The sequence below is a fragment of the Coloeus monedula genome (assembly GCF_965178545.1).
Source record: "Coloeus monedula genome assembly, chromosome: 2".
Lineage (NCBI taxonomy): Eukaryota > Metazoa > Chordata > Aves > Passeriformes > Corvidae > Coloeus > Coloeus monedula.
Genome location: NC_138782.1, coordinates 21,795,093 through 21,939,271, shown reverse-complemented (window position 1 = coordinate 21,939,271; position 144,179 = coordinate 21,795,093). Strand labels below are relative to the sequence as shown.

Genomic DNA, 144,179 nt, shown 5'->3' with positions numbered 1-144,179 from the left:
GTATTTTCCATGTCCTATCTTTCTCAGCTCAGGCTTTTGTGAGAATTTGAACAGTTTTACAACCATCCTCAGGATGGCAATTAATCTAAAATTTATTATTCTGCTAGTGCCAGCAATAGTCCTACCAAGCATGCCTTCAAATCACCTGATGTTTCTAACATTTGGAAGCGAGATTTGTAGAAAAATGTAGCACTGGATTCTAGACCTATTTTAATTTTTAGAAACATACTGAAATCACAGAATCACAGAATCCTCAGGGTTGGAAGGGACTTCTGGAGATCATCCAGTCCAACCCTCCATCAAGGCAGCATCATCTGGAGCAGGTGACACAGGAACGTGTCCAGGTGGTGTCTGAATGTCCCCAGAGATGGAGACTCCACAATCTCCTCAGGCAGCCTGTTCCTGTGCTCTGCCACCATCAGTGTGAAGAAGTTCTTCCTTATGCTGAGGTGAAACTTCTTGTGCTTTAGTTTATGGGCACTGCTCCTTGTCCTGTCACCGGGCATCACTGAATTCTGTGACAAAATTCTGATATAACTGCTTAAGCTTATTGAATATGTGCTTTTAAAGCTTGGAACTATTCCATTGATACTGTGCTTTTATTCTCTTTAGCAGGATACCTCCCTGACCTTCTCCTCCATCAGCTCTCATCATACATCTTTTACCTTGGGAGTGGGGGGAAAGCAAGGAAACAATAAAAAAACTGGCCTAGGTTTCTGGAAGTCTTTTAAAGTTCAACTCTTTCAATGGTGGCAATTTAACAGTAAATTAAAATATTAATCAAACCTGCATATCCTGACCTAGGATCCCATGGCCGCTAAGTCCTGCAGATTCAGTTCTACAGTATAGGAAATTTACTTTCAATTTCATTTTTGTCCATTTGACTACAGTGATTTCCAAAGGAAAATTGTCTGTATGCTTAACTCTGATAGCTATAAATATTACTCTTGAAAAATTGCATTTAATTGGTTCCTCTGGATTTTTAGTATATGCAGCAGAAAGTTCAGACCCAAGTCTTCAAAATATAAACTCTCTGGGAAAGTGTAAGCTCCCCCTCTAAAGGTAGCATGCAGAAAAAAAAGGGAACAGCTTAATTGCTTACTGACAGCAGTAAACAATTGTTTACTCAACAGCCCAAGAAATCTAATAAATGAATCCAGGAGTCATTGCTGTCATTCCACACCAGTGTCAAAGGACCAAATGTGTGAAAGTTCAGTTTGCTTTCAAAAATTATGCAGGCAACAGCATTAAGATCAATCTGGGTTTATTTGTTATTACTTTACATAAATAACCAAACACGAGATAGCTGGAGAAGCCACAGTTAAGATCATAGCCAAGACCTGCAAGCACATTTCTCCCCATATCTCATGACTCATCCTCTGCCAACCAAATTTTATGTGTGAGGTAAGAAAGATTATACAGAAACCAAGTCATCCCAACCACATTCCTGCCATATTCTCCATCTGTCCTGTACATCTGAGAGAAAAAGTATCTCCCACAGAAAGCAGAACATCGTTGTATAGGCCATATTGCAATGCACACATGTAAAGGAGAATGGAAGATGTGCACAGGGCTTTAACTTTGACATTTCTGAATCCAGGTGTTTAAAGTGCTTGAGTTACACATTTTTTTAAAAAGCACATCACTTCACCTTGATGACCCTGCATTGACCCAAGACCTTACAGGTCCTGATTCCTTTTCAATAGACTTCAGAAATTCCCGCTGATTTGAGGAGAAGCAGAACCAAGCCTGGATGAAGATAATGGAGTGCCTGGGCCACTTTGGAAGCTGCTTCTCAAAGCTGGTGGGGAAGTCACAGCCCCTGTGGATTCTTCTCTGGTTACAGCAGCACTTTGATGGCAAGGCCAGCAGCATCTCTCCTGTCTCTTAAAAAATGGAAGGTGTTATTGATATCATAGCCAAAATCATACATATGAAAACCACAGATATTTTATTCCTTTCTGGCTTCCTGTCCTTTAGAAAGTACTACTAAACAGCTTACAGTGAGACTTTCAATAACTCTGAGATGTATTAAATACTCAGGAGATTTGTTATTGCACAATAACTTCCTAGTGGTAAACACTCAACAGAAAATAGCAAAAAAGTCCAGCTGTAACTTGCTATTTTAATAAATTGATAATTTTCTTCTTCCAGACTATGAAGATAAAAGCCCTTTTAGCAGTGCAGAGATTTAAAAGTTTAGGTCTCATTAAAATTTTGAAAGGCATGTCCATAAATAAATCTAATTAAGTTGACTGATGAAATAAAATATCTTTCTTCAGTGTAGTTTCTTCAGAAATTCCAGTTTTCAGCTAAAAGAGAACATTTCCCATTGGAAGGACTTTACCTACCCCACCCTTACTTATTGCTGGATTTATTTAAATAAAAAATTAGTACCTCTTGTGGGATATGGGACATCTTGCTGATGAAAAAGTTACATGTAAGGCATACTGTTGAACTACTTTTCCTTGTTTTTTGTTGAGGAGAAAGAAAATTCAGCATTGAACTGAGAGAAAACTTTGCTTTATAAAGGCCACATTTTAATTTGAAGAAAACAGATGCAAATCCTTTGAAAATCTGTGCCCAGCAGCATTAGTTAAGCAAAGCAACTATGGCAAAGGAGTGATTCATTTAGTAAAGAGGGGGTATTTGATAATGTCATGTGGGCACTTGCATCTCAAGGCCATGGGGTGTAGTTCCAGCACCTCAGCTGATCTTCTGTGTCCTGCTGGTCCTTCCTGCTTAGGGGCTTTCATACAAAGGTATTGAGGAGAGAGCTTCTGCTGAGCTACACAGCCAGGCCAGTGTAAAAGAACTAAGGTAAGGTAAAGAATGTCTGCATTATTCCACATTAAGCCCTCTAAGCTAAATGAGTCTTACCTCATCAGATTTTGGGGGTATTTTTGTTTGTTTTATTAATGCAAACCTAGGATGAAAACACTGCCTAGAATTTCAACTTCATCATTCAATATTCGATAGAAATGCGTGTGTTCAAGAGTCATTTCTTCTGTCTTCTCTTTCCTGGTAAGTCTATTTTGAATACAGGTATTTTTTCTTCCTGTGATTTTGCACTTCATGGATTGCTATTGCTTTGGAGGAATTATTCAGAAGCTTTCTGCTATACAAATAACTAGTGACCTGCCCCAAAAAGAAACCTTCAACATTTACCTTGTTTTGGACTGCTTCTCTTAGAAATCCTGCCCAAACATATCAGCCTGGTTAAACATATTGACTATAAATACTTCCTTAAAAATAAAGAAAATTAAGAAAGTCAGAGGTTTGGAGGTACATCATCCACTCACAACTCCAATATTTAATAGTCCTGTCACAAGGGGTGTTACTGAAGTGCAGTCTGCAGAGAGGACTGTGTCTTGAGAAATTTTTCATCTGGACAGTAACTGGGGGCCTTTCTTACAGGCTCAGCCTAAGTAAAAGTTAGGTTTGGGGTTGAGAGAAAGGGAGAACCTAGAGACCTGTAGCTGCAATGGAGCTGGAAAAGAGCACCCAAAGGGAAGTGTGGGCTGTGGAGATACCTGGGCTGTAAAAGCCTTTTTCCTGGGTAATGGCTAGTTGCCATTACCATTGCCATGTGTGGAAGGATAATCCTCAGATTATGGTTATTTTTAGTGGTAGGATTCAGGTTTGGGTTGAGTGTAAGCCTAGAGCTGCAGTTGGAGTGGGTCTGCAAAGGGGAAAGCATGAGCTGTAAAGAGAATGGGCTGGGAGAAGTTTTCTAATGGGAAAGGTAATATGGGGTGAACATCAGCCAGGACAGTGAAATTGTCTGCTCTCCTGTTGAATGAAGATAATGTGAATGGTAATCTAGTGTTGTCCTTGTTCCTTTTCTGACATTTCTGCAGATGGTTAATAAGAACAGCCTATTTAAACAGAATATCATATGGTTAAATATGCCACATTCTGAAGACGCAGATCCCTGTATCAGTTTTATTCTAACCAGGTAAAGGAATTATTTATTACTTCACTAAGTATCTTACTTTTCTCTTAAGCATTTCTGCCTGACCTGGTAATTTAAGAACTCATTCCTTTTCCCCAGTCTCCTATTTTTCACTTTCCTAATCCACTTCTTTTTTTTTCCTGGTGCACAGGTATTACACCAAGGTCAGTGACAGCAACAATTGAGCTGTATTTTTGGTATGCATTTAGCATCATTGAAGAAATTAGTTCATAACTACAGAAACAGCTCTTTACTAATAGCAGGAGTAATCTGTTTCATCTGCAAGAAGAAGAGAAAATATCAATGTCCTAACTAGTTTGGTTTTTGGGGTTTTGGTTGGATGGTTGGTTGATTTGTTTTGGCTTTGTTTAAACTGAAAGAACCAGGTAGTTCTAGAAAAGAAAAGGTTTCTTTGTACCAGTTTCTCTGTAGAGTCTGAGGCTGTCCTGGAATAATTCTGTAGGAGGTTCACTGAGACCAGCCTGCAGGTGGGGAATTAACAGTGATGCTTTCTCAAATAAAAGCTTCAACCTGCAATACAGATACAAACACCCTTGGATCTTCATAGTACATAGAGCTGCACCCAGATGTGACTATCACTGCTGGTACTTACCTCCTGTGAAAATAAAGCTTAAATCTGAATAGAGTAGATAGCAACAATTTTCTTTAATGCTTTTTAGCCAGTGGACACGCAAACAGAAAGCTTTGGAGACGCGTGCAGGTGCCTGTGGCCATTTGTAGAATGCAGCAGACCTTCAGGAAGCAGAATCATATAATACAACAGCATGGGCTTTTCATTTTCAGACTGATAGGAATAAAAGAAGAATATTAAATAAAGAAAAACGAATATTAAATAAACAGAAAAGAAAGAAACATCCATTGCTTTGTGATGGATCCAGGAGCTTCCTCCAGAGGAGCCCTTACTCCATACAATCTAAGCTGCCACACACCTGTTGTTGCAAGCGTGGGGGAACTGCAGCAGACACAGAGATGATTCTTCCCCCAGCAAACCTTTCTGTGAGGCATTTTAGGCTTGGTTATGCATCACAGATAGTATAGAATGAAAGCCTGGAACATGCAGCTGCTCTTGGGGTATGCAGGTGATGCCATGAAGAATTTTGCCTTTTCTTTTATACCCCTGTTATACCTTTTTACAGCTTCTGTATTCTTAGTGCTTTTTCCCTACATTCTTGGACTTGTTTGTCAAGCTGAGAGATGAAACATTTTAGAAGCTTCATAGCTGGGGATCAGTGTGCCCCAGACCCCAAGGTCCTCTCCAGAACACATTCTGTAAACCAAGATAGATCCATCCAGGGGAAGGTTCCTTGGGGAGGGGGGGCTCACTTGAGCCTCTCACTGGGGAATCTTTGATAGATATGCTAATTAGTAACACCTATAATGTTATACCCAATGTTGGGGGGAGGGACAGAGAGACAGAGACACAGAGACAGACTCGGCAGGGTGCATCTCAATGCATATGACCTGGACATGTGCACATAAGGATCCTTAAAATAAATACCAAGGTAAAATCCCTTTTCCCCTTCTAACCGTGTATGCCTCTTGATTTTAAGACCAGGAAAAGGCATCACAGGAGCACTTTGGTTCATGAGAAGGAGTGGGTCCTGCCTGAGGCTGCTCCCTGGCCTGGCTGCTCTCTCCGGACATGTCCACCTACACCTCTCACCACAATATGTGCTCAAGTAATTTCTGAAAAATTGATGCAGTGAGGATAAAAGAGCAGTTAATCATGACTTTTAGAAGGTATTTTTATTGTTTGGATACCCTGACCTAGCTGAATGTAGAAATATAATTTGAGCAGACAGCCAAAATACCCACTAATTAACTTCCTCCAGTGTCACCCTAGGAGCAGGCTGTAGCTGGAAATAATTAGTTATAGGAGACCTCTAAAACTTTATTGTTTCGTTTTGTAACTACTTTGTCCTAGTTGACTACAGTTTGGAGCCAAGGGAATGAACCTGTTTGCACTTTGCTGCTAACGCTGGCCTGTCAGGAAGAGCCTTCTACAGCTGCGTTTGTGCAAACGGGAGGAATGTGACTCAAATGTCAAGTCATTACACCAGATTAAAATGAAAGACACTGAGTTTTACAGACCACCAGCAGAATAAAAGCCTACAGCACACAAATGTAAACCAGCAGATGAAGCACATTCCCTCAACCCAGGGAGCAGAACCCCTGCAAGCAAAGACTGGAAAGCACTTTTCATCTAGAGTTAGAAAAGGAACAGCGACAGCAATGCTCTTTTGCCTCTGTTCAAGGCTGTTCCGGGTATTACCCCATAACTCCTCCAGAAATCAAGGACAGTTTTACTTATGATCCTTATAGGTGGCAGGCTGAGCTTTTATTTTCACAAGGGGAAGATTAAAAGATTCAATACAGGTGTACTAAGATCACACAGCTGCATTTATTCCCCTTCCCAGGGAGAGAGGTGCTCCCGTAACACCACCCACTGCCAGCTCCTACAGAGGAGATTTCCTTTCTCTGTTTCTTTTGATGGATGAACAAAAGGGAGGAAAAGAAAATCAGTGCAAATAGACTAACTTAGGGAAACCAGAGGTATCCTTGCCAAGCAGGGAAGTAAACTTGCACCAGTACTCCAACTAAGAACTGTTGTCTTCCTTTGGAGCCTGGAATACCTGCTTTTGGATTGACTGCACTGTTCGTATGATTTGGGGTTTTTAATTGCTCTAAATGTCCAATTCTGCATGTTCTACACACACTCATGTAGCCAATGTCCCACCTACCTGCAAAGAGTGCAACAATCTGAGTTTTCTAGAGCTCCCAAAGCCTCCCATGCCTTTTAGCAATTGAGCTGTTGCCAGCAGGCACCACAAGGGAGCATGGAATGTAACTGCGCAACCCCCTGAACTTTGGAGATCTGTTTCACTGTTTCTCTTTCCGCCACATGGCAGAAAGTCCCTGCACAAACAACTCCTAAATGCATGAGATCTCTTTCATTTTACTAGCATGTATTTGCATTCCTCACCATGCAGCAAACTCCTCAGCATAGTTACACTCTTTTACAGGTTCTAGATCAGGTCACTGTGCAAAGGAAGCCTGGACAGCTGGCTCAGCAGGCCCTGGACCGAGAAACACATCCCTGCTTTTTTTGAAACGTTAATTTTCAGTCCACCTGCACCTGTTCTGAACCACAAACCCCACCTCTCCTGAAGAGAAGATGGGCCTTATCCTCCTTCCTTCTTAGCACCTCTATGACTGCACTGCCCTCCACTCCTGAATAAGAGGCAAGCCTTGAGTGTTGCTCTTTTCTTACCCAAACCACATCCCCATCCCTCCAGAAAGCACAGCTTACCTCTTCCAAAGAGAACTCCCTTCTTGACTGTAACATTCTCCACTCCCTGTTTCAAGCCCCCACCTTTCTCTCAGGTGGGTGTAATTTAGGTTTAACACCAGCTTTTATTTGATTTCTTTTGGTTTTTGGTGAGATTTTCTTTGAACTTTGAGTCTCTATTATTCAAAGTAAATCAGTAGGGAAGGCATCACTATAAAGAACCCTCCTCCATGAAAAGTAGATTTTATTTCATTTTCACTACAAAGCTGACAGTTGTGTTGCCTTTCCTCTTCTTTAATTAAGTCCAGAGTCTTTCTGAACTTTATTTAATTATATTATAACAGCACTATGGGAAGCGATCTTATTTGATAATTTAGAGTGACCTGTCTTGAAATGAACTTCAGTATGTTTTGAAATTCTCTCTTGAAATAAACAGTGCCACTTCTGTCCAAATCTACTCTGTACAGAGGGAAGTTCTTTGCCTGTTTAATAGATGTTATATCTTGGAAACAGATTTTTCCTCAAATTGGGGAAACACTTCAGCTCCACGTGGCCTTTCTCAGCCCTGGCAGAAGGGGCTGAAGCAGACAGCTATGCCTCAACTCTCTTCATTTTTGGAGAAGCACCTTCATTAGCTCTCCCCTCCACTGCACTGCACAGGCAACCTCAGGTCTGCCCTCTGCACTGCACCCACAGGATTCTTGTTTCCACAAACTCATGCCAAACCACTATTGTACTCTCTAACATTGCACATCAAAATAAATCCAGAAGTCCTTCTACAGTGATGCTCCACCATCAACAGATTCCTGCGTGAAAATTCCCACAGAAGCACTCCACCACAACCAACAAACTCCTACAAGAAAAGTGCCGCAACAGAATTACCCCATCAGCAAATTTCCACTTGAAGATTTCCACAGGAATATTCCACTGTCAGCGAGGTCCTACCTGAGAACATTTATGGTACTACAAAGACTTCCATGAGATGCTACCAAGAAATGATTCTGTAGCACCCCAAGTACAAGAGAGCCACACTGCTCAGACTGCCAGGAGGTGCTGAGGGGTCCTCTCCTTCTCCCAGGGGACAGGGGGTTTGGAGAGCTCAGGTCCCCTCACTGGTGAGGAGAAAGTAACTCTCACCTTCGTTACATCACCTCAAGGAGTCACCTGGTAGATCAGGGATGTGAAAACCAAAAGAAGCACTTTAAAACAGTATTTTCTTTCCAGGCTAAGGAAATGAAACTGGCTGCAGCCTGCCATAGCCAGCCCTCCCTACCGTGCTGATTCTGCAGCAGGTGAAGGCAGGAGCTGTCCCATCCTGCAGGGGAATGTCCTGCAGAAGTGTGAGCATGCCACATACCGTGGTTACTGATGCTGAAAATTATTTCAGGCACAGAGGGCAGCCACAGAATCATTTCTGGAGTGAGCTGCCAGTGCTCATATGGAGGCTTCGCTTGCCCAGTGGATTAATAGGAGGGGGTAGGATTCAATCTCGGCTGTTAATCCTTGCAATGTCACAGGAAGCAAACACATCTATTTTCTATTAAGGTTGGTTGTAAGGTTGTGTGGGCCTACCCTTTTTCAAATGATACATAATTCCCTCTTTCCAAGGTATCCTGGGACAAGCATTGATCCCAGGAAGAGCTGAGAGACATCGCTGCCCCACAGAAAAGGTGCATTTCTGTTCTCAGAGAAAACATCCTCTTCCCTTAGCGCACAATTGCAGGCTTGGGCAGATGATGGATATGAAGCTGCATTACAGAAATTTGTTGTCAAAGCCAATACCATGTCTTTATTTTCATTTATAAAGGCAAATGGCTGCTCTGTAATGCTACACCAAAAAAAATTGTTTTCAGTTATCCTACATTAAAAAGTCAATTCTCCATTCATCAGATTTCCAGATAGGCAACAATGAGAGAAATTTTCTCTTTAAAAACATATTCAAAGCATTCAGAGGCATTTCTGTCAATGATTGACTACTGAAAAATGTACCTTTCTCTAACATTTTTGGAAATAAAATATTTACTTTTTTCTTCACTTAAGTTAGCTATAACTATTATATTTTAATTTATAGTTTTTGCATTTTTTTCTGAGTATGAATTAATTTAGTTATCCTGTATAAATTGATAAAGCCACAGTCTGCTCTTTTAACCCAAAGCAGTTCATTTTTTTGTCCATGCTGAATTTTGATATTTCTTGCTTATTTTTCCATTCACATCAATGTACTCCATTGCTGTAGTTCATGGTGCTTTGTTACTGACAGACTGAAATTCCATTTGACAAATACCAAAACTAAACAACCCACCCATCAACTTACACATTAAGTCAATTTATTGATGTGCATCAAGTTTGACATATTACCTATCATTCACTAAGCTGCAGTTAGAAGGACAAATCTGCTATTTATTCTGTAATCCCTTCAGATAAAAATCAGACATCTGTTTGTTAAACGATTTTTTACAGAAGCATGGAGAAGCCTTCCTGGAACCCATGTGGTTAAAATATATTCCCAACTAAATTTCCATTTTTCTGGTAAAGTAATTTATCCACTTGCTCTGTGACTTAAAATATCTTGCAATGGTCACTGACTACAAATCACATGTCACACGTGTCTTTTTTCAGAGCTCTGTTTTGCCTGATTTATTGTGAAAGGCAATGAAGGAGTTACTGCAGCAATGGACTTGAAAAAATACAGCCTTGTTTCACTTAAATAGCAAGTAAACTGAGAGCTAAACTAAAAATCAACTCTATCTGAGATTCAATAGCTATTAACCTTGTTTTGTAAAAAAAAAAAAATCTGTGTACATTTACCTTTGGTTAGCAATTTGGTTTATCTCAATTTTTGATTTTTTTTGTTAAAGAATCAGCTGCAGGAGACAAGTGCCAACACTTCCAAGGCAAACCTTGAGAACCTGTGTTTGGTCCCTGCTTGAAAGGGCTGCTACAACACAGCACTACCCTAGACCTAAATTGCCAGTCCTTCAGGCAGCTTTTTAGGCATCTAAGCAGTATCTACCAGTGCCATGATGGGAATGGGAGCAAGTCACAGTGAGCTCATAAGGAGGCTCCCTGATTTCTATGCCCCCAGGATCTGGAGACAGCATCCTCTGTAACTCTGAATGTGGTCTGAGAGCAGAGAAGAACACTGTCAGAAGTAGCTGGGTATAAGCTGTTTAAATTCCCTTGGAAATTGCATTTCTGGTTTTTGAGGAAGAGCACACCAAGGAGTGCGACAACTGACTGCAGGGCTATGACCAGCTGTAGGGACAGTCGCTGTGGGCAGGGGTCAAGGTGAGCAGGGAGTTATAAGAAAAACTGGATCTCCATCCTTTTAATTCAAGGCATGATCATGACATTCTGATTAACTAATAATTACAGAACTGAACGTACTATATCCTTTTGCCTTGGTGGTTTATGGGTTTAAGGGATTTTTTTTCTGGATGTTTTATTGTTGTTGTTGGTTTGGTTGGTTTTTTTGTTTGTTTGTTTGGGGTTTTCTTGTTAGTTGTTTGGGTTTTTTTGTTTTGCCACTTAAGGTTTCATAAAAGTGAATTGCGTGATCTTCAAAATGTAAAGGTTAAGCTTTAAAAAATACATGGGTACTTATACACATGTGCCTGATTAGCATATTCGCAGCAGAGCTACGACCACTACTAAAAAATTCTGGCCAGATCCTCAAGAGGTATTATGTCTGTGGAACTACACCCATGTACATTGCTTTTGGAATCCAAAGAATCCAATGACTTCTGAAATTAATCTGGTAATGATACTGCAACCATATTAAAAAGAAACAAACAGCTCCCCTGCCAGGTGCTGTTTAATGTTGGAATGTCTTATCAGTCTCAGCAGACGCCAAAGACTGAGTGAACTAAAACCTTATTCCTAAGTACAGGCTTGTAAATTCCAGGCTAAAAAGTACTGGAAGAGACAGAGAAACTTCGGCTTGCAAGAAACAATAAGATGAGTTTCCAGAGTTTCCTCTCAATTGAATAAAATCTAATCTGTGAACCAAGCACCTCACAGGGGAATTTAATTCACAGACAGATGTGGAGAACACAAGGCAATTCATCTGGGTCATTTTGTTCTTTGACCAAATACAAAGAAGCATCATTCCAGAAAATGGAAAACTTCCTGGAAATTATTCTTTCCATTTTTTGGCACAATTTAACTCAGGGCTGAAGCTGTGAAGCTGTATGGGAGTATTTTATAAACCAATCTGAGAGCATGATGCAGGTTTCTGTACACATTTATGCAGAACATCTTGCACAGCACTCGACAAACAATGACTTAGATCCTGATCATGCACCAGCTATGTAAGCAAACGTGGCAGCAGCTCTGTTTCAGTAATAGCTGGCACCAAGATCATCCCAGCTTACAAAGAAAGGAATGTTGGCCAGGCCGTCAGAAGAATTATTCCCCAGCCTGTTTCTAGTCACAGAATCACAGAACAGTTTGGGTTGGATGGGACCTTTAAAAGTCATCCTGAAATGAGCAGGCACATGTTCAAATAGAACAGGTTGCCCAGAGTCCTCTCCAGCCTGGCCTCAAACGTGCCCAAGGCATCTACCACCTCTCTGGGCAACCTGTTCCAGTGCTTAGCACTCTCATTGTAAAAAAATGTATTCCTTATACGTATTTTAATCACCCTCCTTCAATTTAAAACTGTTACTTCTTGTGCTATCAGAACAGGCCCCACTAAAAGTTTGTCTCCAGCTTTCTTGCAGCCTCCCTTAGGTACTGGAAGGTGCTCTGAGGTCCCCTTAGAGCCTTGTCTTCTCCAGACTGAACAACCCCGAGTCTCTTGGCCTGTCTTCACAGGAGACACGCTCCAGCCCGCTGTGCATTTTTGTAGCTTTCCTCTGGAACCACTTCAACAGGTCCATTTCCAGAGCTCTGTTTGTCAGCGGATTTGTATCCCTACTCTTGCTTTATGATGATCAGTCTCTTCAGGCGAGAAAAGCACAGGAGTTACAAAGTTTCCACTGTAGAGAAGACCAACTGGTTGAATTAATGCTAATGCCACAAGATGGTGCTGGACATTTCATTGTCACAGGTCCTTGAAGCTTTTATTTGCTGCCTTTGTATGTTGCCTGACTAAATCCTTCCCCAGCTGGAAGTGTACTCTGAAAATCAGCACTGGCTGGCTGCATGGGATGCACAAATGGGCTGGCCTCTCAGCCATGCTGGATAACAGGATTTCCTGTTTTATACTTTTCTGGTGTTGCTTTGCAGTTGTGCATCTCAAGATGCTCTCCTGGCAGGTCAGCAAAGCTTTTATCCTTCTATGGAAAAGTCTCCCAGATTAATAGCGTTTTCCAAGATGCTCTGTTGGTCACAGCAACCCAGGATGGTGACCTGACAGCACAATGGAATTTTCATGGCAATTATGATGCTTTTTTGTTTTGAAAGAGGAAAAAAAAAATCAAAAATTATATAGCAGGAGCTATATCATTTCATTCAATTTTATAAAAACTCTAGAAAAAAAGGCATCTTGGAAAAGAGATTACCTGCCTGTTATGGGCTGTAATGCACTCATGAACTGAGCAATATTGTCATTATTTTTTTCCACTAATGCATTTCTAAAATGAAATCTTTGGCATTGGGAAGTTTAATGAACAATTTCTGACATTTCCAGTTCATGATTGATAATACTGCTAATATTTCCTAAACAAAGGTTTAGGGAAAAAATAGAGAGAACATCAAAACTTTTAGGTCAGATTCTCAGTGAGATCAATAAAAGACAAATCTACAAAGATTTAACACAACTGCAGATTATGCCCTGAAGTATAAAAATAATTTCATTCATACTCTTATGAATTTGAAGGAGTTTGGATTTGGATTCTGAAAAAAATGTTCTGTGTTTTATAATGGAAACCATCCAAATCTGGAATCTTGAAGTCCAGAGTGTTTGTGTTTTTATCTGATCTTGAGGAGCACATCCTATCTTTAATCTGTGGTGCTTCTGTGCTCCACAGGATTTGCAGTCTCCTTTCCTACAGACAATACCTCCTACAGGCTCTATTTCCAGCTGCTCTCCTGATTTTATAGCCAGTTGACCCAGGACAACATAGCAGACACAGACTTTTAATAACCAGCATCTCCACTTGTTTTTTTTCCTTAATGGTGGAAATGAGTGGTTTCAGTGGCAAAAAGAGTAAGTGGTCCAGCTCCACCTTCAGCTCCACTTCAGAATATGGTAGTCATCTCTTCTGCTACTTCAGTTTTACACCTCTTCACTGTCACAGGGCCTTTTCCCCAAGCTCCACACCATCTGCTAAGGTGTATGATGAAAGCAGAAAAGGTGTGACTTTTGTATATAGTCAGCAGTGCTCCCAGGACAGTGCTATTGGTGTTAAAGAGGGAAGATTAAAACCCAGTGGTTTGATGAAAATATTGACTGTATTTTCTATATGCAAAGTTACAATGGTTTGTATTTATGAATAAAATTGTACAGGGCAGCCTCATAATGTTTTATTAAGATAAGAACACATTATTTTCTCAGAATGAAAGACAGAGAAATTAGGACATAGAAAATTCAAGAGAATTATAAAAAAATGAACTGGGTCCATTTTCATATCTAAATTCCTGGATTTCTAATTTTCTGTCCATTCCTTTCACAGTTTGCACACACTGCATAGTGTCAAATGAGAACCACTCAGTGTTTAACATTCCATTTTAAACAACCCAGTCAACAGAAAAATCAGCAGCTCACAAACTAGTAATTCCAGATCTATTTTCAAATACAGCCATTGAAATATTTTGCCATAGCTTCTTATTACTGATTTATTACTACTTAGTAATTTTTCACTAATGAATGCAACATTTTTTAGTTAAAAAAAATCCATTATGTAAATGCAGTATCAGTTAGACTTATTGCAACCAGAAATACTGGTAAGAATACAAATGTTCTTAAAATGAGATTAGGGTAAATAAACAGTATCTTTTCCCAGGCATTCTGCTGTGCTTGTGTTGCAGGGTGTGAGATTGGTTTTCCTCCCTTTACTCCTCAGTGTGGATGGCAGAACACGCTACTTGGTTTCTGTTGTTATTCTAAAAGACGATGGAAACTTGGTAGATTGCTACATAAATAAAACTAAATTTCTAATCTTAAGAATTATGTGTTTTCCTAGGCACATGCAAGTTTGGAACATTACATGGATTGCAACAGATTCTTAATGGGAGTGAGAAGCTTGGTGTTTGCATAATGTCTTCTGTACCAACTGTCTGGCTTCTGGAAAATGTGGTGGAATATTCATTCTCCCCACCCTCTGTGAGAGATATAGTTATTGAGGCCTTCTGACTAGTGTAAATTACAGAATAAAATCTGCATTCAAAGTCATTCACAGCGCTCTCACACTGCCTGTCACTGCTGGAATATCTGCTTGGTTTAGGATTCCCTGGCTCTACAGGAGCCTGAGGTGGCCTTAATGAAAATTAAACTCTTGGCCTAATGCTTTGATCATCTCACCAGTCTTTCCACTGCATCATCCTTCCAACTGCCTAACCAAAGCCAATGGGAGGGGAAAAATCTAGGATATTTCATGCTGGTGAATTTATCATGACACTTGTTACAAAGATATTGTTATGATACTTCCTAAATAGACCTGGCTGTAAGTAATAATAGAATCAGGAGCTAATGCTGTGACACCTCCTGCCTCATCCTTGGGATGTTTAGAAATTTGGAGAAGCCATATTTCTTTGTGATTTCATAGAAATGACCAAGGCAGCCACCATCCTGCCCTCCCAGGTCCATGGCATGAGGTAAGGGACTGCTAAGAGATGCCGAAGAGACTCTGTGTTTTGGGCTGGATTTTCTGTTGTACTCAAACGTGCAAATTGTTTATACCTAAGCAAAACAGGTAAAAAACCTGTCCATATGGGTGGGATGGAGAGTCACTTTCTATCACCACATTTATTGGTGGCTGGCTTGATCCTGCCTTGGCTGGTTGTCCTCGTGCAATTGTTTGTGTCCCTGTGAGTTTGCTCATGTATGTTACGTACCATAATGTACCATTCCCAGAGAGCCAACTTTGTGAAAAATCATGCTGAGAACGAGGTTTGAGTCCACAAGGGAACATTCACAGAACTTTGGAGAGGGCTCATTAGAACCTGTTCCTAATTATGTGCAACCACCACCAAGGTTGTATAAATTCTGGTGTGTGTGTGTATGCTAAAGGAATAAGCACTTCATACTGCTGGGGGTATTGTTGTTACACCAGATAATGTGCACCATCACAATACTGACTTAAAACTTGTCTTAGCAGAGTGTAATATATGACTTGGACCAGTCATTGAAAACTCTTTGTGAATACTGTGGCAAAGGCTAATGTAAATACAGGAAGATCAAAGTAAACTTTGAAGTAGGAATGGAGCCTCACATAGCTTAGCAAGACGTAGTGTACTTATGCACAACCCAACAAACTGGAAATATTTCATTTTCAATTTCCTGTCCAAGATATAAGACTTAAGGTTTTTTTAATTATTATTTTTATTGTCCATTTTGGTTCTCACTGCCATTAAGTACAAGCTGTGCTGGCAACTTTCACAAGCTTTTCATAAACACATGGACTATATTTTCTTTTTGTAAATGCTGTTGATAGTGCTTTATCATACAGCAGAACAGTGCAGTTTACCAGCTCCTCTACACATGGAGAATGTTGCCAGCTCCCCCACCAAACCACAGTGCAGCAAACAGCTGAATAAAGAGAAGGTGATGTGATGTAAGTGCAGCAGCACACTCATCTGTTTTCATCCATCCCTATTTCCACCTTTGTGCAGCACCTCTCATACAAGCTACAGTGCAGCAAGCAGCTCTGCCAAGTCCCATTCTCCAGACCTGTCAGATATGCTCAGAAGGGGCTTATCTCATGTTTCCAGCCATATATGTCGACTCAGGCTCTTGAGGGAAGCATCACCTTTGAGTCTGATCCACACAGGTCTTCATAAGCCTCGGTCTCCGATGCTGGAGGCTCCATGGGACAATACTTCTGCCACTATGGCTATTTAATGTCTACGGATTGGGCTTTTTTCCTGCCTTTCAATCCACACGGGAAGGTGAATGAGCATCAGCTGCAAGTACCTACTGCCCTTACACACAGTGCCACACCTGAAGGCACATTCCAGCCAAAGTGACCTCTCACTAACCCGTGCAGTGCAGCCTGTCCACCACTGGGCTATAGCAATGAGCTGGAGCGCAGGCAGAGTCACTCGGGATGAGTTAGTTCTGCTGGAGACAAGTCTGAGCAATCCCCTCCAAATACTAAGCTGGGTTTCTCCAGGACCCTCCTGTATCACATCCAACACGGTAATGGGCATCTTTTATCACCGCCTGATAGACAAAATACAAGTGGCTTTGATTTATTACTTGTCAGGCCACTAAAAATTACTTCTAATCATTTACTTCTTTGCACAGAGAGTGCTAGCTCCATTCTCCTCCTTGTCTGGAGGTGTGAAAGTGGAAGAGATGTCCTGCTCTGTCCATTCCTGGAGTCCTGGAAGGACGTGGTGCTGGGGGAGTGGCATGGCTGCCCTGGATGGAGCAAGATGATAAAAAGCAGCCTGGCAGCCACTTTCCTCCAGCTCTCCTGGCTGCCCTCCCAGATGAAAGCAGAAGCCACAAGGTAAACAGAAAACTCCTTTACGTTCCCAACACTTCACTCAGCTGCAGCCGGCAAAACACCTGGAAACTGAGACCCCATTTTGAATAGTTCTTGGGCATGATATGAGCACAACCACCACAAAAAAAGCTCTGGGTCTGAGCAATTCCCAGTAGAACAGCATACACACTGACATTTCCAAATAGACCTAGTCCCTTGTGGAGATTAAAGTAAATCCCACAGTATTTCATTCTAGCTATAATCCTAAATAACAACAAATCTGGATCTGCTGTATAATATTAAATAACTCCCCCCTTCCTTTTTTCTTCGCTGTGTCAAAGAACATCATAAGCTTTGACAGCCAAGTGCTCAGAAATAAGGAAATACTAGAATGCCAGCTGTTCTGCTCATACAGAAGAGTGGCCAGCCCCTAACACACTGCACCACTAGCTGGATTAATTGCATTACATGCTCTCTTCTAGAGAGAGAAATTATACCCAGCTGAGCAATCTCAGGGCTTGCACTCAAAATGCTGATTGCTGGGTCAGTGCTTTCATTATTAGGGGCTCATGGTGGAAACACAAACCATGAGAGCAGAGAGCTTTCATGGTTTGTACAGCTCAGCAGAACACACAGACTGTTCAGTTAGAATGTATTTTATTAATATTGAGCATTCACTTCACACACAGATAGCTTTGACATTGTTGGCACTTAAGTAACAATTAAAGCCCCTGTTATCTAGTGGGGGTTTTTTTGTTTTTTAAAGTATTTTTCAAAGGCATCTCCCTTTGCAATGTGAGGCCTTTCTATATCACCTTTCTGCCTTAAGGGATGTGGTCTGATTGGTGTACCCCTGCTCGTAGGAAGGCAGGCTCTGGGGATGCAGCTGTGTTGCCAGAAAGTCTGCACACTACAGACAGATCTGTTGTGCACTGCCAGTAAGTTGTGGCTGTGACTATGTCCCCAAGGGGTCCTGAAAGGTTTTGAACCATAGGTGTATCTCTGCTTTGCCAGAAAGAATGTGGTTGTGGATGCCTTTGTCTGTAGGGATGAAAAGCTGTGGGCTGCTGATATATCAGTGTGTGCTGTAATAAAGCCTGTGCACAGAAGGTGTATCCCTCTCTTCTGCTAGAGGTCTTCAGGCAATTCCAGAGCTGTTTGTCTCCACAGCATTTGGGACATTCACTGCTCTATTTGCCCTGGCACATCCACATGGTAATAAAGCTGTAGGTGTGATAATACATTTGTGCCAAATTACTCACTGTATCAGCATATGCGCATCCCTCGGAGGAACTCAGGATGATTTGAAATTCCTAATTAAGCTTCCTACACTGGAGACAATTAAGGATTATTATGCCCATTTTATAGACGTTGTTGCCATGTTCCCTGGAAGGCCTGTGTGCTGCCTGCCAGGGGGGCACATAAAACCCTCTGTGCCCATTCCGGGTCCCCAGTTTGCTCTTCACCAATGACACTGATATTGACAGCAGTCAAAACTCTGCAGAAGGAACAAACCTTGAGGCTCAGGGCAAAGGGAGCTTAGCTGGCCTGTATACAGCAAACAGAGAAAATACCTCACACATTCGTTTTCTTGCCTTCAAGAACAGCAACTTTTGCCTCAAGGACAAACCCCAAGAGACTGCCTAGACTGTTGCAGAGCCTGGGCAGTCTCAACAGTCCTAAATATCAACTTGAGTGTGACTTTGTAGCACAGTATAGCAGTCTATACTTAGGCACACCCCCAAAGGAAAGAATTATCCAGCAGGATACAGTGTGCAAACGTACAGCAATGTTCCCATCCAAATCTTTGTATCCGTGCCTGCTGTGTATTTCCCCTTGAACACTTAATCATCTATAGGGATGAGTCTAGACAACACTTTCTCTTTCTTTCTCAAGCTAAAAATAAAGAAGTGTGGAAAGATTCTGAATCCAGATAGATATATAACAGACAAAAATTTTCAGAAGATTGTGAGGATTCCACTTATTGTTCAGTCACTACAGTTCCACCTTATTTTATCTTCACCATGAAAAGAAATTCTGATTGTCACATTCAGTAGTAACACAAAGCTGACTATATTTTTCTCCCAATACTCAAAAAATAGATATAGAAAAATGTGTTTAGTCAGGAAAGGCATCTGATCATATATCCAGATGAAAAAACAGGCTCCAAATACCCATCTGGATTCAGGAATAAACTCAGCACCTCAGGCTCATCACTAATGGAAAGAATGACACACACTAGCATGACTTCATGGTCTTAAGGCCTTGAAAATGTACGTCCAAAATGTATATTGTAGCAATATACATTGTATCACTTTTGGAAGCTGCTGAAAAAGAAAGAGCCAAATGATTGAAGCAGTGCAGACTATCTGCAGGGAAAAGGTGCTTTGTGCCAGTAAGTCAGGGATATAATTTTGGCTCATGAATCTGCATTTTTTTTTGGCCATACATTCAAACTTGACTCATTGCAGACCCTACAAAAATGTAAGACAAGCAGAAGATGTCACTTGCTTCCTTAGGTTCAAACCCCACATTTTAAAAACGATATTGAACATTATACACAACAGGGTTTGCTACCTGGTTTTGTTCCCTTGTAATAAATACAGAAAAAAAAGGCCCTGGAATTGTGTGAATATGGCAAGAAGTTTTTGCATAAATATTTCCCAGTCTGAATATTTAACTGAACGTGCTCCAGGCATGGCTGTTGAGCATGCACCTGCACTAAACTTGACAAGCTGGAGGAGCCCAGGAGGTGAGTTGTGAAGGAAAAGGGAGCAATGGCTTTTGTACAACAGGTGGCCAAGCATGGGCTCTCCTCCATTTCCACTGCCAAAGGTCCAGATGAATCCTGTTCTCACACTGGTTTGCTTTGCTTTGAGTGTGTTTCCACCCACTTTGTATTTCCACTTTGTAAGGACTCCAGTAAAATAATTTACTGGTGATGATACATGGTAACAACAGCATTGTAAGGATTTGTCACAGGTTTGGTTTTTGAACCTGCAGCCTTGAGGATTTACATTGCAAAGGTATTTCCTCCTGTCAGAGAGCAGAGCAGCACCTTGTGAGCTGTGTGTGAAGGCAGCTTGAGATGGGACATGCAAACATCCCAGTGACCTGTGAATATCCCTTATCTTGCACAGACACTTGTTCAGCCCAGTGGAGGGGACCCTCAGCTCCACCTTCAGCAACTTCAACAAACATGGCTATTTCCACCTCCCTGGCCCTATCTGAGAAAGCTGGCACCAGTCCCAAACCTATCCTAGCTCTCTCCCGAGGCTGCTGTGGGTGACCTGCCAGTTGGGCTGACAGCCAGGGTAAGTGGTAAGTGCCAGAATGCAATGCTTTTACCTCAGGCAACAACCAGACAGCCCAGAGTAAAATGGGTGAGAAGCTTGGGGCTGGACTGGAGGTGGTTGGGTTTTTTTTTTTACTCATAGGATAGGCTAGAATCTCTAAAAAGGAGTAAGGACATGTTATCAGGCAAGAGAGACTGCAACTTGTAGGGTATACCCAGGAAAACCCTATTACAGGTCACCCAAGGGATGTGGTCAGGAATAATGTGGGGAGAGGATGGGGAAGGAAATATCTTGGAGGATCCTGTGTGTCTTTCAGACAGGGAACACCACTAGGTGATAGCCAGAGAAGTTTGGACTTGCTCCTGCTTCCCAGACCTGCTGCTCCCTCTGCTCCAGCAGTTTCCAAGTGCTGCCAGTGCCACATCGGTTTTCACAGCTGCCTTGGTGGTACGTGAATCCCTCTCTTAAAAGTACTTGCAATCGGCTACAATGCGATATGCTGCCAATATTCTTTTCTTTCAGCAATTCCTCCAGGAGTGAGGAAATGGTAAATTTTCAACCATTTCTATTATGGCAATACCTGAAGAGAAATTCACAGAAGAAAAATGAGGTACTTTCTGTGCTGATTGCTTGCTTCCTGCCAGATTTCAAAGCCGCCAGATTTTTATTCTCAGCATGAAAACAATTACTGGGACAACAAGGCTGAAACAATTAATAAACATGAAACAATTAATAAAGGTGTTAGAACTTCTCAAAAGAGGTGGCAGGAACCTTTCACTACATGAAGTGCCAGTGACAGGGATCACAGTGCATTGTCTAGCTCTATCAACTGGCAGGTGATTTCAGCCCATGTGGATTAAGCAGACTTACAGAAGGTGATAAAGGAAATTCAACCCTAGATAAACAAAATAAAGATGCAAAGCTCTCAAAATCAAGCTCCCTTCTGTGAGAAAAATCACCTATCACAACAGTAATCTCAGTCTTCCCCTCCTCCCCCTGTCCCAGGGAGGTGTCTGTGGCAAGGCCTGGGGAGCTGCTCTGTTTCTGTGACACCCTCTCGCCTGCAGATAAAGCTCACGGGAGCTGACAGCACATCAGAATTTTATTTGCAGTTTTCCATTGCATCACACCAGGCAACTACAAACACAATACCCAATGTTAGCTGAGCTGGTGTGACATGGGGTTTGTTCTAACTCAAAAGTGTGTCTAAACTCATTCCATCAACACTTTTTGTCAGGTATGAGACATGCAATGATTAATGGGGAGACACTTCACCAAGAAGGGCCATTCCACGCCCTCATCCACATATTGCCAATTCCCACCTATAGAAAACATGTCTGGGCAAGACTCCACTGTATTCGCTCGGTGAGATGTTTTCTCAGGAAAATAATGAGATTATTCATCTAGAGATTAGGGAGCTTGATTTAACCTTTCCTTTGAAGGAACAGACTCCTTAATGACACAGTGCTCTCCCGGCAATACCACATGGCTGGATTTTCCATGTTGGACTTAGACCTGACTTGGGTGTATGGGTTGTGCTGACTGTGTAATAAATCCTAAGAACCGTGTAAATTGGAGTCCTGGGCTTTTTTTCTTCTTTTTTTTTTTCTTAAACTGAATAATTAGACATAATTACTGCTGCAGATGCTTCTTACTAGGGAATAAGCCATGTGCTGTGGAAATGCTTCAGTATTACAGTTGTTTTTTATTTGTCTGTTTGTTCTACTCTTTTCATTATACCAAAGTAGTTCAAGCATTTTCACATGGACAAAGGCTTTAGGATTTGACGGCTAGTTCACTGAAGCTGCTATTGTATGTTGATAAATTCTGGTTTAGACATTTGTAAACATTGATTTCCTGGATGCCATCGGTTAACTCAGCCCAAACTCTAGCAGGGAGATACTTTTATAGTGAGAATGTAGCTATTTTCACTATATGTGTTTATTCTGACAATTTTCCCTGTGCCCTTGCCAAGCTCCTCACTCGGGGGCACCTTCACAAGCATTTCTGTGCAAGTGGTCGAAGTCCAAGCACAAAAAGCAGGGCAGTATGCTTTCAGTTGGAATTTTATAGAAACAAGTACATATTTGTTAATTTTTTTCCCCCCTTAATTGTCTATAATTTGTAATTTTTTTAGTTTTTTGTGTTTTTGTTTTTTGGGGGTTTTTTTTGAGGATTGTTAATAGAGAACAGCGAACAAATAAAATGTGGTGTGGTTTGAAGCAGATTGACTGCCAACTAGATTTTTCAAAAAGGCTGCAATAAATCAGTGAGTCATCCGACATGCACAGGAAAAACGTGCAATGTGCAGTAGGAAGGGAAAGTATAGAATGGAAAGGGCTGCTGTGGCATGCCCTGTTCTCCTGCCGTGCCTGTGTTACTGACTGCTGGAGACCGGATCTTAACCAGCGCGGCCACCCCGTATCAGACAGAACCTGCTTCACAAGCACTTCACAGGAGCAAGGGCAAGAGTTGAGTTCATAATTTGCATCGAGGGAATTGCCAGAAAGAAAAGGTCGAGAAAGAAAAAAAAATAATACAAATTACCTCTGGATATTTTTAAGCGTGGGATAGGTTGATAGAGAGCAGGAAACCTTTCAGAAAGCCAAGTGAAAGTCATTAGTGCCTGGGACTGTGGGGAGATTGTAGGGCAGGAAGAAAAAATGTATTCTGCATTAATTACACTGTAGACTTTTTCCCTTGGGTTCTCTCCCAGTTGGACTATTAATGCTTCGTAGTTAATTAGCTCTTCCTTCCTTCAAAGCGATTCTATGATATTAATTAATATAGCATTGTTAACCAACTAATCCTACCAATTGGCTTGAGGTATTGCACAAATGGTTAAAAACAAACAGCAGCTAAATCAGAGACATTATTAATCAAAGTTTTTTTAACTTGAAATGAGCTGCTCAGCCCTATAACACAGAGACTCCAGGATCCCTGTCTGTAGGAAATTTTATGCAGACACACTAAAGGCCGTATAGAAATGCAGAACCCAATCCTGAGATACCATCCCAGATAAAACCATAAGTCCTGATCCAAGAAGACTTTTCAATTTGTACTTAGCTGTCAAGATGTGAACAGTCTAACAGAAATTAAAATTTTTTCAGAGACCTAAGTGGTGCATTAAAACCCCAGTGGAGCTGGTCCCTATTTTCAAGATTCATTTCAGGGAGAGTTTCGCAGGGGTGTGGAGCTACAGCATGAAGACCACTTAGAGCAGCAGATGCCAAAATATTTTGAAATTTTTGAAGCCAAGCTGCAGAGGTCATTCTAAATGTCTTTAGGGAAGATGTGAAGAGTAAAGAAGGAGGAAGGGTTGGTTTTGAGACAAGCAGTAATTTAATGTCTTGTAAAGGGTCATTGGTAAAATATGGTGAGTACCGAGGTTGAGTTTAGACAGCACTTGTACTGAACTATACTGGCACTTCTCATGAGCTGCTGTTGTATTCTCCAAAATCCCAGGTGTCTTCCAAAGAAATACCGAAAGGTAGGAAAAAAGTGGATATAAATAAAAATACATAGAGGCAGGGCGGAGAGCAGAGCAGAGCCTGCACAGAGTTGGAACTCAGCCACGGAGAGGTCAGAGGAGTTAAATCATCATGAATATCAACATTTTAACTGCTGGGTTTGCTTGTGTAGTGGCTGGGCACACCCTGCAATCACACCCCCGGCTGACAGGGAACAAAAGATCTCCGGTAGCTTTCCACCGAGCGCAGGCAGTGGCAAAGCTCTCCTTTTATAACAAAATCCAGGAGAGAGGGGTAGCTGTGGCCGTTGCATCAGCACATTTTCATCACACAAAGGAGGCGGCACAGGGTCACAGATCTACCCTCTCACTGCAATTTGCCATCTCGTAGAAATGGGCTTTGGGTTTTTTTTCTTCCTGTAAAGATGTGACCATTCCTTCAACATCTACCAAAGTTCCCAGATGTATTTGATATATGAAGCAAAACCATAATTCTCCCTTCTTAAGCCTTCCTTCCTCCCAGGTGAGTATAAACCAGGAAAAATTGTGGGAGTTACTTGGACGGGTCAGTTCCAGATGGAATTTTACTTGGAAGAAAAGCATGATTCTCACAGAATACCGGCAGCATTATTTCTTGTATTATTATACAATAAACTACAATGCATTGCATCCCAGCTTTAACAGAGAAGCTTCACAGTCACATTATAAACAGGAACATTAGGAGTTTTATCATCTTGTTCCAGGTAATCATCTTGTTCCATATAATTATTATTTAGCTTTTGCTTCTTGGATGAAGCAATCTTTGAAAATCTGTTCGTATTTAATTAGCCACATTCCCTACTGACTGCCACAGGCATCTCCTGTGCAGGTGTAGTCTTGAAGCTGTAAATTCGTTTTCAGGAACGATTCCAGGAAGGAGCTGCTGAGGGTGGAATCTGCAGCAAAAACCTTCTTCAGCATTGGTCTTACCATGTAAGAGGAGAAGATGATCTGCTCTGAGGCTCACTTCTGAGCAAGGAACAAACCAAGCAACAAGACCTGGTCAGCAGTAGGTCTTCTTGTTATTCGTTTGTGCTCAGTGCTTGGAAACCTTGCTCTTAGCTTCCTTGAAGTTACCCAGAATTTAGATGTACTCAGAATCATCCAAAAGTAAGTCCTAATTAACTGATCAAAAGGCAGGACATTGAATGAAAAATGGCTGGGGATGGGCTTTGTGTTCCCACTGACTGAGGGATAAGTCCTGTGATTGCACATGCACATTCATACCGTGCCCTCAGCCTGTGATGATCAGCTCCACATGATCCCAAGCTTTAATGCCAATGAAAAGGATGTGCATTAAAGCTGACAGCAGTGTACAGCCACTCCCAGCATTTCAGTCTGCTTCATGACTGGCTGGGGATTTCTCTTTAGGCAAAGAATAATGGCAGCTGTGATTGTTGTGGAAAGAAGAGACCAGGAAAATGAATAAAGGGGGAGAAAAAAAAATGGGGCTTCAGTATATTCCACAGTAAACCAGCAATCAGTGTCTGAGCACCTCTGTCACACTATAGGGCACAATCAAAGTAGGGTGACTGTGCTGTAGCCTTGTGACTAGTGACAGCAAAGAATGAAAGTTTCTATCCTTCTTTCATTTGCAAACCACAACTGTGTCAACCTGCCTGGGACACAAAGATTATACGTGCTTAGAACATCTCCATTAGAAAGCAAAAAAAAGGCATATAGTGGGTTCCACCAGTCTTGGTGATCCAGAAGCCTCCAGCACTCAATGAAATGAGGGGCTGGAGGGAAAAAAAGGAATAGAGATATTCCAATGAGGCTGGACCCCTTGAAGAGGTCCTGATGGTGATGGTAGTGTCCCAGCATCAAACACCATCTCGAGCAATGTCCCATTTGTTGCCTCAATACAACTGCATGTACTCTGGAGCTCCCATACTTTCATTTTAGGAAGAGGGAAGTTTGATATTTAACTCCCCTGCCTGATCTTGAGATAATGTCTGACTTAGAAAAAGTAATAACCATCTGCTTAGAAATATAAATAATTTTTATAAAGGAAGGCTGGGACTTTTGAAAGAGTGGATGGGGTGCTTGCCTCCGAACAGAGACTTCAGAAAGACAAAAAAAATCCCCTTTTAAACTGCTCAGTTTATCTGTTAAGTTTTTAAAAATAGATCTCTCTAGTCTTGTCTCAGAGTTTCACATGAAGCTCTGGAAATCAGTTCCTGACTTCTCTCTCCTGGTGCTGCTTTTATAGGAGCACGTATTTCCCCTGACGTCGGTCCAGCCTTTTCCCTTTACAGTGTTACACAATGTGCTTTGGGCAGTGGCAAACTCAGCTCTAATCTTTTCATCTCCAGAAGCAGCTGATTTTCTTTAGGTGCTCTAAGAAGAGACTTTGGGGATCCTCTGGAGGGGGCAGACTGGTAAGTCCAATTCTGCACAGTGTTCACAGTTAGAACAAATAGCCTGAGGTAAAGAGAATCCCCCTCTGCTTCAGAAGGTTTATTGCCCTGGCCCCAGGCCACAGCAATAAAGAAGTCCTTTGAAATTATTCCCCAGTCCATGATAACCTTTGTAAATCCCACATCAGGAAGGGATTTGGCAGAGTCATAGCTGCTGGTGTTGCCATTATTCTTTTCTTTGACCGCCGTCCAAAGCATGTTTGTGTTGCAGAAGACAGAGTGAGCTTTTCTTGAGTGCCTGTGCAGAGCACGGACAGGGAAATCTGTGAAGGGTCTCTGTCTCCTCTATCCTCTCTTTTCTCCATGCTGCTGTGCTGGGCTCTGGTAAGGGTAAAAGCCAGGCTTCATGTGATAGTATCATAATTATTATTAGTGTTGGATGATATCCCGAAGTGACATCAAACTCACTAGAACATATAATAAGTTATTAAGAGGATTAAACTGAACTTAAGCTCTTTCTTGCTGTCAATATTTATTGCCTACCTACTGGCACCTGAAACTGAGGAGTCTCTGTCAGTCAGAGCCCGTTTTTCATTTCCACTGAAGGAACTTCACAGAGGAAAATCCATCAATTTTAAAAGAGATGCTCTTGGTTTGAATGAGTATAAAAAAAGATGATAATCAGGCTCCTAATATTAATACATTAACCTTCTGCTTGGCTACCCACCATCATTCCTTATCCCTGATGTAAAGACATGGATGCTGGTATGATTTCTGGGTAGAGTTAAACAGGACCCTACTGAAGGGATTTTTCTAAATTGGTAACTCTGTGCTCTGTGCCTGCAGTCAGCACAACTGAAGGCTCATCAGTGCCCTGCTCTGTTTTTTCCATATATTGTCTTTGATGGACACCTGAGAGTCTCTGAGCACTTCCAAAGCCTCACAGTGGCCTTGTGTGATGGGACAGTATCCCAATTTACAAAGGATTACATATTCACTCTGCCAACCTTTAAGCTCCTGGCTTGGCACAAAGGAGCCTTAGGCTCCTTACAGAGTCAGTTAAGTCCCCTGCCACCTAAATTAGGTATTCTGAATTATCGCAAGAGATTAAAAACCTGACTTTCAAGCATGGCTTCTAATCTGGGGATGTGGCATTCCTGGTTGTTCTGGGAGCACCTTGACCTTGACTAACACATGGAAAAAACTGCAGGTCCCACAGACTTCTTGTTGACCTGGAGGCATTAAAGGCCAGGTCTCCTACTGGACAAGCAAAACCAAACACAATAAAAATCAGAAGCCAGTTTTGAAAACAAGACCTGTAGCTCTCTGCCAAAGGAGGCCTGGGATAACTTTTAGGGGATTGCTTCCCTACATTTTGAGTCCAAATGCAATACCTTAACCACAGTACTATCCTTTCCTCTTAATGACAGTAGTTACAGAAAAGTCTAGAAGCTACAGGTCAAGCCAAAGTGTTACTTTTGGGTTTTTTAAGCAGTAATGCAAACTTCAGGAAAAGAATATATAGGAAGGTACTGGCTCTTTAAAGAGGGGAAAAATAATTTATTGGGAGGAGAGGACTATATTTTACCCATGATCTGCCTTGTTTACTCAGAATGCAAGGAAAACAGGGCTCAGAGAATAAAATGCCATGTAACTGCAGTAGTCAATACTGCTGGACCCATAGGTAGAAATGAGCCCTAACTAGAAATGCATGTAAAGTACCATAAAAACTGAGAAACTGAAAGCTATGCAATGTGCTCAGATAAAGTTAAGAAAAATGAACTTCTTGTTGTTGTTGTTCTACTCTCTCTCAGTTACTTTATTCCCAGACAGTGCTACCTAAAACAAAATCAACACCAGTGGGGAAATCTGAAGTTGCAGCCAGAATTACTTGATAGTGCAGAAACAAAAGTCTTGTGAAAAGACTTCTACAAATCCTCAGTCAGTCCCTGTATCTTGGGCAAGCTACAGTTGACTGACTGAATGATAAAAATGTAAACTTTCTCTATTTGGGGTCAAAGATAAAAAAAGTCTCCAAATGAGCCTCAAGTTTTCTTGTGAATCAGGTCCAATTTGCCTAATCTCTGCTTCCTGACCAAGCAGGAAACTACAAAGGTTACATACAACTCTATGAACAGAAGATTTCACAAGCCCCAAAACAGTAGGTTTCTCCTCTGTATTTTTAAGACCATCTGCATTGAAAGAAACACTCCTAAAGTGAGTTGTTCTTTCTCTCTCTCTTGCCCTCTCTATGATGTTGAAAGTCATCCTGAGAATACTTAACCTCTAAAAAATAGTGCCTTGCTTTCCTTTCACCTCTTATCATCTGGGTTGTCAGTTCTGGGTCTTCACTATTTTTGCTTGAACATCTGCTGGCGTCCTGTAAGGATGTGTGTCAATACTTCTCAGGCACTGGTTAAAATCACCAGCAGGTGGTGAAGTGGAGGGAAAGACACTTGGCGCTGGATAGCTTTGGAACAGAGATTTCCTTCTTCCAGCACATTAATTCACTTAAAATCCAAACAGCCAAGTGCTTTTTAGGAGAATATATGGATGGAAACACAGAGCTATCTTTCCTGACTCCTTGTAAGATACCACTGTTGAGTGAATGATGTCGTATCATCAAAGGATGCCAGAGTAAACCCAGTCACCTTCTTTATTCTGGAGCTATATCCAGGCCTGGATTAGGGCAAAATGTTAGAGAGCACATTTTGGGCATACACAAATCACAAATCTGTCTTTTAAAGTTTGTTTTTTGTTTTGATGTGGCAGGTCATTTTCAGCTGTTATTCTGTGAACAGCACAGTAACCTGTCCTGCATGCTCACCTTTAGGCATATTTGGACATTCTAAGGAAGGCTGTGCTGCTTGTGTCTGTCATCACCTGCTGGCGCAACTTTTTAATTAAAAACTGACAAGAGCAAGAAGACTGACTGTGCAGCTGTCAGTGATTGATTTACAAGAAGTTTCTTGAATGATCCCTTTATGAGTGGAGGTTCTTTGTTATTCAACCCAAAGAGGAGCACGTAAACCACAGACACGTCCTCAGAATCTGGAAAAGCATTTGTCGTGACTGAGTGAGAGTATTCATTTGAAGTTCTTAGGAAATTTGGCATGATAGGTCCCATTTTAAAATCAATCCATTTTCTCAGCCTTGGGGCACAAAGTGAGACACAGAGGAGAAATCTGACATCATCCTCTTGTCTGACAAATCAGATGATTGGTAGAGTTGTTCTAACAAAACATTGGGATGGGCAAATGATTCACCGCACTATCCAGGGAATGATCTGTGTGGACTCCCTGGAATGGGAAGTCAGCCAGTGGTATATTTAAAAGACTGATATGTTGCTCACCTCTATCAGTAACTGCTTATATTTGTCTTAATTTCTTAGGCTATGGTCCTGCAATGGTGCTAAGGAGCAAAGCTGAACTGTGTCATGGTATCTTTGAGTTTGAAACCAATTTCCAAGGTAAAATGAAAACCAGTAGGGTAGCAAGCAGATGTGGCAAGCAAGGTTTCTAAGAAGGTTACTGTCAGGAACAACTTAGCAAAAGAAAGCAAATCTTTCTGCACTTAGAACCACATCCTCCATATCTCTGCTTCCTGCAACTGTGGCTGCAGCTCGTGGGCTCAGATATGGGCCATGGTCACTGCCACCTCACACCATGCAGCTCTGTGCTGTGTAAGCATTGGCAAGCTGTGCTTAGTGCTGGGACTTGCCAAGTTTCCCAGGCTAGGCTTAGATTAGGAGCCAGAAGGTTTGGGGTCAGCACTTCATATGAGGCTAGTTTTGGGGTCTATGAAGATCTCAGGCTGGAATATTATGTGTGAATTTGCTACTACCCAAAATTTTAAAGAAGAGTAGCTACCTGCACTGTGTGCCTTTTTTGAGAGAGGTTTCGCTGGCACTCATACAGACCTCTACAGACTCTCCCAGAAAAAGCACCAGAATGCAGACACCTTTAGAGAACCCTCTCGAGACAAATAGGAAATAACAAGCTCACCACACTGGCCCCTCTATCAAGGCAAAGCTGGAGACCTCCACGTGAATTAATTAGCAAAGGACCAGCTGGACCACCTTATTGCAGGCATTGCAGGCAGAGGCTCTGAATGTCACAGGGTGGTTGTGTATTTGCAAAGCGCCCAAGGCTGCAGCACAGGCGCTGAAGACAACCAAACAAACAGCATAAACCCCACTGCAAGCTCCTTTGATCCTGTGTATGAATTGGGATTCAGTCAGGAGATTTATGAGAGCTGCCAGTGCTGCACAAACCAGCAGGGCTGAAAATTGCACAAGAACCCAGCACAGAGAGGAATACTGAAGAACCCACCGGGCCACTGTTGTGACAAAGTCCTTTCTCTTGTATAGGACTCTTGCAAAGCTCTCTCTGATCCCCGAAGCTGTAATACCCTCCTGTGCAAACAGAACTGGGGGTACAGGGGGATTGCCAACCTCCTAACTCATGTCTTCTATTTATACGGGCCACCACAGCCCCCCACCCCCTCCAGCTAATTGCCCCATCTTGCCAGGCTCCAAAGCGTCTCACAATTGCTACATGAAGACTGACAGGAAGCAAAAGCAACTTGGATTACACTCTGCTGCCTCGCCTAGACTCCAGAGCATGAACTGAAATGGGGCAGTGTTAAGGGAACAGTTTTGTTTCATTTAGCACGAGGACTGATTTTAAGAAAGTATAACTTTAAACCCTTTCCTCTTTTCTAAAATCTGTTTTAGGCTTTCTGATGCCACAACTCCCCTGAAGCAGCAAGTAGTGCACACAGACAGAATGTTAGTTCAAAAAGAAAAAGGAGCAAGAGAGGGATCTGTTCCAGCAACTGCTGGACCTAATCCAAGAGAAGGCCCTAAAGCATTTCCCGGAGAATCCTCAGAGGACTGAAATGGAGCTCATTGCCCTGGAAAGAGCCCTGACACAGGCATTGCAGGGAGGAATGTCATGGATTAACTTCCTTTGTGATTGGCTCTAATGACTGCACCCCGGAGCGCTGCACTCTGGAGAAGATACACATTCAGGGGTGATTGGAGGGCCACCCCACAGCATGCAGTGTGCAATCCCACCACCAGAAGATGGATGAGATCAAAGGCATTACTTACACTGGTCATTCTTAGGCTGTGGTGTGTGCTTTGCAGATCCCTAGCACTTTCCAGTGGAGGTCCTGATTTGTATTCAATTAACTTCCAGCCTGCTTGCTTTGTTACTTACCTACCTCATTACCAAAAGGTCAGTTCACCAAGGGCTGGCTATTCTAGAAACAATGTGCTACCTCTGGTTTTGCATTTATTTTCTGTTACTATTTATCACAAAATAAACTTATTCTGATGCCACTCAACTGCAAAATTTCACTGGAGTACCACCTATTGAAAGCATAACATCCTTCCATGCTGTTAACTCCAACTGTGAGTTAAGTGCAAACACATATTCTTGGTTACACAACATTCCTTCCCTCCAACTATTTTCTGGTCTTTAAATGGGAGCATAGTGCCTCCCTGATTCTGTTTCCCTGACCACATGAGGCAGCCTGCCAGCGTATCCTCTTTGGCTTACACATGTCCAGAGGATCTCTTGACCTCCTGATCCCCACAGTCCTTCAGCATCTTTCTTGTACTCTCACAAATGTGCAAAAGCCATCAGACGTTTGGCATGAAATACTCATGATGCTAAGAACCATCAGCTCTTACACAGGCACAGCTACTGACTTCAGCTATTGCAGAGCATGTTCATAGCACTCTGCAAACCCATAGGACAGAACTAGATCATTGTTTTCTTCTGTACAACCAACATAATGGGAGGTTTTAGAAAGCAGGCAAGGCGTTTTTTCTATAATGGTATGAAGCACTCATGTTTCATGACTTATGTTAAAATCCACTAAGAAAAACCATTCTCACTGGTGGTGTCCTTGCATGAAGGGCATGAAAGGAATTTAGGTTTGCATAAATTACCTCTGCACCAAAGCATAAACCTGTGACTTAGAGCATGTGATTTAATTTTGTGTGGTCATCTTATTTTTTATGTTATTATTATAAATCAAAGTATTAATGTGTGAGCTGCTACAGATACCTGAGAAAGCCCATTTGTCAGAAGGGACTTTTTCTAAACTGTTTGAAATGCAGTGCAAGTAATAAACCCCTTTGCACTGCTGTGTCATATTAAGTGATACAGCAGCATCTCAAAACCCACAAATGCCTGTGGAACAACAACCTCCACAGCTGATCAGTCATTGCAAAACTGAATTTGGAGAGAAACTCTGTGTGTGTGAGCCTGTTGCTGATGCAGACAGGAGTGGAACCTCTGGCAACAGAGGTTGATGGCCCCAAGATAGCATCTGTTCCCTGCTGCACCCAGCACTGCACCCAAAGTGCTGCTGCACTGAGCAGTGGTGGCAGACAAATGTTCTGCTGAAGTACTCACTCAGTTTCCTCATAATCAATGCCTGAGAAGAAGCAGGGATGTTGATTTCCAAGCCCCCTTTACTTTATGGTGGCCATCCCAAGGTGTACTGCCAGAGAAACCACCAGGTGCAGAACAAAGGGGCACAGCATCACAACAGGGCTGTCTTCCCAAAATCCCACACCATCCTGTCAAAAAAGGTCATAGCTACATCAACACAGTGGTCAACAAGGAGGGTACTACAAACCAGCGTGGCTTGGTGTACTTAAACGCCACAAAATTTAACGATGTTTTGGCAAACAAAGTAACAAAACACAATATCTGTGTGTGAACTTGCAGCTGCCACAGAAAATAACACAATGTTAGTTCTGCAGACGGGATCTCTCTGCCTTATGTACTTCCAGAGGGAACTATAAGCCAGCCCAGCAGCTCTCCTGCAAACCATCCTCCCATTAGAAAGAACAGTGGGAATGCACGGGCAACATACATTAGAACACAGCCCATGGAAATGGCTCAGGAGCCTTTTGGCTGAGGTCCAGCCTCGAGTCAGCTGAGCATCTGCGGGAATGCTGGGCTCCTCACTGCAGGCATTGTCTTTGGGCTGACAGCAGCACAGCTGTGACAAAGCACACTGAGGGAGCCTTGGCAGAACTCTCCACTCAGAGCAAAATACAAAATATTGGTGTAACATACTATGCTTGGAGTAACTATAGCAGCTATCATTAAAACCCTATAAATGTGATGATATTCTCCCAGTGCCTGAGGCTCCCAGAGCCATCAGTTTATCAGGTATGAATGCAAGAGACTGGATCACACTCCAGAAATTTTTCATGTTTTCCCAGTATAGGCTGCCTTAAAAAAAAAAAAAAAAAAAAAAAAAAAAGAGAGAGAAATTGGAAAGGAATTTCCTGAATAAAAGCAAAAAAATCATACCATATATGGCTGGGAATATTTGAGGAAGATGTGCTGATTATTAAAAAAAAAAGAAGAATATTATAGCTAAACAGAGGATTATTACCAATTTGCTCTGACAAACACTTGTGGCACATCTTGTCTGATGGTGTCCAGTACTTCCCAAGCACTAAAAAGAACTGATGTAGAGACAATTAAAATAAATGCAATCTGTTTTGTGACCCCATTGGTAACTGGAATTTAAGTGCCAGAATGCTATCAGCATTTTACGCTTATGCACTTCCTAGGGGTCTTCCTGTCTCTTAGATTTGAAGATCACACCCCTTGGATAGATCACAGGACTCCAGAAAGGCAGGCAGGGAAACATTTATAAATATGTAGTGAGGGAAATGGATAGATCCAGTAGACTAAAAGCATGACGAGCACACGTATGAATAAATATGATAAAATTACTGTATGGTCAGAATCAGAGTTGTTGTGGGGTGGTTTTTTGTAGTTGACCTCTAAATTACAAGGGGTGACATTCTTGCCCCACTGACACCAGTGGGATTTGTGCCATTGACTTCAAGACAGCTAGGATTTTACCCCATGTAATGAGCTATGAAACCAAGCCAAAAGAATCCCAAGTGTTCCTTGAACTCTGATGAACTGGAAATCCAGTTTCAAACTGCAGAGCCCATGTTCAGCTCTGTATGTAAAAGATGCAAAGCAGAGGCTGTCATCTTCAGAAATACATCTGCAGGGGAGCTAGTCCCACAGACAATTTTGTGAAAAAAGAAAACTAAACCCCCAAAAAATCTGTTTTTCATGTTGGTCTAGCTACTGCAGCTGTGTTCCAGTCAGTATGCCTCTCCAGTTCCCTCTACTCCAGGATTTTCCCCCCTTTCTCTTGAAGGAAAGCATTTGAAGCATGAAAAGCTATGGGTAAAATTTTGCCTGTAATGTCCCAAACTAAACAGGTGGATTATAACTAAGGAAATGGAAAATATTATTTATGACTCTATTTAGAAGATAACCAGATTCATTATCATTTTATGGCATATGGTAGTTATTTATGGCATATGGGAATTCCCCATAGAAAATTTTCCCATATCCACATCCCCACTCAACAGAAGAAAGATTCCTCTGTTGGTGATTCTGTAACACAGAAGAACTTGGGGTTTAAAGATCACATTTATGATATGCCATGTGTGGCTTTATCTGCCAAGGTAGTAGCTCATTGTACATGAAGAAAGGGCTGCATTGCCTCATTGGCAGTATACAATAAATTATTGACAGAAAGAAAATGTGGCCAGTAGCTGCAAATTCCTTTCTTGAGGGAATCTGGAAGGGCCTTAGTTTCTGGAGGCAAATCCCCAAGTGCAACAGTTAATAGGCTGTTTTCACTGTCCTTTCCCTGTTCCATCATTAATGTGTCCTCTCATGGCCGCATCCGTTGGATATTGATCTCAGTGGACTTCGAACTCAAAGAGCTGAGAGTGGCAAAATGACACTCTGCTTTGGGGAAAGGAGAAAAACATGCTGCAGTCAGAAACCAATATCAGATTTGGGGGGCTTGCCTTGCTCTGCTTCCTTCCCCTGCCTCTTGTACAGGGGAGTTTTTACATCTCCCCTGAGCAGACATTAGCAGCATGGAGAGTATCTGCCTCAGAGTATCTGACATGTGGAAAAATAAGCCAGAGCTGGCCCTGAGGGTGGTTGAGGTGATGTGAGGTGGCTGCCCACTGCAGAGACTTTTCCATCTTTCTAAGTGACTAACTGCAGAACTGACAGCACAAGGAACAATCTGAAAGCTGGGATGCATCCTGGATGCATTCCTGACTGAAAATGTTGAGAAATGCAGGCAGCCAGGGAGGAGGACTTGCAGAAGGCTCCTCTCCTGGTTTGCTGACTGAAGTTAGGAAACCTTGCTATAGTCAGGCCTCAACAGCAACATCCTGAAAACATTGAACAATAACATGTTTCCATTACATTCACAATATATTCTAAACCAGCTATCCACACACTGTTGGCCATCAGGAGCATGAGATTATCGATACCCTTTCCCACATGGACAAGCACAGAGACAGCAACTTTCACCTAAATGCCAGTCCTGGAGGTTTTTAGCAGCTGAATGTTTCTGTTTAGCCTTTCTCTGTTTTTTATTAAAATCACAGTGGTAAAAGAGCTCAGTGAAATTTTTACTGTATTATACAGCTTGACAAAGTATTTTGCAAGCAGGAAAATACAAGTGAGATTCTAATGGAAGCACAAAGCTGTATCCTGGATACAGTATGGTCCATTTACCTGTATCAAGGAGAAATGTCACACTGCAATGTGAGTGTGTGTTAGCATGAGATAACACATGCCTTCTGGGAATTAGGAAACACTTTGCCTTGCTTGAGCCTTCAGCAGAACAACAGGAATTATCTCATGGTAATAAGTAACCCAAAATGTCTAATTCTTGCAAGAAAATGGCAAGGAGAAAACAAACAATTACTTCATTGTTATGAAAGAACCTGTTTCTTCCCACTGACAAAAAAAATTAGTGATCGAAGATGCCTTGGGAATGTATCTGAACTATCTATTTGCCTCTACCGAGTGAATCTATGGGTCTGCAGTTTATTATGCATACAGGTATAAACATATGTAAGGACAGATACCATTTTCAGATGTGCACAGATATTGGGAAAAAACCTTCATGCCTATACTTAACAAATTATGGACATATATTTAACTTTATGGCTGTTTAACATGATGGTACTCTTTAATTGGAGTTTGGAATTGCTTTGATAATGTGGCACTATTACACCTTTTCAAATGCTCTAGATGCAAACACTGCAGGATGAAAATGGAGCTTTTAATACAAGGATTTATGTACAGATTCATAAGTCAGTTTTAGAAACATCTAACTATGTTTAATTTTGAAAATAATTAAATATGCTTATTTAAAAGTATTATTTTTATGGCAATTAGTTTTTAATAGACTTTTAGAAAGAATCAGCTTTGATCCAGAGAAGAATACCTTTTGTCCTCAAAACTTATTGTTTTATAGGTATTGAAGATTCTTCTGATTAGAGCTAACTGCAGGATTATGACACATTATAAAGCACTTCCCTGCATACTTAACTTTTGAGATTACTGCAGACTTACATGCCTGAAATCTGCCACAGACAGGCAGGCACATGGCTATCTCATTATTTTCATCATCTCTGGGCAAAATTCTACCACTCTTTGCCTTGGGTTCTTTAGGAATTTGCCAGAAACCAAAAAAAAAAAGAAGAAAAAAAACAAAAAGAAGAAATGAGAAAAGTAAGGGAGGATGTTAATATTTGACTTTAGGATCAGAAGGGGTTTATGTTAATTATTGATATGTCTCCTTTAATGTATATGACATGTCCCTTGAGACTGATGAGATAGCTACAGAATATTAACGACCTTTCCCTAAACGAACGTTAAGCAAAATATTAACAACAAAAATTGCATTCCTTCAGCCTTATTATTGGGAAGAGATCAAAGAACAAATTTGTAGCTCCATAAACATGGGCCTCGAGACACATTCTTCATACCAAGGTGAGGGAGTCAGCCCCATTCGTTCATTTGTAGAATCTACTCTTCAGTGCTCATTATTATTTGATACATGACCAACACCAACATATTGCAGCCAATGGCTCGTTCATGAACTATGCATTAGGAAAAACTGCATAGACCAGCTGCCTAAAGCTTGGCCTGATTTGCTAGATGGCACTGTTTCTGACCCCTGTCTGTGCAGCTCTAAAACCCATAGGAAGATTTCAGCATGGTTAATTCATACAGTTTATGAACTAGGTGAACACTTGCACAAATATTTGCAAAACTTTCCTGCTACCTAGGTATGCTTGCGAGGGAAATTCTGTTGATCAACATTGTCAGAGGAAGCAAAGCTGCATTTTTATTGAATTCAGAAGACCTAAAAATATGAGAAAAAGGAGAGAAGCATGGATTAACTTGTAAAAAATATGGTCCCACATAAAGAAATTAACCAGGGTAACATACTGCATGTGAGATTAATTTTGGTCTCCCCTACTATAGACTTTCTGGATGCACTAATTTATTCTTTTCATGCATCTGTTCCTATTAGTATAAAGGACATAAGATTCCCCAAGAATCCCAAGATAGACGGGTAAAAGTGAGTTTCGTAGTTGCACTGAGCAAGTCTGAAGGGAGGAAAACTGGTAAGATCAATGAAATACAGATGGGGATAGGAAGAGTAAGAGTTTACTTTCTTCCTTCTCCCAAAAGCAACAGCTCTCTCCTTTCTTCTGAGAAACAGCAGTCCCAACCTTCTCTCGTCTGTGTCACAGGCTCATTGGAATAGAGGGAAAGAAGACTGAGATAGTGGCACAGTCATGCTGCAGGGAAACCAAGAGCAAGGGTGAAGAGACGGATGGGATGGGATGGGATGAGATGGGATGGGACAGGATGGGATGGCATGGCATGGCATGGCATGGGATAGGGAAGGCTTGGAGAGCTACTGCTAGGTGGTAGTGTCAGCAGCTGTGCCATCAGAAGGTAGGGATCCGGTACTCAGGCTAGGGCAATCCATGGCTGTGCCATCCCTGGAAGCCTGCCACCCTCCCAGGGATGCCAGCTGCTGAGGGCCTGCTCCAGGGCTTCTCAATTGCATGGGATGTGAGGACTGTAACAAGAAAGATGCTCAGGTGCCATGGTAGAACAAGTTTTATAAGTAACAGAGATAGAAATACCATAGAATCACAGAATGGTTTGGATTGGAAGGGACCTTAAAGATTGTCTTGTTCCAACCCCACTACCATGGGCAGGGGCATCTTCCATTAGAGCAGGTTGCTCAGAGCCCCATCAAACCTCACCTTGCCAGTGCCCCATGACCCTCACAGTCAAGAATTTCTTCCCAATATCTCATCTAAACCTACCCTCTCTCAGTTTGAAGCCATTCCTACCACTTGTCCTACCACTACACATCCTTGTAAAAAGTCCCTCTCCACCTTTCTTGCAGGCCCCCCCTAGGTAATGGAAGGTGCTCTAAGGTATCCTCAGAGCCTTTTCCAGGCTGAACAGCCCCAATTCCCAGCCTGTATTTTTGTTTTGCCAAGGAATGCCCATTTTCATTGGCACTGGTTTAGATTTATATTAAGGGGACCAATCAGTACATTTCTGTAGCCATTCATTAGTGGTTTTCCTATTGCTGTCACAATAAATTACTCTACAGCGAGTATGTGATTGTTAAATATCAGTTAATTTTGTTGGATCATCTTCCCTAAACTGAACAATATTTTATTGGCTTTACCCCTTGGTATTCCATTCTCACCCTGCTATTTACTATGCTCATTTATTTCTTAATTTGAATTTTAGTCTGCTCTGCCATTTGTCCTCCACATCTCAGCATGCTACGTACTGGTAATAATAATAACCAAGATCCATATTCTGAGCTTGTTAACAGAAGAATAAATTCGCAGCTTCTGTGTAGGCTTCATCAGAGGTCTAGAGAGCCTACAAGCACCATGATCTTGACACTGAAATTGCATATATATGCATTGCTTTTGGTGCAGATCATGTTGTAACATCAAGGCTTTTGTTTGTTTGAAGCCTTAAATTCACTAACCTTGTGATTTCTCTCAGAGTACTAAAACAAATGTCTTACAAAGAATAAGTAGCACTTGTAATTAGTAACACAATTACAACGAGAGTGGAATCTATCACCATGCACTATTTTGATATAATTACTAAGCATTAACATTTGCTTTGGCCCACAAGATGAGTCACTGTCTGCATTAATGATGATGGGGACCAGATTGTCTGCTGGTATACACTGGGATAGCCCCAGCAGGGTCACCAGAGAGGAGCTGTCTTACAGCCCCAGGGATTATGGCCCTGGCAGCTCCACCATGAGCCTCACTAGAAGTCAGATCCAGTCTCTAGTGCATTTTCTCTAGGAGGTAAATAAAAAGAATAACTAACTAGGAATGAAAATGAGGGAAAGAAAAAATACTCGCACAAATGTGTGGTTCCCTTTCAGTGATTCAAGTTTACTGTATGTGCTACATCAAAACAAATCTTGGCAATTACATTTTTCTTGGGGGAAGGGAGGTGGTTTTTTTTTCTGAACTCCTACACCCTGGTTAAAAGCTTAAAGCAGGGTGAGTTGTGCAAGGCTGTGTTGAGACTGATTAGACAGGAAAGCGCTCTGTGACACTCCCATCCGTGTGAAAGAAGAACGAACCAGCTCCTGAAGTCCGTCCTTGCCGGAGCTTGATCTTCCTCCCACTTGTTCATGTCAGCAGTCCTCATGCAGGAGCAGGAGATGCATCCAGTTCTTACTCAGCAACAACTGCTATGGAAATCAGAGGGAAGGGTGTGGGCTCAGCTGTTTTTTATCCATCAGGATCTGAAGTACTGTGAGTTCTTTTCTAGTAAAAGCTCAATAAAAACTGACCAAAAGGCCTTAAGATTTGTTTCAGTGGATTTTCTATATACTTATTCAGGGGAAATAATGGAAATACAGGACAGTGTCAAGAGTAAGGCTTGAGACACAAATCTAACCTGAAGAATTAATATATATATTTAGTTTTGGAATGGAAATAAACTTTGTTGTTGTCAAAGATGGACTTGCAAGCAATACTGGAAAGTGTTCTGGTACCCCAGTGAGATTTTCTGTCCTATATTTCATTTCAAACACATCAGACCTGTGTAAAAAATGAAATTATTCTCTTAAGCAAGCCATTAGCTTACTTAATTTATTCTCAGATATTTTACTTACCTTTTTGATACTCCTAAATGATGCAGGACTTTACAGTGTTTCAGCTAAATGTCCTTAATTCATTTTACATCACTATCAACAACGCTGTGGAGCTGAGCTATGAATATCCCAGAATAAAGTCTGGCATTTTCTTCCATCCCTGTAAGCACTGGCACCATCACAGAGCATTTTCACTAACTTTAAACTAAGCTGATGAGTTACAGACGGGAACAACTTTTCCCATAGCAGCAGAGGGCCAGATAGGAATGACTGGCCACAGTTAACCCCTGACAGATTTGAACAGTGACCTACATATCAGAAGCAGCACAGCACCTAACAACATGAAATAGAAACAAAATCCATAACCTTTATTAAATATAGTGTTGTATTTCATCCCACTGCAGAGACGTCATTAACATGCTGTGGGCAAAGACGAAAATAGCACGCCTGATATTATGCATTTATATAATGCATAATAATGCTAAGCAGACATACAGCACTGCTCATTCTCAAAACACTTACAATCATTTAAACCTCAATAAAACTGTGAGGTAGAGCAGTGTGCTGCTTCTTTTTACTTTTTTAATCGTTATTTTTCCCCTAAAACTTACTGGGTAAGTGCATCACATCAAGGAACAATAGATCTATGGCCAAATTCTGATCAAATTACTTTGATGAAACTACTAATTATCTTTGAAGCCAATGGAAAACTTCCAGCAATATGACCAAAATCAGAGTCTGGATCCTATTCGTACATGCCATAAAACTGAATTGTTATTGGATGGCTTGGTACATCTAAAAATAACCCCTTTGGTTTATTTTTATCTCCTTCTGGAAATCAGGTTGACATTGTTTCTTATTTCTCTGGCTAACTTAAAAAGTAGGATCTGACAACGTGCTTATTTTCTTGCTTGCTGTGTTCTCCTATTTGTTTCCAGGCACCCTCCTTTCCCAGCTGGGAAAGCAAGATGATGTGGTTTTGCAAGGGGATGGTACTGGTGGCAGACTAAGGCCCTGTACAGTCAGTTATCCCATCTCAGGAGTGGCCAGGTAATTCAGAGTAAGGTTCCCTTCCCTCTCCCTGCACCTGACTTTGAGGTGTTGGTTTTGTGCAGACATTTAGTCAATTCAAAGTGAACCCTGCTGCCCATCATTCTCATCTGGTTGTTTTACACCCTCTTGGAATCTTTAAAGGAGACTTCTAGAATCTGTCCTCGTTTAAAACCACGGCTGAAGCTATTGCAGTCAAGGTTACTGCCAGCTCTAGCTCAGCAGATGTTACAGGAGGTCCAGATGGCCTTCCTTTGCTCCTGATAACCTCTGAGAAGGTGGGATGGATTTCAGCTTAGTCTTCAGTCCACTATAAGACGTGGTCAGGATGACTCATGGCAGTCAGTGGCTGTTGGCCATTTTGTTCCACATGGAAATTCTGGGAAGGATAAAATTTACTTTCTCTTGTGGAAGTAATGAATTCATTTGAACAGACCATTGTGGTTGAACTGCTAAAAAGTTCAGGAATGCCTGTGTCAGTTCTTTCCTTCCAACATTTTATTCTATCCTGTCATTTTGTCAATTAAGGCTATTCTGCCAGTTCAGTGCAGTCAGCAGAAAACAAAACAAGGCAACTGCTTTTTTGGGGGGGTTGGAGGACGGGCTAGGGGAAAGATGGGAAAAGAAGTATCACACAATCTAAGTCATTTTAAGCCTCTAAAGTGGTAGAGTGACTCAATGAGAAATGAAACCTAGTACACTCAACAAAGTACTCTAACCAAATAAGCTATTACAAAAAGCAGTCCTAAGTAAGTAAAAAAATTCTCACACACAGAGATATACACACACATGCTTAAATGCTGCAGTCAGGAGTTTAGCTCAAATTTTTCTTTCCTTGGTCACCTTAAAATGGGCAGAGGAAAGTGTTCAAATTGATCCCATGCTCCCTGAAGATTACATAGGGTCTTTGCCACAGTTAGAGACCTTCCTGTTACAGAATCATTTATTGGATCAACTCATAACAAAACCTGCAATTGTTCCTGGATCAAAAGCTGTTTTTCCTTGGATCAGAATATGCAATAATGCCACAGGATAGCTCTGCACCTTTCTGCATCAAGGAGTTCTTGTTGCGCTACTGTAGAATAAATCTTTGGAAAAATTAGATCCTGCCAGGGATAGCAGCTCCATTTAGCACAGAGTTTCTGTTTCCACAGAAACCACACCACTGAAGTCTGCAAAGGGCAGATGTGGAGTGACAACATCTGTGACCACTTAGGTTAATTGCCTTTCCCAACTCTTCCCCCACTTTTGGTCTCTGGTGGCCCTCTGAAGATCAATGGCACATCACCAAGCATCTTGTTGCAGGCTTTCTGCCAACCTGCCCCATCTCCTGGGGTTATCTAAAGCTGGTTTTAAAACTGTATCCAGAGGGTCCCCAAGGACTATTTCTAGCGAGTCTGCTGTCTCCTTTGTCCCTGGCTTCCTCTCTGCTCCTGGACAGACCATTTATTCCCTCTGCTCCTCAGATCTACAGCTTAGCAACAGCTTGGGAAGCTTCCCAGCTCAAATGCAGAGGTGCATTATGTTTTATGTGATAGCTCAGATACAACTATGATAGGAATCATGAAGTACCTGATTTAAATAGTTATTTTACTCTTTAACATGCTTTCATAACAAATAAATATTTTCAGATAAAAGGAATACCAAGACATTGCATATTCATTACAGATACTTCCAACATACTACACTGTTTTCATTATTACTCTCTGATAGTCTTTTCTAAAAATGTTAATGTTTCCCAAAAAATGAATAGCAAAAAAGATACTGTCAGTGCTGATGCATGAAAATGATTCAAGCCTTATCTCCTCTGCCAAGATACTAATCTCAACTCAAGCTACAAAAAAAAAAAAAAAAAAAAAAAAAAAAAAAAAAAAAAAAGAGGAAAGAAAGAAAATGAAACTTTTTTTAAAAAGTAAGTTTGAAACTACTATTGAAAGCCACAACAGTCAAAAAATGCTGCAGCAAAAGAAAACAAGGGGTGAAATTCACAGAGCTGCCATTGCCCCAGGTTTCATTGTGGTTCTACCTCAGTGCTACAGTGGCTTGTAGTTTCCTTTTTGAAACTCTTCAGATGTGGGAAGAGGTTGGCTGTGTGGTTGAAGAGACCGGGGGCATCAAAAGAAAGATGAGATATCAAAGCTGAAGGAAACAGTCAAAACTAGCTATTTTTAGCAATGATTATTAAGAGCCAGTGCAGAGATCTTTAACATAGTGGGACCAGTTTACAAGACCCTTCTGTTTTTTTAAGCCATCAGACTCATGACCAGGGACAGAACAACTGCCCTTACAAGCTTCTTCAGACCACTGGCAACCCACATGTTTAAGAGATAATTCTCTCTCCTCTGGAGGAGATTTTCTGATACCATTTTAGAGGCCTTGGACAATATGTGCATACAAGAAAGTTCTGCAACTATAAAGTTGTACTGTGATTTTATTATCCATCTACCAGATGTCCAAGCTAATCAGTGACAAATGCTGCTTTTATTTACTGTTCTCATATGAAGTTCTTACATGGATATTCTTAGGGCAGTTCTTCATAATGGCATTGAAACAATAAAAATCCTCAGTTACCCAGAAAAAGTGAAGACACACACTTACTTCTAAATTTCAGTACAACTGATCTTGAGACAAATTCTGGCCTCTTAAATGTATTTAAACATTTCAGGGAGGTTTTTTGCATATACATGATAAGAGTATCCATAAAGGGTATGGCTTGCTATTAAAAAAAAGTTCATTTGTTTGCAGGTTTAAAGTATTAGGGCAAATTACAAGTTATTTAACTTTCCACTAAGACTGTACTTCTTAATGATTCTTACAAGCAAAATCAGAATCCTGATTGTAACTAATAATATATTTACAAAGTCTACATATATTCAGAGTACATGCAATTTTTTCCGTTGTCCCTCATGAAAGCAAACAATCTATGGAGCCCTGTACCTGTAGTTTGTAATGACCTCAGAACTTCATAATGCTATTGCAGCCTTATTGCATGCAGCTGGAGGTATTTTACTCTTTCATATTTGCCAGGTCTTTCATTTAGTTTTCCACCCTACAGTAGATGTCCTGGTGTAATGAAAGGCAATAAAGAGCATGATTTTCCTCTGTTTTATACACATCTCAGTGGTCACCTGTTCCCGTGTTATTTCTGAACCTCTCACTCTTTGGCTGCTGAGAATTGAATTTGAAAATTGTGGGAAAAGGTTTCATTCAAGTCAGTGTCTGAAATCACTACTACAGTAGTGCATGGGATTTGGGTCCTGTAAAGGGGGTGGAATATCCACGTTTTCAGTGCCAAAGTTCAAGCCATTCACTAAATATACCACATGAGGGACAACTCATGCTGGGCACCAAGCAGGATTTAATGCCACTTGAAGCAGCAATAACTTTCTGCATATTTTAGTTGCAGGTCTCAGACAGTTTGAAGCATTCTCCTTCCAGACCATTTTTGTGCTCAGACCACTGCCTATCTCCTGCTTTATCTCTCTGGAGAGTGACCGAGTTAAGACAGGACCATCTCTGTGGTCACCTTCTCTGCCATGCAGCTCTTCAGTCATTGTCCCCACATCTTCCCCCCTGGGGGAAACATGAAGCCTGTAGTAATAACACAACAAAATTAAACAGAGCTATTAAATGAATGACTGACCTTATTAACATGAAAGAAGATGATAACAGTAACAATCACGGACAAAACAACTGCACAGCAGATCTTCAGATAACAAGAATTATTACATTATTACACTTTTAATTTCTGATGAACCAACATCTTCCTACGAAATACTGAACAAAGCTTATTCAAATTGTAAGGCAGGAAGTCTTTCTAAGCTTTGCCTTAGTTGATGGTGCCATTAACACATTTAGAAGACATTGGAGCTTACACTTATTTCCTCTCTGACTACAGGTGCATACCCAAATCCTTACCAGGGTGGGTTTGCAACAGTGGGAGTTTTGACCAACTAAGGATTGCAGAGTTAGGCCCCAGAGAGAGCCCTAGACAGTCTTGTTCTTTCTTGGGATAAAAATGAGTGCATTTTGATGAGCTAAGCAACTAAACTGGGTTAATATCCAGTTTGTCAACAAACTTGTTTCAGCATGCCAGCTAGACCATGGCTGCTTACCTCGAGTAAACCCAATCTTGCATTATTTTGTTCCCAGTAAAATGAAGGACCCTAAAATTTCCCTTGCAGTCAGTAGTTCCAGCTATGTGAGGAGAGAGCTAGGAATTCAGAGGCCCTCGCCAGGATTTGGGAGGCTTTGGTCTGATGATGAGCTGGGAACCTCTATCATTTCCAGACTGACAAATCATGCATGCTCAGAGCAACAGGATGGCTGAATGTGCAAACAGCGAGTCCAGTTACACTGCTCCTACAACATGGGGATGTTCTCTGCCTGTGCCTGCATCAGCTGTTTTCCCAAATATGTGGAAAACTCCACTGTGTGCCAACCGGTGCTGAGGAGCTGGGGGTACCTCTTGAATGACACGAGAATTAATACAGCCAGAGTTAAACATACACTACTACCGTGTTCACCTATACATACAGATGCATTTATACATGCTATCTGTAAGTAATGTATAACAGTCAGTGCTCTTTCATGAGCACATAAGGGCTTCCTGAAGATAGACATACAACTCATGAAGTGCCTTCCAAAGTGTTTTCCTAAGGAAGGTCTTTCAGAACAAGGATTGTGTTTACAGAATTTGTGAAGATGTTTACAGTCTCAGCTACACAAATCTGTCAAAATGCTGCAATGGAAATTCAGACCCACTGTTTTGCTTCTGGTGCAGGGGAAGTTGGGGGAGGGTTTGCATTTTTTGCCGATTATTTTCAGAATTTGGTGAAGGGTTTGGTTGGTTGTATAGCAAAAGCTGCTGTTGTGTAAACACTAGTAACTTCTCAAAGACAAAAATGCGTGTATGGTTCTAATTTTAAGCACATGAGGTCACTGGTTAAGTGTTCAAGGACTGTGAGCTGGTTGGACGTGAGTGGAGAGATGGGCTGCACAGTCTTGTTGATCCCATTTCAGCTTCAGTTGGGTAAAGGAGGCTAGGAGGCTGGCTGAGGTGCACAAATAAATGGTTTGATTTGCACAGACGCTCTGATGCTGACACAGGGTTTTACAAACCTCCGGAGAGTCCATGAACTGCAGACTTGAAGCTGTGCAAGAGGCAGGCAGGGCTGCCCCACTGCCCTTCCTCAGGCTCCTGGTAACCAGAGACAACCAGAGCCACGGAGGGACAGCTCTGGCAACCCACTAGCCAACATCAGCGGCCCCAGCACCCCATGGGCTCTGTCCCACAGCCCACACGCAGGGGGTTTCGGGCTCCCCAGGCAGGGACTCGCCGAGCCCCGCTGGCTTTCTCCGAGGCCTCTCCATCCTGCCAGGCGCAGGGATACGCCCGGTCCCCCGGCGGGCCCTGACCCCGGGGCACTGAGACACGCCCTCCCCTCGGCGAAGCATCGCACCTGTCTCACAGAACCACAGGCTATCCCGAGCTGGAAGGGACCCGCCAGGACCATCGAGTCCCAACTCCTGGCACTGCACAGGACACCCCAAGGATCACACCATGTGCCTGAGAGCGTTGTCCAAATGCTTCTTGAACTCTGTCGGGGTGCCTGGTGCTGTGACCACTTCCCCGGGGAGCCCGTTCCAGTGCCCAGCCACCCTCTGCGTGATGAACCGTTTCCTGATGTCCAACCTAAACCTCCCCTGACTGAGCTCCAGGCCATTCTCTCGCGTCCTGTCACTGGTCACCACAGAGAAGAGATCAGTCCTGCCTCTTGTTGACTATGAGGTCCCACTGCATCTACGCGCCCAGGGCACCCTCCCGCCCGGCCCTCACCCAGACTGGGCGCGTGACGGAGCCGGAGCTGGAGCCGGAGTTGGAGCAGGAGCTGGAGCTGGAGCAGGAGCCGCAGCCACAGCAGCGCTGGCGCCACAGCAACGCCCGCCCGCGTTTACCGCGCCCGCCCGCACCGCCCGGCGCTTCCTGCGGCGGGGCCGGCGGGGAGGGGGCGGGCAGGGGGAGGAGGCGGAGGAGGAGGAGGGGAGAGACGGGGAGGGGAGCAAGGCGGAGTTGGTGCCGCCGCCGGATGCTGCGAGGAGGAGCCGCGGCCCCCCTGCGCTGCCGGTCGCTCACCTGAGCGGGCAGGAGGGCGGGGGAGGAGGAGGAGCCGGCGGCCGAGCTGCGCGGAGCCTGGCGGCGGCGAGGCGGGCGGAGGGGCAGCCAGGCGGTCGGGCGAGGCGATGGCGCCGGGCGCGTAGCGGGCAGGAGGCCCCGCGTCCCGCCGTGTGCGCCCGGCTGCCGGCGGGGGCGGCCGGCGGGCTCCGCTGAGGCCTAGGAGCGGTCTCTCTCCCCTCGGAGCGCCGGGCGCGGCGCTGCCGCGGCCCGCACGATGTCCACCCGCACGCCGCTGCCCACCGTCAACGAGCGGGACACGGAGAACGTGAGTGCCGCGCCGGGACCCCCCTCTCTCCCTGCCTCCTTCCGTCTCTCCCCGGTAGCCGGCGGCGGCCCAGCCCGCCGTGCCGCCCAGGCCGAGTGCCCCAGGGGCGGGCGGGCCGCGGCCGTGCCGAGCGGCGGGCCGGCACCGCCGCCTGCCCGCGCCCCAGGCTCCTCCATGCGGCGCTGCCGGGGTGGGTCCGGCCCGCCGCGCTCCACGTCGCCCCAGCCCGCCCGCGGCCCCGGGCCTCCCGCCGGGAGCCCTCCCGCAGCCCCTTCTAGCGCTCTTGGGCCGGGCCGGGCCGGGCTGGGCTGCCCTTATATGTCCTCGGCTGTCGGCGCACACGGGCTGCTGGCTGCGGGCCCCCGCCGGCTAGAGGCCTGTAGCCCCTGCGGGCGGCAGCCGGGCTGCCCCGCCTTAGGGCGGCCCCCGCACACGGCACCTCCGCGCCTGCCTTGGGATATCCACTTGTGGGCTGTCTAACCGCCTGGCACTTGGCCTTGTCTCACCTTCTGAGGTTCAGCGGTACTCGCTCTTTGTTTGGTTTGCACCTCCAAGACGGTCCCTGGTGTTGTTGTATTCCTTCCTCTGCTTTGTTTTGTGTTGCCTCTGAGAGAGGCTGTGGTCGTGTCCTTGGTTCTTCCCGAGTTCATTGTATCTTCCTTTGTGCTCTGTTTAAATATCTTTGCGGTCTCCTCTGCTCCGCCCAGACTCGATGGAGTGGGAGTACGGTGGTGTTCTCTGCTGTGGTGGTCTGGTCTTCCATAGAAAAGAGCTAGTCTTGGCTATGATGGACGATGTACCTGAGGAATGCTGGACCATGTCTGGTCCTGTCCATCAGTGGTGATTATTTACATAGGTGGTAGTGTGGGAGGTGTGAAATTTTCCTCTTGGGAGAGGGGACCAGTGTTAAAAGCAGTATGTTTGCAATGCTTATCCTTAGTTGCCTTTGGGAAGGTGGCAGAAGGAGGGGAAAAAGGAGTCGTAGGAAATGTAACACATGCAATCATGCCCACCTTCTATTTGTGTGGAAAGTGATTGGTAAGAAATGAAGGAAGATGGCCTAGTGGGCTGAAATGGTTGAAGAAGACTCTTGTTTGTGTTGCATCAGTCTGTTCTGTAGAGGTTCTGCCTCTGGTCCTGGTAGCAGGAGTTCCTGAGGTTTGTTACTGTACCAGCCCAAGCAGTAGTGCCTTCTGAATGATGTGAAAGGAAAAGTGAATGTAAGAAGATGATTTGGAAGACAAAGGTAACAGAGGTAATATAGCTAGAGAAGTGAAACCCTAGCGTGGTGAATTATTATAATGAGCTTTTAGTGTCAGTCACTCAGTGGAACTGACACAGCAATATCAGACTTATTCTTAGTTAAAGCAAATAGATGCGTTTGGTCTGTCCTTACTCTTCATGGACTGATGAGTTCTGTGTTACTGTAAGAATGAGCAAGTCCTTAGGATGAAAATTTCGATTTAATTAAATGGTAAACTCCAGGTTTGTGTGATACATGTTACTCATGATTCTCTATTTCAAGTGTATATAGGAATGTAGATGACAGACAGATGACAAGAAAGGATAAGAAATTTTTATGTATATATCTGGTAATACAGTCCATAGGACTTACAAAATTTACACAAGGCAAATGGAAATACTTTAGACTATCTTCATCTTTTGTGGAATGAAAACTTCTAAGTGTTGGCAGTTAATTTAAAAATTATTATGCTACTTGTGGGTACTCACTTTTGACACCTAAGGAGTAGTAAGTGTTATTTTGTTATTGTAATTTCAGGGAGTGCTTTGGGTATCTGAAACACCCAGATTTGTACAGGGTATCAGAATACTCAAAATTGCACATTTGCTTCCGAAAACCGTGGTGCAGGTCTGCAACCTTATACCAATGAATGTAATCCTCCAACCAGATAAGTACCAAAGATCTGTGCAGTTGTAAGTTCCCAGATCTGCACAGAGTTACTCTGGTGCTGTCATTAGTGTGACGTCTGCAGGGTTTTGGAGCAGAGACCTCGAGCTCTGCCTGTTGGGCAGCCTCAGGAAGTTGTGCTTGCTACCCATGGTGTCCCTTATGTAAGACGTTTGGCTAAAGAGGCGAATGTAGGATGGAGGAGGAGTAGGTGGTCCATTGCTGACTTCCTGATCAGCAGCATTCCTTGTTTCAAAATGGATTCTGTGAGGGTGAGGTGAGACTCTTAAATTACTTTTAATGTGCTTCCTTCTGCTAATAAACACTAATGGACTGGGGGACTGTTTATGCTGGTGGCTTGTGATGTACAAAGTCGAGCTAGTAAGCTGTGAGTAACTGAGGTGGTGAGAAGTTGCAACTAAAGGGAGAAGTAATTGGAAAGAGTGAGGAATTAAGGAGCAGTGTTTTGGCCTGGTAAAAAAGTCTATCTTTGTAGTGTATATTTCCAGTTCTCCAGTATGTGTATTAGCAAAGCTCTCATCAGCAGCTAATGGTGATCTTCAGGAGAGGCTCTTTTCTTCTGTCTGGTGCGCGTGGCCGTCTCGCAGTGTTGCTCCATTGTGTGACTCCCAAGGGACAGACTGGAGCTCTGTATCCCAGAGAGAGCTGATTGATGCTTCTGAGTACAGACCCACGTACGCCTCCAGCTGTGCTCTGCACATGGGGTGAGGTTGTTGCATGAAATCATGGGGAGCTACCCTGCCACCACCACCCCATGTCTCTTGGCAGCTGCTTTCAGTACTTTAAAATAGAAAATAAATAAAATTTAATGTGTGCTTTTCTCAGTGAGTGTGCAAGCATGCGTGTTACCATTTGAAAAAAAAATTCCAATACTTGGCTATAGTACCTATCATAAGAATATACATTCCTTGAGGAATTACAGGAGTTCCTGGTGGGATGGGTGAAAAACTTGCTTGTTTCCATAACTCCTTGTGCCTTTTGTCCCACAGTGCCCTTTGAAAATATTCTAGAAGGCATAAGATCAGGCAGCATAATATTTTTATCAAGTCTTACCAGAAAGCTGGAGTGAAAAGTGCAGGAACCGGCAGCAAGGGACAGACAACAGGTGGAGGCAGCCAGGGGCTGTGAAGCATCAGTGTGTGTGTAACTGATAGGTCTGCCCTGTGGAGCTTCACACCCTTTTTCTTTTCTTTGACTTTTTGCTATTCCTGACATCTCCCAGTGCTATGTTTAGCTTCCCTAGCATATGTCCATAAATACTTTTCACTGGAAATGTTATTTCTCTTTCATGAAAGCTGTGTTTAACGAAGCAAAGTAGATTATGATTATCAAACACTTATTCTTACTAAGAGTTCTTTGGGAATCTTGGGGAAGTTAATGGGTGGAGGCAGTACTGTGTTTTCATGTGTATTACTGGATTTATTTTCTCAAGTGAGGGGTAGGAGTAGTATTCAAAATAATAATTTCCCCATGTCTTGATTTTGTACATGTAACTATTTACAGCCTCCTCTTGATATGTTTTACGTAGGCTGTGACAGGTAGTGTGTCACTGCATTCAAACAATTGCACTTGGGGTTAGTTTGGGTGAATTGCGTTTCTCATCTCTGCTGTTGCTGGAAGAAGAGGAGGCTAGGATTCAAAAGCTTTTAGCTAGAATATCTCTTCTGTTTTCATTGAGCTGGTATAATTGAGGAAAGAGGGGCTTTTATGTTTTTCCCTTCATAATATGTTGCCTTGTATTGTGTCATTAAACTGGGGAATGGTTTTCCTGAATTAAGGCAAAAGAGATGAACTACATAGGTAGAGGAGCTCTGTGTAAGAAAAGACTCAGAGATTCGACAGTTGGCTCTATACTACTTGCTGTATCATATTTCTAGTGAAGTTAATAAGAGTTTTAAATTTTAAATCTGTAGTTTGTTTTTTCTGATATAAGGACCTCTAAGTCTGGCAGAAGAATACATGGCTTTTTTCCTCTATAGCAAGTGTAATTTAATCTTTTAAGTTATTACTATTATCTGTGAAAGTATTGCTGTTTATTTGTGCTGTGGTGTCTAGCTAAGTTTTAAGGTATTATTTTGTTTTGTACTTTTCAAATACCTCAAAGTTATTTAATTCTGCTGGAGTGATCTGGCATGTTTACAGTGGGAGAAGAAACAAACAAGGCAGGGGTGCTGGATGATAACTCTGGCCAGAGTCGAGGAGGAATGTGGGAATTGTGGTTTGTCTTACCTAGCCAGTGCTGTACAAGAATGATTGAGATATCATGGCAGGGGAGGTTTTAAGAAGGATAAACCAATGACCTATGATCATGTGATTTGCTTCATTATCATACAAATAATTATAACTTTGACACATGCACACCCGTTTGTGGGTTAGCTGTGGGAAAGTGACATCTTGGATGCCAGCTCAAGTGGGTGTGGTTAACGATGCCTTTCTGACAGGGGAGCCTACAGGACAGATACATTTTAAAGAGATAAAAAATTGAACAGGGCAAAAGATAAGAGGATAGAATGAAGTGGTCAAGCTGGGATGATAATGATTATACCATGTATAATTTTTTCTGATTTTTCTTTTCCTTCTGGATTTGCCTTTGCACAATAAAAACACATGGTTTTGATTTGGACAAAGGGGGCGTGGGAGAAAGTATCTGACAAGAATTCTTTCCTTCACAGTGCCTTAAGCAGAAGAATGGCCTAATTTCCAAGCCTTATGGGTTCAAGAGTACAGCTGTATCTTTCTTATCCACAGGAGATGGACTTGAGCAAAGTGAAGAATGCCTGTGTTTTTTCTTGCAAGATTATTTTCCTTGATCATAAATACACCGTTAGGTTGTGTGTTTGTTTGAACAGTAAGAAGAGGGTATATTCTCCTAATCTTATTTTGAAGATTTGTGTTTTCTTGGTGCAGACTTGTTGTTTTACTTCACATCTGGAGCAGGCTCCTGTGTTGTGGGGGGAAAACACATGCTTAGCACGAGCATTATGCATGGGGAGAGCAAGGTTCATTTTGAAGTTAACCTTCCGTGTGGATCAGAGAGAGTCATGGGACAGGTGATGCACATATTCAGTTTCATTTTCTTTATGTAAAGAGGAATATTTTGGTAGAAAGCATTGAAAATGTAGCTTCATGGTTCAGTGTTCTTTCTAGGCATCACTAATGAGTATACAGTGTTAAAGTTCAGAAAGAGTTAATGCTGTTTGCTTGTAGTACTTGTTTCATTTCATACTCCATGGGGTTTTGAGGTTCATAGGTAAACATAAAGTTGGATTGTTTGTGGTTGATGTTCTGAAAACTGTACTTACATGGTCAGTGGACTTAAACACTGAACTAGAACAAGGAGAATATGTTCTAGGGAAACTTACCAGTGTGGTCTTTACTACTGTATGTTTCTGGTCCTGTGGACTTACTGTTTATATTAGTAGCGATTTTAAACATTTTTTAACTCTGCACTTAAAATGTTTCAATCATCAGTAAAGGCATTTTTTTCCCCCATGACACCTGATTACATTTGCAAACAAATGTCTCTACCATAAATGTGTTAAGTTTTTACTATCACAATTGCTGTTGCTTAGCAGAGGAATCTCCTGCCAGCTTCTATTTGATATCAATAGTTTAAACACAGGAAAAATAGTAATTTAATTTTTAAGTGTAGATAGTGTGACTTCTGTAAAATCATGTTCTCAGTCAGTAATTTGTAGTTGTATTCATGGAATTTTTTTTCTCAGAATTTAGATAGACCTCACCTTAATGTCTTACTGATGCTTTAGAGAACTTTTAAACAGTGTTCCAGTAAAGCAGATTCATTGAGAAACTATCATGCAAGAAGGAGACGATTTTACAATTGATGTGGAGCTAAAAAACTATAGTGCAGCTACAGCCCTAAGACAGGTTTCTTACAGATTGGTCTACTCACAACTTGAGAGTTTGAGCAAACTTTTCATATGTTGCAGTATCAGAGAGAGAGCATTTTATCACTTCTCTTTAGATCTTATCTTTTAGTAACTTCAGCCTGTCCTTTATTTTAAAATACATGTTTACAGTCTGTGCTGCCCTCCAGGTTAACCATACTACTTGTAGAGCTGCTGCAGACAGTGACAAGTTTCAAATTTAGCTTATTTATGTTGTGGTCATGACACCATCTATTTTTTTTTGTTGTTGGAAACACAATGCTTGCTTTTTGTGGTTGGATTTGTTGGTGTGTTTTTTAAATTTTTCTGGAGTTTCAGAATAGCCAAAAATTTTCTTTTAGGATTTCACAATTTTTTTCTGGGTCTCGATTCTTGAATGTTTGCTCTGCTCTAGGCAGTGGTAAATTAAGAAGAAATATTTTCCACAGTTGACTGTTTGTGAAAACAGCCATGAAAATGGGAAAGTTTCATTGAAACATTCACATTGTTCAGTTTAATGAATATAATGCAACTCAATCTGAGTTTTAATAAGAAGCTCTTTCTCCACATCAACTACCAAGCCTGTTTAATTGTTAGCATTTCTCTATTTCTTTCACATTGTCAATTAGCTTTTCTTTGGTGTGTTCTCTGCGCTCAGTGCTAAACTGAGCTTTAAATTGGGCCAGTTGTATTTCATGTAAGAATGAATCATCTTTGTTTTTCTGTGAATAACTTAGTAAAATAGCAAAATCAAAGGCTTGTTGAGATCTCAAGGTCAGTTTGAGACTTCATAGCTGTATGTGATGATTCAGCTTAGATTGTTTTGGTGAGCATCCTAGTGAATCTAAGGTTAAAAGTTCCAAGATGATAAGATGGCCCTTGTTTTTAAATACATTTCCCTGTGACTGTTTCAACTTTTATTTCCTAGGTAGTGACCAAACATGCTGTAGCTATTGTGGGAAAATAGTTGAAGGCAAGAGCATTTGAAGGGACTCTGTGCTTGTCATGATCCTGATTTTTTTTGACCCGAGATGGCAATTGAAAAAAAAAAAGTTTGGTGGTGGGGTTTTTTTGATTGGTTAGTTGGGGGGTTTTGTTTTCTCTTTTTTTTTAATATAAGCATTTTTTTCAGAGATTTTTTTGTATGCTTTCAAAGCAAACAGCAACTTCTGCTGAGAGGCGTATGTTCAGCTATAGTAAGGTGCTTGCACAGTTAAATTCAGCTGGGCTACAATTAACCTTAAAAGCAATGAACCAAATATGCTCATGGAACACTGCCACAGCTTAGTGTCTAATGATTGATCAATAGCTGTATTTATGTGAAACCCAAAAGCACAGGTTTATTTGGCACCTCTGTAGAGTGAAAGATCATTATGCTATTCTAAAATTCTCCATCTTATCAGGACAGCTGATGAACAGTCACTTCACATTTCTTAAATCCTTGTGGAAAGCAGTTTCTCTTGCTGGATTGAATGTGTATGTGAATTTTCAAGCTCTCTTGTTCTGCTGTTTGTTGTATATTGTTTCAGGAAAAAGTAATTTTCCTTTTTTTATCTTGCTGTTCCTGTACTTGTGGGACACCTTAAGTGTAGGCTGTGAGAGTGGTCTGCAGTCCACTTGTTTGGTTAGCATGAATGTGCCTTAAATTAAGATGACTTTTAGAGAGAATTCTTCATGGCTGTTCAAGATTTAAGTGCTCGGTACCAGTGACTTCTGTCCCTTTGTGTGCAAACTATTTCAAGTTAGGAATGTTTTATTCAAGTGAGTGATTGTTACAGAAACCTAAAATCAAAATACAGTAACACAATGTATATTGAAAAAAGGGTTCTTTTTCTTCACACTTGGCTTCTTCAAAAGCCTGACAGTATCTCAGAAAGACGACTCTTGGTTACAGTAAACTATAGCCAGAGTAATTGTTTATATTTCCAAAATGTATACCCCATCTAAAAGAGTACTGAATGCCCACACACTGATACGTGTATTCACAGCCATAATGGTTTCTGAGGTAAGGGCTGTTACACCTAATGGAGTTTTGCTGAGGTTGGAATGAATCACATTTGACTTCAGACCAGCCTCTGCATTGTTCAGTGTGACCCTACTGATGTGCTGGTAGCAAGCAGAATAATAATCCTGGTTTTTGTTTAAACACCTGTAGAATTCACAAAAGTAGCAGAATGTTAATCAAAGCCGAGGATGATGCCCAAACTTAACATATATTTAAACTGATTGAACATAAGGAATTTTGTCCAGCTGTGTTGCAGAACTGTATTTTAAACATATGCAGTTGTGATATGTTGAATAATAAGACAGAACTTTACTTCACCTCTGATGAAAGCACTTGTGTAGTACATTGATGTTCATGTAGCTGAACATACAGAGTTACTGGATAGCCCATGGCAGTCTTTTGCAAGAGCAGATAATGATAATATTACTGGTGACAAAGTCTAATTGCTTCTGTATTATAAAGTAAACTAGTGCATGATAACTTTTAAAATCTCAAGCAGAATTAGGCAAGGTTGTTAGAGTGAAGTGATATCTTTCATTAGACAGATGTGGTTGGAGAAAATAGATGAGATTTGGATAGATTAGGCTCTAGCAGGGCTTGCTGGAAAGGTTCTTGCCTAAGGTGAGACTTGTGGTAAAACCTGTAGTGCCTCTGCTGTGCTTCTGTAGGAGGGCCCACACCTTACTCATGGTGCAGTAAAACACGTGCCTTCTTTTAGGAGGATGCTCAGCCTTAGTCACTGGGGTAGGGTACTATTTTAAGCTCTCCTGGAAAGTTTCCTCCTGGATTCCTCCTTTCCCCACTGTTGGTTCTCATCTTTGTCATCTTAACCCACTACTCAAGAAGAAAGTAATCGAAAAATAAAGTAAAACATCTTTTACTTGTCTCCAAGCAGCCCCTTTTTTTTTCAGAGAGGAAAAGGCCATTTATTTGTAATCATAAAGTTGTCACATAGATAACTTCTCTTACTTAGTCCCTCAAATATTTGACCAATTTAATTTTAAACCTGGTGCTAGTCTAGAACCTGCCATCACATCAGCTTTATCCTTGCACATCCAATATCTATCTTTCTGAGATTCCTTCTGTTGAATAATTTGCTGTCTGTTAAACCCCTGCAATTTGCTATAATCTCACAATCTGGCTCCTCCTGCTCCCCTTGTTTTCTCCCCCATTTTGCTTACTAACGTGCTTTTGTGCTGGAGCTTGGCATACTCATTGCCAGCTTCCTTATGCTTCTCACTCTTTCTGGGACCTTTTCCAGTTTTGCTCATTTAATGACATAAGCAAACCCAATACAAAGCTTTATAAAAGCCATGTAGTTGTAGCTCCTGTTTATCCTTCAAGTAATACCCTTCTGTATGAATCCTGAGGAGCATTTTAATGTGGGAACAATCTGAATTTTAAAGCTAAAGGGAGTGAAGAAATTCTTTGCTGTGGGTGAGCTGGGAAGACCTGTTTCTGTGTTGGGGGCTCTTTCAAATATTATCAAAAAGGATTGTTACAACTTGAAATACTCATCAGTTAGACCATGTTTTCCTCATTCTACCTTTCCTTCCCTCCACCCTGGTAAAGTTACTGTGCTCTTCTCTCAGATAACAGCAGAGAGTAACCAAAGCTTCATAGTGATTACTTAGAAAGGACATACAATTTTGTCATGTTCTCTTAGAGATTTTCTCCATATGCTCAGATACGTGAGGAATTTAATGGGTGAGAGTTGCAGAGTTGGAGAAGGGGAGTGTAGGGTGTACTGCAGGCTGTGTAGCAGCAGTGTAAATTACTTGTGCTTAAACAGTAAATATCTGACATTCCTTTTGAGTGCATGCTTGGCTTCAGTCATATGAAAGTATCTTTCTACTTCTTAGATGTTTGTCTTTACTTCAAATAAGTAGAGACATAGCTGAGAAATTCAGAGAATCTAATGTGTTAAGAGGAGTCTTGTTTTTTGCCATGGAAATTACCTTAGTCGGTGAAATGCTACATTGAGCTCTTACAGAGGGTATGGTTGTTTTCCACAAATGGATTACATTTGTAATGTATTTACGCATATCTCGTTCCAGATAACATTATTGATTCAAGGTAATATAATTCTTTAAACCATTTGGGGTTTTATTTAGTAATTTTTTTTCCCATCAGTAATCTGATTTTCTTCCTCCTGCCATTATAGTAAGAACAGTCTACTGGTGGTTAAAAAAAGAATAAACCAAAGAATGTGTCTTTACTTTTTGGAGGACTAAAATAGTATTTTTTTCCTTAAGATCAGACTCCCAAAGGATTAGCAGTTTTAATCATTCAATACAGTGAAATGGGTACAGAAAATATTAATAATACTGTCCTGAGTAGTTTTTAGCAGGCACACCTATGTATAATAGCTTTTAAAATTTGTTTTTCTTAATTTGATATTAACTGAAGAAGACTGACTGGTTTTTAGACTTCTTTCTTCCAGTGGTAGACATAACATGCACGTGAACAAAGACAATTTATGAAAGCCCTTAACAATGTAACTCTTGCTCCATCTACTGCATAGTCCAGAGAAATCTTATCCTCAAACCTGGTATGAGCAATGAGGGTCGAGCTAATACAGATGCTGGAATTAGTCAGGGAAGACATAATTATTATCAGAGAATGTATGCCTCCTGCAGTGTTTGTAGTCAGGCTAAGGGAAATCTAATCCCACAGCCTGTGCAAATAGACTGATAAAATTGCATTTAAAGGTCCTTTTTAAGAAAGCTATGCTTGCTTAACCAGTGATTGCAGAAGTACAGCACTCATATAAAAGTCAGTGTTTCCTAAATACTACAAGATAACATATTATTACTGCTGCTGCTGCTGTTATTATTAGTTTTCTGTGTGACCTTTTGTAAAACTTTGTATTTCGGTATTGTATACAAGCTTTTTCACCATTACTCATTAAATTAATTTCCTAGTGGTGTGTAATATTACATTTCAATAGAATTATTTTCAAAGTGAGAGATACCAAGCCTTCTGGAGTGGTGTAGAAGAGACAAAGTGGACTTCTCTATCCATCTGTTTGTTTTCATTACCTTCACATAATAATCACTAACCTGAAGAAGCTGAATTAAATACAGCACTTGAGTATTAGATTGGAGTTATGATCAAGTGAACTATTAATGGTGTGCCAGCCATTTTCTTAATATTGTCTTGATTTAATTGAGGATTAAACTCAACGAATGACAGACAGAGGAAAAGAAAGCAGACTTGGGGGACTGTCAAGTTTATTGCCTGTAGAACAGTTACATATTCGAGTTAAGTGTACCTCCAGATGGATTCCTACCCTTTCTCCAAAACTTTGCTTGATTTCAGGTCAGATGCTGGATCACAGGAAGGCAGTAGAAAATGAATAGATTCCTTAACTGTTTGGTGAAAAGAGAGAAATACTTAATGCAATAGTTGTCATCCCCAGAGGTTGGAAGTGTTCTAGTTAGTTTGGTAAATTAAGGAAAAAAATAGAATTCCCAGCAAGCCTGTGATAATTCAGGGATTGCAACGCTGCATAAAGGGATATGTGATCATGTCTTCTGCCATGCTGTGGTTTTCCTCATCTTTTAAGAGGCAAGGAGCATTTTAGGACTCTGGGTGGATAAAGGACCCTTGGCACACGGATGGTGGAAGAGAGAACAAAGCATTGCTGGCAGCTCATCCTAAGACTTGGAATAATTCAGTTGTGTCCATTTGAAATCTGCTTAGCGATGACTTTCTTTTAAGGTTTTGGGGACAAAATCCCAGTTTCCAGTAGGGAGGTTGGTAATCCCTGTCACCTGTGACATTGCCCTCAGGTTCCCATGACTTCCTCTGCTTTTATGACTTTCCTTTCCTTGAGACTGAATCAAATTAATTCCTGTTTTAATAGGAGACAACATCTGATTTGGTGAGGCACTTCAGTTGGGGATTTCCAGGCATGCTGCCCTAGTATTATTCAAACTGGTTTGATGTCCAGCTCAGGACAGAATTGAGAGTTGCCCCTGCTAATGGTGGGCTAGAGGCTGCTGTTGCTGCTGCTGGTTATTTGATGTATCTCACTATCTAGATAAAGAAGTTTGAAATGCCCAGTTTTTACAGCCTGCCGGCTGGGCTGCTGTGTAAAGCCTGTAGATGAGGATCTGGGATTCCTCACCAACAGATTGTTAAGGATTCTAGAAAAGGTCATACATCTTTTTTCTTACTGTTGGATTTGCTGCTTATTTTAATGACTATTCATTTTGAATACATACTAGATCTGTTCAAACCTCTAATCACAGATTATTTGGCTTGTCTTATTAAGATTTACCTCTATATATGTGTACATTATTTCTTCCACATTTTCCTAACTTGTTATTTTAATGGTCTGGGTAAATGCATTATCTGCTGTTTTTAATTTTTTCTTTGCATCCTGTGATTTTTTTTTTTCTTTTACTTCCTTAGCCGGATTATGTTTGTGGACTACTAAATTTGTTTTGTTTGTTCTTGTTCTTGGTTTTTACATCTCAGTTACACTCATGTGTGATTTCTGTCCATGGTTTGAATTCAGCACATCAACATATATCTTCTGTATATGTGTGGTTGTCATTATCTACTGTATCACTGTATCTTCCAGTTTAAAACAGCTAAAGAAATGTATTCTTTTTTCTAGCTATTTTACATACTTTGCAAAGTCTTTGAGGAATATTGCTGCTGCTTGCTTTTTTCCTTTTATCAAGTTAGCTTCCTAGTTGCATGTATTTCTGGAGTGATGCATTACAGTAGTTTGTGATCATGAATAATTGAAGCCCAAAGGTTAAAACAGGGTGGTTGCACAAGTTTAGGAACAAGGGGCTCTGTGGATATTGTAGTCTGAGCTCTGTGAAAAACACACTCTTTGATCATAAGATAGGAGCTGGTCCAAGGGCCAGACGCTGTTTGGACAGCTTGAAGTTAAGCATAAATCTGTGCAAGGCTGGGAATATATTTGCTAAGTTGAAATGTGGTATAGCATTATCCAGATAAAGGTAAATAATTACTACAGCTCAAGTGAGGACATTTTATTTGATTTGTTAATTAACACTTACATGAAAAACAAGGTACAGAGCACTCACCAGAAGAGTTTCTTCATTTTGCTGTTTGATTTGAGTTCACTATGTCCCAACCAGTTGACTTGGATACATTGTCATAATCTTGCTCTATGTGTAAAACGTAGTTGGCCTCCTGAAAGCATAAACTAAGTTTAGTGGTGTCCTTACGACTTTGCAGCTCCCACCATCAGGTCATGCTCTGCTAGCCTGTTCTCAGGAGACAGAGCTCTTGTAACTGAATGCTGCTTGAGTGCAGGCTTGTTGGTAGAAATGTCTTATGCCAGCTATGGTGCTTCCTCCTCTTAGGAAGGTGTTCTGGTTTTCCTGTGTGAAAATGTTACTCCTCAAGGTCAACCTTACGCTTGTAAATGAACCTTATGCTTATGAAAAAAAAAAAGTATGTCTGCAGAATGCTGGGTCTGATGAGATTCTGGCTTAAATATGAAAACCACATGTCCTTGACAGATGAGGTCCAGTAGGCCCTCTGCACTTCAGATTTCTGAGGCAAGACTTGTTACTGACACCAGAAGTCCTTGGCTGCAGAGCGATGGACCAGTGCATATTACCAAACCTTGAAGATGGAGAAACTCAACTATGCTCTAGTGCAGGAGGACATGAAAGTGCTCTTCAGGTCAGGAAGGATTCCCTGGCCCTCACTTGAAGGCTCTGTGGAAGGGCTTGAGATAGGCCTTGTTAATCTGCTGTAAATCCATGTTTTTATTCCCTTTTCTGGTTAGGCAACAAGTTAATTTTGAAAACTACTTCTCATTACATTTGTTTTGTATGTACTGTATTGTATGAAGGGAATTGTTAAGATGAGTCTCCATACTCTTTAGATTAGACTTCCAAGATCCCTAAAAAGAGCATGTCAAGAGAATATTGCAAAATCATGCTGAACATTGGGTAACGGCATTTGAAACAGAGCTTGATGTGATCCTCAGACATTGCAGAGTCCTGCATTGTCCAAGACAGTTTCTTTTCTAGGACATTTGTGCATCAATTAGTATGTACTTCTATCAGGTTGGATATTTTAATTGGTCATCTCATCACTTTTTAGAAGCTGTCTTTACTTCGGAAAGTTAATAAGACCTTGAGGTAAAATAGTCTTCAAAAGGAGATGGTGATCTGTCTTGGCGATTTCATCATTGGATCCACTGGAGGAATCCAGTAATGGGGATATAAAGATTTTAGAAATACTGTCCAGCTCACTAGAGGAGGAACTTAACTTTCTCTTTTGTGTAGCAAAGTGTTAGGGGTGCTTTGCCCCATGCATATCATCCTTAAAGGGGAGCTTGTGAAGATCACATTGTGGGCTCTTCTGAGGGTAAACAACGCAAGCAAGCTATTTACTTGTTTGTGGGATTGTTTTTGTTGGTTTGGGGCTTTTTGTGTGTCAGAGGATTTTTGTTGTTGTGTTGGTTTTGGTTCTTTTCTGAGCCCTACTGTGTTTTTACCTTGTTGTGGAATAGGAATAAGTATCTCCTAGCTAAAGTTTCACTAATGGTGTCAATTTGCCTTTGGATTATCAAGAAAAGTAGTGTGATCATTTTTCTTTTCCATGTTGTTCCTGTCCTGATAGCACAGTTCCACAAGAGTTTAACATAGAGCTGATGTGATCCGTCTTCCTAGTGCTGGGTGTTGCCCTTTGTCCTTGTACCTGCGTTGCTGTTGGGAAGCTGTCTGGGGGTAGCTGTGCTCGGGGAGCTGGAGGTGACCCTGGCAACAGAGTTGCCAGGGTTTGTCTGGCTTGGCTGCCTGTGCTGTCTGTCTGTCCTGCTGCCCCAGCAGTAGTGGGGTTGTAGGTGTGTGTGGGCATGTGAGCAGTGTTGGATCAGCTTCAGTGGCCACCATGCCAAATGGGGACTCATCCAGAGTTGTTTCAGGTATGCAGTGGATAAGGAAAAAATGCCCATTTCATAAACTTTGAGAGGAAGAATGAGTTGAGATTCAGAGCCTGGTCCCAATTAGCTGCTGTATCCTTTCCTTCTGTAGGAAAACCTCAGCTGGTGCAGCAGAGTGGTTGTTTGATCCTGAGTGTCAGACATGCTTTGCACTCTAATCTGGTCACTCTTTTGTGAGTAAACCTTGCCTCCTGCTGCTGTATTCCTCATCTGGAGGCAAGCCTCAGGTTTCAGGATTGCAGTCTCTAGGCTGTAGAAACAGCTCTTTCCCCTCAGTTTTGAAGTTTGATGTTAAAGCATTTTCTACTTCTTGAGCCCTGCAAATGCTTGAGAAGCTCCATGTGCTTGACATGATCCTGAACGGTAAGTTGTTTCATGTTTTCCCTCTTCTGCTTTTCATCAGGCCGATTGAAAAATGACCTGGCTGCATCATTTATAAGTGCAATAAAAACACCAGCCAGTTTCCTTCGCCAGAAGTTTCGCTTTCTGGGTGTGTTCCTGTTCTTGTTTGGTTGGTTCAATTAATAACCAACATTTTCATTTAGTTTTCTTTTTGTTTCACAGAGGATTTTTGAGCAAACTGTGGGTGCTGTGGCATTCAGAATCAGTAGTGCCCTGTAGCTGCCTGTGCCTCCAAGTGCTGGCAGGATGTACTGGGGGAGATGGGAATACTCATGGGGGAGCTCTGTGCTGGCAGGTTTGAAGATCTCCTGAAATAAGTCAAAAAAGACTGGCAAGGTTAAACTGTTCACCTCCTGAAGAAAGAGCAGTGGCTGGCAAGAAATGTTGAAAGAACTCTATCTGTGAAGGACTGTGTTTAGATGTGTTCAGGAGGCTGTAAGAATAGTCTTGCTCCTTCCTTCCCCCTCCCATAAGTGCTTTTCTTCAAAAAAAATTTGTGTTTCGTGGGTAAGGGACATTTGACATTTTATTTTGACAAGATAGGAAATGTTTTACTCCTTTGCTTGATAGGGCTGATGGTAGTTTCTAGTGCTGTACCCAATGACAAAAATGAGTAAACAAGAGGATTTTAGGAAAAACTTTCCTTTTTTTCCCCCCTCCTGTTGGTTCCACCTGTGGTTTACTGCAGCAGCTTTTAGCTGGCTTGTCTCAGTTTTCATGGGGCTACAGGGAGGGTTCAGAGTTGTCCTAGCAATTAATGGAGATGATATGGGTTGGCTGTCCTGAATTAGCCCTGGAAAATCTTGTGTGTTTGGGATGAGTCAGGAAGGAAAGTGCCAGGTTGAAATAACTGTGCCAATTCTGAGTGAAATGGAACAAAGGCAGGAAGGTCCTGTTCTGCTGCACCTGCACGCCTGGCCAGACTGAGGGCTTCAGGCCCAGGGAGAGGAGGAAATGTGTTAGCTGAGTTCAGGTTACAAGACCTGATTTTATGCTGTGGAGGTATTTGTTTTTCTGAAATGCTTTGGCTGTCATCTTGGGGGTGGACCAGCACATTTTTAAGGGTTTTTTTTTTTTTTATCCATCAAATAAAACAGATCTGTAATTCCACATGATAATGAACTCCACCCTTCCATATGACATTACTGCATTGTTTAAAAAAAAAAAAAGGGAATGAGCATATTATATCATGCACAGGATTAATGCAGGGTGCTGTAACTATATGAAAATTAGAAGCATTCTAAAGATCCTTGTGTATGAACTTCTGAAACTCTTATTAGCTGTGTCTGGTTCTGCACTGGTAGATCATGGGATGTTTTCTTTCCTAGATTGCTTCAAGTATGGAGCTGTAAACATTGCATCTTGTGTAGCTTGAGATGAGAAAAACAATTCCGTCTCAAAGTTGGCAGACATTTCTGTATGTCTCACATAGATCCGCATATGTTGAGCTCTTACAAGGCAAACAAACAACGAAAACCCAAACAAAACACGCCCACCAAAATTTCCATGGGGCTTAGATCCCCTAGTAATGAGCACAGGATAAGATTTACTCAGTGCTCAGCATAAGTTTACCTGTCACCTGTGTTTATGTCTGCTTTTGGAGCACTATTTGTCTATTGGCATTGGGGGATGGTATTTCACGTTGCAGTAGAAATGTTTTACTATCAGCATTGAAGTTCTCTTTTTGAAATACAGAATATTACAACTGGGAAGAAAAGGGAAGAGATGCAAAAATAAAATGAGGAAGTTATTTTGTTTAGTATCTCTCTTGGTGCTGTGTAGTTTGGAGTTTTTTTATGACGTTTTATAAAATGCTTTTCGGAGTTGCAGTGTCGGTTAATGAAATGTTTGTGTATGCTTGACTCAGGCCAGCTTTATTCAAATCATTGTATCTTATAGCTGATAGATTCAAGCTATTCTAAAAGATCATGTCTGGCATTTCTACAAATTATGTAAGTGATCTAAAGAGAAGGATGTATATGCATGTGTTTGATTGTTTTCTTCATGCACTTTTGGAAAGCATTCATGAGCAGGCACAGGACATGGGTACATTCTAAATTTTGTCACAGTTTTGATTCTCTTCTGTGTCTGCCATGCACTGATCTTGGCATCTGATTTCAAAACTGTATCTACTTCTTTCCTCACTCTGTCATTGTGGTTTTGGTTTTTCTGAGTGTAGTCCTGCATGTTATCCTCTCTTTCAGTGGGGAGGGTTGGTTGATTTGCGCTTTCGTGGTTTTTTTTAACAGCAAAATTTCTGTCATGCATTTCCAGTCTAGTATGCATTTAATTGCTGTTAAGAAATTATGAAAAAAATCACGTGTACATACATTTAGCCTTTTAAATTGCCCCTTCCAAAGCACTTCTTCACATGTCTGACAGATATATAAAATTAGGTAGTGCTCTATTAATGTTTTGATTTAGACCAGAGGTGCTTTAGTAATTGTAGTATGATGTGATAGATATGTATGGCAAGAGTAAGCTGTGGTTTTGTGCAGGTGTGAGGCTTACCTGGTAGAGGAGGGAATCCCCTTCTTCTGCCCCTAACTGGGGGATCAGGTACTATAATCATGTGCAGGTGCACTATGCATCATACCTGTACCACCTGGATGCTCTTGACAAGTGATGCAGAGCAAGCTCATCTGAACATCTCTGATGGTTTCTACATTGAAGTTTACCAAGAGCTTTCAAAAAATTGGACTCTTTGCTTTAGTTTGATTGCTACTTCAGCAAAAGTCTTGCTTGAGGTGGCTTGCTAGAAGCTCCTAGGTCCTAAAGGAATAGTTGCAGACAGCAAATTGACAGCAGCTGGACATCCAGGACAGTATTTCACATCTCTGTCCCCTTCCTTTTCCGGCATTATATTTTAAGAAACATCTAATGTTATGTGTTTATTTCTAGAGACTTTATTTTGTACTGGCATAAACTCAGTATAGCGGGAATCATGTTTATGGTGTACTAGTAAAGTACTGTTTCCCACTACATTATACATATATTAAGAGCAGAGCTGTTGCAGATCAGAACTATTTAGGAGACTGTCTTCTCAACCCTTCGGAATCCCTCTGTATGGGCTAGCTGTTTTGAAAAATATTTGCATATTTGCAAAATATGACAGCTGTTACAAATGCTCATGTATGTGGCACATGCTTGGAAATGGTAGGAGTTATGAATATAAAAATTGGCTGCAAGATACTTACATCCAGGGCAGGGTATAAAATACTGAGAGAGAAAAGTGTGATGATTTGCCTTTTCTGCAGACTTTGCTTCCATGGGCTGACCCTACCAAGGAATTTGCCTTGTAATAAATCAAGATGGGGAAAATTCAGGACTAAGAGGTTAGTTTAATCAGGTGAGGTGTGTTTGTAGGCAGATTGATGTGTGGAAATTACCCTCTCACTATGAAGGGCTGTAGAGACCGGTTGTGTGGACTGGTGACTGAAATGGTTTGGGGGAATTTTTAGGACTATGCTGTAGCAGCAGTTAATATAGGTGATGTTGCAAGTTTAATTACAGTGTATAATCCCTGAGAATACTACTCCAGTGACTAGTAAGTGGCTAAAGAATGCTGAATATGTAAAGCAGTGAAACCCACACGTTGTACCTACTTGGTGGGGTTAGTTCTTGTGCACTTTCTTAAAGATTATGTGCCTGGCCATCGGGTCATCTTGCTTTGGCAAAGTTACCTTGGGTAAACAAAGAAAATGACAGCTTTGAGAAGCAATGGGTCAGGTTAACTCTCTTGTGGTCTTACTGCCCTTGGCTTGCTGTAACAACTCTGGGGGAAAGCGTCAGACACGGACCTAGTAGGGAACAATAAGTGTTAATCGAGCTCTCTTCTGTTGCAATTTAAAACTGAATGCTAGAAATACTTCTTTGAGATTTCTGAGAAGGTGGTGGATTTTGTTTGGCACGAGTTATTTTCTTATTTTAAAATACTTGACTAGTGTGCAAAATACCTAAATGCTCTAATAAACTTTTCAGCTCTAAACGTCTGTTACTGCTGCACCTTGTTTTTGTTTAAAATTGCATTTTATTTTAAGACACATCTAATTTTGTTTATTTCCAGATACTTTATTTTACACTGGCAAAACTGAATTTATTGAGTCTTGTTTATGATGTACTAGTAAGGTAGTGTTTCCTACTACATTTTATTTAAATATATATAAAGATATAGTGTCAGGATATCTAGTGAAATAACAGAATCTCTAATTAAAATCCTGTGTGGGAAATGCAGCTTGTTAGCTGGAATTGTTTTTAGATGACAATGAACTTCAGGGAGACTGTTGGTTTTTACAGCCCCCTTGTTCCCAGTGCCCTGAAAAATTTCTCAGAATTTAGAGATTGTTCTACTGAAATGCATTTTAAATAGCCACATAGTAGCTGATGCATAATGAATGAAGGTATTGTAATAGACCAGAAGAATCTGAAAATTATGTAGCCTGGCCTTCTAGACAGTGTGGATGTTGCATACTTCTGTGAAATTCAGCATTAGTTTTGTTTGGAAATAATCTCTGAGATACTGTTATTTAACATTGATTTTAATTTTTTTTCAACTTCTTAATATTTTCTTTCAATTTCATTGAATGTTGATTTCTAAAAGTTGATAAGTTTCTACTTTTAATTCCTCTTTACTTTCCAAGAATAGCAAGTTTATGTGCTGAAAAGAGCCCTATTGCAAGAATAATTTGAATTTCATTCAGTGCTGTTCAAATTCAGAAATTGTATATATTTATTTGTGTGGCTCACAAACTAGGAAATTTGACCCTTCTGTCATCCTTGGGCATAGCTGGAGAGAATCGTTGGTTGACTCTGAAGATAATCTGTTTGAGAAGGAATAATTAGGAGCCATCCAGAGTGGCTTAGACTTTCTGTCACAAAAAGACCAAAATCCAGAATCATCATGACCATGAACCTTGTTACTTTTTTATTCCTCTTCAGGTTTGGTACTGTCATTTTGATGAAAAAATGTTTTCCCTGTTAAGTCTGCATTAAAATGATCTGTCTTGTGAAGGCATCTTACTTTTTGCCCATGGCATTGGTTAAGTCTGTCTAACTGTTTATCTAAGAGATCCCTTCAGGTGACTGCTGGGAGTAAGCTAATCCTGTGAAACATATGAAATTGGCAATTGGTATTAGGATTGCTAATGCTTCTGGTAGGCATTGTATTTTCCTGTAGTGAAGATGGAATTCAGTGAGTAAAGAGGCTCAAAGACACTTAAAACTTGTTTTTATAGCACAATGCTGTAGGTCTGGATGAGGTTCTAGGTACAGCTGAAACATTCACTGTTAGCACCATACAGATACTGATTTTGCAGGGTGTATTTTTAGGGGAGGCTTTTCTTTGGGCTGTGGTTTATCACATGTGGGACTAGTGTCCAGTGCTGAATTCCTTCAAAGCCTTTTTGCCTGGAGCTGTCTTTCTGATCTTCTCTTTCAAAGTCCACAGAAAATATTTTAATGATGTGCTTCTAAAGAATAAATATTATTACTAGTGTGTTATTTCACAGCTGAATAAATTTTCTGATATACAGAATCTAAACATGCTTGGCTTGCTTGGTTCTCCAGTAATTTGGAAAACAGTTTAGCAGTGGGAGTACAGTAGTATTTTGCAGAAGGATTCATGCAATGAAAAGACAAACAAAATTATATTTAGGGCTGTTCTCCTGGCCATAGTAAATAATTAATAGTGCTGGAGGTGATGTAATCAGGGTTGTGCTACATTTGGGAAGAACATTCTGGTTGAGGTATACTCCTTGTTTTTTCCGGTTGTGTTGCAGCTGTTTGCTGCTTTTCCCAATTCCACTACTGCCACCACTTATGTCCTGAAATAATCTTCCCTGGTTCAGTGGGACTGCCTGTAAGCCTGAGTGTTTACAGGAGGGGATTGACTTCAGTCTCTAACAAATGCACACTGAAGCTGAAGTTACTGCTTTCAGTTCTGGGTTGTATGTGCACAGCCCAGCGTTAGGTTGGGTATTGGAAGAAGCAGTAAAAGTCCAGCTACCCTCAGACTCTGCTTTCAGCTTAAGGTCAAGGATCTAGAAACAGGCTGTTTAGTGCTCTCTACAAAGATATCTACTCTCTAATTGAGGCAATCAGTAATGGGGAAATACTCAGGTGTCTGTTGGTGCTTTATGCTTAGCCGGGAGTAAGCATGCCTTTCTGCTACAAAATCTAAAAACTGCTCTGGGAAGACACTCTTTCTACTTCCAGTATTTGCCAGCCTTCAAAATCTGTAACTTAAAAGATTAGAAGCTAAATTTTACCTGTTAAACATTTGTACCCATCTGCCCCTCTTAGAAAGTATTTGAAATACTGAAACACTTAACACTCCTTTGACATTTTTCATTACTTTGGTTTCTCCTTGGAACAATTCCAAGCCCCATCTGTAACTTGCCCCTTATATACTTGGAAGTTAGAGTACTGAAGCACTGCAGATTTCAGTGACTAACATTTAATGTGGGATGATGTGTTGGCATGCATTAAAAATAACTTCCTTTTAGTTCTTCAGACTTTTTAGATTTAAAATATTTTATGCGATCTCATGGAGTTTTAAAGAATAGTTATTTTTAAGTAAAGGCATAGATTGTTTGCTACTTGAATAAGAACTTAAAAAAGATGCAAACATGTTTGGGGAGCAAAGCTTACTTGAAAAAAAAATGTTGGTAATGTCATTTGACTTAAGAAAGTTAAGAAAAAAATAGAATGAAACCTTGTTTCCAAATATGCCAAGGTACAAGTATGTTTTGTACGGTGTGTTTTTAAAAGACTAACTTTGATTATGGTTAGACAAATATATCTGCAACATAGTGCTATACTGTGTGGCTTGGCAAGTTTAAAAAAGTCTGTAATGGTTTGTAGATTACTGCCTAGGTGTCTAGTTTTGCTTTTGGAGCTAGTAAAATCTTTCTGTAGACTCTTTTTCGTGACACATGTATCGAACTCTGCCCAAAGGCAGCATTTTCTCCTTAGGTTGCCATCCAGAGTTACCAGTTATATTGTAAAAGTTAAATAAATGACTCCCCTTTACATCTTTTTATGCTTGTAGTCTATTCTGTTGCAATTGTCTAAAATCCAAGTAGCTAAATTCCCAACTATTTCATCTGCCTTGCAGCACACCTCTGTGGATGGATACACTGAACCACACATCCAGCCTATCAAGTCAAGTAGCAGACAAAACATCCCCCGATGTAGGAACTCCATCACATCTACAAATGAAGAGCATCCTCACATTGGAAATTATCGCTTACTGAAAACAATAGGAAAAGGAAATTTTGCCAAAGTGAAACTGGCAAGGCATGTGCTTACTGGAAGAGAGGTAAGCCTTGGAAAAAAACAAAAAGGCTGACAGTCTGGTTTATGTTCTCTTTGGCTATCTTTATAATAAGTATTTCTTCTAGAGGCTGTTTCAGGATATAGAAGAAGTTACCTGACATGCCTGAGTTTCCATCTAACCACCCACCCACCCACCCCCTTTTTAAAATGTAGCTTCTTGGTGAAAGGGTCAAAATGTTTGTTGCTCATCAAAGGGTATTTTGGGGCTGGAAGGGCATCTGTTCATCCCCAAGCATTTCTAAAACTGAAGATAAACATATTGATAGATTTCATTGATATTGGTGATCTATTAATAGATAAATCTTGTGTTTGGAGGGCCTGGACAAGATAACAGTAGACAAGATAACAATGCTCAGTCCAAACACAGACAGAAGTTTATAACTGATTCCTTGGTGGCAAAGTTCCAAGCTCCTGCTGGTAAATCCTAATAGGTTAGAGAATTTTGCTTGATGAAATGTATAGAAGTAGACACACATGCGTGTTTGAGAGGTGCATCTATGCTCTTGCTCACAGAGGTGCAATATATTTTTGTTCAAACCTTCTTCTGAGTTTAGTAATTCATAGTTGTTTGTTTTTTTCCCAAGGTTGCTGTGAAAATAATAGATAAAACCCAGCTAAATCCTACTAGTCTGCAAAAGGTAAGAATAGACTATAACATCTGGAATTCTGTAAACAGTTGAACTGTGATCTTTTACTTGACAAAAATACTTGATCCCCTTATCTTGCTAAACAACATTTTTGTGTGTGACCTTGGGAGAGCGTGGTTTCCCTGCTATAATGTGCACATCCGTGTGTCTGAGGGCAGTGACTCCGTGTGGTTCCTATCTGAGCACGGCTGTTTTGCTCTTTCTTCCTCTTCTAGCTTTTCTCTTTGCCAATAGTAAATTTATTTCCAATTAGGTGCACAAACAGTTTGTCTACATGCTAAACCAAGATGTAATGCTGTAAAGGATGGTATTTTTCTTGGATTTTTTCTTTAATGTAGTAATTGGTTTTTTGTGGACTTAGAGTACCAACTCTTATTGCTTTAATGGGTTTTTCTACATTTGTCTTTATACTCTTTCAACTTTTTAAGATATTTGCTGAACTCAAGGGACCTGTGGCAATTACTTTTTGTACATAGAATTGACAAAATGAGTCAATATAATCAGAACAGTCTTGTTTATGCCTGTAGATAGAAATTCAGCAGTCCTTCATAACGATTGTGATAAGTGTTTTATCAAAACCCTGGGGATTTTTGTTTGGTTTGGATTTTTACTATTTAACTCTGCGTATGTTTTGTTGTGGCTGAAACACAGAAATGTTGTACTGTCCTACTGAAGGACACCCATTATAAAAATTTGAGGGTTTTTTTGTTTAGAAGTACTAGACTGCTGCTGTCTGTAGCTGTAGAAATGAGTGAAAGAGGCCAGGGCTTATTGCTGTTCTTTTATCTCTGGCTGCTGTTACATTCATTTTATTGTGTCACTTTGGTTATGGGGAGTTATAAACAGCTTTGCTTTAATTTCTTTTTCCTTTTATTTCTTTTATACTTTGATTTATTTGCTTTAATGTCTCCTTTGTAGTACTTGTAAGTGTGGGTTCTTCTGGGTTTTTAATCTAACCTGCTGTGCAGTCCATGCAGAAGCTTTGCTGTTAAATCCTATATCCTATATTAAGCAAATCTCTTTGCTAATATTTGAGCTAGAAGGCAGCGTGTGACAGAGCATATTGTGGAAATCCTGTGCTGCTCACGTAGCTTATTTTCCACCTAGCTTGGTGTTGACACTTGAAGAGCTGGGTGAGTTTGTCTCATTGTTGAGCAATGAGAAGCTAAAGTATGTTTCTGGAAAACTAAGAAAAACTCAGTTTTAGGACAATAGTTTTAATGTTAAGTTGTATTTCATACAAAAATACTTGATAATAATTCAATAAACCATTCCAAGTATAAATAAGACTTTCATAGCATACAAATGATGTTGTCACACTGCACAAATAGTACATAAATTACTCATGCAGTAGGTCTTTGCTGTTATTTGTTTTTTTGAGTGGGAAGCTGGCAACAGGAGAAACAGTATTAGGTACTGTTAGAAGCAGCTGATAGTAGAACTAAGGATAGATGTTTAAATTTAGTAATTTAACCGCTGAATTTAGGAATTTAATTCTTCAGTAACTTCTAAATATATTTATTCCATGCATCTTCTGCTCACACTGAAAAATGGGGTAATTTGTTGGTATGATATTTTCATTTGTAAAATATTGATTATGATTTTCAGAAAAAATAATCATTGTTTTGAAGCTTTATATTTCTTCAGCTGTGACTGAGTGAATGAATATTGATTGCCTGAAAGCTCTTAAGTAAACTTTAGCACAATTTTTGCACAGTCACTGAAGCAACTGTAAAGACAAAGCAAATAAGGGTGAGAGGGTTGTTCATTAGCATACTTAAGATAATTTCTGTTAGTATTTTAATGGGTCATTTGTGAATTGTAGGTAAAATAATAAAAATTCTTGTTCTGTTCTATGAAATCAGTCACCCTTTTTTTTTTTCTTTCTGCACTGAGCTATTACATTGTGTTTGTGATTCTTCATGTACTGTTTAGTATCACTGCAACATGAAGTTCTATAATTTTGTCATCAGGCTTACACTGTACAAAGGGCTGTTCAGTAGTTGGATTTCTTTCCTTGAGAGAGAGGCAGTGTTGGGAATGGGAAGCAGTGATAGTAGTATTGTGTTAATAGGAACGGGCACTTATCTAATGAAGGTTTATAGAGGACAGTGGAGTATGTTACTGGCACAAAAATACCGCTCCTGAGTGTGAACCCATCTAAATTCTCATGGTGAAGACGATGGTCTCTAGAACTTCAAAGCTGATAAATTGTATGCACTTCAGCAAAACTTTTAGACCTTCAATCACTACTGATTATTATTAATCAAACAAGACAAATTTCTTATCTTGGGCATGGGGTCATTGACAAAACCATTCCCTTTCCATTCACCAAAGTTTGAAGGATACCAAGTGCAAGTTGGTTTTGCTACAGTACTTGCTACTGACCTAATTAAGTGAAATGAGTCATCATAGCTTCATATGCACCATTCTGTTTTGTAAACAGAAATATTTAAGCACATACTTCACTTGCTGGAAGTGTTATACAAGCTGGGTCTGTAGTTAGTCATGGGTATAAAAGCTCTTAGCTGCTCACCAGTGGTTTTCATGCCTTGTAGTATGGACAGGGTACTTCAGACAGTTACTTTAGCTTGTGTCATGGGCTAACATTTGATGGCTTAAGTAAGTTGACCTTGTGAATTTTTAACTTTGCTTTCTTGTCCATGCAATGTGATAGTCTTAACTTACATTATATTTCTCACTATAGGACCTCTGCTTCTTTAAACAGAAAACCAATGTTGAATTAAGGGTCCTGCCTTTTAATTTTGTTTTCAGTTTGTTCAGTGTATGGTTACCACTGTACTCAGTGAGCATCTGTTTAGAACAGAGCTGGCTTTATTGTTGACTTGCTGTCTTGATAGTAACACACGGTACTGACTTAGCTTTTTCCACTGTCACTATTGTAGTTTGTTCCCAAGTGTAAGTATTTGGGTTTTATCATAACACAAATTTATATCAAAATAGCTGGTCTACTTTTTGCATATCTGCTACATTGAAAGTTTTGCCTTGTACTGGCTTCACCAGGGATGTTTCTGAAATAGCATTCTTTTGCTCTTCTGCGAACTGCTGGTGGAGCAGAAGGCGCTGTTTTTTTCATTAATAGGTTTAATTAGGAAATGGTGTTTCAGATATGCCCCTTTTAGGTGTCAGCAAGGTTTTTATTTTTCAAACATACTTGGAGCCTCTAACTCAAGTTCTTTCTGTTAAGAAAAGCAGAACAGAAGTAAAGTAGTAGTAGAAGATTTGGAACAATTTCAGTATGTTACCTGTTGAAAGTTGTGCTTCTTTTGCCCCATCCCTTCTCAGTAACAATTTAGAAAGTAGAACAGCTTTCAAGCACATTTTTAAAAGCAAGACAAAGCCTTGGTTAACTGAAGATTTTCAGTTTGATTTTAGTAACTTAAAATAGTAAATCTCAAACATAGGTATCAATCTGACAGCAAGTATAAATGTTGTTAATGGTGTGGCAGATCCTTGCTTTCTGCAGTTTGTGCCTTGAAAAATTTAGCTGGAAACACAGGAAACAATTTTTCAAGTCTTGTCACTTTTTCCTAACTACAAATTTGAGGAGCTGAGTGTGGTGCTGGTTGTCCCTTTCTATAAGTGAAGCACCTTTCCAACAAGGAGATGCTTGTTCAAGAGCTTTTCTTGAATGGCAGCACTTTTCAAGAATCAAGAGTGGTCCTATAAATATGTGGTGGGGTGAGGAGAGAAAAGTCAGGGAGCACTTACACCTTCTGAGAGAACAGGACGGTGCTGCTCAGGAAAATACAGGTGTGTCTGAATTCTGAAAATGCTGGTTTTTGTCAGCAAAATAGATCATAATCCTGCAGCAGGTTGCCTTGTCCTCAGAGAAGAACAAATACCACTGTTCTGTCCAGATTTTTATAAATTTACCAAACTTGGCTATGTAGAGAATAACTGTGGTCTTCTTGCTTAAATACCTCTATATGCAAAGGAAGAGATGTATCCTGGGTGTTATTGAGGGGTGTGGTGGGTATTGTTACAAGGTATTTATATTTGTAAATACATGGTTATTTACATTGCAAGTGTTAATGACCAGCATGCTTCTGCATGGGGAAAGCATGGTGGGGGAGGTTTATCTCAAAGTGTAGTGCTTCATGGAATGCAGAGTTGCAATGTAAATAATGTCCTTGAATACTGTTAATGCTTTTATCCAGAAATACTTGGGGAACAAAATTTTATGTCACTGTAAAATCAATTTGAATCTTAAATCAATTAGTAAACTTCTAAGTCTTGTGAAAATATTGACTAGAATAATTCACACCTTGGGTTTTTTTTTTTTCAATTCCTATGTGCTTTACCTTAAATATAAAATTGTGAGGGTTGAAATTATTTTCTATAGAAGTCATATTTTAATCCTTCTTATGAAGGTATGTGTTTATTGCTGTACCTCTTGTACCAGCATTAATAGCGTTAAGTTACAAAATATCTTTCCAATCTTTTGGGAGGAACTGATTTTCCACATACCTGCTTAGACACTCTTCTGATGCTGTACCATCTATTGGATTAGATTTGTTAGCTTCTGATTATTTTATATTGATTTAGTTGAGAAATCTATTCTTGTTCAACAAATTCAAATACTTAGAAAAGCAACAAATTCTCAAAGAATCTCCTGCTGTGATGTTTTTCCTTAGCAATGACTGATTTTATGAGGAAAAGATATTTGCTGAAGTTAATTCTGGTGCATAATGTTACATAGCCTTGTTTTGTGTTTTAGACATAAGCAAACTGCATCTGTTCATATTTGCTCAGAGAAATGCTTCTGTAGTCTTTGCTTCCTTCTGAAATTGTTTTAATGATGATTGTAAGGCAAGGGCATAGTAACTAGCTTGAAATGCTTAATGCAAGTATAGAACTGTAATATTATTACTTGAGTTGTAGTAATGTACTTTATCAAAAGCTGAGTTTCAGTAAGATGTTTCTCTGTAGTCTTAACTCGTAGAATTTTAGAAACAGCATAAAATATGTGCTAAAGTGCTACTCTTTGAGGAGCTGTTTGGTCTCTGGCTTGCATCACTGTACCCTTTTGCAAGGGTTGCATCTGATCAAATGGGACTAATTTTGAAAATGGAGGGTGAGATGTCTCTGAGGCATCAGACAAACAAAATAACAACACACATAATGTGTTGAGCCCAGTTTCTCTCTAAGGAGTACTGTAGTGCTAAGATGTTTCCAAAATATCTAAGCATTACATTGAAGAGTGAGCATTTCTTCATTTATTTTCATATCCTCCATTAGCCCAATAAGGGACCAAAGAGTATGCAGCTCAGTAAATAGGGGCTATGCTCTTCACTTAAACAGTGGAAGCCTATCAGTATTGTCAGCCTCAAGTACACAGCACCAAACTACATAGTCATTTTTGATTTCTTTCATTTGCCTTCTTTCCTTTGAGTCCTTAGGTTAGTCTTGATTACCTCTAATTAATAAAGGCATGCATGGTAGAAATTTAAGAGCAATAACCTCTTCTTTGTTTAAAAAAAAAAATCTGTCTGAAGTATGTATAGTTAGGGTTTTATGTTTGTCCAGTTGTTTATAATTATGTGATTCAGCATCATACAGCACACTTTCAGCAATGATATATCTTCAGGAGTTGCAGGGGGAGAGAGGGGGCATCACTGCTACTTGTGGCCCAGTGTAAAATTTGGTAGTTGTAGGAAAAGCAAACTTGCCTGCTTCACCTCTGTGGAGCAGCAGGACTTGGAGGATGTCAGAATTCCTGGTATCTGATTCCATTTGAACATCTGTGTGTGACTTTTCCCTAGTGCTGCACCTTGTACTTGCACCTGCAGTTTTGATATGTTTGGGGTGGTTGGCTGAGCTTGCCAGTCACCAAAGAAATCAGAAGAGAGTGAAAATTTGTGCGAATAATCTGTGGGGTTTGGTCAATGTGAAACTCCAGAAAGGGCTGTGCAACTTAGTGTGTTTGTTTGCATAAAGCTTAGTAATCAGTCTGGTTTTGGTATGTAGTTATTTGTAGTGATTATAATTATTTAATGCATAAGATGTAGATTGTTTTCTGGAGTTCACTGCACTATATTTATTTATATTTTATGCTAATTCTACTTTCTGTGGCCTTTTCTGTTTTCTTTTTGACATTTAAATTTGGATAGATCTTGTGTAATTTTTCCCTAATAAACACATTCTAAGGAAATTGTCCTGCTTCCTTGACAGTTGTTTCGAGAAGTACGAATAATGAAGATACTGAATCATCCCAATATTGGTAGGAGCCCTGCATTTCTGCTGACTTTTTTTCTGTTATACTGTTTACATTTTACTCTATTTGGCTGTATTTGAATGTATTGCTATTAAACTTCTTTCGGAGATAATAGGACAGTAAGCATCCAGTAAATGCTTCATTGTCTCACCTCCTTTATTGACTCTGTTTGCACCAAGAATTTTGCTTAGAGGAGGTAAACTGCTCAGTCCAGGGAAACCTTACACAGAGTAGGAGATGTGACCTCTCTGGTCTATCAAGTACCCCAATTCCCCTCTTCTACTGAAATTATTCTTGAGACCCAAAAGCATGAGTTTTTTAGGTGAGAGTACCAAAACTCCATTAGTTCAGTCTAGGAAAGACTCCTGCTGACTGATATTTCCAGAAAATTAGAATTACCAAGTATGTAATTTTCCCTTTCTGCTTTAGTTCTTTCACCTACCCCACAGCTTCAGGGCCCTACTTTGTGATGACAATTCTTCTGGCTGAGGAGGGCTGGACAGTCTTGTTCCAGAGACAGTTAATGGTCCTGAATCGGCCAGAGGGCTTGTTGCATACAAGGTATGGATGAGGTGTACAAGTTATTACATGCTAGGCACTCCCTTCTCATCCCTTAAATTGTTTGTTGCTTTTTCAGCATTCATAGCTTCTGCTGTTTTTTGTTTTCGTGGGGGTGGTGGTGGGGGTGTGTTTGTTTTAAATGAGTGGTTATATTGCAATCTGAGGAAAGTCAGACCTAACATTTCTGGTATCCACTTGGTTTTTAGTTGGTCAGAATCTCAGATTTCTGACTGTGAGCAGTTTACTAGCAAAACAGGGGAGGTTTGTATGATCTTAAAGAAGTCTGCGTCAAATTAAACACTAATTTCAGCATGAACTTGTTTGTACAGTGTGCATAAATGTCTGAGAAAATTGTGAATTAATATGCTTTATTATCAACTGTGATTTAGAAATTAATTTTGGTCTTTTTTCTCCTCAAAAGAATGCTAACCTAAAGGTCTCTGTATGATCTAGTGTTATCACTGGCCATAAATTATACTCATTCCATGAGTATAATTGTTTGTTTGTGCTGTGCTTTTACTCCTGGCTGCAATCTCTCTCTCATTCATTTTTCTTGCAGTAAAATTATTTGAAGTTATTGAGACTGAAAAGACGTTGTATTTGGTAATGGAATATGCCAGTGGGGGTAAGTGGATTCTGAAATGCGTGTTAAGGATAAACTGAAATGCTAGTGACATGCCTAGAAACGCTTTAAGGATTTAATGGGTTATTGCAATCTGGCCTTTAGAGCAGTCCCAGCAGACCTCCCAGGGCAGGATTTCTTGGTTCTGTTAAGTAACCTCTTAGGTTTGTGCTGAAGGGTAGTTCCCATTCTGAGGTTCCTGCTGCAGTATCAGGAGATAATCTGGCACTGATTCTGGCAAAAACTCTCAACTCGATATTTATCCGCTATATCTAGGCAAGCGCTGGTGCCTCATTTTATCTTGCAAATGTGTGCCAAAGCACTTGGAGAGGCAGATCTGGGGATGGGAATAAGTAACACAGGAAGGGGAACCAGCAGGCTCATAGTGAGAGGGATAGTGAGTGCCTGCTTGAGAAACTGCTTAGCATCTGAATGGGAAAGGTTTGAATGTGGGAAGAGAATCCAGCACAGCGCCAGTGACCAGCTAGGAAAGGCTGCTGTCAGACAGTGCAAAGATGAGGATCTGAAAGGCATTTGAGCAGCTTTATCAGAAAGAGAACAAGAAGGAATAAACAGAAATAATATAAATAATGTTAAGTGAAGCCACTAGAGATGCACAAAACAAATCTGGTGCATAAGTTGCCTGATTCCTAGTGTGTCTTACAGTATGAATATTTTTCATGATGGATTTTGTGTGTTTCACAGTGGTTAAGTCAATTTATTTTAAAAATTGAAGAAGCCTTAGTATGAAGGGTTCAATTTTTACTTCTTTGTTATTATTTGTCTGAATGAAATCCAATGCAAAAAGTCAAAAAGGAATTTTTCTTGGCTGCTTGTATTTCCTTTCTCTTCAAGAAGGGGGGAGCATGGGGTATGTGTTGCTCTCAAGCATGTTTTGATTGTGTGTGATAGTCAAAAAAATTAATACTAATGTTTTGTCCTTGTCATGATCAGGAGAAGTGTTTGATTACCTAGTTGCACATGGAAGAATGAAAGAGAAAGAGGCTCGTTCAAAATTCAGGCAGGTATGGAATTAGTATATTCATTCTTTTATTTCTGTTTATGTTGTTTTCAGATAGACATGAGTGTGAGCAAACTTCTTTTACTTAAAAAAAAAAAATTGTTTTGATAGTGTTTATTGAAGCCACAGTGGGAAAAAAAATCCCAGAAGATAACTGTCTGCTTCCTATATACTGTCTAAAAATAGTAAGATTGTTTTACATTTACTTTTAGTCACTGTTTCTAAGAGTCACTTTTTTTATTGTGACTCACTTCAGGTTTAAATCCTTTTCTGCATATTTTAGAATTTTACAGCTGTTCTATCTAGAGCTGTTGGTATGATGACAGGTACTGCTGTGTTCATGTCACACTGTTTTGTAGGAAGGCTATTCTGTAATAGGCTTTTCTATTCTTTTTATGGAATTTCTCACCTTAATCCTTTTCTTACCCTGGTATTAGTGATTGTTTTGGAAAAGCTTTGATCAGATAAATATATCAAGTTTGGTGTTTCTCAGAATTAAGTTATATAATTAACATTTAAAGAAACTGCTCTTAACTTGATGTTTCAGACTTGTTTTTTGATGTATATGTGAAAGACATGAAAATGTTGAATGAATTGTTCTGCTAGGGATGAACTGCAAAGATACGCAGTTGATATTGTAGAAGATAAAATCTGAGATGATGTGTCTGGCTACTGGGTTGAAGGGTGGATTGATTTCCTTTCAATAATTATTGCTATTGGGTGATTGTTGTTTAAAAAAACATTTCTCCAATTACCTCGAGGGGTATGTATTAAACTTCTTTTTAGTAGGAAAATGAGCTGCTTATAGGGACTTTCCAGTTTTAGTATTTAAGCTTTAATGAAAGAAACTTAGATGAATATTTTTTAAGATAAACGCTTTATTTATTAATTTCTTACATTTTAGTGAATCATATCAGGAAAGAAAATTATTAAATTATATGCAAAAACTCATACTGAAGTTGAAATAAAACATTTCACTGATCATCTTGGTGTTTCAGATTGTATCTGCTGTACAGTACTGTCATCAAAAATGCATAGTTCATCGTGATCTTAAGGTAGGTTGTTACTTATTTTACTTTTTGCTCCCTACCATACAGACTTAATTTCATTCTGTATATTAGTCCTTTCCACTGCCTGTGTCTGCCTCAAACATGTGAATGAGGGAACTATCACTTGTATTTTATTCTCAATTTCCTGAAGCACAAAAATAATGTAGCTTGCCTCTTGGAACAGGGGAGAGACAAGAATAGAACATGTGTTACTTTGATTCCAGTTTTGGCTTTAAGAAAAAGACATGCTCTCCAAAGAGTTATACCTGCTGTCATGCTGGTATCTAGCACAGTGAAACTGCAGAAGATCAATTTATACCAGTCAGTACTACTTAATTAAAATATTTTCAGTTAAAGTATATTGCAAGGATATATAAAAAATAGTCCTTCCGTAGTGAAATATGTTAGGTTTTTAATCTGTTTGAGTTTCTGGTTTAGTGTTTAATTTGGGCAGGAAAAAGAAATTAAGGGTAAACAGAAGTTAGTTGAATTTCTTTTTTTTTTTTTTTTTTTTTATCCTTTTTAGTAATCTATCTGTGTAAACAACCAGACCATATTAAGAGTTCAGCAAATGCAGGTACAGCCTAGGACTTCAGCCTGAAGTTGTCTTCATGCCAGGTTTAGGTATCATGGGACTTGGACAAGATCTTCACCTGCTTGAAAGCTGTCTTGTGCTGTTGCTTTGATGTCTCTGTACATTTACAAAGAAAACACTGTTGTAGGTTCTTTTTTACTAATATATCTAAATACTTGTGAAAAGCCGAGGTTAAATAATTCCTAAGGCTTTTTTTTTCCACCGGTATCTTTTTTCTTTTCTGATAATGCACTGCAGCATTCTCTCAACCTCATTCTTACAAATCTATTCCCTGCTACCTGTCAATCTGCCAGCTCCTGCGTGTGTACATGAGGATGGATAATAAATACATCCTTTTCTGCTGAGTCGTCCCTGCCCCGGGACTGTTGTCATCTGATGGTGGAGGTGCCTGCCCAGCACTCTGAAGTCAGAATGCAAGGAAGGAAAGGGTTAGATCTCACTGAATTCTTGATTAAATAAAACTCCTCCATATCTTGCCTGATGGTTTGGAGCCTGTGAATGTTTTGTCAAGCTCCCTGGAGCTTACTGCAGCCACTGCTGTTCAGCTTTGCAGAAGGCTGCACCCAGTGACCTCTTGGCCAGCCAGGACAAGCCTCTTTCACTGGTTCTCTCAGTCCCACACTGGGCTGGGAGTAGGGAGCCAGCCACCTCCTCCTGCTTATCTAGCTCTGGCTCCTTCAGCCCAGCTGTGTGACTGAATCTTGCTGCATTAACCCCTGCAGTTACTCAGCATCCTGCATCTTCCTCTTTCTCCCAGAGCTCCTTAGAGCCTCCAACTCTCCTCCATTTCTTAGTTCCGTAGCACACACAAAGCTCACAGGCCGTGCTCCCAAGCCTGTGCAAAACAGCTTTGCAGCATTCACACAGGAACTACCTGCCACGAGGAGTCTGCTGCTGATCTCCTTCCTATTTGCAAGACAGGCAGGCAGGCTCCGAAATAACTTTCGATTTTTTTCTGTCTTCTCTTGGCTGGAGTTATGCTAGACTCATTTGAAAAGTTCAGAGCAAGGTGTGATTGAGAGCCAGTCAGCCTAGCCAATGAAAAGTACATTTTCCAAAGGAAAAAAGGCTGTATGTGTGGCTTTGAGGAGGCGTTCTTTCTTCATCTCTTCTTTCCAAGTGATGTGACATCTCTGTCTCCTTTAAAACTCTTCTCATGGAGCTGCAGATAAGGAAAAAGCAACTTTAAAGTGGTGTCTGCATTCTCATCTGCTTCTGTTGACTCTCCATGGTATCAGCACATTGAGCAATTGATATTGCAGCACAACAAGGCAGAGATTTAGCACACTTTGGATATTTTCGATAAGACTTTTTGGCTTTAGTAACAGGGTAAACTCTATCATTTACAAGTTATTTCAGACTAAACTGGGGAGATGTGTAAGAAAATATGCAGGTTTGTCCAGGCTATTCTGGTAGAAGAGGAGGGAGCACAAGGCCCATGGGTACTTAAACTATCTCCTTTTAATTTTGTAATTATAAACAGCTTGTGCAGAAGGGGCTATAACCAATTCCAACTTTGCTTATCCTGTGATGCACAGAACTTATCTTTTCAGTTCATACTTTTTGCTCTGAACGTGTAATCAACAAGAGCATAGTCTTTCTATTTGGCATATTAAAAAGGTCTTCTGGTGTTTTTGTTTGAAGTAAGGAACCTAAAAGCATGGGGTACTTGGGTTGCAGAGTACTGTTGAACTAGGAGGGCTATTGTAATCACAGACCAGCTGCACTGACAGTACTGTTTTCACCACAAGGAAAATGAAGTCTTTGTGCAGTAGTGTAGAAGGCTGTCAGATCTGGAAAACAGCTCTGTGAGTCTGTCTGCAGGCACATCAGCTGGAACCAGCTGGGATTACAGGTCATGAATTGGAAGAATAAAATATTTTCCAGGATAGAGTTTGTAAAAATGGGCTGTATTTAACTCCTGATAAAGACTGAATTCTGTTGTGCAGCTATTGGGTTGATATACTGGTAGTTCGTTGTCTCCTGTTCTGTTCACTGAGTGTAAGTGAAATTATTAAAAATAAACCCAAACGAACCCAGATAAAATTGTGTTTACCCTTTAAATCAAATCAGCTGACAATTAGATTGCTGCTTCTCTGATTGTGAGCTAAGACATTTTTATATATTCTGGGCTCAATTCTGAGCACAGCATGTGATGAGAGATGTCTGTTTGCTATAAAATTGCTTGGCTATAAGGTGAACCCTCTACTCTGGTTAATATCTGTCCTCCTGTTGAAAAAGTAGGATTCCTGCACTGCTTGGTGCTATCCTGTGTTGCTAATGTTCAGATCAGGAGCTGGGACCCAGTAAGATAAATAAACATTGCCCAGTTCTGCTGCACTCCTTGCAGAGCATCCTTGCATTTTGAGAAATCACTTTATTCCCCCAATAATTTATTAGTATTTCTGTAACTTCACCGTTTTAATCTTCTTTCCTACCTGTGGTACTAAATATAAGGTACTGTTCACTGACTGTCCAGGTACCTGTACACTTGCATCTCTGTATGTGTGATGGATTGCATTCACATGATTGCTACACAGGCATTAATCGTAGATGTATAGAAGACATTGTGTGTGAAAAGAATTAAATACTTAGGTGTTAACACTGTGGTGTTGCTGTTGCTGAAGCAAACACTAATAATAAAAGGGACAGGATTTTTTGGTACAGAACGCTAAGATACAGCATGTACCTTGAATTGTTTCATCTTAAAAGCAGAAGGTATCTTCTTCTAAAGTCTTAAATTCCTGCTAACATTTACTCCACCAAAATGATAGATGATGTCTAGGATTAGATTTACTCTCCTTGGCATGAGAAATTGGCATGAACCTGTCACAAGCTGAAACTGCTGTCTGAGATGTCTAGCTACTTCATTCTAAAGCTGAAGGAAGTTATTTCTTCCAGAAAAGAAAATGTTCATGGTTGATTCACTAGCTGACTTTTAAGTTTGTTTATCTGCATTTAACAGTTAGATTTTCTTGAGTAAACATTGCTGATTTTCAGTACTTGTAATGTACTAGGGGGGATTAGGTTCTTTTATTTTGCAAGAAAGAGGCAGAATGAACCATTCTAGAAAAAAATGAACCATTTTAGAAAAAAATACTTGTATTCATTGATGAATGATACATTGTACTATATATGTATTTATACTTACATACAAAAATTGTCCTCTTCCTCTTTCATTTTCCTCTTAGGCAGAAAACCTTCTACTTGATTCAGATATGAACATTAAAATCGCCGACTTTGGGTTTAGTAACGAATTCACGGTTGGTAATAAACTGGACACGTTTTGTGGCAGCCCACCTTACGCGGCTCCTGAACTTTTCCAAGGAAAGAAATATGATGGCCCTGAAGTGGATGTGTGGAGCCTTGGGGTGATTTTGTACACACTAGTGAGTGGATCACTGCCATTTGATGGGCAGAATCTAAAGGTACAGTTACAGTATGAAAGCTTGGCTTTTGCTGGGTTTCAATCTTCTGTGTCATCAGGAGCTCGCCTTTAAAACTCTTATTTTACAGGAACTGAGGGAGCGAGTACTGAGGGGGAAGTACCGCATTCCATTCTACATGTCCACAGACTGTGAAAATCTACTGAAGAAGCTACTAGTACTGAATCCAATCAAACGAGGCAGCTTGGAAGTAAGTCATTTTGGTTTTGAAACAAGGGGGTTCAGATTAAGAAAGAATAAAATACAACAGTTGCTTGAGAATTCTAAATTTTTCAGGATGGATACTTTCTTCCTGTTTCAAGGGCCCAAAAATATTGTTAAGAAAAAAAAGAGGAAATGCCCCAGAAACAGTGCAGCTTGAAAATAGAAAGTGTTAATCAATGAAAATCTAACCTTAATTGCAGCTGACTAACAACTAAATTAAGAGTGTTTCAAAGTGCAAACTGTTTCCACTTGTTTCAGTCAGATAATGGAGCTAGTTCAAAACCTGTGGAAAGCAGGACAAGATTGTAAATATCTTCCTGGAGGTTTTTTTTGGAGAAACAAGACCAGCAGCAGGCAGTACCATAAGCTTTTTTGACTTACCGTTTTTCATGACTTCTTAAAAATGATCAGTACAAGAAGAGTAACTGATGGAAAACTGTGTGGAGTTTTTTGTCTTATTAGTGCCATAAAACATGTAAACACTAAGAACTCTGTGAATGATAAGATAATAATGGCTAGTTATTTCTCTTCAATCGTTTCTTCTCCCTCTTCTGGTAGTTTTGTTTCTGAGTAGCTGGAAAGCTTTATATATATATATATATATATATATATATATATATAAAAATCCTGATGTGTTCCTCAGGTGAAATTTGTTTTGAGGATTTCTAATGAGTTCTGATGGTTGTTGTTGTTAGTAAATTAGGTTTTATTTTCATGGGATGGAGAGAATATCTGTGCATAACTTGTAAGGTGTTTAAAAGGTTCAGTGTTTTTAAAGGGGCTGTTTTGTTTGAGATTGATGGATTGAATTGTATTTGCTGCATAGCTGATATTTAACATATAATTGGTGTAGAGTTCACTCCAAAAGCTGCTTGGTTCTATTTTGTGAATTCTTTAACAGGGAGGGATTTTTTAAAATAACATCTACTTACCATAGAGATGAAAGTAGAGCAGAAGACAAATAGAATACTTCTAAAATAGTATTTGCATGAATTAATCACTAGTGACTTTTGTTTCATCTTTCTACACATACTTGTGCAGCAGTGGATGGTGTTCCAGAGAATAAATCCCATTTAAGCAGCTTTTTATTTGTAGTGGCATGACTTATGCTTCCTGGCATGGATGGTACCTGTGCAAAGAAGCATGCACTTGGCTGAGCTCTGTCTGCATGTAGCTCGTTCCAAGCTGATGCGGGTTTATGACTTTTTATAAATAGTTTTAAGTTGAATAAAGTCTGTGCTGATGAGAATGGTGAATGATGGCTTCTGCTTTACTGATATGTGCTCATTATGCTCTGTGATTACTGTCTAAAGGACATAACGGTAAGAGTGTAGTCACTTCACAGAATACTGTTTACCTGTGTCATGTTTTGGTTTTAGGGAAATAGTTTTTTCTTTTATTGAATTTTCCTCTGAGTTTTCAGCAGTTTCTCTTCCAATCTGATTTCACTTTCATTCTAGACATTGTAGTGTTGTCCAGGTCTCTCCTTCCTGTCCCTGAAGAGAGGTATTGGATAGCAGCCTCACTGAAAGGACAAGGTTGTCAGATTGTGTGGAAGAGAGCAAGTAAATGTTGTGATCGAGGGTCTTGAGCCAGTTCCAAAATACTGGTAACAGACATTTTTCAGTATGCTAACCTGAGGGGGAGAGAAACAGACATCACAACATCTTTTTAAAAAGGAATATTCCTGAAATCACATTTGTTGAAAGTGTGGTATGTGATTTGGAAAGAAATTTGTCTGAACATTTCTAAAAATACATGTTTAGAATGAAAGTGTAAATTTATTGGAAGCTTCTAAAACTGGGAGGACGATGTCATTTTACATGGGGAGAATTTTTTTTGTGCTTTGCCTTCTGATTATTTGCTCAGTCCCAACCATACATCATCTCAGTTCCCATGAATGTTTTTGGCAGACCATCCAAAAGGATGTTTGTCAGGGACATCAGCATCAAAGCTGAGATCCACACAAGATCAGCACCATGTGGGTTAGGCTTAGCACTTGTCCTGTGGTAAGGAACCAGGCAAATCTTTATTAAAATGGTTCTTCTAGACTTTTTCATTGTTGCAGCTGAGAAGAAATGTTCTGGAAACAAGAGAATGTTGTTATAAACCAGTAAATATTCCCAGGAAGAGATGGGAAAAATGTACTGTCAGAAAATATGTGCATCTCTTAACTGTCAGGATTTCAACGAATTCCTCTTTCCCTCTCTCCCGGTCTTTAATTCTTTTGCACAGTGTTGCTCTGAAGTTCCTCCAGAGCAGATTTAGGCTTACAGAATGTAATAAAATAATTTTGACACAGACAGGACTTGAGCCAGACCAGATTTTTATTAGATAGCTTTCCTAAAAACTGAGGGAAAACTCATCAATAATATCTAGTTGGTTGAAATTTAGTTTGGGTTGATGTTTAAGAAGTACAGTTTGGGTCAGATTTCTAAATATTCTGACCAAGGCTGCTGCTCTTTAATCAGCTGACTGAAAGCCCAGCAGAACTTAAACAAATGTAGTATTGATCCTGGAATTGGATTGTTTGTGTTGCTTCAAAATGCTTGATTGTAAGAGCCTGTTCAAGAGTTGTACAATAACTCAGTGTGCCTCTGAGATCATGTATTTAAAAGACAGAAGCTAGCAAAAATGTAGATATTTAACAGCTTGAAACAGAGTGGATTACACTGAACTCTAGATCCACCTACTGAAGAGACATGAAAAACTAGGTGGGGATTTTCAGGTTTGCCTGTTAATTCAAGAAGGATCAAGAAAAGGAGGTAGAATTTGACTAGTGATTTCTGGCATCCACTTCATTGTGCTTAAACTTCTGATTTATTTAGCAGTATCTTTAAAAAATTCTGATTTCAGAGACTGCATAGTACTCTTTGGGGAGTCTCTTGTGTTCCTGCAAGGCTACAAATATGTAACCCAAGTCTGTTGTCAAGTAGACTCATGCTGTGTGTCAGAAATGCAGTATAGCATGTGTTCACAATCCCTCCCTCTTTATCCCACTCAAAAGCCAAAAAATCAATTCCATCATAGATCAAATCCTTAAGTGTTATTGTCAGCAAAATGTTAATTAGCACAAAGTTCTCTATTGTTCTCATAGGGGTACAGCTATTGGGGTCTGTAATTTGGCAGCAGCACTACATACAAAGAATTTGGTTATATCAGTGGAAAATTGAGTCTTTGGCTCTTTGTGAGAAGTAACTTAATTTGGTGATTGGAAGGCATATTTGGAAGCTGTGGGAAACTTGATTTGCTGGCACTTGTTTCATTCTTGTGTCCATGTAGTGAGCAGTATTAGCATCTGTCCCTGAAGAGACATGTGTGCCTGTTGCTGTAGGAGAGAAAATTATTTAGCTGTTTAATATGCCCTTAAGGAGAAATTGTAATGGTTAGGGATTCCAGACAATCAATCTTGAAGGCCTATAAAAAGATCCAGGCCACAAGAGAAGGAAATTTTCCAAAGAAGGCAGGAGAAATTTTTGAAGTAAATAACTGCATGGCATAGAGAGAGTTAAGAGGCATTTCTCCCTCTAGCCAAACTGTGAACATATTTAGGTCAAGTGCAGTGAGAAGATCCATAGGAAAAAATGACCAGTTGGCATCATGATCTTGAAACTAATGACTTTAGGAAGTATCAGCACATTCCTGAAATATTCCTTCGTTTCTAAACACGTCCTTTGCTATTATTTGAAGGAGCTCTTTATTGTGATAGAGTTGGTATTGCAGTACCATCTTAGGATGTTAACCAAGAGTAAGGCTTGAGTGTTGGTCATTGGGCAAAATGAGATAAGGAGACAGTGGAAGTGAAGGGTACAAAATGAAATACTTCCAGTAGTTTTGCTGGTATTTTGGGCACGGGGATTGTGTTGGGAAGGGTAAATAGGAGGAATGAACTTATGGAAACAAAAGGATGTGAAAGAAAAAAGAAGAGTAAGATGTGAGGAGGAAAGGTATGAGGGAAAGAGCAGCATTCAGATTATTATGAACTTCAAACTGTTTTTCAGTAGACAAGCTAACACAAATGTAAAGGGGTGTGATAAATGGCATGTTGTCCTAAAGCTCTTTTCTTTCCTTAGCAAATCATGAAGGATCGGTGGATGAATGTTGGCCACGAAGAAGAAGAACTAAAGCCATATACTGAGCCTGAACCAGATTTCAATGACACCAAAAGAATAGGTAAGACCTTCAGAAGGATGTTGCATCTGATGGACACAGGCAATTTTATCTTGTAAGCCAAACTAAACTCGCATTGAATTTGACCTACAATCTTATCATACAAGTAAAATACATTCTTTTTATTTAAATGAGAAATTCCATTACAATGGCCTCCTTATAACTACTTTTGTGACTTCACTGAGCTGACATCAATCTACAAGCACAGCAGAAGACAAAACTACAGAATTTAACAGACTGAAGGAGACAGATTTTGTTATGAGGGCAACACTTCTTGCCTGCTGTGGTTAGTGGCAGTTACTGTTTTGGCCCAGTAGCTATTCATAGTTTCTATTTGCCAGTGATTTATTTGTTTGACATTGAACATTGTATAAGTTAGTTAAGAATTGTATAATGTAGTTGGCAGTTTTTATGATGAAAATAACAATGAAAGAGAGGAGTTTGTAGCATTTTCTATTTTGCACAGGAAAGAAACCTCAATGGCTTGAGCTAAATCTTAGTTACTTATAAATTATAAAGCTGTTTTTCTATTTTCACTGTTCTTAAGTTGTCAGTAAACCCAAACACTTATTCTGCTGATGTATCTGGCTCTTTTTACTTCTAGACATTATGGTCACAATGGGCTTTTCAAGAGAAGAAATCCATGAATCTTTAGTAAACCAAAAGTATGATGAAGTCATGGCTACTTACCTGCTTCTAGGTAGAAAACCACCTGAAGTAAGTGCTGCTTACATTTTCTGTTTTGGCCTTTATATGTTGCTGAGTTTAATGATGTTTTTATTAATTATTTTGTAACTTTTTTTTTTAATGTGATTGATAACTTATTAATGTGTTTCCCTTTTCATATCTTCTTGGATATCTTGTTAGTTCCCATATGAAGAAATAAATCTTAAGTATGTTCGTGTTTGCTTGTAAATACGTTGAATTGCTTTTTTAAAAAGCTGGCTGTAAATCTGAAGTGCCATGACTTCTTCCTGTCATGTATTTTCAGTTAAAATCTGAAATAGTTAATAGCAGTTATTTTTCTGGCTACTCAGATGTGACATCCTTTATTTTTCAGAAATGTGTTTATCCTTTCTCACTTATATACTGTTTTATAGTGTATTTAATTATTTAATAAGTTATTGCATTGCAGTCATTAATAAATTCGTGGCAGAAAGTCTTGTGATTGTTTTGGAACTTAGAAGGATCTGTACATCTTTCAGGACCACATGGATTTTTCAAGAAATCAGAGACCAAGGCTTTCTTTTGAGATTATTTTTTCCTGCTGCTTTGTTGGCGTTCCTTCAATTCCAAGAAAGTGTAGATCTGATATGTGCATCCTTGAGTGAATTTTCTCACATCTCTGAGCCAGAATTCCCTTGTGATGGTAGAGCATGGAGGGAATCTGTCTAAAATCATTTTGGCTCAAATTGCTTGGAAGAGGATCTTTGTCTTTTCCTCTGCTCTTACATAGAACTTACGCTTCTTAGATATGAACAAATCAGTGCCTGAGTTGCAGACCTTATAAAGATGTTTTGAAAGCCATAAAGAATCCTTTAGTCAGTACTTGCTTTTTTAGTCCTTCTGACTCAGTCCAATGCATTTTAAAATTGTGCTGGAGCTGTGAATGCTCCTGGGCTTTAAAATAAAAAAGGCAGGGAAAGCCATTCTGTGGCTTAGGTTTTAAAATAGCGCAGTTTTTTTTTCTGTCAAGATTCTTCTAATTTTGTTTTGAGCATTCATTAACTACTTAGCTTTAGCTATGTGTTTTTAAAGCACATTAAACACAGATAAAGCGATAAAATTAATCTTGAAGAATATTCAACTCTGGATGCAATTTTAAAAAAAAAAGCCTTTGATTGGAACTTTTTGCTTTATAATGCCATGAAAGTACCAGTAGTGTTGAATTTCATTTATGATTTGAAAACCTGTTTTTCTTGTAGTTTGAAGCCGGTGATTCCTTGTCCAGCAGCAACTTGGGTCAAAGGTCTCGTCCCAGCAGTGACCTCAACAACAGCTCGGTGCAGTCCCCCGCTCACCTGAAGGTCCAGCGGAGCATCTCCACCAACCAGAAGCAGCGGCGGTTCAGTGATCATGGTGGGATAACGTTCCAACAAGGAAACTTGCAGGCACAGCTCAGTGGGAATGGGCAGTGTTTTGTGAAGCTGGCAGGGCCCCCACTCTGTGCATTTGCTGTGTGTGATGTGTCCTGCTGTCTGTGATGTGTCTCTGTATGAATGCTTCCGTGGTAAATCTGGATCCATGCACCTCACCAATTTAATTCTTTGGATTTGTTACTTGGTTTACCTTCTAAATGAGAACAGTGAGGGTGTTTGCTGGTTAGGAACTAATGTCAGCTGTTGGTCTGGATAACCTCAAGGGCAGCAAACCAATTGTTTTGTCATTACATTTGGTTGTGGGGCCAAATTGTTTGTTTCCAAGAGACAACAATTTTACCAAGTATCCAGGAAACATTTCCAGGTGAAAATGCTTCTATCAAAAAGGAATACATATTTAAAACATTAAATGAAAGATGATTCTTTTTTCCTCAGCTGTCAAATTGCTATAAATATTTCTAAAATGTTTCGCCCTTTTCTCTGCCTCATTTACATTATAGTTTTCTGCATTTTTTTCCCAAAAAAAGTAACCAATGTGAAAATTGTTAGCTGATGTGATTTTATTTGAAAGGAATGTAAAAGTCTACTGACGGAGGAGTTTTCCCAAAACACTTTAAAGAATGGTGAAAGGAAAAGAATTGTGATATTTTCCAAGTATAAACATGCTTGTAAACAAAGTAGTCCTAGGGTTTTCAGGGGAAAACAGTCTTTCATAGTATTTAGAGGAAAAGGTATCCAGCAAAAAGTACTAAAAAAAATTTGGAAAATGTCATTTAATTCCTTTTTTCATAATATGGTGCAAATTGCATGGATTTAAAATGAGAATTAAAATGCTCTTCTAGGTTTTACATATTGATGTGAAATGGGAAGTAATTCTGAACTGCAAATTGGTAGTGGAGAGAGAGTGGGTAGAAAGAACACAGGCTGTCACAGCTCGATTTAGTAGGTTGGTCTGTGTGCTGAGTTTGCCGTCAGAGTTGTTCAAATGCTTTTTTTGGACTCGGGGAATTATATTTAGACTACTTTGGCCAAGAAAAATGCAGTGATTATTTTTAGATATTTATTAATTCTATTTTTATTTGGCAGTTGGCCCCTCGATTCCTCCTGCTGTGTCATACACAAAAAGGTCTCAGGCAAATAGTGTGGAAAGTGAACAGAAAGAAGACTGGGACAAGGATGTCTCACGCAAACTTGGCAGCACTACAGTGGGATCCAAAGGAGAGATGGCTGCAAGTCCACTTGTGGGTCCAGAAAGAAAGAAGTCAAGTGCAGTTACCAGTGTGAGTTGGGTGTGCTTCTGGCTTGTTATATTTACTTTTCCCTTTTTAAACAAAATGTGAAGCACAGGGTTACTATAGACATAATGGGTATGGAATAAGCCACTAAGTCTATTTCTGGTAACTTTTACTGGCAGACAGAAATAGGCTACAGTGGATGCCTTTTAAAATAAACCTTGCCCTTCCCCCCACAACTTTACTTTTTCTAACACTAACATAACAGTAAACATGAGAATGTCTGCACTTGGCAAACTTCAGTTTCTGTCAAGAAAAATACTGGATATTTAAGGAAAGAACATAAGAATGGAGCCAATATGGAGTGCTCTTTTTCTGGTTTCTAATGCTTGTCTATCTACAAAGAAGTCAAGGGGCTTCTAAATCAGAGATTTCATCTGATTAATCCTATATAATATCTCTGAACTTTCTCTGTAAATTTGGTTGCTTGGTTTTCTGAAACCATGTCATTTTGGACTTCAGAAATGGGGTGAGATGAGGGGGAACAACCCACTTGTTCCCTGGTGCATGTGCCTGCTGATGATATGATTTACAGCCTGGCTGTTGCATTAAGAAACTGAACTAGCAAATGAATAATTTCTTAATGCTTCTGTTGTGATACTTACAGTTCTGTAAACTGCTATCATATTACTGCCTCAAACACCTTTGTTCCAAATAAAAGTCTGTCTCTTCTAATGGGAAAGCATCTCCTTTGCCTTGTGGTAATTCCTGTGCAGTTGTATTGGTGTTCAGGATTTGCAGTGAAAAAGTACTGCATGGTGTTTAAACAGCTACTTAGGAGCAAGAGTTCGTGTGGGGAGAAAAAAATCGGCATGAATCATGATTTAAGATTCAAGTATATTTTGTGCTGTTTAGGAGACATGGTCTATTAAATACAAAAATTCTTGCCATCTTTTAGTACAGCAGACTGGCAACAGGAGTTCTCATTGTCCTTTGGGATTCTGTGTGCTCCCATCTTGGATATTCTGGAAAGATGATGTACATTTCTACTAGAATTTTCTGAAAGTAAAGTAAATGCTGAAGTTCATTTAACCCCTAATGTTCTGTAGGCTGTGTCTGCAATACATCTGCATATGCTTTAAGTATTTTTTTTTTTAATTTTAAATGGAGTTGTTGTCTCCCCACCCCCCCCCCCCCCCCCCCCAAGAGTCTTTGAAATTATGGCTTTGTGGATTGCATGCAGGAACTCTGAGTCTTCTAAGATGAGATTTCATATCTGAGCTTTTCCAAAACTACGCTGCCCCAAAGCTGGTTTGAGTAATGTGTGGTACAAGCTGATATGTCACAAGCATTTCTCTGCTTTGTGAGAACTAATTAAATGGAGTATCTTTGCTATGAAGAATGAGAAATTGATTTACTTGCTAATGGCAGCTTCAATATTCATGCATTTTTAGCTCTGTTACTATTTTGGGGACTTTGAAAGGCTTTGTGATGGGCATGATTAGGGAATATCGGTGTCTGATATTACAATAGTAGTTCAAGGTTGAGCAGCTTACACAGCTACTGAATATTTTTGTTTAAAACTCAAACATTTAAAATTAAAAAAGCTAATTTAATGTGGATAATTTAAAAATATTTTTGTGTATCTTTTGGGGTAATGTATTTGTAGCTACAAGACATATTTGCCATGTTATCTGCATCATAATTTCTGGGTTGACTGGCACACAGTGATAGTATTTCCATTTTCCTCTTGAAAGCTCTTTTGACAGGGGCAACAAACTGGAGCCCTTATTGGAAAATCATGCTGTGCAGGAAAGCCTTTCAGCCAGCCACAGGTGTGTTCTCTGGGATCCTGGTTTGTTTGATCCCAGGGACGAATAATACAGGAACACAGTATGTGGGAATTGCATAACAACACTTTCTAAAGCATGTGTCAGCAAAATTAAACTTCCTTGTGTTCTCTCAGTGTATACTCAATAGTGCAGTAATGAGATGGTGAAAGAGCTATTGGAAAAAACAGCTGATGATATAAAGGATTTATGTTGACAGATTGACTTAGTACCTTTGAAAGCATTAACAATATACATAAGTGGCTGAAATGCTACGTGTTCTTCCAATGCTTAGATTTTTGTACAACATGATATACAGTAGAAGAAAGTATTTAATTTAACTTTAGTCTTAATTTCCTTCTAGAATAACGTGTTTTCTGGTAGTGGAATGACAAGGAGGAACACTTACGTTTGTGAACGTTCTTCAGATCGCTATTCTGCAATACAGAATGGGAAGGACAACAGGTATTGTTCAACTTTCCTTGTTTATTGGTTTGAGTACAAGAACTGAGGCACAGAAGACACAGGTTATGCAATTAATCCATACCATTATGAATCACAGTGTGAAATACATGAAGTCCAAGTGTATGTTTTCATCTTCCACTGCTGCTGCTTTGTGGCGACTTTTTAAGCTATGTGTCAGGCAGCCTTTGCTTCTTTTTATGGAATCACATTGATTACTGAGGGTTGTCTTCTGACACAGGATGGAGTAACTGTGCTAATAACTAATTGCTACGTGGGCAGTTCTGCTGTGGAGAGCTTGAGATGGATTACTCTGACAGTGTAGCCTGATCCTTTTTCATTTCCCCCAATCACTCAAAAAGCTGAAATGGTTAAAATTTGTCAATTGTTTTCAATATAAGTTTTTGGCCTAAATAATATTTTCATAGTGATGGTAACCCATTTGTGTCTTTTGTGGGATGACAAGCTCAGTTTAGTATGTTTTGTTAAGTAGTATTGTGTTTAACACTGCCAATTAGTCTTTTTAAAAATCTTTTGTTCATCCCTGGTATTACTTAACTCCTGTACTTGACTGAAAAATAAAATACTGACTTTACTGGAGAATAATAAAAATCCAATTTTGTTTTTAGATTCAAAGAACAGGTCTTAACTCTGGTGCTTTTGAAGCTATTCAAATACAACAGTTACTGTAAAATGAACAAAAAAATTCATAGCACGAAATAGCATAATCTAGTAAACTAGTTTTCTTTTGTTTTCTGTCATAGTGTTTAATTTTTTAATGATGCAACAATTTTGGAAATAAGAGAACTATAGGGTTGTTCAGCTACAACAAAATGATGAGCTGTGGAACACAAAATACAACTATTTAATTAAACACTTAGAATTAGTTTTCTGCTTTTTAATGTACTTCCTTAAATCACTTTAATTTCAAATTATTGGATGGGTGCTTTCAAAAGTGTCTTCCTGTAGTTTTGTGTATAGTTTCAAATATTTGAACAAGGGTAGTAATCCATTTTTGAAAAGAAAGAAGGTAATGTAGTTTTTAGATAGAGGGTTAAAATATATATTACAATATTTTTTTCTGATCTCACAAAGATATTTTTCTTTCAAGAGGTTTAATGCATGAAACACTATAAAGAGAAGGGATTTTTTTCAAAGTTTTTCATTTTACAGTTCAATTTTTCTAGTGTTGAAAGATTCTTAATCCCTGTTCCTTTCATGAGTACAATGAAAATTGTGCCCAGTTCTTAAAGCATATTCTGAAAAATGAGGAAGAATTTTCTTTTGAGTTGTCTTATTTGCCTTTCCTACAAGATGTGTGTTGCAAATGAATTTGGATTGGGTGTAGCTGAATGTCTTGTGTCATCTAATTGTTCATCTGAAATCGTTACCTCTTTGCTACAGATATTATTTGGCTGTGGGACTCCAGTTGCTAATACATTATTAATGCAATTTCACTTATGCTTGTAAAGGCAAAGCTGTATTTTGCCTTAATTCGTTTGACTTTTGTTTTAAAAATTAATGGCACAATAGTTTTGCCACTACTTCCATCTTTCTTGCCACTTAAGGAAGGAGAAATAAAAGTACTGGTAGAAGGAGCTGTACTTTGAAAGGGTTGACTCAGCCCAGCAGTGTCTGGGATAATCCAGAGGAGAAGGACAAATTGGTCCTTTAAAAACCAGTCACTTCTAAGTGATAATGTGACAGCAGTTCCAAATGTTTCAAGTTTTAGATGTTTGTTTTAACTGTAAATAAGGCTATTCACAAAAGGAGTCTATTTAATCAATCTGTTTAAGTCTTTGTGAATTTCTTTTTCAGTATTTTTTATTATGTCCTTGTATTCTTTGTAGTCTTTCTTCATTACTTTGAATAATGTGTGTGTAAGCTTTAATCTTGGGAGGAATGAAAAGGCCTAATTTAGCATATATGGAGAATTCATTTATGGATGAACATAATTCTCTCAGAATTCTGTATTCTTTACTTTAACTGATTAAGGCAGCCTGGTCACTCAGTCTTCTGTTTAATTAAACAGCACTGCTGAGTTCTAAAAGAAGAAATGAGTTGTTTTATCTTTAAGGGGTTTTACACTAACCTTTCTTTTCCCTTGTCATTTGTCCATCCCTGCTGCCTTGCTGCCATGGCAAAAGCCTGACAGAAATGTCTGCAAGCAGCACATCCTCCGCAGGCTCTGCAGTGGCCTCTGTCTCCACGCGCCCTCGGCATCAAAAGTCTATGTCTGCCTCTGGTCACCCTATCAAAGTCACACTGCCAACCATCAAAGATGGTACTGAAGCTTACCGACCAAGGTAACAGATTGATGGGCGTTTCTTCATTGCTGTGCACTTCAGAAATGCTGTTGTTCAGTTCATGATAGACCTCAAAGTGTTTGTAATCCAGTCAAAACTGCCACGTTGTGTACTGGTTTTAAACTTGCTCAAGTATTGTGGGTATTACAGATGATTTAAGCCTGGTTTTGTTCATTGCACACGTTTGCATACAGTTAAAAAAGTTCCTTGACTGCCTCCCTCTGGAAACTTCTGGAAAACTTAAGTAGTTAAAAATCTGACTACTTAAGATGGGACCGTGCAATGCAGGCCACCATAAATTGAAATTAAATACTGGAATGTTAACCTCTCTGATTTATAGGTTGCTAAGCTCATTGGTATCTAAAAGCACTGCAGTATAGTTGTTCTTACTATTAACTGCCTGAATAGCTTTATACACTTACTTCTGTCAGGTTATGACTGAAGAAATACCCATTAAGTTTTTTGGGAGTGCTTGTGTTAAGGGTGTTAATGAGCATGTTTTTCCAGAAGAGAGCTGGGAACATTTCAGCTCCCACCACACTTTTCTACCTTTTTCCTTTGTCCTATAATCTGTGTATACTTTACCAGCTCTAATACTTGAGATAGAAATAATCAAGAGATATTCATTGTAAAATCAAACTGAGTATGAATCATAAAAGCAAATCAGTAGCACATTCAGTTTTTAAAAAGAATCAAGAGCGGGGTTTCTTTCCTGTCTTTGAGAAACAGTTGTCATGTAGGAGTGCTTTTAGCCTAGTCTTTCTCGTTATTTATGCTTCTGTTTTCCCAGCAGTGCAACTCAAAGAGTGCCTGCTGCCTCCCCATCTGCTCATAGCATTAGCACTACCACTCCAGACCGGACCCGCTTTCCCCGGGGCAGCTCCAGCCGCAGCACTTTCCACGGGGAGCAGCTGCGGGAGCGGCGCAACGCCACCTACAACGGCCCGCCCGCCTCGCCGTCCCACGAGACCGGCGCGTTCGCACACGCCAGGAGGGGCACGTCCACTGGCATCATCAGCAAGATCACCTCCAAGTTTGTCCGCAGGTTGGTACCTCATGTTTTAAGAGAAAACAAAATTAGAGAAGCCCAGCCTGTAACCAGGGCTTTAGCTGCGAAGTCTTTGACAATTTCCAGTGTAACTCTGAAGTGAATATAAATTCAGTTAGAGTGCTGCTTGGTTGGTGTGTTCCTTCCTGCATCTGCCTTGTTTCACTTCTCTGTACGTATTGTAACCATTGTTTGAGCAGCTATTCTGCTTCTTTATCTTACAGGAGCAAGAGAACGCTGCTCAAAAGGGGCTTTTGCTCTTGTTTCACAGCTATGATACAATTAAATTAAAATCAAATTAGTTTGAATACTGGAAACAGTGACTTCAAAATGAGTCATTATTTAGTGTTAACAATATTTTACTTTTCTAATTGGATGCAGTTTGTTGCAAGGGCTATATTTACAATCATTTTATTGCTGTCCTTAAAATGAATAGGTATTCACAAGTTATTTCAGGTAATTCTTAAATCTGTGAATAAATGAGAAGTTAGATGCAGGCAGAAGTCTGGAAGTGTGGAAATAATAGTATTTCAGTATCATACAGCCTGTTGTTCTATGTCACCAACTTCTTCAAATGTAAGTTCAGGTTTCTGAAAGAAGTAAACCCACACATCCTGGATCTTCATTCATTCCTTTGATGATGCTAACAGCAATAAAACTGTGAGAGGAGGTGCTGAGAAAGATTTTCAAATACTGTGTTTAATATCAGGTGACTCTTGACTTAGAAGTCACAAGAGCCTTCCCAAAAGGGGACTTAATTTTTCAGTTTGCCTCTTTCTACAAGTGATTTATCTATTAATTTTCAATCCTGTTTATGGATGTGTCTATACTGCATTATTCTCAGCTTTACAACACAATTATATACTGGAAATTTCTCCTTCTCTTGCAGAGAATGCAAGAGAAGGGCTGTTATGCCCTGAATCCTTTCACTTGTGTGTAGGGGGGAAAAAAAAAAATCAATTCAAAGTTAGGTTAAGCTAGTAGTTGCAAATTTATAGGTAAAATATCATGAATTGTGTAAGGTGGTACTACAAGGCAAGAGGAGAGAGAAAGCTGGAAATGGAGTGATGTTCCTCACAAAATTGATTTCACCTGGCGAGCTGATAGTGCATCAGTGTGTGCCTAAATAATACTTCCTATGAAGACCTAAAAAGAAAAAAGTATATGAATTATTTTCTTTTTCCAGAAACCTGAACATACAGGACTATGATCCTCTGTTATTGTGTATCTCCAGCACTTACATAGTTGCAAGGAGAGAATTGTTCTCTGATTTTAAAGAGGAAAAAAAAATATTACGGAAAAGTTAGTCAACTGTTGTCAGTGTAGATTTCTAAATGAGAAGAAAGGTATTTTCTGTTGAGTAACTAATCAACCTCAAGAGCACAGGCTGCTTTTTTGTGTAACAGCTCCTTGTTATTTGCAAGGAATGGTATACTGAATTTTTTAAAGAGTTAGATCAAAGAAATAATATCTTCACTATCTTAAACTACAATATTAAAATAACATTTTGGACTATATGTTTAGAATTAAGATATCTTAAATTGCTGTATTGTAAATTTATCATTATTATAGAAGGTTTTATACAATTTCCTAGTATGTTTTGTACTGTTAAAAGTATATTTTGTCATGGCCCTATAAGGGTGTGTGTTTCTTTTGTTTCTGGTGATGGTGGGGTGTTTTGATGTGTTCTTATTCTTTTTAATTTGGGTTGTTTGAGACTTAATGACTGGGATTATGTGGGTGGAGGTCCAGGGGGTTATTTTTTTGCGGTTCTTTGAGTTGGATCACATAACTTTTAACTTCTATACTGTTCAGGAAATAATGGTTTAAAGCATACTTTGGCTAGAAGTTGTCATGAAAGACTTTTTTTACTAACTTTTGACAAGGGTAAATGCCTTTTCTGGTAAGTATATAAAATAAATACATAATGAGAATGCTTAGTGAATAGGGTATTGAAGTATTTTGAATCAATGGTTTATGTCAAATGATACTTCCCTGGTGTTAGTTACTAAAGTATTTGTGTTTTGAAGGTATTACATTAATCAGCTAATTGTAATTAGGTGCCAGAATGTTGGTACAGCAGCACTAGGAACATACCTAGGTGGCTTACACAATCTGGGGATATGTTTCAAGTTGCTTTATACTAAAAAGACATAATATAAAACAGTTCCTTGCAAAGCACAGCTCTAATGCAACAAGTTAAAGATATATTTAATCTTGAGCTCTGTGGTAATCTCACTGGAGTCAGTGTAACAGCTGATTTGCTTAAAGTGAAGCAGATGTTGAAGTAACCTTCGTGAACTGGGCTTCAAGCATTTGGTCTCACAAACCCTTAGGCACATCTTATTGTTAATTGCTTGAGTGTGCTTAAGCATGGGCTTGTCTCAAAGTGCTTTCAGGACTGACATACAAAGGCCTGACCCACAGGGGTGCAGAGTGGAGCGCCCCGGACCACCTTGACGAACTGCTCCTCTGTGCTTGCTGGAATTACATGTGGCCATTGCTCTGTCTGCAGTAGGTTCAGAACAACATGTTAATTTTGCCATCAGTTGGGGAAAAAATAAAATAATTACATGTCGGAGCTGAAGAAAGCTAAGGTGTCATAAAGGGAAACTAAAATTACAGCTGTGAAAAAATACTTTAAACAGTATTAGGCTTGACATTATTATACTGATTTTTTTTTTTTTTGTCATTAGCTATTTAACATTGTTCTAGGTGTAGGTTTTCTTAACTTTTATTTTTCACCTTTATCATTGAATCTCAACCTTAACTTTGTTTTGAGGGATCCAAGTGAAGGCGAAGCCAGTGGCAGAACTGACACCTCAAGGTGAGGAGTCACTATTAATACTTCGCTCCTAGGTCTTTCGAATCAAGTGATTTCTTAAAGCCTTTTAATCAGGATGTAAAAGAGAATAGTGCTTAAGTATTCTGTATTTCAAAAATGTTTTCTATTTGGGGGGAGGGGGTCTTGGTGAGGTCCTTTATATCCCTCATTTCTGCTTTCTTGCGAAGTATTTAATATAAAACTTTATGTGTGTTCCTTTGAATAATAAAGCCCCCTGTAGGAGTTAACCAATCCTTCAGGCACTTAAAATCATGTTTTGACTTACAAATATTTAATGGTGTTTACTTTTGGTTTCAGTGGACAGTGTAAATACTTCGTGTGTCTGTGTGTATATATGTACCTATTAAATTTTTACTATAGTTACATACTGTGCTCATTACTAAAGCTGCTGCTTGCCATAAGTAAACACCTCATAGTCCCTGAGAAATGAATGTCACTTGCTCTGAGAAATAAAGCAAGTGACATTCAGACAAAAGGGGTGGTGACTGCCAAATATTGAATTTCTGTGGCAGCCACTGTACACAAATCTACAGATGCTTTGTTAGCATTAAAACATTCCTTCATATGCTCATTTTCCAGTATATCTGCTCTTTTGCCATGTTTCAGCATTTGGCTCTGCATTTTTGGTGTGCTTAAGCACAGTGCATACCTCCTTATTTTTCTGCTCTCTAATGAACAGGCATTGTAGTTTGCATTCATTCTAAACTGGTCACTTACAGAAGGTATTGATTTAGTTTTCAAAACAGAAAGCCTCTATTAAAAAAAAAAATAAACAGCACATTCTTACCAGGATACACTGTATATAACACACAATGCATTTATCTAAGTTAGCCCTTTTCAATTCAGAGTCTATTAGCTGTCAAACTCTTGGATGTGGAAAGGGAAAAGAGACTGAGTGTTCAAGTGAAGTGGAAAGTTGCTTTCAGCTCTTGCTTTCATTCTCTAGCTTTCTCTGCTTTTTGTCATCCTACAGTGTCTGTTTTGGGCTAAAAAAGTCGTTTGAGATCTTATCCCTGCTTTATCCTTTGATATCAATGTGGTTCTCTGGGGGTCACACAAAGTTAAATTAAAAGTGCTTGTTTTGACTCCTCTCTGAATCATGACTGTTTATACACTCAAAATGAGTGCAGCACCTTTCCCCAGTGATGGCTGGGGAGGCATCAGCATCAGGAGTACCTGTGGCACAAACAGATACAGCTGACTGTGGAATTACTTTAAAATAATTAGTGCTGGTTCTCAAAATGTTTTCTGTAATAGAACAAGTAATCTGTTTGATAAGGAAGCATCAGACTAAGAGCATTAATTGGAATTGCTCCCTTGCAGTTTTGTCCTTTATCAAGTAAAATACTTTGTGTCTATATTTGTAAAATACACGTCGCTGTTTCTTATGCGTAAAAGCTGCTGGCTGTGTACTCAAATGGTGACTAACAGGCTGTTTACAACCAAATTACAGTCCAAAATTCTGCCTCATCAGTTAAAATAAAACATGTTGTTATAAGGTCTTTTGACACAGAGAGAGGTCAAAAATCTAAGCAAGTACAAAACGGGGGGAAGGCAGAAAAGAGGGGAGGGAATTAACTAAAGACTTGTGAATTGCAGGGTGGGATTTCTTCCTCTGCTGCTTTTACAGTATGATTTCTGCTTCAGGATTGTGTCCCTCAACTTCAGTTTTGTTGGTGTATGGCATGCTCCAGATCATGAAATCAGCAGAACTTCAGTCATGCTTTTACATAGATTCCACTTTCTTTGGAGCAGTATGGAGTAACGTGTGTCTGCTGCAGTTACCATTGCTCATGTTGTCATCAGAACATTGTAGAGCAGGGGTTTCCAAACTTGCTTTGCCGTGTGCCACTACTGTGGCACGGTGCTGTGCTGAGCACATGCGTGCAGCATGTGGGGCAGGACTGTTCCAGCAGTGTCCATCCAAATCCCTGAATTGGCTTGCCCGTGACTCGTGGCATCTCAATGGCAGTTTAGAAACCCCTGTTCAAGAACTGTATTTCTCTTCATCTCTCTCGACTACACTGCTTTGGTTTTGACTTGGCTGTATGTCACTTGTTCCAGGAGTGTTTCTGGGGAGCCTAAAGACAGAGAGAAGGAGGATAGCAAAGATTCGAAGCCACGCTCCTTGCGGTTCACGTGGAGTATGAAGACTACAAGTTCTATGGACCCGAATGATATGATGAGAGAGATTCGGAAAGTGTTAGATGCTAATAACTGTGATTACGAACAAAAAGAGAGGTTTTTGCTCTTCTGTGTCCACGGTGATGCACGACAAGACAGCCTTGTTCAGTGGGAGATGGAAGTCTGCAAACTGCCACGATTGTCGCTCAATGGAGTTCGCTTCAAGAGAATATCTGGGACTTCTATTGCATTTAAGAACATTGCATCCAAGATAGCAAATGAGCTTAAGCTGTAAAGAGAACCTAAGTTCTTTGGGATCAGGGAAGATTCATACATGATCTACACTTTGAATGTACTGGTTTCGCCTAATGTGATTGGCCTGTGAAACTTCCCATGTAGAAATTGCCCTTATTGCAATAAGGTTATACATAGTTATTCAGAATTGTAAAGTTAAATCCAGTATGACCTATATTAAATAACTGTAGCTAAAGAAGTTATGTTCACATGTACAGGTAAGTATATAGAGCATTCTGTTCATTTTATGTTCATAGAGTTGTATAATAAAAAGATGACTGCTTAAATTCAGATCTTGTATAGTTGTCTAGATTTCTGCACAGAAATGTATGTTTGATGCTTTGAGTTGGAAAAGTTCTTCCCTATCATTTACATTTTTGGTGGGTTTTATAAGTCTTACCTCTACCATGCGTTTTTTAAAAAACTTGTGTCCTGAGTCAAATGCACAAAACTAGTTTTCACAACTGTAGCATGACCATTTTTAATTATTTAAAAATTGTTCATGAGTTGAACCAAAAGTCAATGAATAATTGGCTTTTGTTCTACATGAGACTGTTCCTGCTTATCTTTGGCTCTTAACCTTGTTATTGGACAGTGTTTAGTTAAAAAAAAGAGACAAACATGTTTACAGTGTTGGCACTTACAGTTTAGAAACTTTGTTCTGCCTTTGGCCAGCTCTGAGCTGTGGGGGAACAGAAACTGGGCATAAGTGATTTCTGTCTGCAAATTCCAATTCTTATTCCCATGGCCCATTAATAAATGTAGCACCAAAATGGAGAACCGGAATTACTTCATTTGAATATCTTGGTGTAAAATATCACTTATTTGCTGCCTTCAGAATACTACAAATTCCATTTTATGGAAATATATTAACATTGGGACTGTTTAATAGCACAAGATAATTTGAAGTGTTGACCAATTGTATAAGTTAATAATACCACCTCAGGAATTAGCTTGGCTTTTGGAACATGTGCCCCAAAGAGTACATGCAATTCCACATAATATTTTACAGCTAAACATACATTGTTTATAATGATAAATTGTTGATTTATGCTTTTGTGGTTGTACAGTTTGTTCCCATGTAACCTGTTTGTGTTTAATATTTTACCAGATTTCTTGTATTTATTCCACATCATTATGCCTGTAATGTGCAGCTTTGTAATTAGGCACTTGCCTACAGAAAAGAAAAAAAAAAAACAGCCCCACATTTTTTTTCCTTCATAATTAATGATTATAAACTATGTAAAACCACTAGTACTGGTACATTTTAATACTTGTTCTTTTGTACTGAATTAACCATAGAGGTTGGTTGTGCAATGTTATTTAATGTCGTAATTACTGTAATATCAACATATGGGCCCCATCTGCACACTCTTGTGAAGAATAGAAAGTTCATTAAGAAATTGTCACTTTAAAAAATAAAAACTAAAAAAAAAGCTGTGGTAAACTCTGTAACCCTAAGTTAGAAAGCTGTAAGTGTAGTAAATGTGCCATTCTCTAATGGCTTCTTGACCGAGATGGACTTTACATACTGTACTGTGATGTAGCTTTCCTATGTAACAGTTATGTTCGGAAATGGGCGTGTATTGTTGCCTTAGAAAAAGGGTGGTGTTTGGAAAGAAAGAACTGTAGCCCCTTTTCTTTTTTTTATCTGATGTTCATTGAAACAAAATCTGATGCAAGTCATCTTGATTCACTGGTGCACTCTATTAAAACTTACTTGAACAGTTCTCATACTAAAATACTTGTTGTTTGCCCTTTATAAAATCATTACTGCAGGTAGCAAAACAGTTTAAAGGTGCATAGGCTCCATCTTCAGCACAGTGTGAATGCAGGATTAGGATTGCATGGGTTCAAGTGGTCCTGCACTGTTCAGAAACTGTCAGTGGTTTAGCATTAATGGATGTCCAGGAGCTTTTACAGGAGTTCACCAAAAATCAGCCTGGGGAGGAGAGGGGTGTGTGTCTGCCCAATTTACCCATAAATGTCTATAAATGCTCGATTTTTCTTTAAAATACACAACTAAAATGTAACCGTGATGCTAATCTAAGATAATGTATGAACTTGGTCATGAAACAAAACCTTTTGCCTTTTCAGAAGGTTCAGTGGAAAAAAATATAGGTCATGCTGTGAGACAGTAGATTAAGTACTTAGGAAAGCTTCCTGCTTTACAGGCGCTGTTTTTCCATGGCTAACTTTGCCCTAGATTGTCGCTGGTTTTCACCACTCCATAGAAGCAGAGATGTAGCAAAGTTCCATAAAACACAGGTAGCTTTTCCAGAGGACAGAGCTGATAGATTTTAGTTCAACTCTCCCATGAAATGTGGCGCTGCCAGTTTAATGTTTATATATCAGTGCAGATTGCCAATGGTGTTCTGTCCAGTGACTGCCAGTAGTGTGAAACCACCCTGATTCCTAAACCCTGCTGCCCTCCTTCTTTTACCTTGCTGGAGGATGAGCTGTGACCCACCTAAGGCTCTCCATAGCAAATACCCCAGGAGCTTCCTAAAGGCCACAGTCTGAGTGCGAAAGGTGTAGGTGCACACAAGTGCAGCATTTGGCTTTCCAAATCTGCTGCTGCCCCAGCAGGAGTAAGATGGATAGATTGGAGAAAGCAGTTCTGAAAAAAGTCTCTGGTTTTATTGGCAAGCAGAGTCGTCTTACTCTGGGATCAGTGAGATGGTGCCTACCCAACCTCAGCGCCTGGTTCTGGGAATCCTCAACAGCTGCCTTATGCTGGACCTGTTCATACATAAGTTACTCCTTAGGCAACAGTGTGACAAGCTGCATTTCAGATCCAAACGTTCCCAATTTCCATGTGGGAGGGGACTGGTGTGGCATTTTACCAGCACAGCTTTCACTTTAGAAATATGAAAGTTTTAAATGCCACTTCGTGTTTCCCAGCTCCAGGCAGGGATAGGGATACCTCGAATCTTGAGAGGCCTCACGAATTCAATTGTAGTTTGTTGGCAGTGCCTGTGGGGGGTGTTTGCGGTGGGTGGAGGGTGAGCAATGGGGTTACTGCATGGTTCTGCTGGTCTGGGTTGGGGTTTTTTTGGGTATTATTTCTTTTGAGGTATGCAGATGTTTCCAAACTCGGTGCATCCCTTTTCACACACTCCAATTTAAAAACATTAAAATGTATTTAAATCAGTAAAAATACAATAAAGAGTCGTTCCTGGTCCACTGAATGAATGACATTGCTGGAGAACCAAGTGAGGTCATTATGCCTTATGGTAATGCATGATGCTGAAATTCCATGAGCTGTTTAGACAAAGGTTTTGGTATCTGGTGTCATACACCTAAGGGTACCTTGGACCTATGCATCTCAGAATATGTGATTCCCTGGCCACCATACAAATGGAGACACTAAATCTCAGCAGAGAGTTGTATTCTGAAAAAGGAAGCAAACTCGTGAGGTACAAACCCAGTCTCTGGGGAAAGGCCTGCCCCTCTTGAGAAGGTAGTGAAAAATTATCTACCTCAGAGCTTCTCCTTTAGGGGCAAGTATACATTCCCTATTGGCTCTATATAGAAAACTTGAACATACACACTTCTCAAAGCCCCTGAAAAATACTTAATGCATTTCTTTAAGATTTTTCAAGATAGCTTCAGGTTAACAAGAAAAAAGTTTCCAATTTAAAAGCTGCTGAACAGATTATTGGTATTTTATTTCTTGATGCTGCTGCTTAATCAGCATCAATTACCTCAAACTTTATAAGAAAGTAGCTCATGAAAAGCTACAGCAGTGCAAAATTTACCTCCTGTCCCCCCTCCCCCTCCCCCGTGCAATCGTTGTGGAGCTATGGTGCTACTCCGTTTCAGTGTGCAGTGTTCAGGAACGACCTGCACCTTCGGGATGCAGGCAAGCTCAGCATCTGGCCCCAGGAGGTGGGAGAAGAACTGGGTGGCTCAGAAATGGGCCCTGCAAACGCTGCCGAAGCCAGAGCCCAGAGGAAGGAGGAGCTCCCAGGGCCACACATGGTCTGTGGTAGGTGACCCTTCGGGACTGGTATTCAGTGAACAAAAATCTTGTCCTGGTTTAGGTTACTGCCTCAAGCTTTTGGAGACTTAAAAACTCGACTATGGCAACAGGAGTGGTGACACGTTCAATATGAAATCGAGGAAGGGACAGAGCGCTTCTGTAGTGACAGTCCTGAGACTTGGCTCACACCTCCCACCCTGCAGAGATGCGGCCCGGCTCTTCTTTACGCAGCTTTCCGGAGCTGTGAAGGTGGTGAATCATTGTCCTTGGGGCAGATAACAGCGTTGAGTGCAGGATTTACTTCCCGAATGTTATGCATACATCTTGGGGAGGCACAGGTTGAAGGCTTTATTCCCCGGTAAGAAAAATCCAAGGTAAAGGACTAGTCTGTGCCTGTGTTGCATCTGCTTGTCCAAAGTGTTCATATGCGTATCAAATGTTGATAAATACACCAACTGGTTTAATAAGTTGTATCTATCCTCCCTATACGATTTTGTAGTTCTTGATGTACCCAGGTGAGGAACGCCGCTTAGGAAAGGCAGCTGTTACACTGCAGCACCCCAGCCGCAGAGGTGGGGCTATCTCAGCCTCCCCCAGCACCTGGGCAAAAGCCACTGAGAAATTCCTTCGGCACTTTCCCCTTGGCCAGGGGTAGCCGAACGCAGCCTAGGATGCAGAAGAGGCTGTTTACCCGTGCCTTTAGTAGGAGCGCCTGTAACTGAGGGGTGTCCAGGGAGCTTGGCCTTTTTCTCTGACGGGGAAAGAACGTGACCTCCTGGAGCTGCCGCGGGCCGGGGCAGTGCGTGCGGTGCCACGGAAGGAGCTTCCAAGGGTCTCGCCGGCCCTGGCGGCGCCGAGGCCGAAGGAGCCCGGGGGTGGTGCGGGGCTGTGCCGCCCCCTCAGCGCTCACCTGTCCCCGCTGAGCCGACGGGCTCGAATCCCGGGCTTCCCGCACCAGAACAGCGGCGGGGCCGGGGGCACCGCCAGCTCTCGCCCGCCTGTCCCGGGCCGGGGCGCCTCTTCCCGCAGCCGTCCCGCCCCGGGGAGGGGGCAGCGGCCGCCTCAGGCCACACCTGTGGCGCAGCGGCGGAGGAAGCGGCCGAGGTCGGCGCAGACGGGTCGGCGCCCGGCGGCACCATGACGGTGGGTGCGCGCCTGGGCGCCAAGGTGAGGGGCAGGTTCTCCCGCCGCGGGCCCGGTGACGACCAGGTCTCCATCCTGCCCGGCGAGGAGGAGGAGGCGGCGGCGGGGGCCGGGGGCAGCGCGGGGGCCCCGCGGGCGGCGGCGCTGCAGGAGGAGGAGGAGGAGGACGTCGGGTGCAGGAAGGTGCACTTCGCCGTGCTGCCCGGCACCTACGAGCCGCTGCGCCCGCCGCGGGCCCCCGGCAAGCGGCCCTACGGGAAGCGCCTGAAGAAGTACGGGAAGGTGAGGGCACAGCGCGCCCGGGGCGGCCGGAGCGGGGACCCCCGGCACGGGGACCCTCGGCACCGGGACCCTCGGCACGGGGGCTGCGGTGCCGGGAGAGCAGCGGGGCCTCGGCTCCGACAGTTCTGAGGAGCTCTGGGAATGCCCATTATTCCGCAGGCACTTCAGAACCAGCGCCCGGCTCCGAGGTGGGGGTCAGGGCTTGCTCTGGACCTGCCCGGGAAAGAGCTGGTGCTGGTGGGAAGGGCCGAACACAGACCCTCGCCTGGATCAAAGAGCACAAAATCTGTCTCTTCTGAGTGAAAATGACACTAAGCTAATCCATGTGACGGGTGCTTTGCCTTGCTTAGTTCTGCGTTTCCCTCGGCGTCATTGTTTTAAAACTATTCCTTAAAACTTCCAGTTAATTGGCCTGCATTTTTTTCCCTTCTACTGAAGTACCCGAAAGAAACGGTAAACAGCCCCGAAGGACATTCCTTGGCTAAGGTGACCCTTAGAAATCACTGCTGTGGGTTACCAGAAAAAAATGCAGCTTGTTCTTCGTCTGTAACAACTGTTTTGGATCAAAATCGTTCTTTTGCTTTCCTGTGTGGGAAGTCACAAGTCCTACAGTCTGGTGGTTTGGTTTTCTTCCCACCGGAAGACGGATCCCTTTGGTTACAAAACTGCTATGTGGAACAATTCTATTGTTTTTCTCTTGTTCATGTCACTTAAGTATGTCTCAGGTATGTCTTGGATATTTGTAGCAAAAAATAGTTCCTGTGTTAGCAGGAGAAACCTGTCTGTTGTCAGGAATCCTCTCCTGCTGCTAAGATTACAGATGTTAGCATGAGACGTGACTTTCTACTGCATCCTATTAAAAAACCCCATGATTTTGGTAAAGATATGCTTGCTATGTCTGACATGCAGAAAATGCCATTAGCTTGGCAAAGTTACTTTTGAAATTGAGTTTACAGATGTCAGCATAGTCAGGAGCCGCCTCTCAAATCCTACTGTTTCACAAAGAAATGAACAGAATATTTCATTCTTTCGTGATGGAGTTGATACTTTGAGTTTCCAGCCCTGTGTTTTCCAGGTTCCATGCTGTAGGAAGCTGTCTCGAGCCTTAGGCCTGATCTGTACATTTTGTGAGCATGGTCATGTTGCAGAAGGTCATCATTTTGCTGGTGGTGTAAGGGTGCTTTTAATGGTGTTTAAAGCACAGGTCAGTTCTTGGGCACTGTGTATTCCCTTTTGTGTTGGTCAGATGACATTCTCATGGGGAAGGGTTGTCAGTTTGGCTCTGGCATAAAGAACAACTCAGAGAAGCACAGGTGAGGCCTGGGTAGGTAGGTTAAGGGCAGGAAGGGGGAAAGAAGACTCCAGTGTGACATAAAGAGGCAGGAGCAGATGTGGGAAGGAAGACCCTCCTCCAGCCTCAGGATCTGCCCCCAGGCTCGATCTGCCTTTTTATTCTGGCATCTTAACTCCGTTCAAGTAAGTTTGCATAGGAGCAAAACCAGCAAAGTTCAACTGCGTAGTAGCATCATGGTAGATGAAGGTTTTTATGTGCCAGCACCTCTGTAATGCAGCTTTAAGAAATCATAGGAATATAATAGATATTGACTGGATTTCATCAATTTAGAAATATTTACTCAGATTCAATGTTTTCCATGTCACAGGAGTCCCACACAACTATAAAGAGCTACTAAAAACTAATTCTGATATTCCTCCACATCTGACCACATTGTATTAATCCCCCAGTTGTGAGCAGCCACATGAGCAAAAGCTATCAAAAGTGATATTAAAATTAGATTAAGGTTTTCAGTTAAATAATCCATGGCAAGTTTATCTCTAGTGCAGTACATAGATGGGTTCCTAAATGTTTACAAATATGGATCAAAACTTTCTTATTTTGACAGAAAGCCATGAAATTTCCATAAAAGTATTCTCAGTGAATACTGCCTTCTTGTTCAGCACCAGTTTGAACACCTTATGAGCTTTTAGGAGTTACTAACTTAGTTAGAACATGTAATGTGGCAATTATGTACTTCTCCAAAGTAGGGTGAATTTAAACTAATTTTATTCTTGAATAGAATCACATGTAAAAGCCTGGCTTCCTGTGGAGGCTGCATCCGTTCAGTTTAACTATACCCTGTGGGTGTGTATGCCTATATAAAAATAGATGGTAAAATGTTTTTCCACTCTCCAGCCCTCGTTAGCGGTGGGAGAATTTCATTTTCTGGGGCCGTGACATTGGCTGTCAAAATGATTTTGTGTGAAAGTATTTTCTATCACCTTGCCTTTTTTTCATCCTTTTTTCCCACCTCTCTCCCCAGAACGTCGGGAAGGTTCTGCAGAAGGGTTGTCACTACTTGGTGGTCGGCCTGCAAGGATTAGCAGCAGCCTATTCTGCTCCCTTTGGAGTGTCAGCACATGTGGCATCCTTCGTCCGCTAGCGCAGCTCCGTGTGCCCAACGGGAGAGGACACGAGGTCATTGCTGCTTTTTTAGGATTAAATTTGAGACCTGGATCTGAAAAACCTCTTGGACCAACAGCCCCGAGCCCCTGCGCCAGGCCCTTTCCAAGACTGAGCGCTCATCTCTGAAAAAAATTCCAGCACTTTGCAAAATCCAGTCGGGTTAAAGAAGTGTAAGGATGAGAAAATAATCTTCGATTCATTGATCTGAAGGTTTTTTTCGGGTATGAGTTGGTTTTCCAGAGCTTTGTGCTCCGTGTGGAAGGGAGCCAAGGATGGATGGCAAAGTAAGTAGATGAGGGAGAGAGAAATGAAGGAAAACAGAGGATGGGAGAGCAGCTGGGGAGGTGAAGATGAGTTTGGGTAGTGAGAGGAATTGTCAATACAGTGGAGGAAACATAACAAGGGATTAGGAAAATATAGTCTTTGGTTTTCTGAGATTCCAAGTTTGCTGGGGTTTTTTACCTGAGAGGGTTAAGATGATGAGTGTGCTTAAAAAATATACTTGGACATAAATGGACCGTGGCCTGAGACATGGAGAGCTCTGCTGCATCATGGTTGTTTGTTTCAAACACTGGGCATAGTAAGTCTTTAAATAATCTTAAGAACGATGTAAAAATCCAGAAAGAAAATGAGGTGTGTATTTGTGATTTTGCGGCATTAAAGGTTCACTGTGATTAACATTTTAAACTTTTCCTCTGCTACTATGAAATCTGCATATATTTTTTTACTGAGAACGGAGTTTAAATGTGATATACTTGCATCTGGAAGCTGGGGCATTTTACACCTAATTCTGTGGTGTTCACCAGGGGAAAAATAAATTGATTACCAGCTGCATCTGAGAAAAAAACCATACATACAGCATTTGGTATAAGAATGTACAAGTGTGACGTATGAGAAGAGGGCCAAATAACCTCCCAGCTCCATCTTCATTTCTGCACTTGGAAGCTGTAAGCAGAGGATGTCAGTATCAGATGGCTCAGCTCAGTGGTGTGCATGAAGCAGCTTCCCTGTCACACCTCCAGGGTTATAAATCTTGTATTGATGACACGGGAACAAGGTGGTTTATGGGCCTTAAAAATTCTGTGGGGTTTGTTTGTCTGTTTGTTTGTTTGTCTCAGTCTTTTGTGGTAGTTGTAAATGACTTCCGTGCTAGCACTTTCTCTGTATTAAATATCTTTCTAGTTTTGATGGTGTTTTTGTAATCAAGGAGTTGATTTAACTGGAAAAAAATGCTGTTTTCTTCGCCTTTTCTGAACAAAGGAGTTTGTATGTCTTGGCAAACCACACCGTATTTCTTTTAAATGTAGCAAATGAATCAGATGGGGGGGTGGGGTGGGGTGTTATGCTCTTTTCTAACTGGACTGTAAATAAAAGCCATGAGAGCCATGTCTGTTTTTACTTACACACGTAAGTAAGTGCACAAAGGAGGAGTTTTTCAGCAGTAGCCCAGCCAGTGAGGGGAAGCTGCAGTGTAAACTTCCCCACGTTGTTTTGCCTGTGGCCTCAGTGCCCTTGTAGGACATGATTGTCGCCCAGAGTGCGTGGAAATGCTCAGGAATGGCAAGGTGTGGAGATGAGGCTGCAGAGTGATGCCTTGAGAGGCTACCTAAAAACAGAGACTAGACAAGAATAAGGGAATAAAGGTAGGTATTGATTTGAAAGGCCTTCAAAGGTACACCCTGGGGAGCCAGAGGCTACTCTCAAAATGGACCCAAGATGGATGATGGGTCACGAGTTCTTCACACTTTTATAGGTTTGGTTCATTTGCATATCAGGGTTAATTCTCCAATTAAAGCTTCAGTTAATGATGTAGTTTCCCCAAGCTTGCCTCCCCTTTAGAGGCTTTTGGTTTATGCTTTTGGGCCTAGGACGGTCTGAGTGTCCCTGGAGAGCAGGCCTGGAGAGGCTTTGTTATGTCTACCTAGCACGAGAGAGCAGAAATTAACAGGCTACAGGAAACTTCAGAGTTACAGTACAGGATTTTAAAAATATGAAAGTTAAAACCTAAGGCATCTAAGATTGCAAATACTGGGGTATGAATACCCACAAAGGGATTTTGTTCATTGATTTCATGCCTTCAGTTGTTTCTCTTGAGCCTTTTTGTGGGGACAGACCTGTCCCTCTGATGCCATCCCAGCAGCATGCCAGAGGGTTGTTGATAATGCAGTAAGAACAGGGCTGTCCCTACCACCCACATGCCACACCAGCCTACGGAGTTTGGGATTAACTTCAGATTTTGTTACACCACTCTGTGTTTTACAGTGCTTTTACAGCATAAATCATTAGAACTTTTTAAAAATAACTAAAACCATGCAGGGAGAGATTTGTGTCTCCATTTTTCTGTGTGGAGTGAGTGTCCCATCTATTTGTCCATGTGTCCCCTGACTAGTAAGGCTTCTCCCTCGTTGCAACACACAGGGTCCAGCCCATTCAGACCTTCCACAAAGGTAAACATGAACCTTAGCTCCTGAACTGCTCAGCACAGTGGACTTTTGCTTGCTGACACATGGGCTCTTGCTCACCTGGTGCAACTTTGAGGGAGTAACCTGGTTGCTATCCATACAGAACCTGAATGACATGTACATGGTGCTTCTGTGTGAGCCTGAGAAAAGCCTCAGGCATATTGGCAAGTCAGCTTTGGCTGGCCAATGTTTCTAAAATAGACCAAAGTAAGCGAGTAACGAGTGCTGTTGCAATAAACCAGCTAATGATTCATTTTTCTCCCTCAAAATGAACTGGTGATTCTCACTGAGACTACCAATTAGTGCTGCTTATCAGTTCTTGAGCAGTGATTCACTCCTCAGCTCCTGAAGGGAATTTGTGAGGCTAAGCCTTGTCCTGAGGGTTTGCTACTCTCTTCATTAGCCCAGTGTCTAGAAAATCTGAATCCAGAGGGTGAGGTTCATTTTTCAGCTGGGTGGATGGCAGAGGGCTGTACTTCCTGTCAGTCATGGCAGCATCCCTGTTGGGCCAGGTCTGGCTTAGCTACAATGCAAGCAGGTGGAACAGGGCAGGTCCTGCAGCTCTGTTGCTAAATGTTGTCTTGAGGATCTAAGAGATGAGGAAATACTCCCTGACCACCTCAGCATTGGCTGGCAGGTCATCTGCTCAGCCAACTAAATGGCCAGCCTCCATCTGGAGCAGAGATGCCGTGCTGGAAGTCTGCATGTGAGTTGAGGGAGAGCAAGACATTGGTGATGGGGAAGAGGCTGGGATTGATGAGGAGCCTGGGTTGCCAGCCCTGGCAGGTGCCAAGCCAGAAGGGCAGTCCAGGATTGATTCTTGGCTTTCTGCACAGGTGTTAGACACACCCTTGGCAAGGTTGGCCTCAGAGGAGCCACCCGAGCAGGGACAGCTTTCAACCCACAGGTGCACACTGGCTCTTTTATTAAAATAGGCTTCTCTGCAGCTGAACTCCTGGTGCCTTTGAGGACCAAAACAGACATTCGACTCGCTCATAAACAATACGGGATGTGGTGGATACCATGGTGGGTACATGGGGAAGATTTGATTTAACATTTGAGCTGGATGAAATACATTCCTCCTTTCAAGCACTTCTGTGGCCTCTCTACCCATTGCTTCACTTGCCAGGTGTTTGTCTTCAGTGGTGTGCTACGGCACTGTCTGGTTCCCTTCAGACTTCCAAGCACCTTTCACTGTGCTTTAAAACAAATGGCAGGATAAATAGGTTCAGGAAGCTGAATCCAGGCAAGAGTGGCAAGAAGTAGGTAGTCAACTTGTCCATGCTTCTCTTGGGAATGAACTCCACTAACCTGACGTGCCTCCTGGCACGTCACTTTTACTTTAAATTGCTGGCTATTCCTAGTGACTGCTCAATGACTCACAGAGCAGAATAAAGCATATTTCTGCTGATTTTGCCAGAGTATTTAATTACTCCTCTGGCTTACCATAGGCTCTGAGGAAATGGCAGAGGACTCACAGCTATTGTCCTTTGTCCTGCAACATTAGCAGCAAGGAAGCACTCTTGCACAGCTTGCTTCGGAAGTGCAGTGACTGAGGAGAGCTGTACCACGCCACAGCACTTTGGCACTTCCAGATCCTTGCCACTCCCAGGCCACGGATCACTTCAGGGATGAACGCCCTTTCTGACCTCTGCCTGTCTGTAAGACTGGGAAAGGGGCAGGCTTTGTGTTGGGGTGCAGTAAAACCAGTTGTCTCTTCTTCTATATCCTGAGTCCCTTGTTAGCTGAGCACTGGCCTCTTCTGAGACAAAGCTGATCCTAAAACATGCACAAAGTTGCTGCAGTTACCTGCAGAGTGTGTGCTTTGGAAATCCTTTTTCCTTCAAGGGAGAGTAGAGAGCCTGAAGAACTTGTGGATTAATGGAGATAATTAAATTAAGAGAAAGTAAAGGAATAAAATCCTTCCCATCCTTCTCCCTGTAGGAAGTAGTATTAGACTGCCAGGTCTGTTTTGGGGTGAGGTCTAGACCAGGCTTCAGAGTGGGTGGTGCACTTTCCTGAATCCTGCATCATGTATGAGGAGAGATGCAGGACTCTGGACTTGTCCAGCTGGAGGAGGGAAGACCTAGGAGAAACTTGACAACAGCTTTTCAATACATAAGAAGGGGTTTCCAAGAAGATGAAGCCAGGCTCTTTACTGAAGTCTGCAGCCAGACAGCAAGAGCTCATGGTCATAAATCCAAACTGAGGGGTTTCCAGCCAGAAACAAGTCAGGGAAAGAAGTAATATGACCGTTAAGCATGATGAGGTTACTTCAGGAGGCTGAAGTCTGTCTGTGGAGTGTCTCAAGGCATGACTGTACAAAGTGGAAAGCAAGTCAGTGCGAATGCAGCATTTACCCTGCTGTGAGCAGGAGGCTGGAGGAGAGACCTCCTGGGCTTCTTCCAGTCTGGATGAGGCTCTGAGTGGGATCCTGCCATGGTAAGCAGAAAGCTTATAATTTACCTACTGTATGGGAAGGTAAAAGACTGAGCTCCTCACCCTTGCTAGAAGCACTGACGCTAGGAACAAAGCTTTGCTGCTGGTAACAAGGAGCGACTGGCGAGGGTGGCAGCGCTGCCTGAGGAGCAGCTCGGCTCCCACCACTGCTTTCACTTCCCCGCGCTCCTTTGGCTGAAAGGGGATTGTCCTTTACTGCCATCTCCTGGGAAAAAAACCCCACAAATTTCCAGCCTCGTCAGCCTGCCCCGTTGTTCTGCCTCATCTCCTGCAGGGATTTCCTGCCTTTCCCTAGGCTGCCCTCCCGGTTTGTCCAGATCCATCCTCAGGATGTGAGGTCTCAGCAGTGTAACGTGCATCTCCGTATACCAGTGTTTCCTACCCAGTGGAATCCTGAGCTTCGTCTGTCCAAGTGTTTCAAATGTAAAGCCATGGGAACATTGTTCTTGTGTTGAGTTTTTTTTCCTCTAACACCTAAAAACGCATTACACTTTGCCCTGGAGTTCTTGTTGTGCCTCAAAAACATTCCTTAAGGAAGATTCACTGGAGGTGAGGGGATGAGCCACTGCCACTTCTTGTTTCTAAATCTCATTTTTGCTGGGGAGATGACAGCTGCCTACGTGTAATTCCAAAGTGGAGGTTGGCAGACTGGAATGACAGCCCCCAGGAGTGCCTTGGACCCCAGCGCCAGCAAACCACATGTAGTTGCCTCCTCATGCTTTCTGAATTCCCCTGTTTTTGCTGCCCATAAATGAATCATTGCTCCTTCCTTTCCTGGGACACTGAACTAGTATCAGATTGTTTTTTCAGCTGTGCCTGAATTAGGGTGGGGACTTTCCTGTCCTTGGTGAATCCCATCCTGCCCCGTGATGGCCGATAAACCAGAGCTGCAGCAGTGTTAGTCCTTGTGCTGCACAACGAATGCCCTGATCCCCTGCAAAGCCTCTCCTTTGGTCCTTACCTGCTCTCCCAGGTGACACCCTGACTGTTCAGACTCCTAAAGCTGCTGATGGACATTATATTCATATGGAGAACTGCATTTACAGAACATCGGGAGAACTCGTAATGTCAACAGCCTGTGTTAGTTAATACTGGGCCAAGCATTTGCCTGAAACAACCATTTCTGTATTGTCCTGGTGCATTTAGAGAGCTTTTGACCAGAAGAAAATGATAATTTTCAATTCATTTTCCGATATGTCTGGAATGACAGCTGATAGGTACCAAAGTAGCCTATCAACCCACCTGGGTTTTGGGTATAAATAATTCTCTGCATAGGAAAAACCTCATCACAAAAAGAGAGATCCTTTTATTTCTTTGCTCTGGCTCCATTAAAAGGCATCTATCATTAATGACTCTATTTATAACTCTATCATCACCAATTACTCACCTGAGATTTTTCCATACATGAATTTCACTAAGCTCATTTCTAGTGCATGACTCACTGAGCTCTGATTTCCTTCAAGATTTTAAGAGGAAACAGCAATGCTTTTATCCTCCCCTCCTCTCTGTGAAGGAATTTTTAAAATTTATTGTGTTGCAACTTTGGGAAAAGGATATAATTTGCATGTGTGTGTGAGTATAATATGATTTTTATCATATCTGGTTGAAATTAGCGTGCTTGGCCATGTTATCCCCCATCCCTGCCTTTTGTTGAATTATCAGAGAGTCACTGAAAAAATAATTGCCATATCCCTGGTGTGTGCATTTAATTCCTCCCCTGAGACAAACCCAGGCTACAATTAGCTCCATCCTAACACACTGCCACCTAATTGAGGCAAAGACAGCATTTTGCTGTCTTTGTCCCTGGTGTTTTTTTCATAATGTCCATTCAAATGTCTTCCCTCAGTGTGGTAATTTATGCCTTTCCAAAGTACAGCACTATGTACATATTGAAGATCTAGAAGATCCCCAGCTGCTTGTCTCTTTTTTAGTAGAAACAAGTAAAATTCTTCAACTCTTTCCTTGTCATTCATCTTAGATCTCTGATTGAGCTGCTGCTATGAGAGAGTCTAGGTTTGCCTATAGAATGATCTCAAATTGCCCACCGTATCTAAAGGCAAATATGCCTTTTAGTTTCTCCATAAAATTTGTTCCACCTGAAAATTTGTCCTGTGCTACTGAGTTAACACCATGCTTTTTAAAGATATGTCAGCATCATCCACTTTCATGACTGAGGGAGCCTGGCCCCAGTTTGCTGCAACATTGACACTGTGAATTCTTCATGTGACCACGTTTTAAGGAAGCCTGAAACAAGAGCCTGGTGCAGAGACTTTCAGCACAGGTGTCCTGAACTTTGATGGAGTTATAAGCAATTGAAAACATGGTCATTTTCTTTTAAGTGCAGGAATACTGTGCCTGCTCTGGCTACGACAAACACAGTTCTGTCACACATGAGGCTGTTTGGTTGTAACAAAACCAGTACCTACATTTTGTCTGAGTGGCTCTATTCACATTGCTTAACAGCAGAAGGAGCTGGTGGCTCCTAGCTAAGAACCAGTGTGCCTGGGATGGAGGATTAAACAAACCTACTGGTCAAGCTGTTTACTGGAGGCTGTTTGGGAGGTACCTGGCGCATGGGTGACGAGGGCTTTCCTCAAACCCTGCAGACTTAGACCTGAAACATTTAACCACAACTGTGCTCTCTGCAGCTATTTCTGATTTTATGTTCCTTGTTTCACAGCAGAAAAGGAGAGATTATGCAGATGCTGCTGCCTTCTGTTATTTCTTTAAGCTCCTTCTCACCATACTCCCCAAGAAGAGTCAGGGCTGAATGTAACAGAAGGGCTAGTCTGAACAAAATCTCCTTAGGCTCCTTAGGTCAGTAGATCTAGGGAATGAAAGTTTAAGGTCCTTCTTGGATTTAGAAATATTTTTTTTTCTCTAAATTAATACCCAATTGTTAGCAAAGGTGAGTTATTTCTGAATTCAGTTAACAAATCCTTTGAACTAAAAGAATCTGGTTTCGTACATCACTGTGCTGCCCATAATGTGTAGCTAGGAAGGAGCTGTAGCTTCTCACAACTATATAGGTCTCTACTTCTCCAAATTCTCATGCTGGTGAAGTATATATGTACTCCAGATCTAATTTCTCTGGCACCCAGAAGAAGCAAGAAAGCAGTAAATCACCCAGGTTTTTTTGGTCTTACCTCAAATTCTTTTATTTTGATGCCTCAAACACAGAAGATCAGAGAGCAAAATCTTTCTGCATTTTGCAGTTTGGACAGTGCAGAATACTGCCACTGCTCAAGAAACCACAGGGGTTAGTAGCTTATTTTTGCCTTAGGGTTGAGAAAATAATCATTAATGTTTGTCAGGAGTGGCCAGTATCAATAGTAATTTATTGGGTTTTTAAAATTTATTTCATTTGATGTATCACTTTTTTTTTTGTTAGATTCTAAAACCAGTTTGTGTTTTTGTTTTTGCCTCTTTAATACTTATGTTAATATGTTTTGATTCCTGCTTGCAAGCACTGCTTATCAGACCCTAGACAGTTGCTGCAGTTTTGTTGAACATTTTCTTATGTATTGTTGCTAATACATAAGATGCCTGATTCCCCTTAAAGCATTTTTCTGCTTCTGTGGGTGCAGGTGCAGATTAAAGACCTCTGTGTGAATTGAATCAAATTCAATAAAATATAGACTCCATGTTAAAGATTAAAGACTCCATGAGAAGATTAATGGTTGCCAAAGAGTGTGCAAGGGCTCTCAGTCTGCTCAGCAGGGCTGGCTCCCCTGTTACGTCTGTGGTGGAGTCATAAAAGCAATCACAAGTAATTATTTTTTACTCAGTGGGTCAATGATTTGAAGGTGGTGGGGCAGGTCTGGTCAAACCAGACCAAGCAGTTTAGCAGCTATGATTTACCTGGAGCCATGTGTGGATCCCAGGGGTATGGAGGACAGGGTGTCTCACCGTGGTGAGTAGTCACAGGATTCAGGCTTGCTGATGGGCACTGCCACAGCTGCCAGGAGCAATGGAGCAAGGAAAGCCCACGAGAGAGGAGATCAGCCCTGCTGGAGATGCCCCTCGAGTGTTCCCTGCATCAGTCCCATCTCAAATGCACCAGTTCTGCCTCATTTCACACTGTCCATTGAGGGATACAAGTGGGAGCAGGAGGGAGGGCTGCGAATGGAGGAGGAATTCTGCAGTGTTTGACAGAACTCCACATCCTCCTGGGGAGCTTACAGGAACCTGTGATTCTGAGGCCACACAGTGTGACTGAGCAGGAGGGAAAGGAGCTAACCTTCAGAAACACCCCATGCCACAGACACAAAAGGCAACTTATTTAATGAAAAAAACAATCCTCTCGGTAAAGTAGCATAAGAAGGGGTTTCAAGTGATGTGGAAAGTGAGCAGGCAGCAGGCTGTCTCTGCACACATCCCCCATGCAATCCAACAGCAGCACAAGGCTCTGCTGATCAATAGTTAATCTCCAGAACTGTTCTGGGCTTGTTCAGGGGGCAAATTCAAAATAAACACAAGTTCTGTTTATCTTTCATGTTGTGGTGTACTTGTAGAAGGAGGAAGGTCTCAAAACCCATGACTGGAATCAGGGCATGGTTTAAACAGCAAAGTGGAGAACAAGAGGGCAAAGGTATTGCCCTCCCTTTTGCCTTTTCCCAATGATAATGTTCCCAGAGACCTTTACCCCAATATCAACCAGTAAAATGTGACAAACAAGGAGCAGCTACCCAAAATGGCTGGGACACCACAAAAGTAATACTAAGCATCCTGATGAGGAAAGTACACATTACTCCCTTCTGTACCACACACTGTTGGTGTCCCAGCACTGCTGCCTGCCCAGCACCCCTCATCTGAAAGAAGCAGACAAAGACATCTGCAACAAAACCAGGTTTAATGCCTCTCTCTGTGCCCAGGCAGATGTCTGTCTCTTTGGCACTATTTGTGTCATGCTTTCATGCTCACATCATATTCCGGTTCTTTTAATTGAGGACTCCTATGTGGACTCCCTTCTTGCCTATGAGGAAGATCAGGGTTTTGGGGCTCATGCCAGGCGGGATGGATCTGCTGTCACTGCCTTTGCTTCTGACATCCATCACATTGTCTTCATCCATCAGCAGTTGTCAAAAATCCCACCACACTTTTTATAATCTATAGTGATTCCCACTAACAGGAACATTTTCTGATCCTGGCCTGTGATCAAGTGATTCTTGAGGTGAATGTGAGGAACTCTCCTGGCTTGATTCCCCACACGTACCCATTGTCAAAGAGGCCCACAATAGCCTCATCTTCAATGTCCCTGTCCACCAGAATGCTGCTAAAGGAGTACTTCCAGTAATCCATTGTGGCTGGGCTGTCTGAGTCTCCCAAAAATGCCCAACACTGAGCTTCCCCATCTTGCACGTTCTAGGACTTTGGTCTCAGCACACTGATCCTAAAAATTTCCGTTTGTGAGTTTGGCCGTCAGATCCCAAAGCTCTTGCTTTGCTGTGAGGAGAGACCAGTGGCGACAGCGGCATTTGCCACTCCAGCCTGTATTTGATGTCACATTTGCCTTGCAGCTGCGTATGCCACTAAGCGACTTCCCTGCGACCCTGCCAACAAATAGGAAGCTCTCGGAAGGGGTCTCAAGTGTTTGACACCAGGCAGCTGGGGTGTGCAGATGTCCCAAGGCGGCCGGACAGCACTGGACACCCCATTTGCTGCCCTCCACGCCGCCATCCACCTGTTCCCCTCTCCTCTGAGCCAAACCAAACCCATGGATTTGACGCACTTGCGTATTCCCACACAGCCCACACTTTTCCTGTAGCGCTGTTTTCACTAAAAGCCCGGATATCAGAAAGAACACATCCTCCGCCGGCGCTTTGCCAAGCCGGACGCTCAGGCGCGTATCCTCCCCGCTGCTCAGCCCCCTTTCTCGCACCCAAGGCCGCGGCTGCGCGCTGCGCCCGCCTCGGGGCGGCCCCGGGGCAGGTGGCGGGCCCGGAGCGCCGGGCGGGGCCGGGGGCGGTGTGAGGGGCGGTGGCCGGGCCGCCTCCGCCCACAGCCGCTCCGGGTGCGCGGCGCGGCCCAGTCGCCATGAGCGGCCTGCGGAGCGCGGCGGGGCCGGCGCGGCAGGCATGGCTGTGGGGAGCTGCGGCGCTGCTGGTGCTGGGCGCCCTGCTCGGCACCTGGCGCTGGGCCGGCCGCCGCCGCCGCCGCCGCCTGCAGCGGGTCGGGACGGTGCTCAGGCTCTTCGTGTACCCGGTGAAGTCGTGCCGGGGGGTGTCGGTGCGGCGGGCGCAGGTGACGCCGATGGGGCTGCGCTGCGGGGAGCTGCGGGACAGGTAGGCGGGCCGGGCGGGGGCGCGGAGCTCCGGCCGGGCCCTGGGGCCCCCGCGTGGCTCCGCGGTTTTCAGGTGTTTCCTGAGGGCTGGGAAGGAGCACCTGCCGCGCGGGTGCTGCCGAGCCCAGCGTTAACGCTGTTGGGCACCTTTTTACCCCGTCCCGCCGCAGGTTCTGGCTCGTGATCAGGGAGGACGGGCACATGGTGACAGCTCGCCAGGAGCCGCGGCTCGTCCTTATTTCTGTCAGCTGTGAAGACGGGCACTTGACCTTGGAGGCCGCGGACATGGAGAAGATGTGCGTGCCTGTAAAGCTCCCCGAGAAAAACCCCGTCCGCAACTGCAGGTACTGAAGAAGGCTTTTTCTTTCCCCTCTTCCTTCTCTCTCAGAACTGTCTTTCTCATGTGCTTTGCTTTCCAAGATTGTGTGAGGCTTTGCATTTTCTTATGAAGAAATTGGAGTGTAGAAGTTCAGTACTGGTATGTCTTTTCTGTGTGGGTATTTCTCACCATCTGCTTAATGGAGATAGGCTTCAAACCAGAGCCTGTACTGACAAGACAAGAAGTGGTGTTAGTAGGTTTAGATTAGCTATTAGGAAGAAATTCATCACTATGTGGGTGGTGAGGCACTGGCACAGGTTGCCCAGAGGAGATGTGGATGCCCCATTCCTAGAAGTGTTCAAAGTCAGGTTGGATGGGGCTCTGAACGCCATGGTCTAGTGGAAGGTGCCCCAGCCTATGTTAGGGGAGTTGTCCTAGGTGGTCTTTAAGGTTGTTTCTATTCCAGACTGTTCTGTAATTCTATGAAATCCCCTGCCATGTGTTACACAGGAGGCCAGGAATAGCTGTCATAACAAAAGCTCTGCTATTAAGCTGCTCAGCAGTGGTGAAAACAAATCTCAGTAAAGGATGACACAGTATCAAAGACCATGTGTTACACGCCTGCCAAATGAACTGTGATCTTCTGTCTTCACAGAATGTCGTGTTTGCTTATTTGTTTTTACTTCTAGTGTTTTCACTTTTGCTTGCGTGAGCAGTCACATCTCAGAACCTCAGTCATGCGCTTTGGGGTGTCTTGGTCACAACTACTATGTGCATCAGCATTTTTGGATGCACACTGGCCATTCAGAGCTGGTGAGATGTTGGAGTTTAGATTCCCTGACCTCTGTCTTTAGGCATTTAACTGAGGTGCCTCAGTTAAAAGCTTGGTTGCCCAAGGCTCACCCTGTGGTCACAGGGGAAAGTTGGGCATCCCAGGGACTTAGGGCATTCCCTGTAGGTACTACCCCAAAGAAGTTTCAGGTGGATGGGTTGCAAACAGTGATGTAACTGTGTGCTTAGAGTTTTGATGTATGAGTGCAGGCCTAGTTAGTTTATCCAGGTATTGAAATCCATGCTGGAAAACTGCCAGCAGGAAGTGGAAAACCTTTTTCTCTGCTAAAATGTCAGTTAATATATAAGTTTCTAAAAGTGTTTGGAAACTGTAAGTGGTGTAATGCCCTACAAAGATACTGTAAGTGTTTGTTCTTTGGATAGCAGAGATGGTTAATGCACCAGCTGCTGTAATTGTAACTAAAACAGTGCTGGCAAGGAACTGAATTTGCTTGCTTTTAGCATGAATCTGTTGCTATGGAAACCTTTGATCAGCATAGCTCAGTATCTCTGTTTATACAGGGCAGGTGCAAGTTCCAAATGGTAGCATTTCTCATGGAGAAATGGAACAGAATGCATAATGCCTATATGTTAGCCAATGACACATGCACTGCAAAGCCATGCAGTTTGCAAGATGTCATTTTTCTAAAATTTGCTGTGCCACTAGAAAAATGTTAAAATAGCCCAATACATTTCAGTAATGAAAAGTTGGCTTGGATTTCTCGGATTTTCCAGTTTTAGATCTCAGTGATTTGTTCTTCTGGTTTGTCTTTTTTTTTCTTTCTTGCGTTCAGGTGGGTGCTCATGGGAGCTCTTGCTCCATAGGTTGGAGCTAAAGCAGTGCCGTAGTGCCTCTGGCTGCACGTGGCTGTGCATGTGCTGATCTTGAAAACTGCTAAGTCACTTGCAAATTTTATGTGGATATTCAAAAATCCTGTGCTTGGGAGAGTCAAATATAGGACCAAAGCCATTGTATAGGTACATTTTCTTATTGTGTAAATGCTAGAGGGTTTCTAGAGACCCCTGGCTAAGAAACCTCGTGCTCTTCTTTTGTGCCCTTTGTCAGTGTATGTTCTAACACTTATATTGTGTGATCCATTCCCAGCTATCCCTGTACCACTGAGTGCTTAGGATAGATCTGCTTCCTGAGTGGAAAGCAGTAGTGTTGGAAGCTGTAAGAGCCTTGCCTCTGTTGTCCTGCCAGTCAGAAGGCATGCAGGAACTGTGGGATGGAGGGAGGAGAAAGGCAATTGAATGCTGTCTGGGGCAGTGGCATTTGATCCCAGTCTGTGTCACAGGGTAGACAGGAATGCCAGCAGATGGAGCCGGGATATTGATGCCAGCACCCTAATGATCACTGCCCCAGATGAGTAAAGAAAGGCTCCTCGGAGCTGGGCTCACTCTAGATGAGCTGCATGGGCATCCCTATGCTTTAAGCTGCCCAGGATTTGATTGCAGATAGGAAACTGCAGTGCATTTGGGTCAAAATGGCGACTTCGAAGAGTGTAACAAAACTACTCGTGATTGCTGTTAAAGTTTATTGAAAGGTTGAGTCAAGGCTTAGCTTTTCTTGCCAGGAAAGTGTTCCTTGCGTAAACTTGTTTCTATCCTACTGGCGGTTGCTTTTTGTGGCCCATGGACTTTATTTCCATTACAAATCTTTAACCTCTCTTAAGATACTGAGCTATTCTGTATGTGAAATCTGAGCTGAAGAGTCTCACTCATCTCTGGATAAATTTTTATAGCACTAAAATCTGAAGGAAAGTTTCCTTAACAGTTAGGGACACTTTTAATTAATAGCATTTGTATGTATCAGTTGTGGTAACTAATCACATTGTTTCAAACTATCATTAATTTTCTGAAATTAGTTACTTTTCAGTTAATTTCTCTGTAAAATTTTTTTGGTGTAGCAGTCACATGCAAATGCAAGAGCAGACCCTTTTTTTCCTCAAAGTAGGACAAACAGGTAGGTTTGTTACTGTCACTGATGTGACAGTTCGCTCTGGGCACATTAACACTGGTTCAGAGCTCATTCTTTCACCAGCTGGTATTGTCTGGTCGTGTCCATGTTCCTTAGCTTTCAAAACACAGTGGCCACGAGGAGATTGCCCACTGGAAATGTTTTGTTTTCTGTATATTGCTACCACTGTTAAAACATGTTCTTTACCTTCGAATAAGAAGCTTCCTTGAACCTTCATGTTTCCAGCTAACTTGCTGTTGTGTTGTAACTCTCCAGGGTGTTTGGACAGGATATCCAAGGCAGGGACTGTGGTGATGAAGTGGCTCAGTGGATCACCACCTTCCTGAACTCAGAGCCCTGTCGACTGGTGCACTTTGAACCCTCCATGGTGCCAAGAAAGTCAAAGGACACTATAGCCCTTTTCCGAAACACAGATGAGGTAAATGAATGCTCTTTTTCTCAGAAGTGTGTCCTTTTAACCATTTCTGCCCACCCACCAGAACCTGCCCCTTCCATCATTGATGATTGAGCCCAGTTTAGCAAGGTGTATAGTTCTGTACTAAAACTATGTGAGTATTCTTTTCTGTGATGAGGTGACTTGCTAAAGTTTTACTTTAAATCTGTTTTAAACTATTGACCATTCACAGCTAAAGAGTCTGAAACTGATACTTGAAGAGGAGCTATTACATTGCAGAATACAATACCCTTTTGTGTCTCAGTGAATAGAAAAAAGTTTTATCTTTAAAGATGTTTTGATGGTGTAATCTTGTGTTGTATGGAAGGACTCCTCTCCCTAACTCTTGTTAGGTCTGGGAGTGTACTGATACAAGTTGTTACTTCGTATTTTGTTTAAAGGAATGATGCTCAACCCAGCCTTATAGTTGTAGGCCTAGGAATAACAGAGAAGGTTACAGAGGTTTTATCTCTCTCCTTCTGTGGGAAGAGGCTTGAAGGTATGATTTTAGAGAAATTTAATGCAGTTATGGAAATGAGATGCTGTGCTGTGACGTACTTGTGTCATTTCAGCAACTGCTGCCCTTCTTTTTTCCTGAACAGCTCTCTCAGGTGAAGATGGTTTGAATTGTATCAGATGTAAGGTTTTTAAACAGCTTAATATTGTGAGTACCTTGCCATAGTGATGTTATTTTCTATAGGGCATCAGTGTCTTGCTTGTTATTGTACAAAGAGAAGAAGGTATATTCAATTATAGACTTTTATAGATACGTATTTGTTATGTAAGGGCACTGAGACCAATACAAACACAATGTTTTGGCAAAAGGGACATCAGATTAGGAGGGGTGGGTGATGTTCAGAAATTGTAGCAAGAAAAGAGGCAGAATTTTTTGGATCATTATTTCAATACTCATCATCTTGTGGTTGGAAGGCATGAACAAGAATGGAATAAGAATAATATAAGAGAAAGGCAGGAGGGTTATACACTAAAATTCTTACCAAAATGTCTCTCTTTTTTGTTTTCTCCCCCCACCTCAGTGGAGCTCCACTTCTCGGAGGTTTAGAGGTTTTTGAATGAATACTGTTCATTGGCCTTGTTTGCTAATATGGCCCTCCCACTGCACAGGCATCCCAGACTGATGAGTGGAAAGTTGTAATTGAATACTGCTGTTCTGGGTGTGGAACTCCCTCTGGTGTTGTGATAATGCAATTTGAGCACACAAAAATTGCTATGGTTACTGTAATAGGATAAAGCATGTTGTTTTCCTTGTTAACATACTTTCAGGAAAAGCAAAACCTGAATGGAGCAGCCTAAAAGGCCACTGTTTCCAACACATGTCTTTTGCCATGCAGTAACTTTCCTCCCTTGCTCTTTCAGCAGCTTTAGGATTTGTTGGTGTTTGTTTCTATAGGTTGCCTATCCTGACTGCAGCCCAATCTTGATCATCTCTGAAGCTTCAATGGATGATTTAAATACCAGGCTGGAAAAGAAAGCTAAGATACAGAACTTCAGGCCAAATATTTTTGTGACGGATTGCAGTGCTTTTGAGGAGGTAAAATAACTGTCTGAAATGTCTTTTTGAAGGCTTGGTTGTGTTTCTTTGTAACTTAGTTTCCTTATGTGATGGTGCCTGCCAGGGCGAGGAAAGCTGCTAGTCTGTGATTTTTACAACTCAGTTCCAGAGAGAGTTAAAGCTTCAGCTCACATCAGTGCACATGAAACATTGATGGAGGACACAGGTCTGTGAGTGATTATTTCTCAAATTGAAGAAGTTCCTAAAGCAGGAATAGATTTTTTATCTCCCAAGAGGCTTTGCAATAGAAAGCTTGTATAAATGAGAAGCAAAACCTTACTTCCACCAAAAATTTCCTTTCTGCAAAACTGTTGATTTACCAGAGGTCACAGATCTAATTATCACCTATACAGTAAGAATAAATTGTTTTAGGTTCAGTGCTTCAGACAAGTGCATGTTGCAGAACAGGATTGATTACTTGTGTGTCTCTCTTTTCAGGTGTAATTATTAGTGTGTCCTGAACTGGATAAATGCAGTGGCAGTAGGGTTTTCATTAAAACAGTGCTGTAGTGTAACTATGCATATTTTGAAGGTGCAAGTAAAGGTGTTCATCTGGAATGGTGCAGCTATTTATGAATGATGGTGCCACTCCTGGAAAAGTGATTGCATGTAGGTGTGTCTAATCTGTGCCTAATGTTTACTTCCCTCAGGACACCTGGGAGGATATTCTTATTGGTGATGTGGAGATGAAAGGGACCGTGTGTTGTGGCAGGTAAACATTTGGGACCTTTATTTTACATAGGAACAAAGAGGTTTATGATAAGAAGCCCTGCCTGATTTGGCACTGTCTGTCATTGCAGGTGTATTTTAACCACTGTTAATCCAGACACTGGGGTCATCGACAGGAAGGAGCCCTTGGAAACATTGAAAAGGTTATAAAAATACCACTGTTTGTTAGACTGTGGGAGAGGATTTAGGCTAGACCCCAGCAGATGTTAGACTAGTGTTTTAAAAGTGGTTTGGAGTGTGTGTGGGACATAATAATGCAGTGTAAAGGTCTGTGTATATTGGCTTCCAATCTACTTGAAATTCTGTATGGTAAGAAAATTCAGGAAGTTCTCTTCCTTTTTGCAAATTTCACATTCCCTGTCTCTTTCATGCCTCTTTTCATGATGAAAGCTTGGGGTAACAGGTATTTAAGGTATCTAAAGGTCTAACTTTGACTTTTCTTTTTATGAAGATTTTTGTGTATATATTAGACATGAATATGTGAATACAGTCAGGCTTTTTTTTCTCTATTTGAGCTGCTTGGTTCCCTTAATTACAACATTTATTTAACTTTTAGCCTAGTATGATGACCAAGACATCATTATTTGCATGTCCTCTCTTTCATCACTGATATTTTAATGTTTAGATTTTGCTACCACTGATTCTAAAGAAAGGCTTTCTCTCTGCAGTTACCGCTTATGTGACCCCTCTGAGAAACACATCTACAAAACCAGCCCTCTCTTTGGGAAATACTTTGCTGTTAACAAAACTGGAACAATTCAAGTTGGAGACCCTGTGTACAAGATGGTCTGGGAGTGAAAGAGATTTTGATCAGAAGATGCTTCTTCACTTTGATATGCAAATTGTTTTTCCATGTACACAGTCACCAACATAACTTTTTCTTCTTCCTTGCAATATTTTTTGTACTTTTTAAGGTGCAGGAGGCTCTTTGAGGCTGTGAAGTGCCAGTCTTTTCAGATCACGTAATCTACTGGCATACCTGTAGTAACCACATCTTCAGTTTTTCTGGAGGCTGTGGTAGAAGAAACTGGTCCAAGACAGACTTCACAGCACTACTGTGAGCATCACACCTCCTAAAATTTCACATCAACTACAGTATCAGAATCTAAAATCACGCACAGCGGTTTGCATTGTATGTTAGATGCATTTAGTGCCTATAAAGAACCACAAAAACAGTCATGCTAAGCACAAAGTATGTTTGTCACAGAGCTGCCTTTATGAATGGTCATGGAGTGCAGATGGCAGGGCTCTGCCACTCTCCTTTGGTCCTAATCCTCTTTGGATCCACTCTCTTTTGGTCCTAATCAACTTGCCCTGTCTGTGTTCAGAGGTAGTTTTTAGAAGTGTTTCTTTCCTTGCAGTTGTGTCCTGAAGATTGCTACTGTCTCTTGAGATTGGAGCAGTATTAGAAGGAGAATTGTGAGGTGACAAAATGATACTCTAGTCTGGAGGTGGGGATGCCAGGTGTGTAAGGCTGTGGGTTTGTTTAGTTTGTGACCTCCGCTTGACAGTTTGAGCAGTCAGTTTTTTCTCCTGTGAAGAATACTGTAACACTGAGGCTGTAGAGTAGTGATGCATTTGCTGACGTAGCAGTAGAATTTCCAGTTTGACTAAAGGAGCTGGATGTTCACTTGTGTCAGAGACTTTGTGCACATTGGAGGGGAAGAAAAGCTGTAGGGAGTGATCTGATGTTGAGCCTGCCCTGTTCAAGCTGCTGTCCAGGCCAATGTTGTAGGGCTCATGCACAGCTCCTCTGTGGCTCAGTGAATCCCTTTGTGTAGAAAGTTAGGCTGCTAAGCAGATGTTTGGGAAGCTGCAGTTTGAGCATGTTAGCATCCTTACTGGTTCTATATTTACATCTCTGGTTACCCCCTGTCCTGCTCCAATCTAACCAAAATGTCAGCCGTTTGTAGGAAGCTGATAATTATATTTCCTACTGCATAAAACAAATAAGGGAGAAAACTAGTTGAATTATGGCAGTGTTATCTTTTCTTTAAATGTTGTATGATTATACTTTTTTTAAAAAGTGGCCTCCAGGACACAAGCCAGCCATCTTTCAAGTGCTTGTCTGCTTGTTTCTTTTTTATGGATTAATAGATTTGGAAAAAGAGTATTGCCCTAGCCTAAAAGAGGAATCTAATTAAATATGAAGAAGGACAAATATGATCCAATCTGATGTTTAGGTTCTTCATTTTCTGTTTTAAGTAGGAAGGTGAAATTTTGATGCATGCTCACAACTCAGACCTGTAAAACAAAGAGCCATTGAGCTTTGAAAAGGTGCAGGTGAGTGTATGTGGCAAGCCTGAAGCAGTCATGTAGGGGAGTTAGTTTTCTATTATTTGTGAACTCAGAGTTGCTCTGAATGCCATTTTGTCAGCAGGGTGCTCTGTAAGATTAAGTTTTCCTGGAATGACAAGTGCCCAGTTTGAAGTGCATGTTGCTTATTTGTGTATTGTTATGCCTGATGCAGCAACTAGTGGGAAGAAGTGAGGGAAAAAGCATCTTTGGAAAAGAAAAAGAATTTTGAGGTTCACTCTTAAAAAGCACATGTTGAAGGTTCTTAGTATTAGAAGCTGAAAGCTTGTGGGATTCCTAATGGTATTATTAAGCACAGGGAGCCTGTTGGCCTGCCAAAGCAATTAGTTAAGTGTGTGTCTCTTCATTAAGTTAAAGAAGTGGAAGGAAAAAGAGCTGATTTTTTTGCTTCTGGCCAAACACATTTTTTCCACTACTGTTTCAACAGCACATCAGCATTTACATAACACAAATAGTGTGGTACAGATCCTGTTGCCTCTCATTAGGCAGCTGTTGATTGGGCTAATTTGGAAATGGGGCTGTCTTTGCAATGAGAAACTGCCATCTGCATTCCTGTTAGGGAGAGGCTGTAGATCAAAACCCCTGATTTACTCCTGTAAAGCCTCTTGGAAGAATACGGCTGGAATCCTAAAACAGGTGTGCATCTGAGTACAACATGGTTCACAGATGACACTTAAATCAATTATATGATCAAAGAGGGCCATTTTGTGAAGTTGAGAGCATGAGTTAGAACATTGAACTATCAATATCTTCATATGACTGTTGAATTGCTGTAATTGTAGGAATTGTGTTTGATTTTGTTAAGGAATTTAGAAAATTGACTGAAAACATTTGTCATGAACCACTGTTTTTTAAATTGTGTACTTAAAAATGTTAATTGTTTTTTTAACTCTAGAGGAAGAAAATGAAAGTATAAACTTCTAATGAATCAAACTTTCTTAAGGTGTAATATTTATTTGTGAATTTTTTTTTTTGTTTTCTGTTTCGGCATTTAATTTTGACTACTGTTCCCAGGATCTCATACATAGTTAATACTGATGATTGTCTTTTTTAATCCTACCTCTGAGTTCAGGAATATATGTAGCTAACCAGAGGATATTTGTAAGAGAGCAGAACCATCAGATGTAAGTGGTCATCAGACTCAGTTTTGCTACCCTTATGATTAGATGAAAAAGATGTTTACAGACTACCTTTTTTTTCCAGACGTGTATGAAAATAGGGAAAAATGGGTTTAAAAATATGAATGTTTACTCAAGTCTGTGCAAGGTCATGTCTGAGAGTATAATACCAAAACTTTTTTTTACAGCATTTATTCTACCAATAGTTCTTGCAGAAGACTATGTATGAGAATAGCAGTTGTTAAAAGCATAAATTTCTGGGTTGCTTAAGATTTGTGGTGGGTACATTTTCCTCCAAGTCTGCTCTCCCTTCAAAAAACCCAAGAAAGATTCTGCTTCTGCATCCTAAGGAGAAAAACAGCCTTCCAAAGGCATCACTCTGCTGCTCAATAAGAAGACAAGGGATTCCTGGATCTTGCCTCTGAAAATGGCAAATGTTTCAAAAAGGGCTTCCACAGGGTGTTCATTTCTGGTCTATCCCTAGCCCCTTAAATTGCCTTTTTTCTCATTCAAGATCCATGAGAAATTCCCTGTGCTGGGTAGCTGCAGGGCTGAGGGCTACACATGCAAATCTTTCTTTTGGACAGAAGATTCTAAAAAGTGATGCAGGCATAAAGCCTACATGTGTATCAGTCTTCAGCTGGAAGAGAGGCAGTATCATACCTCACAAATGTTTATATTTTTACATAATCTACATTGTGTTAACAATCTCAGTTTAGAATGTCACTGTTACTAGTAATTGTCTTTACATTTTACCTGAAGAAATTGGTAAACTCGGTAAGGGTTTCACACACTGGGCCTTTTCTGTAACAAGTCTGCTTACTCATCATAACAATAGTTGGATTCTGGAGCCAGAATCTTCACTTGTATTTGCTTTCCTGGTGTGGGACGAGGATATTAACCTACAGATGCAAGCCTGCCAGAGTTCAGGAAGTGTTTGGACAATGCTCTCAGGCACATGGTGTGATTCTTGGGGCTGCCCTTGGCAGGGCCAGGAGTTGGACTTCGGTAATCCTTGAAGGCCCTTTCCAACTACAGATTTTAATTTTCTTCACTTTTCTTTATTGTTGCTCGTTTTCAAGTATCCTCAATTCATGGGTTGCCTGTGTGCTGTCAGAGCCATTTCTGGGATAGTGCATGGAGAAGGTGCCCCTAGCGGAGAAAGGAGCTGGATACTGCAGTGTGACTGCACCATGTGTGGGAGCACACAGCACTGCTCAGTGTAGGTGAAGCAGGGGTTAGTGTCTCTTGGCTCCCCAGCTGCTAAATACCTGTTTGGGATTGTTAGAACCAGGATGTGAGCAGTCAAGCCTAGCAATGAAGTTTGGATTCAACTTGTGGCACAGGTGTGTGTCATTTGCCACAGCAGACTGGCATGAAGCCACGAAGCAAAAAGAGCTGAGGAGGTGCCAGCTACAGTGAAGGGAAGGATGGTGTCAGCATGGCAAGTGGCAGTGTTCTTGGTCAGGCAGACCAGGGAACAGGAATGGTTGGACGGGGAAAGGAGATGAGCAAGGCTTAGGTGTGTAGAGGGTGTGTGTTAAGGCTGGAGCTGCACGAGATGGGACTGTGAATGAAGGCAAGGTACTTGGTGGTTGCGTATTCTCCAGGTGTTTCTGTGCAGATGGACTGTGAATGAGCCCTGGTTGTGGAGTACAATCAAGTCCCAGTATTCAACAATAACCTGGCCTGAGGAATGCCACTCTCCCCTGTGGGCCACAGCTCATCACATTGACTTCAGAAAATCACAGAATGGGTCAGGCCGCAAGGGACCACACGGGGACGTCTGGTCCAACCTCCCTGCTCAAGCAGGGTCACAGGAGTGGGTCCAGGTGGTTCTTGAATATCCCCAGTGAGGGACACTCCACAGCCTCTCTGGTGAACCTGTTCCAGTGCACAGTCACCTGCACAGTAAAGAAGAAGTTCTTCATATTTAGGTGCATCAGTTTCTGCCCGTTGCCTTTTGTCCTATTGCTTGGCACCACTGAGAAGAGCCTGGATCCCTCCTTTTGATACTGACTTTTGGATACTTATGGACACTGATAAAATCAAACCACAGGAAATTGTAGCCTGAGCTAAACATCAGGTGGAGACTATCTTCCACCTTTGTTTGTGCAAAACAAAGACATGGAGCAGCCTGTGGTACATCACACTGAAGAGTTTGGGTGGGAACCTCTCATTTTTCTGACACTCTGTAAAGCTGAAGCACCTCCCCTTTGCCCTTGGACTGTTATGCATGAGACACCAAGGCTGGCTGAAATTCCCCTTTCCTCCAGGAGCAGTATTGTAGAGAACTGTATCTTCTCTAGTACACAGAATTGCTCTGGCAGCTTATCACTGCTTGTTTAACAGGTGACTGTTCTCACTTTCTTTAGGCACTAGATAATAAGCACAGTGAAATAATTATTGTGCTTCACTGACGTGCTAACCCTCATAGCCTCTTTACTGTTGAGTTCCAAAAACCAGCTTCGTTCACTGCTAATTGAGGTTTGTCTTCAAGAGATTATGTAGGATGACAATTCCTCAATCATAGCAGCCACAATTACTTTTACTGGGTCATGGACAGTTATTTTCAGCAGACCTACCTACATCGCTTTGGCATAAGTTAAAAGTGGCAACTGAATCTCTTCATTTTTTCAAGATTTTGCACATAGACATGTAGGACTAAAAAAAACCCAAACAGATGGGTAAGAGTGCAGTGTCCTCTGGCTGCACAAAACAAAGCAATAGACATTAAGTTCAGACTTGGAAAATACCTTTTTCATCTCTTCACATACCATGGGCTACAGGGCCAGCTTCCTGCGTGCTTTGAAAGCTTTAAGTTTTTGGTAAAAGATCAAAAGCCACTGTGATAGTTGGACTGCAAGAAAATCGTGGGAGACATCAAGAGTACCAACAATATCCTAGATCCTTTAAAACATAAAGACTTCACTCACTGAAAAATTATGTTCCACTGTGTTTACAGTGGTGCAGCTTGGTGGTCCATATTAACTCCATTCCTTGGGTTTATTTAAGGTAAAGCAGAATATCATCCTTGCAGTTACCTCAAGGAAAGGTAACATGAAGTCTAATTTCCTCAGTTGTCCTTTATTTCTCTTTAATAGACCTCAAGCTGTCCAATGATGGATTGCCATAGCCTAGGCTGCGTGTTAGCAGAACTAAATCTCTTCCAGTTCGTGTTCATGTGCTCAGAAATGTGAGTCACAAACATCCTGATTAGGGGGGCAGGTTACTGTGTAATTAATCCTTGAAGGGAGCCAGCAAGACAAATAGATCCATCACTCTAAACTTAGTTGTAAAAAGTCTGGAAAAATACCTCATGGTTTTTTTGGAATTCTCAAAGTATCTGCTCAGCTCTGGAAATGGTTTTAAGAAAAGGCTGAGTTTACTTGACATGCAAAGGCACACACTGAAGTCCTTCAAAAGCCAATTCAGATAGGAGCAGCTCTTGGGCACTAGGTCTGATGGAGCAGAAGGTCTGTGCTGAACCTTGCTTGCAGACAACCTGTGTGTTACTGCTCTCTAGCTGGAGAAACTGTACTGAGCTGTGCAACCTAAACACCTGTCCAAGTGCTCAGCTGGGATCTCCATCAGAGCAAGACTCTTGTTTTTTAAGCAGAGGGGCAGTGTTGGCTGTGCTCTCTCAGAGGACCCATTCTGGGAGCGACTGTGCTCAAAGAAGCTGCCAGGCCTTATCAGCCCCTGGGAGGATACTGAAAGCAGATAAAATTTAAACAGCTTGCTGAGAGTTCTGTGGCACTGCTGATAACCTGGCTCAGTTTATCACCTAGGCTCAGGTTTGCCTTGTGGAATCTATCTGGGAAAGCAGTGGCAGCAGTGCTAGAGTCAGTGGTGTGCAGCCATGAAGGGGTAAGTGACATATATACTTATTTTAAGATTGCCAAGAGCAAAATCCATCTGATTTCTTTACTTTGAACATGCAGCTGGAGCTGGGGGAAGTCAGACAGTGCAGCAGACAATGGAAAGCTGCTAAAAAAAAAAAAAAATTAGTGTGCTTTTCCCCTTTTTTATTCTGTATGGAACACAGAATGATTCGGGTTTGGAAGGGACTTTAAGATGATCTAGTTCCAACCCCCTGCCATGGGCAGGAACAAGTTCCACTAGACCAGAGCTGCATCCAACCTGGCCTTCAACATTTCCAGGGGTGGGACATCCACAGCTTCTCTGGGTATCCTGTGCCAGTGCCTCACCACCTTCACTGTAAGTATTGCACTTACCAGCTGTAGAGAAGCTGGAGTGGTGGGTGGTGTGGCCAGATAGTCTCCTTGCATGGAGAGCAGAAGAGATTACCTCCAGCCCTTAGGGAATTTAGAGTGTGTCTGAAGCCTTAGTTACTTTGCTTGACTATGAAATTCACTGCATTTAAAGCTTTTTTTTTTTGATCTGCTTCTCAAAAGAAAATTATCACCTTATCTGCACAGGTGTGTTAAAATATGATTTCATTTAATTTAAACAAACCAAAAAATACTCCCCACACACACAAAAAGAACCTCCAAACCCTGAAACTAAAAACCCCTGTCTTTTTTCTGTCGCATGTTATGAAAAAGATTCCTGATAGCACAGCTCCAAGTAGTAGAAAAGTTACACTGCTGATCAAAAAGTGAGTCCTTTACTTAATGCATTTAATCATTATGAAGTCCTCTGCCGGCATCTCTTTAGTAAAAATGCATTTTCCTAAAAAGCCCTGTCAAGATTAGCATCCTTACAAGAGCCTTGGAACACCAGTGCTTGTCTTGTGTTTTGCTGACCTTCCTTCAACCCAAAAATAGCTGTTCCTACCCCACTGAACTTTCTATGTACAGAAAGACATTTGATGCCAACTACATTTGAAGAAAATAAACTCTATTTAAAGCTATTAGTCAGTATCACAGATAGTTCCTGCCTTTCCCCATCCCTCTGGGATTGTTTGCCCTTTTTAAATGGAGTGGGTTTGGATAGAGTATGTGTCTCTTGCATGCCTGTTCTGAAGGGGCCTCCCACAGATGCTGTTTAACATATCCTCTGTTAATTAAAGGAGAGGTCAGTTTATTCTATCTGTTCATCTAGGAGTTGTCAAAGTGGATTTGGAGCTGGATTGGAAGACCATTTTAAATTCATACATTTAAAAGTGGGGGAAACATGCCTGCAGGTGAGTCTGAAAGCCACCACATTTATACCAACCTCATTTATCCTTTTTTAAAAAAAATATTTGATTGTGCATTATTTATTACAGACTTGATGTAATGCTTTTGGTTTTGTTTAGGGTTTTTTTTTTTTGCAGAGAGGCATTGTTTAGTTTGCATGTTCTCCCAAAAATTGCAAAATCTTGAAATTCACCACAAAAAATTCATACAACACAAACGTGGTTTCGAAAAGCAATTCAATTCCCTCTGTCACTTTATTTTATTGGGTAATGCAATATGGATGTTTTTCCTTCAATTTTAAACCCTTAAGGCAGTCGGTTGTTTGTAGTGTATGTGTGTGTGTATATATGCATGCTTACATATTTATTGTTGAACTTCTAAGAAATCAACCTTGGTTTCAAAATGGTGTGCTTTGCTTTTATACTCAAATACTTTGTTTTGTCAGGTTCCCAAAGTTACCCCAAACAAATGTCTGAAGGCATCTCAGAGTTAGCAAGATAATCAGCTCTGACCTGTTTGTTTCCATTCCTGATTGCTTACTTTTTCCCATGAGAAAATCCTTTTGGGATAGCATGTTTTACTTGTGGAAGGGAATGGAAGCTCGATTTCTGCAAAATGTGAAGGTTTCCTGACTTGCTATTCTTGTTTCATGCTCACCACAACCTATTATAGACGCATGCATGGATTTTTCTGTTTTCTTTCCTGGCAGGTTTCCACTAAAAAAAAATGGAGGGATTGCTTTTGGTACATCCTCTGGACTAAAATTCTCCTGGCATCAGTGAAATAAAGCAGGAAGGTACACAGTGTCCCAGCCCTAGATGAAGTTGTGATAATTAGCTTTTGAAGCTTTAAAAGTTGATTGATTTGTTGTTGAGGTTTTTTTTTTCCATCTTTTTTCTTTCCATTATTTTTCTTGGCTTTCTCCTTTCCTTGTCCATCTTCAGTGACTGGAAAATGACCTGGTGTAAGGCACCTTAAAGGAAGTTTTTTCTAAATGTCTGGCCCCAGTGCTTCCTGCTGCGCTTTAAGTCCCTCTCTATCATACAGATGGTGGATCCCTTAGTGTATTTGTTCTCGGTCTCCTTTTCTGCAGGTTGAACATCTTTCCTAGGCCTACAGTGGCTCTTAGTCCATTTGCTCATGTAGCCATTAAGGGTGTACTGCAGCTGGATGGGAAGGGGGTGTTGGGGCGGCATCTGCTCACCTTAACGTGTGGTGAGGTCAGGGAAAGGAAAGGGAAAAGAACAACTATCATAATTCATTTAAATGGTAAATAGTTTGGGTTTTTTGTTTGCCAAAGTCCAGTGAAAGAAGTGTTTCTGCTGGATAAGGGCAAGTTCTGTTTGGAGCATAAAAGCCTCGCTGTTCCTCCTGGGGTTCTGTTTTACCCCCCCATGTCAGGCAGGTTTCTGGAGAGCATGTAGTCGTAAACACAGTCCCCTCTTGAAAATGCCAACCCCTCGTGCCTAGTGGGGTGCACCTGTGTCACAGGGATGTGCACCTTTGAGGTGTCCTGGTAGCATTTGTGGGCATACTGTGCACAGAGGTGAGGAGCTGACCCAGCAGCCTCCCCCTGCTCCAGCATGTGCACATCTCTGCAGCCTGGTAAAAGCCTCCTCATGCTGGATGGTGTCAGTGGCATCCCCAGAGGTACCCAGTGGAACTGGAGAGCAGCCTTGTGTGACCACCTGCAGCCTGCTTTAGCTTTTGCTGTGACCCTTCTGCTGAGGGCTGGCTGCTGGCCTTCTCTGGAAAGTAATGTTACTTATTTTGGTTTTGAAACTCCAGTAAATCTTTTGCTGTCTTTTGTGCAGTGCTGGGACATGTGGGGTTTTCCAGTGTGAAAGGCTTTCCTACATGTTGAATGTACCTGTACTGTCACAGAAGCTTTTGATTAATGTATCACCTGCTTGCCAAATATGTACCTCTTGAAGATGAAATACTGAGAAAGAAAGAAAGATGCAAAATCAATTTGGGATATAGGATGTCCCAAGTTGATTTGGTTAGAGTGAATTTATTTATGTCTAATCCCATGGTGTCAGAAGTTCTGCTTTCAGTCTTCACCCCATAAGGAAATTAAAAGTCTTGGCACTCATCAATGCCAAGAAATAAATAACTGACCAAGATTCTCTCTTCAAACCTGTCCCAAGTGAAGTTTTGTGCAGAATGTTTTTTTGTTTGTTTCATTTGCATATGTGACTGGAACCAGGCCCTGCCAGTGGCATGGCTGAATAGCAGGGAGCCTGCCATAAATTGCATGGAACAAGCTCAAGCCAGGCAGGGACACAAGTGTGACATGAAGGTTTGACATAGCTCAACTGTTTGAAAGTGCTGTGTATGCTATCAGTTTCTTAGAAGGAATAACTATGCTAAGCAAAATCTTTCAAGCTGCTCTTTTCTGCTTTAAGATGCTCTGGCAAACTCTGCAACAGGATCTAAACAAGTGGGAAAATGATCACCTGGGAAGGTGATCTGGGAAGCGCTTTTGAGGCGGTGTTGAGATTGTATGGTACTCATAACGTGTCACAGGAATGTGAATGGTACTCATCAGTTCAGTGCCCTCACCCTCAAACCACACACTGTTCTCTCTCACTCCCCCATTTTCCCCTTCATTTTGGCCAAAATTGGGTATTTTGAACAGCATTCTTTTAATGTCCTTTTGTTGGATAAGAACAAATGGAAGAAAACACTCTTCATATATTACAAAAAAACCAGGTGCATTTCCACTACATTTTGGAAGAGCACTAGGTAGATCCCTCCTCTGAGCTCTGGGATGCTATGGTTCAGCCCCAGGCACCAGCCTGCTTCACACTGCTGCTCAACGGTGCTGCACCAGCTCTGTGCAAAGGAGGTGGCACCCATGGGTGGTGGAGGGCACCAAGAATCTCTAGACTCTCTTTCACAAGCTTGTGAAAACATAATTGAATGTTGCTCCTGCAGCCAACAGGAGGAGCAGGAACCCACTTCTGAATTAGAGCCAGGAGTCACTTGTAAAATACTCCTTTGGCCACCTCGTGAAGGGCTTGCAGCACCTCGGGTTAATTCAGCACCTGGTTCCTTACAAACCCCAAGGGGAATGGATAATCATCCTCTCTTTCTCGGAGAAGAGCAGAGTGAAACACAAGAGGTAAAATGCTTTGATAATGACAGTCAGCCCCTGCCAGCATTTTGCAGTCAGAAAGGCCTCCTGGAGCTCTGCCAGGCATTTCTCAGAGACAGGCAGGAGCCTGTGTGTGCTGTGCAGGGCATGTGCAGTGAGCTGGCAGCATCCAGGAGCCTTTGGCATGCCAGCAGGCAGATTACATGTTAGCTGGGTCTGGAAGCCCATGGTGGTGCAGGCCAAGGAACTTCGAGACAGCCAGCCAGGGCTTTGCCAGGTTGAATCCAGAATGAAGGTAACATATGAATTCTGCTTGAGGACTATCTCAGCTTGGTGCTCCACTGTGCTCTGAGGAGCTTGGATTGGTGGTTACAGGGGGTATTTGTCTTGAATACACATAGCCTTAATTGCTGGCCTTTTTTTACTTACCTCCTTTAAGTAAGTCCTGTGAAAGTTAAGGGTTTGTAAGCCCTAAAAAGACAAATATCCAGCATCTCCAAGACTGAGAGCTGAAAAATCATTTCACCTGAGTAAGGTGAGTAGGATTTGACTTGAGATCTTGGTGTGCTACAGATGATCTTTATCTTTCCCTTTATTCAAGATGTTTTTGTGGAACTGCAGGCATTTGTCCTGCATCAATCAGAGCTCTGCTTTTTTTTTTTTTTTGTCTGAGCTGATGAGCTTGATAAACTCTCCACACAGGAGCATCCCTGTTGGTGTTACCATGTTATTTATATATGAAAACTTAGCACAGCAGCACTTCTGCTGTGAGACCTGTTCCTGCTGAAGTCTACATCCAAGAAGTCCTGATGTGGTCTGTGTACCTGCTCACTAGGATGTCTGTAAGGCTAAATGAGAGCTCTGTCTATAATAGGCTTCAATGCAAATAAACAGAACTCTCTATTTTTTATCATCTTACAAAACTCATAAACTTCTTCCAGATAAAAGAATTCAGCATGACCTCTCTAGCCTGTCTTGGGACTGTACAAGAACTTTAGGCTCCCATAATTACAACAAAGTATATGTTTCCAGGAAAGGCAATCATTAATTTCAGGGTATGATGTCTTTTGCATCCCGAAGGACAGATCCAGCTGAGGATCCTTCAGTCATGCCTGAAGGAGCTCTGCATTCGGTAACACGGTGTGCTAAAGCTGTGCTAGCTCTACAGTTCGCAGCAAACTGTTCTCCTACTCCTATCCTTTTCCAGATGTTCAAGAAGTAAAGCTGTATTTTACTCTTACTGTCAGCTCTTTGACAGTGCTGCTGCTTTTTAAATAAATACAGAAGTTGGGATCTTAAATCATACATAAAGTATAAATGCACTTTAAACCCACATTTGAATAGCGTTGCTGTTGCTCACCTGTCAGGGCTCTCTTGCTATTACTGGAGCTCAGCTCACCCCTGGCTGAATGTTTCAGGGAACTTTGCTCCCCTTGCTGTTTAGGTGGTTTGGTAATACTGGAAAATGCAACTCTTTTGGATGCGATATCTCTCTCTCTCATATCCCTTCTGAGTTGTGTTTTGCATCATATTGACCTCTGTAAAAATATTACTCATACCCAGGTCCTGTGACTGGCCGAACTTTATTTGTTCTTTTCTCTCGTGCCACCAAGTGATATACTGATGTTTGATCTTCAGGTTTTCTTTGCAACATATGCTTACTCCTTCTAATTGAACAACAGTCCTGGAATTAATATGAATTATATCTTAGACCATATGTTTTATCTGGTTGGCAGAGTAATGAAACAGAAGGAATACGACAGGGAAGGCAGTTCTTGTTTACTGTACTTTTTCTAGCAGACCAGTGTAATTAAAAAGCACTTAGGTTAGATGAGGGAGATGTGAGGTTTTGCTTTCATCTCTGTGCAATTATAGCTTGGACAATGACCTGAACATTTTTTCTCAAGCAGAAGGAATGCTGGTAAAACAGCTGTTGCAAGTCACTTAGCCATGAGCATCATTATTTGTATTGTGATAGTCTTTATTAATTTGCTATCCTCACCTGTCTGCTCTCCCTTTGCTAATCTGTCCTTGTGAGTTTACTTTGTCTTTACTCTGTGGTGTTCATGAGGTGGTTCCTTGCCCTGGCTCTCTTTCCTAATAACACTCATTATTTGGTTTCATTAACCTATTAGAATTGTATAGAAATAATATTGTCCTGTCATTATTACCATTGAAAATTAATTAATATATGGGATCAGTTTTCCAACTAACTTCATAAAATGGTATACTATTTGAAAATAGGACTGTAACTCAGATATTCAAATTCTCATTTTTCTCATTTCTCACTTTTTACACTTTTTAACAACAGCTTTGTTCTTTCCTGAATGAACAACTCAGACCTTGGGCAAATGAATAGTGTTTCCACTAAGTGTGTATATTTACAATGTATTTCATGTATAAGAGCTCCAACCAACTGAAATGCTAAGAAGTTTGTTTAAATCAGATTTCTTTTTTTTTTAAATGCTGCCTAGGTATACATGACTTAAGGTTTTCGTTGTGATCAGCTTCTGGTCTTTGTGTTGTATGTGTTCTGTAGAACTCCATCTCTCAATTCATGTGTGCAGCCACAAAAAAAAAACCCAAACAAAGCAAACCACAGTTCTGAGGCAACAGTGACATGCTTGAAAGAAAAGATGATTACAAGTATTTCTATCAAAACCAACAATTACTAGATTCCTTCTATGCAGGCTTTTGTATTAAATGGTTAAGTATCTTGAGAAGAAGCCCATGATAATAGAGATAATTGTATTGGAAGGGTGGTGGTGCATGTTTTATCCATCTATTTTCTTGCTCTAGCTACGGGATGGCAATTAGGATTTCCCTGTTCTCCTGAGTTTCCTCTTTGCAGTGTCTAATGCAGAAAAGCCAATTCTCTCATTGTTTTGGTAATGGTTATCTCTTCATTTATCTGTTAGTGAAAGTAGACAGGGAGTATTTTATGCACAGGCACCCATAGCTCACAGGACTGGCATAATCATTTAGAGGAGAGTGGTGGAGTGAAATGGATGAGACTTTTGTTTAGACAGGAATTCTGTTCCTAGCTCTGCTTAACGTGACCCTGTGCAGCCTTTCGGAGCCTCCTGTATTTTATCTCTGACATGGGTGGACTGATACTTGCTTTCCTCATAAAGCAGGAAGATGGAACTGTGCTTAGTCATTATCTATCTGAAGTGTCAGCATCATTAGGCATGATCAGGGGAAGAAGTAAAAGCAGCACTCCTGAGTCTCCTCCAAGCTTTCCCTGGCTGGCGAGACGCTCCAGCAATCCCAGCTGTTCTTCCCATAAGTGCTCGGGTTTGCCAGTTTTACTCAGTTGTTTTTATAAATGATGGAGGAGGGACAGTGGGTTCAAGAAAAATGCATAGGATGGGTAGGTAAAGTCTCTAGAAATGCTAAAAAAAATATGAAAAGTGAGACCCTTCTTTCTTCAGCAAGTGGATCTCACAGCAGTGTCACACCATCTCTTAAATCCTGATGGACTCTCTTGCCAAAATCTGAATTATTTCTACAAACCCCAGAAATATTACAGGCTTTTAAAAGAATCATAGCATCATTTAAGTTGGAAAAGGTCTTTAAGATCATCAAGTCCAGTCATAAGTTATGCTCTTAAAGCAGTGTGGTTTTTACAGCCCTTATTTCTAGAAGTAGATGCAAGCCAATGTAAAGGGTAATATGTCTCCTAAAATATGCACACATTTTTTGCTTTTAATCTGAAAAATAACACAGAATTAAACTGAGGCTGATTGATCAGGGTAAATACCAAAAGGTCAAGGTGTATGCATTTTGATTTGCTAGCAGTTTTGAAAAAAACAGCATCTCCAACTCCATAATCACTTCTCTTTGGTATCACAGATAGTATCTTGAGAATTCAGCCTGAACACAATGGGAATGTCAGCATGAAAGATTTTGCTATTTCCAGTTTTTATCCATTTGGTTTAATCTAAAATATTTGTGGAGTTCAAATGTAATTTGATGGAGTCCCATGTATAAACATTTTTATGCTGTCAGCATTTATCCTAAGTTTTTGTGTTCCTCAGCAGCTTTAGTGTGTAGAGGAAACTTAAAAACAAAAACAACCAACAAACCCAAACAACTTTTTAGTTCCATTCAGATTAGCTTTTATGAGCTTGCTTTGCATTTCAATGCACTGTGTTTATGTCCAAATTTTCTCAGTTCCTTTTGTATGGCAGTTTTTCCTGGTTTGAATGGGTCTCTCGTACCAAAAAAGGCAAAAACAACATAGATAAAAGAGAGTTGAAGGTGTGATATTTAAACCTCTTTAAGTCATACTCATTTTTTGTTGAAAATTTTTCAGTCTAACAGCTTTGTTAGGGTCTAGGGTAAACAATCACTAAGAAATGAGAAAAATGTAGTTCAATCAGAGCAGATTAGTTGCATGTATTATTACCACAAAGATGTATATATGTATCCTCAGTATGCCATGCACAGGAAAGCTTACTTGGGATTTCATGTACTGCATTTGGAGCAAGAGCTCAATTTTGGCAGCTAGAAGGTCCTCTTCCCTGCCCTGGTCTTCCATCTTATTATCAGCCCAGCCCTGGGTCTCTGATATTTTGACACCTGCTGGGTCTCAGGTTGAACCTACTTAATTAACCCGTATGTTGTTGTTTATTTCAATAAAAATACCAGATTACTTACAAAGAAATTAAGCAATCTTTTCAACCTCTGAGC

General features: G+C 41.1%; 3 protein-coding genes across 7 annotated transcripts; all 3 read left to right on the top strand.

Moving 5' to 3' along the window:
• The first annotated feature begins 47,331 nt into the window (after positions 1-47,331).
• On the top strand, positions 47,332-104,551 carry MARK1 (microtubule affinity regulating kinase 1). 5 transcript variants are annotated; one of them, XM_082276998.1, is made up of 18 exons: positions 47,332-47,567; positions 69,852-70,055; positions 70,657-70,710; positions 76,915-76,963; positions 78,078-78,143; positions 79,095-79,165; positions 80,160-80,216; positions 83,997-84,194; positions 84,322-84,441; positions 88,529-88,628; positions 89,230-89,342; positions 90,551-90,704; positions 91,811-92,004; positions 94,150-94,250; positions 96,395-96,553; positions 97,347-97,598; positions 100,384-100,428; positions 102,511-104,551. In XM_082276998.1, the coding sequence occupies exons 1-18, from the start codon at positions 47,517-47,519 to the stop codon at positions 102,863-102,865; spliced, it is 2,343 nt and encodes a 780-aa protein (XP_082133124.1). In that variant the 5' UTR covers positions 47,332-47,516; the 3' UTR covers positions 102,866-104,551. The 5 variants fall into 5 exon arrangements, 4 of the variants coding, with proteins under 4 accessions (XP_082133124.1, XP_082133123.1, XP_082133125.1 ...); XM_082276997.1 differs by having other exon boundaries at positions 83,997-84,233; XM_082276999.1 differs by lacking the exon at positions 100,384-100,428 and having other exon boundaries at positions 83,997-84,233.
• Positions 104,552-107,946: 3,395 nt separating this feature from the next.
• LOC309586046 (required for drug-induced death protein 1) lies at positions 107,947-111,923 on the top strand. The gene is made up of 2 exons (XM_082302581.1): positions 107,947-108,274; positions 110,593-111,923. The coding sequence occupies exons 1-2, from the start codon at positions 107,987-107,989 to the stop codon at positions 110,710-110,712; spliced, it is 408 nt and encodes a 135-aa protein (XP_082158707.1). The 5' UTR covers positions 107,947-107,986; the 3' UTR covers positions 110,713-111,923.
• A 9,726-nt stretch (positions 111,924-121,649) lies between these two features.
• LOC309586152 (mitochondrial amidoxime reducing component 2-like) lies at positions 121,650-131,059 on the top strand. Its single transcript, XM_082302743.1, has 7 exons — positions 121,650-121,941; positions 122,111-122,284; positions 125,327-125,489; positions 126,916-127,056; positions 127,728-127,789; positions 127,878-127,949; positions 128,475-131,059. The coding sequence occupies exons 1-7, from the start codon at positions 121,694-121,696 to the stop codon at positions 128,602-128,604; spliced, it is 990 nt and encodes a 329-aa protein (XP_082158869.1). The 5' UTR covers positions 121,650-121,693; the 3' UTR covers positions 128,605-131,059.
• The last annotated feature ends 13,120 nt before the right edge of the window (positions 131,060-144,179 follow it).

Bases quoted from the DNA above. Each gene is read 5' to 3' on its own strand.
- LOC309586046 (XM_082302581.1), top strand. From the start codon at position 107,987: ATGACGGTGGGTGCGCGCCTGGGCGCCAAGGTGAGGGGCAGGTTCTCC. The intron at 108,275-110,592 runs GTGAGGGCACAG...CTCTCTCCCCAG, and splicing joins GCCTGAAGAAGTACGGGAAG to AACGTCGGGAAGGTTCTGCA.
- LOC309586152 (XM_082302743.1), top strand. From the start codon at position 121,694: ATGAGCGGCCTGCGGAGCGCGGCGGGGCCGGCGCGGCAGGCATGGCTG. The intron at 127,057-127,727 runs GTAAAATAACTG...TACTTCCCTCAG, and splicing joins ATTGCAGTGCTTTTGAGGAG to GACACCTGGGAGGATATTCT. The intron at 127,790-127,877 runs GTAAACATTTGG...CTGTCATTGCAG, and splicing joins GGGACCGTGTGTTGTGGCAG to GTGTATTTTAACCACTGTTA.
- MARK1 (XM_082276997.1), top strand. From the start codon at position 47,517: ATGTCCACCCGCACGCCGCTGCCCACCGTCAACGAGCGGGACACGGAG. The intron at 76,964-78,077 runs GTAGGAGCCCTG...TTTTTCTTGCAG, and splicing joins ACTGAATCATCCCAATATTG to TAAAATTATTTGAAGTTATT. The intron at 100,429-102,510 runs GTGAGGAGTCAC...CACTTGTTCCAG, and splicing joins GGCAGAACTGACACCTCAAG to GAGTGTTTCTGGGGAGCCTA.